Source organism: Leptinotarsa decemlineata, unplaced genomic scaffold (assembly GCF_025532065.1).
Source record: "Leptinotarsa decemlineata unplaced genomic scaffold, Ldec_3_MD MMD2_P_RNA_scaffold_2, whole genome shotgun sequence".
Lineage (NCBI taxonomy): Eukaryota > Metazoa > Arthropoda > Insecta > Coleoptera > Chrysomelidae > Leptinotarsa > Leptinotarsa decemlineata.
The window spans coordinates 8,168,030-8,276,783 of NW_027412529.1; the positions used below are offsets into that span (position 1 = coordinate 8,168,030).

The 108,754-nt window shown below is 36.0% G+C and overlaps 3 protein-coding genes and 1 pseudogene across 5 annotated transcripts; 1 reads left to right on the forward strand and 3 right to left on the reverse strand.

The window, feature by feature from the left end:
• Positions 1 to 820: 820 nt before the first annotated feature.
• LOC111505929 (cathepsin B) lies at positions 821 to 18,696 on the reverse strand. 2 transcript variants are annotated; one of them, XM_023160837.2, is made up of 5 exons: positions 18,542 to 18,695; positions 5,850 to 6,193; positions 4,150 to 4,350; positions 2,659 to 2,923; positions 821 to 1,150 (listed from the first exon to the last, which is right to left on the reverse strand). In XM_023160837.2, exons 2-5 carry the CDS (start codon positions 6,180 to 6,182, stop codon positions 945 to 947), a joined length of 1,005 nt encoding a protein of 334 aa, XP_023016605.2. In that variant the 5' UTR covers positions 6,183 to 6,193; positions 18,542 to 18,695; the 3' UTR covers positions 821 to 944. The 2 variants fall into 2 exon arrangements, with proteins under 2 accessions (XP_023016605.2, XP_023016606.2); XM_023160838.2 differs by lacking the exon at positions 4,150 to 4,350 and having other exon boundaries at positions 18,542 to 18,696.
• An 18,591-nt stretch (positions 18,697 to 37,287) lies between these two features.
• On the reverse strand, positions 37,288 to 48,759 carry LOC111505927 (cathepsin B-like; annotated as a pseudogene).
• A 5,016-nt stretch (positions 48,760 to 53,775) lies between these two features.
• LOC111505931 (cathepsin B) lies at positions 53,776 to 75,285 on the reverse strand. Its single transcript, XM_074182704.1, has 7 exons — positions 74,599 to 75,285; positions 74,170 to 74,370; positions 72,318 to 72,661; positions 69,467 to 69,667; positions 65,699 to 65,963; positions 54,242 to 54,440; positions 53,776 to 54,181 (listed from the first exon to the last, which is right to left on the reverse strand). The coding sequence occupies exons 3-7, from the start codon at positions 72,648 to 72,650 to the stop codon at positions 54,145 to 54,147; spliced, it is 1,035 nt and encodes a 344-aa protein (XP_074038805.1). The 5' UTR covers positions 72,651 to 72,661; positions 74,170 to 74,370; positions 74,599 to 75,285; the 3' UTR covers positions 53,776 to 54,144.
• A 450-nt stretch (positions 75,286 to 75,735) lies between these two features.
• On the forward strand, positions 75,736 to 103,728 carry LOC111505932 (cathepsin B). 2 transcript variants are annotated; one of them, XM_074182766.1, is made up of 5 exons: positions 75,736 to 75,843; positions 78,415 to 78,757; positions 87,245 to 87,445; positions 95,643 to 95,913; positions 98,249 to 98,435. In XM_074182766.1, exons 2-5 carry the CDS (start codon positions 78,428 to 78,430, stop codon positions 98,308 to 98,310), a joined length of 864 nt encoding a protein of 287 aa, XP_074038867.1. In that variant the 5' UTR covers positions 75,736 to 75,843; positions 78,415 to 78,427; the 3' UTR covers positions 98,311 to 98,435. The 2 variants fall into 2 exon arrangements, with proteins under 2 accessions (XP_074038867.1, XP_074038863.1); XM_074182762.1 differs by lacking the exon at positions 98,249 to 98,435 and adding an exon at positions 103,384 to 103,728 and having other exon boundaries at positions 75,821 to 75,843.
• The last annotated feature ends 5,026 nt before the right edge of the window (positions 103,729 to 108,754 follow it).

A 108,754-nucleotide genomic window follows, 5' to 3' on the forward strand; every position in this document is an offset into this window, starting at 1 on the left:
CTATTTGCAAAGAAGTTATATATTGTTCAGTTCCTAGTGCTGGTTGTTTAGCTAGAGTTCATATTACAATTACAAAAAAAGGCGTTGATTTAAAATTATACACCACTCTCCCTGAAGTTAAAGTGAAACTGAAAGAATTTTATACGGAGTTGGTGCATTTGTAGTAGTTTAAGAGGGCGAATTAATACTAAATAGCATAGTCCAATTGGAGGCATATTATTTGTTCTATTTTCTTTCATTTTATAGAACTCACCTTTTTTATACAAGATTTCACACGTTGATTTTTTTATTTTGACCATGGAGTCATTGTTTTACTCATCATACTTGGTATTCGAAACCTTGGACATTCATTTTCTCTTGGACCGAGAAAAATACCATCAGCGTAGAGTAAGATGTAGTTAAGGAAACAAAATCAATTTAAAGACTTCTTAGTCAATTAGCATTTTAACTAAGATTAAAATTCAATTAGAGCATATTCGGCATAGTTCTGGAACCATATAATGAAAGAGAATATAAGTAGGTATACTGAATGATCGGATTTCAAAAAGATCGGCCTTCGTGCGATCGGCACGAATCTTACAGCCTTTTTGGAATTGTCCAACATCCAAATTTTGATGTGGAGAAATCTGCATCTGGTGACAGCACTTGCTAAATTTTATTCAAATTGAACAGACACGGGAATATCGAGAGGGTCACCAAGGATTGATAGACAGTTAAATATTATTTCACTGGTGACCCAGATATATAAGAGAGCCCGTAGATGTTACACTGGTGACAGCTAAGTTGGATTTCACGAGGATTCCTCGGTTAAGAAATCTAATTCCACAATTCAGACGATTTTTATTTTTGTTATAATCTTTGTGTACGTTATTACAGAAACGTTATTAGGAAACATTTTAATTGAATATTTTATGGAAACATCAATTGAAGCATTCATCTGAAATTTACAACTTTGGCAATCCAGCTACTATATCATCTTCGATCTCACATTCGTTCCTCCCTCTGATTATCTTGAATAAACCCTTGTCACCCCAATCTTCATTCCAGGAGTTTGCAACCAACCAGTACGGTGTACCTTTTTCAACTCCCCATCCCAAGATTCTCACAGCATGTCCACCTTCATATTGGCCAAAATAATTTTGGTACACACCTAAAAATAAAAAGAAGCTTAGGCGATGATATTACCAATTTTAATCAAAACCTCGCATTTACGACACTGATGTTCAGAATATAGGTACTCATAATCTCATTATAAATATCACGTCTCATTTTTTGCATAGTACAGACAAGAAAACAGTGTTAGTCAATTTGCTTTATTTCGAATTCATTTTATTTGAATGAAATATTGAATAATTAGAATGGTTCAAAACAAACGTGTTTCAGTTATTGAGAAAAACAAAGAAATTTAATGATACTGAGATGATTTCTAGTAGGCTGTGTTGTTACTTTCAGTTCGAAAAACACTCTGAATTTACCGAGGTGAGCTTTTTAGTTTTTAATAACAGCTATGCATTTACTCAGGCGATAACCATGGGGAGATTACTATCTTCTCCGGCCAGAAAAGTGAGAATCTCTGGAAGGGAGATTGACTGGCAAGCGCGGGTAAAGTACCTCGGCCTTTTAATAGACCGTAGGCTCACTTGGAACCCGCACATTATGTACGTTAAATCCAAGATCGTGGGTCGGATAGCCAGTCTGTACCCTCTGATCAACAGGAAATCCAAAATGAGTTTAAAGAACAAAATCATGATCTACAACACGATGTTCAAGCCTGTCATCATGTACGCTTCAGGCGTCTGGGGACAAGCGGCTCCGTCCAACATTTCCATTTTGGAAAGGTTGCAAAATAAGTTAATTAGGATGATTGTGAATGCTCCTTGGTTCGTGCGAAATGAAGCCATCCGCAGAGATTTGCAGCTGCCTTCCATTCGGCAGTCCATTCAGTCGAGGAATGAGAGAGTTTTCGAAAAAACGGAAACTCACGAAAACCCGTTAGTTAGGGAAGCCACAGATTATGCTGTAGACGACCCCTCCCGATATAGAAGGCCCCGACACTCTGTCGAATGAGGCCCTCATGTCCCCCGTTAAAGGATGAATAACTTTTTCATCCATCCCACCCCAGCCAGGTAGGGGTATCCCGTGAAGGGCGGCACTGATGTCTAAGGACTTCATGCCGTCATCTATCAGTTGTGTACCCATTGGTCCCTCTCAAGGCCAATGATCAGCCAAAAGGGTAGGGGAGCTGGTCTCCAAACCTGGATGAAATTAGGATGACTCGTCAGCTATGCATTTTTTTCCATTCATATCGAACATTATGTTCTATTTGTTGTAGGTTTTGCAGATCTGGAAAATGTTGTCTCGCTGCATTTTCAACAGTGTTCCTCAGATTATCAATGAGATTTCAAACTAAGATTCGAGCTGCTCAGTTCACGAGTCCAATGTTTAATTCATCAGGTACTGAATGCAAAGTCGATCGCTTATTAACTTGCATGAATATGCATAAATCAATGGATCATAATACATTACATGGATTCTATTCTCAAATATTTCTGTGGTATCAATTGCTTCGAACTGTTCATTTATTTTACACCTGAATAATGGATTATTGCAAACAAAAATCCCATTACGTTGTATGTCTGATATCAAACAAATACGTACCACGCTTATAAGCGTAAAAATCTGTGTATACATGAAATGCAGCTTCAACAGGACCATTTTTCAAGATTTCCAATTGTATTTGCTTTTCTTGATTACTAACATAATAAGGCTTTTGTCCATAGGATTTATCAGATTGATAGGAGAGGGAAGATTTTTTGTCACATTGTTTATTGCATCTAGGAGTAAGAGAAACATCTTTAGGACATGCCGGTATGGAACCAGTTGTATGATGTTCGCATGGTGCCAAGGAATAAGCTCTGCATCCCTAAAACAATAAATTGAATGATACTGAAATTGAAGATAGGGTAAATGAACATGACGGAATTGAATTTTGGTGTTTCGAGGAAAAAAAAACTAATTTCTGAAATGGAATGTTGATTGAATTTCATTTACGAAGGGACTGACCCGTTACTTGATGAAAATTGATAACTCTATTCATGGAAATAATGAAGATAAGAGAAATGAAATTTTCTATGTTTTTTACCACTTTTATTTGTAACTAACGTTACTGCAGTTTCGTCCTATACGGCCATTTTCAAACGTATACTTATTGTATAAGTTCGTATAAGTTTGTATAACTTATTGTTGATCGTCTTCAAGAGGAAGATTAAACTGAAAAACTTGCGAGCTAACCTTACAGCTACAATTTACGAATTGTGAAATTAATTCAAGGCACCAAAGGTGTGGTATACCTATATGGTGGTATACATATATGGTATACCTGTATAACATAAATAGGGTTAGCTCGCAAGTTTTTCAGTTCAATCTTCACCTTGAAGATGGCCACTTGGTGATCGAAACACGTGTCGAGTTGTTAAAAATAACGATTTGGTGTTGGGAAAAAACTCCAGTAATATTCATTACCACAACAATAGTTCCAAACAGTGCATCATAAGTTGATATTGAACTGATCAATTGTGAGCTGGTTTAGGAGAAAATTCAAGGAAGCCATATACATGTTGTCCAACAACGTATTCAGCCAAGCCAGCGTAGAAATACGCAACATATGGAAACCCATCATCAAGCGAAAAATGCCCAAATCCCGCCAAAACGGTCATCTCCCACGGAACCAGTGAAGCGGAAAATGGAAAGCGGGGATAAGTGAAAGTACTCGAACGACCTATAAATAGTCATCTCTCGGAGGAATCAGTCCAGTCATCACCCGAAGACGATTGTAGATACTAACAATCGAAACGTCGTGAACTAACGTGACTTGGAATCTCTCCACTTTTTATTTTTATTTTCTTTCTTTTTTCTTTTCTTATTTTTATTTATTCAATTGTTCTATTTTTACTTGTATTTTATTTCACTATTATTTCATTTCAGGTTTATTTTGGTTAATATAATTGTTGTTTTCAGCTATTCATTTTTATTTCTTCTTTTTTAGTTGTTTCAGGGATTTCAAATCATTTTATATAGTAGACAATGGAAGTCCGAACTAATGAAATCCAATCGTAGTATATTTGGTTTGTATGAAAATGTCATTATTACCGTAGTCGAATTATAAGGTCCCCCTGAAACGAGACCTGTTTTCTGCCAATAATTCCACGCTTCAATATGATATCCTCCGTGACACCCATCTCCGCATTCTGAACAACACGATAACAAGTCTTCGTCTGAAACGGATATTTGTTTTTTCCCGTCAGAATGAATGCAAATCCTGTCACTCATTGCGGAAGTTGCTGCAACAGCCTGAAAAATAAATTATTTTTCTGAACCATTTTATGAGTGGACGAGTTGAACTTCTCATTGAAAATCAATCATTCTTTCCATTAATCCAGGAATGAAAATATTTTTTTTATTTGCATCTCAGTTTTGAAGCACGTTTATATTTCATAAGGTCATAGTTTCATGAAAAACGATTTCTACTTGTTGGTATTCGAATCAGTCATGTTATAGTTAACAGGAAAACCTATTTGGGTTATTGTGAAAAATATAATAATGAAATGCTGCGATATACTAGTATTCAGTGTCATCCCCAAAGTATGCACCATATGGGAAACTTATTTATTAAGGGTTTTTCGACAAAAAGTTATTCTTCATAAAAATTTGTGCATCCCCTAAAACTAAACATAACCCAACAAAATACAGAAAAACACAAGTAGTATACGAGGAGCCTTCAAATATTTGATTTTGAGGCTGGAGTAAAGTACTCTCATTTTGAATCTGGGGAAATATCATTTAGAAAAGTTATTCAGCTTCAAAAAATACATGTAGATTTGAAGTCATGGCCATTTAAGTGAAGATTCATTTTTTCACCCATTTTTTTTTAAGGGGACTAAGGAAAAAATTTTTCACTCAAACGATAAATGGACAGCATCCTGTATACGACGGTTTATTTCAAAAGGCTGTGTTATAAAATGCACAACTATGATATTAACCACGGTCAATTTTTGAAGATCAAAATAATTTTTTCAAAAATGTTTGGTGCAAAGTTATTATTATTTTTTGTCAACACCGAAAATTACCCCAAATCATACAGTATTATAACAAGAACCTAATATTCAATAATATCAAATCACGAAACATCAAAATTAAACAGGTATTTTGGAACAAACTCATTGAGTTTCTGGAGATAATTTTGGAGAATTATTTTAGAGAAGAAAATCTCCAGAAAATCAATGAGTTTGTTCCGACATAACTATTTCATTTTGACGTTTTGTGATTTGATATAATTGAATATTAGGTAAGTATAATTTTGAGTAATTTTCGGTGTTAACAAAAAATAAAAGTAACTGTGCATCAAAAACTTTGAAAATTATTTTACTCTTTAAAAAAATGACTGTGGTTAACACCATAGTTGTGTAATTCGTAATATTACAGGCTTTTGAAATGAACAATCTTATACAGGATGCTGTCTATTTATCGTTTTAGCAAAAAAAACATTTCTCGAGATTATTCAACAGAAGAGTACTTTACTCTTGTCTCGAAATCAAATATTTGAAGGCTCCTCGTATATTACGTGTGTTTTACTGCTTTTTGTTGGTGTATGTTCAGTTTTAGGGGATGCACGAACTTTTATCAAGAATAACATTTTGCCGAAAAACCCTTCATAAGTAAGTTTCCCATATGGTGCATACTTTGGGGATGACACTGTATAATGTGAAAAATAAAATAGCACGATTTTCAAAATCCCAAGGAATTTTTTCTTTTCTCAATGAAACCCGTTTTCCAAAAATCTAAAATCTTACCCAGCATGAACCACAGGAGGACTGATCCTTGATTACTCTGATAATATTGCAGTCGGGCCAGTTTTCACGAGAGTCGAAGGATTCAGGAATTGGAGTATCTTCGCTGTGTAAAACAACATTCGTGACAGATCTAGGTACCGGTGATTTGACAGCTCCAAGTAATTTACGAACGTGAGACACTGGAGTGTTTTTGTCGAAATTTCTGCCCGCAGTCCAAGTGGTTTGTTGACTGTTGATGTAATCTATGAACTCATCGCTGAAAGGATTTGAGTCTATTCCGTATGAAAAGGCCCCAGAAATGGCTACAACGATAAAACAGAAGGCTATCCTCATCTTGAATACTCCTGTGGATGAAAAAGAAATCAAAACGTTGTTGCAGTGGAATGCATTTTTTTTGCTTCTTCCAAACTGGGGTAAAATACACGTATGTCGCCTGTTTTGTGCTTTTTCTACCCCACTTGAAGAAATATTCAAATAGTTTAATAACAGTATTTAATGCATATAGCAGCAGTGATAGAGAATAAAAAATGTAAACGTAAACAGAAACTACAAAGAATAATATAAATTTAGGAAATATAAATTATAATGGAAAACTGGTAATCATAATGATGCTGATAATGCAGAAAAAGGGGTAGCGATCGGCGATGCAGTATTTTGAGGTGAGTCTTCAAATATTTTGTTTTTTTTTTAATATTTTGAATGTCATCGGGTTCTCTTGAATGTGTTGCTTGAGGTTCGTTCAAATTTACTTAATCAGTAACATCATCCATACAAGAAGATAATTCAAATAATCGTTACAGAATGAAATCTATAGAACGCCGTTTTACTTTTTATTGTCACAAATATTCATTCCTCAATTTATTCAACTAACAATTTATTTGTTTCAATTTCATTGATTCATGCATTTGTTCGACACATTTAAAACGATTGTTCGCAAAATTTGTTCTATGTTAAATGACACTTGATTTAAAATGTTACATGAATACATTTGTTTGATGAAAAGTTGCGAACAGTTATAATATAGATTCATTGTTTGAAATTTTTGGAAGTAAATGTTTGTCATATATACTTTTTTTGTAACTATCAAATAATTGACTACAATTTCTGTGAAACATGAATAAAATTGTTTGTTGATAATTATAGTTACATGAATTAAAACGATTGTTGATAATTTTAATTCGGCGCTAGCGTCAAGCGGATTCTTGCAGAAGCTAAATTTTCAAATCTGGCAACATGATAGTCTAGTGATAGTAACACAATATTCCGTCCGACAGCAGCGCCGACTAAAAATTATCAACAATCAATTCAATTTATGTATCATCTAGAAGCAATAATCAAAACAATTCATTTTTACAAAATACCAATAGATAGTAAAACGGCGTGGCACGCCATTTTACTTTTTATTATTATTCCTTTGAAATGAGCTGGATTATTTTGTTTGTTGAATTTCAGTGATACATGAATTAAATTGATTGTTGATAATTTTTATTCGGCACTGACGTCGGACGTATTTATGTGAAACTACATAACTGCATATATGTATGGCGTTGGTTAGACATAGTACGGTAATACTCCGTTCGACCGCAGCGACGAATAAAAATCATCAACAATCAATTTAATTCATGTATCACCTAAATGCAACAATGAAAACAATTCATTTTCACAAAATACTAATAGAAAGTAAAACGGCGTACCACGCCGTTTTACTTTTCATTAATATTCCTTCGAAATTAGCTGGATTCTTTTGTTTGTTGGATTTCATTGATACATGAATTAAATTGATTGTTGATAATTTTTATTCGGCGCCACGGTTGAACGGAGTTTTGTCTTGTCACTTGAAGTTCTTGATAAATCCACTCGATACCAGCACCGAATTAAAATTATCAACAATCGTTTGAAATATTTCGTTCAAATACAACAGTCGGTTCAAATCATCAAAAAATTCAATTCTTTGTCAGAAATTAGCTTTTTAAAAAGATTGATAAAATAAAATGATACTTGCTTGTGAATGTTTTGCACAAAAGTTGTAACCAAATTTTAAATTGATTGCATTAAAGTGAACGTTGAAAACATTCAACACTCTTTATTATTCATAGAAAAATATTTAGTATGGAAAGTTAATTTGCTATATTTTCAGACAAACGAAAGTCTATTTTTATTACCAACAATGTTTCATGAGGAAACTTTGACATTCATTGAAATATATTCATTGAAATTTTATTCCCAAACTCACTTTTAGAAAGTGAATTTAAAGTTTCATTATAAGTCAACAGTCATATAAATAACAAACATTTTATTCAAAGATCAAAAATATATGCGGAATTGAAAAGTTTGTTGAATTTACTCGAATAATACATTCCATTGACTGTTGAATAAAAATGTTTGTTCATTGCTGAGTTGAACTATATGTTTATAAATTATTTTTCACCATAATATATAGTAAATTGGCGTTCCATTTTCCAATACTCTGAAACAATATTTTTCTCCGGAATCAATAAAAGCTTCAAGTTATTTCATTAGTATTTTTATTCAAATAACAATTTTATTCATGTAACATTTTAAATCAAGTAGGTATCATTTAAAATAAAACAAATTTTGCGAACAATCGTTTTCAATGTGTCCAACAAATGCATGAATTAATTAAATTCAAACAAATAAATTGTTAGGTGAATAAATTGAGGAATGAATATTTGCGACAATAAAAAGTAAAACGGCGTTTCATAGAAATCCCTTTTTTGATTTAAGTTATGTTACTCTTTCACCTATGTATTGGATAATAATTCAGAAAATTTCCATGCAATGATATCAAAACCTTTCAGCCTAAACATTGTCTGAAACATTCAATTGAAATTTTTTGTGACACACACTACATATGGTGTCTTGTATATTAATACCAGAATGAATTCATTCAGAGTTATTCATAACCAGTATAAATCCAACATCCGTACTAATCAAACAAATTTGATGCAATGTTTGAGTACAGTAGCTTTAGACACCGAATTGGCTATTGCTCAAAAGTGGAAGCCCAAGAGTGTGAGGCATATTATTGAGTATTTACCACATTATTTAAATCTTTGTCGAGTACCTACCTACAGGTTTCATCATTGAGGTTCAAAATATCAATTTTATATTTATTGAAAACACGTTTTCCACACCTGAACAAAAATACTGACTCCTGACGCGCGTTTTGCTAATCAAGTCAGCATCATCAAAAGATGACAGTTTCAGTCATCTCCTGATGATGCTAACTTGTTTAGAGAGATAAGCTTTCGATAAAGTTGATCATGACATATTGCTTTCAAAACACAACAAAATTGGTATCAACCATGGTTTAATCAATAACTATCTCCAGAATCATAACTTTGTAGTTAGATATAATGGTATTAACTCTGACCCCTATGAATTCAACTCGGGTGTCCCACAGGGATCAAAATTGGGGCCTTTGCTGTTTATTTCATTCATCAATGATCTAACATCATATTTACATTATTCTAAAAGGCTCCTTTTTTCAGATGATTTCAAATGCTTTAAAAAAATTCAAACCGTCAGAGATTGTGTTTCACTACAAAGAGACATTGATAGAATACATAATTGGACCACTGAAAATGAATTGTAATTCAATATTGATAAATGTAATATCGTTACCTTCTCTCTGCGAAAAAACCCCATTGAATTCAGTTGCAAAATTGGAGATACTTTCCTTAACAGAAAAAACGTAGTGAGAAATCTTGGGATCATTTATGATAACACTTTGTCATTCTCGAAACATTTTGATGAAATTTGTAAAAGGGCTAACAAAATGTTGGGATTCATATTCATATCTTTATATCACACTTGTAAGTCCAATATTAGAATTTGGCTCGCTCATTTGGGAATCCCAACCACAGATGCATTTAAAATATATATATATATATATATATATATATATATATATATATATATATATATATATATATATATATATATATATATATATATGTATGTTAATCGGTTTTAATATAGGTTTTCACGGACAGGAATATGTTGAAATTATTCTTCAGGTTTGTTCCGTGTGGTGTATTGTCATCCCCGATGGGAATGAATTTCGCAACGTTTCGACAAAATCGCATTTGTCATCATCTGGCGATTATTTGTAAAGTGTTCCGAAGTCGTCTGACCTTACTCGGATGACTTCTTACTGTGCTGGTACAATGATGTTATTACATATATATCGATCTTGATTACCTGAATTTGGTACCTGAATATTTTGGTACCTCAGTTCTTCTTCTTCTCGATATGACCTCATCTCCCCGTAAAGGTTTGAAATGTTAATCGAAGGTTTTCACGGACAGGAATATGTTGAAAATATTCTTCTGGTTTGTTCCGTGTGGTGTATTGTCATCCCCGATGGGAATGAATTTCGCAACGTTTCGATAAAATCATATTGGTCATCATCTGGCGATTATTTGTAAAGTGTTCGGAAGTCGTCTGACCCTACTCGCATGACTTCTTACTGTGCTGGTACGTTACGAAACGTTGCGAAATTCATTCCCATCGGCGATGACAATACACCACACGGAACAAACCCGAAGAATAATTTCAACATATATGTTATTAATTATTTATTAGAAATATAACTGTGATCGTAGAGAATAAGTTTGAAAATAAATCTTTCAGTGTACATATAGTGAGCTCACACAATTAATTTGTAAAAAGAATTTCCATGTAATTAGGCTGTTAAGTCTGTATGAAAAATAAAATAAAATAAGATAATTTGATATAAGGCACTTTTTTAGTCTCGACAAGAGGCAACACTAATTATTTTGCATATACAAAGTGTTCAAGTGGCTGTCACTTCCGTAAATGATATGTGGAAGATTTTACGATATAATAAATTCCTACCTCACGAAATGGCATACCTAATACAATTGTGCAAACCGTTATTTTAACACTTCGACACGTGTTTCGATTACCAAGTGATAATCATCAAGAGGAAGATGATCACTTGGTGATAGAAACACGTGTCGAGGTGTTGAAATAACGGTTTGGTGTTGAGAAAAGACTCCAGTAATATACCTGATATGATTAGTGATCCAAATTATATTATTGTATATTTTATCGAGTCTATTCCCCAAACGAAGCCATCTGATAAAATGATAATTTTTTATAAATCCAACATGCTTACCGACTCTCTGTTTAGTTTCCATGAAATCAATGATTTATTTGCTTACGAAGCAATTTGTAGTATGAAGACTAGGGCTAAGGGTTTTGACGGATTGGGTATTGATATGCTCAAATTGTGGTGTCCACATATTATTCCCTACATAACGCATATAATAAATTTTTGTATGACCGAAAATGTATTTCCAAATGCATGATGAAAAGCGATTATAAGGGTTTCACCAAAAAAAAAAGCACCCACTGAATTCAGTTGCGTGTAATTAGCATTTTGTCGGTGCTTTCGAAAATTTTGGAAAGGGCTCTAGAAACCCAAATCAAAGATTACTTATACAATCATTACGATTCCGGCTGTATAGATAATGCAGAAAACTATGTTACCTACCTATATCATCAATCGGTTTGACAATTGCGCTATATTCAAGAACTCACAAGCCGGTGAAACATAACGCATTCCGACAATTATTGCGTTTCATCATAATATTCAAGCAAAAAATTCATTCAAAGGGTAAGTGTTTCAATTGTTCCTCAATGGTCTACTACAATCATACATGTTTCGATTGTGCAATTCAATATATTTGAATATTCAACTCATTCTGAGATAAATATGTCTCAATAGTAGTGTCCTCAAAAGAGGACACTGGGCAAATCTTACATGATTGGATGAATGCATATTTTTTTCAGATCATTCAGAAAATGAATCAAAGCCGAATTCCATTCAAGAATTTAGAAGATGCCATCGCATATTTGGAATCGGAGGAAATCGAAGCTGATATTCTCGCTTTACCTCCCGACGTAGATGAGCTTACGGATGAAGAATTCTTTGACGATGAAGATCTCGGAGACCCTGTTTTATCCGATGTAGCAGGCACCATAGAAATACACATTTCAACAGATGACGATGACGCCGGAAGAATTATTTCTCCAGCTTCTATGAAAGACGATGAAGACGATAATATACCTCTTTCAATACTGCGCAAACGCTTCTCTAAAGAGAACAATAAAATACCTCAATCCGCTCCTGCTGCTTGCTGGAAAAAAAACCGAGCCTGTTTATGAAACTTGGCAGAAGGGAAATTTGGCGAATCGAAAATTGGACAAAATGAAGGTGGTGTTGGTGAATAGAACACCAGTCAAAATTTTTGAAACAATATTTTCATGAGGTTCTGGAGCTCATCGTGAATGAGACAAATCGGTATGCTATGTCTGTGAAAAATAAACAAGGATTCAGAGTTTCTGTGGATGAAATAAAAATATTTTTGGTTACCATACATTTCCATCCGAACGTGATTATTGGTCTGAAGCTGATGACCTGGGAATGAAACTAGTGAAAGATGCGATGAGTAGAAATGCTCATCTACAACTCAAGTCTCTGATTCACTTCCAAGACAACTCCAAAGCAGAACACAATAAAGGTGATAGAGGATTCAAAATAAGACCCCTTCTAGATATCGTAAACTGCAAATTCCATTAGTATTGTGTGTTCGAGGAACATTTGTCAATTGATGAAATGATGGTGAAATACTACGAGCGTCACTTCTTGAAAAATTTCGATCTTTATTGTGGAAAAGTAGCAACACAGAACGATAAAAATAAAACACTGGGAAGCACTGTTGTTGAAAATATGTTGTCAGTTGTGGATGATCCGACAAGCCATATTGTATACTTTGATAACTTTTTCAATAGCTGTGATCTACTTCTTTCATTGAGGGAAATAAAATTCAGAGCTACAGGAACGGTGAGAGATAACCGCATGAAGAAGTGTCCCCTGGAAGAAGTGAAAAAGCTACAAAAAGAATAACTTATGATTATCAGTTCGATACAGCTAATCAAGTGACTTTGGTTTGATGGAACGATAACAAATTTGTCCCTGTTGGAACTAATTTTGATACAATACTTCCTATCGTGAATGTCTCAAGATGGAATCGGCTAAGAAAAGAAAGAATACCTACTCCTCAACCAGCAATGATGAGCAACCATAATAAATATATGGGTGGCGTAGATCACCATGATTGGATGTTTGAAAAGCATTCAATAGCAATTCGATGTAGAAAATGGTATCGGTGCTTGTTCACTCGAATCGTTGACGTGGCAGTTGTGAATTCATATACCTTATATATACTCACTCATGGTGTGGGTTCCATCTCTATCAAAAATTTCAAGAGGAACATTGCAACAACTTATTTGAAATTGGGTCATGGAAACCGTATTCAACGAGGTAGACCAACCAACCTATTGTGGACATCGAGGCCCAAAGTATTTGATGATATACGTTTCGATACGGTGGGGCACGTTATTGAAAAGCGCAAAAAACAGCAGAGATGTCAATTGATTTCCTGCCAGAGTAAACCACGCACTTTCTGCAAAAAATGTAATATCACATTGTGCATATCTTGTTTTAGCCGATACCATGACAAAAATTGTTATTTATATACAATAACTGAGATCTTCATTTTATTTGTCTTAAATCTCCATTTTGTTTTTTAATTTTTTTATTTCTTCACTTTGGACGTTTGACTCATTTTGTGCTTTCCTATATTATCATGAATAAATAATATCTCGTTGCACTGCAAATTCTTATCGTTAATGTCGCCTATGCCCAGTGTCCTCTTTTGATGACAGATATTTTTTCGATAACTATCAGATGTCAATAAAATCCACAGCTATATTGTGCAACTAGGGACTAATGAACTCCCATGAGTGAATTGGTTCCGATTCAATCAGAAAAAAATTATAATTTGGGCGTTAATGGGTTAAGAACAAAACAGGTCCTAAATTCGAGCCTTCGAGCACTTCGGAACTAGGAGTACATGTATAAAGCAGATTTGAAGTCTTCATACTCTATATATTGTTTTCTATCCAGTAGGTGATTTGACATCAGTTTCCCCATCAAAACTTTTTGCATGTCTGTATGATTTACATCAACTTGCATCAACTATCAGAAACTTCAGATACACATTGTGAAAGACATGCAAGATTGGTTATACACGACTTGTTTTTTACAAACCCATGTTGATCATCTGATATGATATTTTGAATTGAACTGTAGATGTTGGAGGGTAATAATATTTCTAATAATTTGGAGAAATTGCTTAGTATTAAAATGGCTCTACAGTTTTTTTTATACAGGGCTTTTCATGATAAGCGTTGATTAGCTGTTTCTGACAAACTATTTACCGGATCAACCTGAAAATTTCACAGTATGCATACATCAATATGACCTACACGCCTAAAATATTTCAGACAAAGCGGCGTTGTCGCTTCTACTATAAAGTAGCGGCTTCTTTGATTTTTCAAATAGAACATCCCGTATATAATATCATATTATGATTCATTATCACTTTGTCAACAAATTCATATACTATTTCCCTATACCTATCTATTACTGTTTAGAAGATATAAATTAATTTCGATATTTTTTTACCAAACATGAACTTTTATAAATGCTGATAATCTTGAACTCTCTTGCACTAAAACTATCAAATTTGAAATGGAGTGGAGTGATACTATGAGGATCTTCACTCCAAGTCATATTTTTATTTGCCTCATACAGGGTCTTCATAAAATGCCGATACTTTGATCTCATGAAAAAATGAGTGGAACTCAATTTTTTCAAATTGAACTCCCTGTATATTTCAACATTTTTGAGCTCTACATCCAATTTCAGATTAACTTTGTTCAGATAATACTATTTCTATTTTGAACCGTTTTCGAGATAAACTGTTTCAAACGGAAATTGACATGGTTTCCTTGTTCATCACTCATTTTTATAAAACAGATTTCGTTTGATGTTTCTCAATTAGTCACAGATAATACAATGAAAAGATAATTATTGAAATACTCCTCAACCATCAAATGAAACTTCTCTTCAAACAATAGTTTTATTAACGCTGAAACACGAACTGAAAATAATAAACCCATAAATTAATGAGTTGATTTAATCGTCAGTGTATTTCAGAATATGTTCAAACACATTTCCACCTCTACTTAAACAAACATGTAATCTCTTCAAAAGATTGTCATGTGTAGCGCTTCTGATCAAGTCTGGAGTCAAACTATTGAAAGCAGTTGTAACTCTCGATTTCATATCTTTCTTTGTTGTTATTGGAGTAGAGTAAACCATATTTTCAATGAAACCCCAGACGAAATAATCTAATGGATTGCCATCTAGTGTTCTAGGAGGCCACCGAAAAGGTCTATTATTACCAATCCATCTGTCTTCGAAGATTTCGGTTAGCTTCGCTGACTAAATGAGAATTATGGGGTGGAGCACCATCCATTTGGTACAATACACGTTCTCTTCCTGGTCTATTATTCAAAATCATTTGAATTCCATTCCTCAGTAAATCTTCAAATTTTGATGCATTCTAATTATCATCATAAAACTCGATATAAAAAATTGACTCATTCTTTATGACACAAAATACATTGAATTACCATCTTTCTTGAAAACCCCTTTGGCGGACAACATGGAGATTTTCTGGCGCCCAATAATGACTGTTGTGTCTATTGAAAACTCCATTTTTTGTGAACTTGGCCTCATCTGTCCATATGATATTGTCAAGGAAATGTTCATCCTTTTGAGTCTTGACAAGTAACCATTCAAAGAATTCTACTCTACGAGGTAAATCAGTCTCTTTCAAATGTTGGGCACAGTAGAACTTATAGGGATGCCATTTATGCTTATTAAGAATTCGACAAATTGTCACGTAGGGTATACCTATCTCCCTTTCAGCCTCGTGCAGAGAAGCATTTGGAAATGCATGAAAGTATCCCAAAACTGTTATACCATTGTCATCATCATCCACTTCAGTCTTCTTACGAATGAGTTTTGGACGGAAGGTTCCATTCAACCTACAGTTTTTTAGTAGTCGATTTATCACATTATTATTCGGCTTCGGAAGTTGTGGATATCTTTCATGAAATACTCGGCATGTTCTACTTGCAATTCTATTGCACTTACCATAAATTATTAATAAATTCAAGAAATCTTCATTACTGTAACCTAATCTTGATATTATTCTATTATAATTGGTAGCTATCACAATCAGTCAAAACCACCAATGAAAGTCTGACGTTAAATAATTGGTTTATTTATTTTTCCAAAGCACACTATTAAAAAATATTAATGTGTACTGTTGTACGTTAGAGACCAATACCTCAATGTATACAAATTGTAACTTTTTCTAAGGTAGGTACATACCAATTTCGAATTGACTTATCTGAGACAGTTAAAAAACTGGATCAAAAAGAAATATTACTAAGTATAAAAAAAATGTTGAATATCCAAAATAAGTGATGAATTCAAAAAAACGAGCAAGAAAACCACGTCAGTTTCCGTTTGAAACAGTTTGTCTCGAAAACGGTTCGAAAAGAAATAGTATTATCTGAACAAAGTTATTCTAAAATTGGATGTAGACCTCAAAAATGTTAAAATATACCGTGTGTTCCATTTGAAAAAGTTGAGTTCCACTCATTTTTTCATGAGATCAAAGTATCTGCATTTTTTGAAGACCCTGTATGAGGCAAATGAAAATATGACTCGGAGTGAAGATCCTCATAGTATCACTCCACTCCATTTCAAATTTGATCATTTTAGTGCAAGAGAGTTCAAGATTATCAGCATTTGTAAAAGTTCATGTTTGGTAAAAAAAATATCGAAATTAATTTATATCTTCTAAACGGTAATAGATAGGTATAGAGAAAGAGTATATGAATTTGTTGACAAAGTGATAATGAATCATAATATGATATTATATACGGGGTGTTCTATTTGAAAAATCAAAGAAGCCGCTACTGTATAGTAGAAGCGACAACGCCACTTCGTCTGAAATATTTTAGGCGTGTAGGTCATATTGATTTACACATACTGTGAAATTTTCAGGTTGATCCGGTAAATAGTTTGTCAGAAACAGCTAATCAACGCTCATCATGAAAAGCCCTGTATATACTCATTCATGGTGTGGGTTCCATCTCTATCAAAGATTTCAGGAGGAACATTGCAACAAATTATTCGAAATTGGGTCATGGAAACCGAATTCAACGAGGTAAATCGAGCAGCCTATTGTTGACATCGAGGCCCAAAGTATTTGATAATATACGTTTCGACAGGTTGGGGCACGTTATTGAAAAGCGCGAAAAAAAGCAGAGATGTCAAATAATGTCCTGCCAGAGTGAACCACGCACTTTCTGCAAAAAATGTAATATCACATTGTGCATATCTTGTTTCAGCCGATACCAAGACAAAAAATATTGTTTATAAACAATAACTGAGATCTTCATTTTATTTGTCCAAAATCTCCATTTTGTTTTTTAATTTTTATTGCTTCATTTTGGACGTTTGACTCATTTTGTGCTTTCGTATATTATCATGAATGAATAACATTTTGTTGCACTGCAAATTCTTATCGTTAATATCGCCTATGCCCAGTGTCCTCTTTTGATGACAGATATTTTTTTGGTAACTATCAGATGTCAATGAAATCCACAACTATATTGTGCAACTAGGGACTATAAACTCCCATAATTGAATTGGTTCCGGTTTAATCAGAATAAAATAATAATTTGGGCGTTAATGGGTTAGGAACAAAACAGGTCCTGAATTCGAGCCTTCGGGCACTTCGGAACTATGAGTATATGTATAAAGCAGATTTGAAGTCTTCATACTCTATATATTTTTTCTATCCAGAATCCCCATCAACTTGCATCAACTATCCAAAACTTCAGATACACATTGTGAAAGACATGCAAGATTGGTTATACACTACTTGTTTAGTACAAAACCGTATGTAAGTCATCTGATATGATAATTAGTTTTGGACTGTAGATGTTGGAGGTTTATTATTTCTAATAATTTGGAGAAATTGCTTGGTATTGAAATGGCTCTTTTTTTATATAATATCAACTTTTTTGTAAATTGGGCACACTCGAACTTTTTTTGGAAGATCAGGAAGCTAACAAGTTTTCAAAGAAAGATCAAATATATGAAGTAAGGGAGTCAGTAGAACGTAAATACCATCTTCAACTATGAAAATAGGTATATGGTCAGGACCGATAAATAATTTATTTCCCAGTCTCCTCGCAGCTTCGTTAAATCTACTTCATTCACCTGATCGATATTTATTGTTGGTAAATTATTTGTGGAGTTATCATGGGTATTACATGAAGAGACACTCGCCAATCTATGGAAAGTGAAAAGAGACAAAATGAATCACCAAAATTTAAAACCAAAATATATTTTATCAATCGATCTTTGGGAACTTTATCTCTTACAATCAGAAAAAAATGAAAATTCCAATGGAGATTTCCATACAGGTGTGATTTTCACCACAAAAATTGACTTCTGTTCAATAAATATTTTCTTCTCATGAATATCGTCAATAGGATTCGGCGGAGTTGTCGTCATTTAACAACAGAAAAATGAGAAAAGAGAAATTCATTTCCTTTCATTACGAATTGATACATATGAAACTGAAAAAATTGATGATATATTTTGGTGAAGTGGTTCAGCATGATAGTTTTGAAAATTTACTCACCTTCCTTTCAAGTCAAATCACTAGAGAGTAAGTAAACCAACGAAAATTAATTTGTGTCTATTCATTTATATACTGATTCAATCACTTGAAAATTATCTATTAATCATATAGTTCAGGTATTTCTGTTTCGATTGGTATCAACAAACATTTATTGAATATGTGAATGACGTTTTTCTTGGTATAAAGAATGTATTTTTGATGAAGATTTCAGTACTTGAGATAGTTTTGTTTCCGAAACATTTAAAGTAAAAGCAATCACATCCAAACTGAATTGAAGATACTTTATTTGTCATAATAATTCAAATTTCATCGGATGGAAAAAGTTCAGATACGTTTAGAGAAATAGAAGAAAGGAAAGAAGAGGTATAGAAAGATGTTGGACTGCCCTCCTGAGATAGTGTTTGAAATCGTTGGATTCATTGTATTTATTGAGATACTTCGCTCAACTTGATTTTTTGAAATGGTACCATCTCGAAATTTCCAATTTGTTTGAGTCTTCATGTCACTCTGAATACTTTCACATATCAGGATCTGAGAGTATTTTGTTAAAACACGATATACCAATCAGTTAAGTACAAATGGGAACAGGATGAATTAAAGGATGAATTCAGAAATTATTCCCTACTTTAGATTTCGAAATGACACCTCAAAAAAATTCACACTCTATTTGAGCCTTCCTGTCACTATTGATATTGTTACAAACCGCTTTCGAAATTTCGATAATGAATGGCGACTCAAGTAGAAAATAGTTTATTAGAATAGAATAGAATAGTTTATTAACTACGTTACATTTTTCCATGTTTGTGCCGTCAGTTGTACAGGCATTCTTAGATAAACATATAAAACAAAGAGGTAAATTGTAAAAATGTTAAAATAATAAGCAGCGCAGGGGTTGCTTACGTACATATATAAACAAATAAATATTCACCTATTCTAAAATGGGTATTTACAAACTACCACAATACAATCTATACCGGTGAGTACGTTTCATGTCGAGTAGACATAACTGACGTGAACTTGTCAAAAATCATTGTAGTATTTCAGTTTCGTTTCTGACATGGTGGTGAACGGACGTGCCGATAGCGACCGTTCACAAAGAAGGTACGCGGACGCCATTGTTGGAGGTGGAACTCAGTTCGTGTTGTGTATGTCCGCCGTTATATAACGTGCAAGCAAAAGTTACAAAAGTACATTGTTACATTGTTACATTGTTTTAGTGGTTTTAATTAAATAGTGCTCCCATTCACGCCGGTTGGAGGCCGGGGTGGACCGGATGTCCACGTGGGAGTGCTAAAGTGGAAGTGAAGTTTAAGGACCCCTTTATTCACGCCGGTATCCAGGCCGGGGTGGTTCGGATAACCACGTAAAGGGGTCATATATATGTGAATTCAAAAATCAGAAGGTCTCCCGAGAAGGAGGCGACCCAATAAATATATACGTAGTAAATCAAAATGTCTCCTGATTAGAAGGCGACATTTAAAAAACACATTGTTTTTTTTATTGTAAAAAGTGTGACAAAAAAGGGGTGGCAGCATTGCTTCGAGCAAGACAGCTGCGCCCCTCCCGACGAAGCTTCTGTCAAATTAATGTCAATTTGATAGGAGGAGCCTGGACAAATGCGCCCGAGTGGGAAGCAACGTCCATATAATTAGAGAGAGAGATTGTAGTATTTCGAGACTCAGTAAAAACATTGGTTGAGTAGCATGTCTTTGATAGCTCTTTTGAATTTGGTGATACTGAACTCTTTAAAGCTATTTGGCAGAGATTTGAAAAGATTGTAATCATGTTTTTACCTTGTCCGCATTTCTCGTGAAGTGTTGATGTATGTCAGACTGTTTCTCTAGCAAATGAGCATTTTTTCTGATTTCCAGTAGCGTCTGATGAATATACAGTGAGCACGTATGTAACGGATAAATTTATTTTCTACGTTATCAGCCATTTTCAAGAAAACCCTGAAACACGTCGAATTATGTATTCGAAAAGACACTCTGTGACATAAAAAAATCCCCCCTCCTTCACCCCCTCAACGTGACAGTCGCCACCCAAATTTTTTTAAATGCATAGGGGGTCAAGTGATACCTCATTTTGAAGGGTATTCTATTTTCTGTACAGTCTTATCTTTATTTTTTAATTTCGTGCATGCGTAAAAAAACAATCGAATAAATTGTGTCATCTAAATAATCTATTAAAGCGGTAGCAATCAATGTGCAACCAATGGAAGTCTTCAGATCAAATGTTCAACCTGACAGCCATTTGTTTCTTGATAATAATAAAGGCGTTGCTGAAAGTCATCAACAAAATCTTGAATGGTTTCGGAAATGATACGTTTTATTTCTTCTCTAATTCTGATTTACAAACTTTCAATATTGTTTGGTCTGTTGACGTATACTTTGGATTTTGAGTAACCCCACAAAAAGTAGTCAAGCGGTGTCATTTCGGAAGAACGGGCTGGCCACTCTGTGGCACCTCGTCTACCAATCCATCTGTTGGGAAAAACTCCATTCAGATATGCACAAACGTCAGCTGCAAAATGTGGTGGAGCACCATCTTGCTGATACTAGATACTCCTATCTATTTGATTCGGATTATCATTATCTGAAAAGAGTATTTTCAGCGTTGGAACTGTAGTCAAAAACTACCAGTAATGTTCACCGGTTAATGTTTCCTTGAAAAAATATGGTCCAATTATGCGATTATTCATAATCCCTGCCCAAACATTTAGTTTTCTGGGATATTGAGTTTGGGCCTCCATCATCCAATGGGGATTTTCTCGGCTCCTATATCGATTGTTCCGTCTGTTGACGGTTCTATTTAAAAAAAAAATTGACTCGTCAGAAAACAATATATTTTTCTTAAACGAAGGATCCTGCAGACACCTAGCTCCTGGATCGTCTTCGTTGAGGTCATGTACCAATTGTACGATAATTTACTTACGTACGATACGATACTTATAAGAGTGATACTTTTCACTTTTAAAAACACTCAATATCGAACTTTGACTCATGTCGTAATCGGCGGCAAGTTGTCGGATACGTTAATGTGGATTCTCCTCTATGTCTACCAAAATATCTAATTTCTACACATCTTCAATAAATACACTCCTGAATGGTTTTGAAATATCTTTGACAGTCCCAAATTCACGAAATTTCGTTTTTATTCTACTAAAGGTAGATTGAAAAATGTGATGATCAGGATATTTCTTGCTTGTGATATACTGTTTGGAACCTTTGGTGTAGTGATGAATATTACTGGAGTTTTTTCCCAACACCAAATCGTTATTTTTACACCTCGACACGTGTTTCGATCACCAAGTGATCATCTTCAAGAGAAAGATAAAACTAATAACTACTCAAAACTAAAGCTACTTATGCTAATCAGGTACATCATACAGGTAGGTAATCAGTAATACCACCCATACAAGTGTACCACCCTAAATTAATTTTACAATTGGCCTTTCTATTATTTACAATATGTCCTTATGTATGTTTGAATGTTACAGCTATATATAAAACAATTTTCAGCTATATAAAATTATTTTCACAATATTGCCTATCTAAATATATTTACAATGTGTCTTTTTGTAGTAATCAGTGAACCCAACATAGCTTGTTGAAATAATATTGTATGATGTAGTATAAGTAGCTTTAGTTTTGAATAATTATTAGTTTTATCTTCCTCTTGAAGATGATCACTTGGTGATCGAAACACGTGTCGAGGTGTAAAAATAACGATTTGGTGTTGGGAAAAAACTCCAGTAATATTCAGGATATTTCTTATTGAACATTCCACTTACATTCTACTGGGTTTTAGTTTTGTCCCCACATCTTAGTAGTATTAACACTTTTTCTCTTTGACGTTCAGTCAAATGAGACTTTGCTAGAACTTTTAGCCTATTGTCTGAAAGTAATACTCAACAGGAAACACAAACAACTGCAAAACTGTTTCTCTTCAGGAAGTTCACAGAAAACATACAATTTTTCACTCAACTGTCACAGCTGATAAACAAAGGTTGGTGAAAACAAACAAAAAAATTTAAGGTGTATGGCATATTGTACAGCGAACAGATTCAATGGAATAACTACGTGATACCTTTCAACACTTTGAATTTTTTGTATTATTATGACGCATGCATGCAATTGAAAAATAAAGATATGGCTGTACAGAAAATTGAAAACCCTTGAAAATGAGGTATCACTTGACCCCCTTTTGCATTTACAAAAATTGGGGGTGGCTGTCACGTTGAGGGGGTGAAGATGGGGGTATTTTTTATGTCACAGTGTCTTTTCGAATGCATAATTCTACGTGTTTCAGGGTTTTTCTTGAAAATGGCTAATAACGTAGTTTCTGTCTGTAGTTTGAAAATTATCATCTAATCAGCAGAGTTTCCCCCAAAGAACAACACTGCAGCTGATGTGTGTGTGTGGAATAATGCAAAATACATCATTTCCAGAATCTCACCGCTTGTGATGTTTTGCAGTTGACGAAGGATATATTTCGCACTAGATGTTTTATTTGCGAGAAGATCTGTATGTTGATGCCAAGATAAAGTACTGTCGAGAGTAATGCCAAGTAATTTTACACTTTTGTTAACTGAACCTACAGTGGTGAACTCAAGATTTTAAGTTTTGGCACTGTTTATCTTCAATTTATTTGCTAGAAACCAAGTGTTGGCTTCATTTTCAACTTCTTTCATTACTTGTGGAATGTTGAATGATGATTGATCGCTATATATCAAAGTTGTATCATCTGCATACAGAATATACTTATAAGGAGACGTGAAATTACATATGTCATTAACATAAATAACAAAGAGCAGGGGCCCAAGTATCGAACCTTGTGGAACAACAGGTTCAAAGTTTGATGTAACATCATCACATGAAACCGCCTGATACCTATTTGAAAAGTATGTTTCTATGAGTGATAGAGATACCCCTCTAACTTCATAAAAATACAATATTTCAAAAAGTATATTGTGTGATACACAATGGAAAACCTTAGACAAATCAAAAAGCATTATGACAGTGTACACACTTTTCTCGAATCCTACAACAATAGATCCAACAACATCAAAGACAGCTAGAGAAGTAGAACGATTTCTGCGAAACCCATATTGACCCTGAGTAATTGACTCTCTAAGTAATTATACAGACGCTTTTTCACTATTATTTCAACTACTTTGGAAAAAATAGAGATGATAGATATGGGCATGTAATTGTCCAGAGAATATGGGTCCCTCTTCTTGAAAACTGGAATTTCTTTCGCATATTTGAAAGCGTTAGGAAAAACACCTGTCTCAAATAACCTCATCAGCAACACAACAGTCAGATACCGAATTGGGCCAAATTTTTACACTGGTACAACCATGATTTTGTAATTTTCCGCTAAAAACTTTATCCGACCGTCCAAAAACCATATGGTAACTAAATTATGCTACTTTGTATATTTCGCTGATTGTAACCCAGCATCTCAATGATCCTTATGCTCAGAGAAAGATAGGAAACAGGAGCCCGAAGCCAGCCCGAACCCTGATATGAATTTATTTTTTTTTCTATGTTATCTGAGAGATATTCCATATTTGTTGAATCAGGTGGTGCACAGGTCAAACATATTTTGTGTAGTTTGTATTTTTTGTATTTCATATACGTTTATGAAATTTTTGTGATATTTCTTGCAAATAATACCTCGTGGATTGCAATCACCAAACAAAACACTGTCACTCATAGGTACCTGGGCAGATTCAAACAGCTTATAAGAAAAAATAACGAACTGAATATAGACCATCTCTTTAGTTGTATCAAATTACTCATTCATGAAATTGAGGTGGATTTCAACTTCCTAGCAAAAACAATTCTGCAAAGAAGTATTATTTAAGTTCAATCATAAATAAAGGGGCTGGCTTCACTTCCAGCCAGTTGGACGACACTAGATTGCTCAGTTGTGAAAGAAGTCATAGACAATGCTACAGTCCAAACAGCACCTATTGTTGAATGATTTTCCATGTTAGGAATCACACGTTGAACGGTAGATGTCGTTAGTCCTTAGCTCGCACAAGTTTCGACTTCTGAGGGTTATCGTTCGTAGGGGTGCGATAGATGGTTAACGGAAAAAACATATTTTAAAACTTTTTCTCTCAGCCGAGCTTTGAATCCTTGTGTTGGAACATCCATCTTTTTCACCAGATCTGACTCCATATGACATTTTTGGGTTTCGAAAATAAAGGCAACATTTCAGAAACCAGATCTAGTACAGTAAACCGTGTTGAAGAAAAAGCGGCAGAAACTATGAACATGTTTTCAGAAGTCAATAAAAATCATTGACATATTCTATATTCCAGAACTCCTTTGACATCTGTAGGAGAATTTTGAAAATAACTGCAAGACGGAGTTGAATCTAGCCTCCGGAACGTTGAGACAAGTCTGTATAGTTCCTCAGTCCTTTTTTGATAAACAAAATCATCAAATACAATAAGTTACTGAAGGAAAGTGAAATTTTTACTATCATACCTACGGAATTAAATGAAAATTTTTCCTAAAATTGTAACTTTCGTGAATAACATTCTATTGTAGTTGGGGATTTTTTTATGAACATCTGGAATAGATTGTAGATATCGATTTCATTCATACGACATCAATCAATCACTTTTATCTTAAACAATATATTTTGTCTAAATGATTTCCATGATAAGCCTACTGAAAAGAATGAAAGTCACTACAAAATGATATCGCCGGTCCTTCAATAATAAATAATTCATTATATGGCATAAAAATGAGTTTATATCTTTCATTTTCCGAAGTCACAGTCAGTTTTGGAAGTTACAGTAAAATTGTATGCAAATGTTCGCGGTACAGAGGCAGTTTTGTGTAAGGGTTGAATGGTATGAAAGGGTTGGGAAACCTGAAATTTCTATCAGGGACCAATGTTTATATGATATTTGGAATTTTTCAGAAAGCCTATCTATTTATACAGTGCATTCCATTTAAAACGAGCCACCCTGAATAACTTTTGGAACAATGATTTTCAGGAAAAAAAAACAGGTCAACAATTGTACAGGAGGCCACATTTGGAAATATTCGCTCTAGAGACAAATATGGAAGCAATGAATCAGAGAAATAGATTTTTCAATAATTCTTGAATCAAAATCTTATTATTGGACAATGAGAAGAAAAAAATGTCTATAGTTAATATTCACATGGTTGAGAATATCGGGAATTATTTTTCTGCAATGCCTCATAATATTCTTTCTCAAATCTTCTAATGTTGATGATTCTATCTCCTACACTTTGGACTTCAAACGACCCCATAGAAATAAATCTACGGGAGTGAGATCCGGAGACCTTGGTGGCCATTCTGCCAATCCAGCGACCAGGAAAATGATCATCCAGAAATTGTCGCACTGGCGCTGCATATTGAGGAGGTGCACCATCCTGCTGAAAAACTATTTCGCTTTCGAATGAATTTATATCCTCCTCAATTGCCCTATTGGTGCACGGTATTATTCGATTCTCCAATATGTCCAAATATTCATTATTAGTAAAATTATCATCGATAAAAGAAGGTCCTATGATGTGGTCACGTACAATTCCTGCCGGAACATTCAGTTTTTGAGGCCGTTGGGTATGAACTTGACGGTATATATGAGGATTCGTATCACTCCAATATCGACAATTTTGCCAATTCACCTCTCCATTCAAACTAAACGTGCATTCATCAGGAAAACAAATTGTATACGAGAAATTCTGATGCAAGTTGATCCAGTCAGTGAGACTCCCACAAAACTAGATACGTCTATCAAAATCATCTTCGTTCAATTCATGAACTAGTCCAATCTTATATGGATGAAATTTGTACTTATGAAGAATCCTGAAAACATTTGTACGACTGATTCCTGATTCTCGAGATAACTAAGTAAGAGATTGCGAAATTTACATTAGTTTAACGTGCCTTGAAACTGTACAAATAGCTTCATCGTTGACAACTCCTGAACGGTTATGTCTTTTATTGTTAACAAATCCAGTTTCCATGAAATATTCCGAAACGTATTTATACGGTGAGAGTTCATTTAGTTCACATTTTCTTCACTCTTTTCTTTTCTTATGTCTCGTACCACCCTTGCAACCAGGCAAGTGGTTGCATTCCAGAACACTTGAACCTCTCACGGTTCATCCCTCTCGAGAGAGCGTTGATCGGTTCAATTTATAATAGTAAGTTTCAGTTCTGTCATAAACAGCAATTGTTAAACATTTGTTTGTTCTCTCTCATATTCACGCACTGTTAAAATATTCCAATACCTGCTGTCGAAGTAAATACTTAGTTAAATGTTGAAGTAGTGTTTTATTAACAAGGTTAACGCTACAAAATTCAGTTTGATCATACAAAAAAAACAATATTTGTGTCGTACATTTCTTCCTGGATGATTATCATTGAACATACGGACAGCAGCTCTAGCACTATTTCCATAATGGTAGTACAAACTCACCATTTTAATCCGTTCTCGATGCGTAAAAACCATTGCTTCTCAAGAATTCACAAAAACAGAAACACCAATTGTAACATCACCTGGTAGGTTATCGAATTCAAACTCAACTAGGCAAAATATATTTAAAGAAAATTGGAAAATTGCTAAAGCAAACTGGGATTTTTACAGTCAAACACTAAATGCAAATATAGAAAACATCGAATTTTCGAATGATCTAGATGAAGCTGTTGGCCAACTGACCAACGCCATAATTTCTGCAGCTAATATATCTATAGGAAAGTACTCCACTAACTCATCAAAACGAACCGTTCCTTGGTGGAATGAAACCTGTCACATGGCAGTAAAGGAGAGCAAAAGGGCGCTTAACAAATACCGAAGAACCAGAAATGAGGCAGACTTAATAAATCTTAAGAAAACGAGAGCAAGATCAAAAAGGGTTCTGAAACTCAGTAAACGAGAGTCGTGGAATAAATTCACGAGCACAATAACCACTGACACCTCTCCTTCTTTAATCTGGACCAAAATACGACAGATGAGAGAAAGAAACACCAATTATAAAATTCTTGGCCTAACCTACAAGGGAAAAGTCACCACCAATGACCAACAAATTGCCAACATCCTTGCCCAACACTTTCAAAACAAAACAAAATTAAATCCAGAACCTCCAAACTCAACAAACAATCCACATCCTGAACAAACTTCCCACATTTGTCACTCTCTCAATCTTCCTTTCACTCTTTCCGAATTAAACTCAGCCCTATTCACGATAAAGAACACAGCTTCAGGACCAGATGACATACCAATGATCTTCCTAAAATATTTACAGTCAGAAACTAAAATTAAACTGCTCGAACTTTACAATCAACAATTTCCGGCTATATGGAGAGAAGCAACCATAATACCAATAAAAAAGAAAAACTCAAATACCAATCTTCCCAATTCCTTCAGACCAACGTCTCTAACATGTGCTCCATATAAAATTCTCGAGAAAATGGTTAATAGACGCTTACACTGGTACTTAGAATCTCACAACCTCCTAACTTCAGAACAGGCAGGTTTTCGATCAAACAGATGCACATTAGATAATTTGGTTACTTTACATACAGATATCTCAGAAGCTTTTGAAAGTAAGAAAGACCTAATTGCCGTTAGTCTAAATATTGACAGCGCCTTCGACACGATTCGCAAAACTACCATTTTTGAACTTTGGACCATGGACTTTGGAGTGACTGGAAACATTTTCTCCTCTCTACAAAACTTCTTAGCCAACAGATCTTTCAAAGTTGTTACAAATGGACTGTCATCTACACTGCATTTTCCAGAAAACGGAGTCCCACAAGGCTCGGTTCTTAGCACCACAATATTCCTGATGAGTATCAACGATATCTGTACTTCGATAAATTCACCCTGTCAAATATGTATTATATGCCGACGACCTCATCCTCTACTGCCAAGACAAAGTCACGGTCAGTACTTGCACCTTACTTCAGAAGGCCCTAGACAGCATCCACAATTGGTCTCTCAAATCCGGATTTCACTTTTCAATAACCAAATCTAAAGTAATCCAGTTTAGCAAAAGACTTAATCCTCTACCTCCACAATTAGATCTCAATGGGGATCATTTACAAGTGGTTGATCAACATAGATTCTTGGGAGTTATCTTTGAGAAAAGACTCACATGGAAACAACATATTCAGGAGACAAAAGCTAACAGTCTAAATCGTATCAACATTCTGAAATCATTAGCTCATCACCAATGGGGAGCAGAAGAGGAAATACTAATACGGACTTACAGATCATTAGTCCGCTCCAAACTGGATTACGGAAGTATCCTTTATATGAATGCCTACAAAACATACCTCAAATACCTTGACACAATCCAAACCACAGCACTACGAATATGCTTGGGTGTCTTCAGATCCAGTCCGATAGAAAGCATTCATATTGAATCCTCTGAACCACCTCTCTTTATACGACGAAAATACCAACTATTAGCATATTTCTCCAGGGTACCTGCTAACCCACAAAACCCGGTATTTGAATTAATTGATTCTATACAACCAGCTCCCCAAAACAGACCCAGAACGTCGCTTTCACCTTCACAATTATTATACCCTTTTTCAAGAAACATCAACCTCAAAGCTACAACTCTTATAAAACTGAATACATGCCTAAGGAACTACAATAAGCACGATACGCCTAATATAGTCTTCGTACAAAGATTCAGAGAACTGATAAATAACCAGCAATTCGACAAAATCCTTCATACTGACGCATCCAAAGAAGTTAATGGTACCGGATGTGCTGTTACTACACTCGATGCAATAATAGCAACATACAAACTTCCCAATGTCTGAAGTATACACACAGCTGAACTATATGGAATATTACAAGCGTTGAGGTCTCCAGTACAAGATAACAGGAAACTTGCCATATGCACAGACTCCCTTTCATCAATATTCTCTATCAAAAATATTTACTCACATCATCCTTTGGTTCAAGATATCCTCGATACCTGCCACCACCATCGTACCAGAGGTGTCCTTGTGAATATCATCTGGATCCCTTCTCATCTTCTCATGTAGGAATTACAGGCAACGAATGTGCAGACCAAGCAGCAAAACAAGCTTGTTCCTCCAAATTGCCTGAGGAGCAAATCCAACTTCACCAAGACTTGAAATCAGCAGCTCGACAAATGATGATACAAACATGGCAAACACATTGGAACACATGTACCACCAAACTACATACAATCCAACCCACATTTTTGGCGCTGGACCTGCCCCCAATGACGAGAAAGGACAAAAGTGTTATAAGAAGACTCAGAATAGGCCACTCCCGACTCACCCATGGATACCTGATGTCTTCACAAAATCCCCCTACTTGTGAATTTTGTGGTAATGCAAGACTCACAATTGAGCACATACTTTTGAATTGTATACACTACAGACCAACTCGCCGCAAACACAAACTCAGTGGAACTCTCAAAGACATTCTCGGCCTACCTAACCAGCTCAGTGTCGTGATACAATTTCTCAAGGACTGTCGACTGTTTCATTTATTCTGATTTTTTTTTTTTATTATTACGTAAATGTATCACAGATCCCGTGTCAGTGGCCATTAGATGCCGAGACACGCTAATATTAATAAAAAAAACACTTTTTTGAAGTATATTTCACAAAAACACCTATGAAACCTAGATAACAGATTGTACAGAAGTTCATTCGGGGTGGCTCATTTTGAACTCAAATAATTTTTAGCTTCCAAACTATGAGCTTCAGACCATAATGTATTCTACTTTGTTGAAATCTGTTTATCATGGAACATCTGAAGATGCAAAACAATTGATCCATTTGAAAAAATGGTGACATACTCTGGCGGTGAGATAGGGAAAGTTAGATCAAATGAGAATATGTCAAAATGTGTCCCCCTGTCCCCTGGTCTGAAACTGAGGGGAAAAAATTGTCACTCCTTCTGTTTCATTCATCCAAGTGATAATTCTAAGAGGTTGCAGTTTCTGATTGTTTCGACAAGGCTAATCATTTATTTCCCTGAATTGATGGATGTAGCCGTTACTACGTGGTAAGAAATCATTATGAAAATTGAGAATTTAAAACAACCTATGTTTTGATACCACTTGTCAAATATAGAAAATAATCAGGAAATAATTCAGATTCATTTCAGTAAATACATGAATTGAAAGATGTTCCAACCTCAACTTCAATATTTTAGCGCAAAAACACCCAGTATTCAGAATTATATCTTTCAATATTCCAAGTTCATAGACATCGAAATTGATCCGATCACAGGATATAGAATATAAAACAATCTCCAAATACGCAAACTTTGCACAGATTGCATGCTGAGCATTTTACCTTAGTACAGTGACCTGATCAAAGTTGCAATGTCAGCGTATAATTCTTCATAAATTTCTAGGGAGGTCAAGATCATGAAGGGACAGTATTCAGATTTTCTTTTGAGTATCTACTGATCATCAACAATGCAGCTCATCTCCTTCTCTTCGATCCTGCTGGGTGGCAGTATAATGTAAGTTTTTCGTGTTTTAATGTATTTCTTTTTATTAACATTTGAGTGTGAGTTTATTTTTTTCGTTTCTTCACAATAAATATTGAATTGAGTTTTGAATGAGTTCTTCCATTTATTTGGATGAATGAATGGGTGAAACAGCGAATAAAAATCCTCTCGTTAATAGCCAAGCGAGTACTGAGATGCGACAGTATTTGTAACTAACATTACTGCAGTTTCGTCCTATAAAAACATTTTCCCAATTTTCATAATTCATTTCTTCTAATTGAAAGCTCATTTAGTGATGTTTCTCATTCCAGATTCCAAAAATGACTGTTCCAAAGAGTTTCGAAAAATCTGTGAAAATGAACTCAGGTTTTTGGCTATTGCTACTAACTCTCATTCTAGTGGAGATTTCCAAGAACATTGGTGAAGCATCAAATCATCAAAGATACAAATTCATTGACAGCAAGACGTCAACATCGATTCGATATTCTCAAATACCTATTCATTTTTTTTCGTTAGTATTTCCGTTATTCAGTGGAGAAAACAAAAACCAAATATTCATGTCTTTTTTTCGGATTGATTTGACCGTTACTTGATGAAGATCCATAGTAATTTCAAAAACTACACCTCAACGATTTGATCTTCACAAAAGTTTGTGGAGATCAAATCGTTGAGGTGTAGTTTTTGAAAAAAAATATCCATGATCCAAACCCAAACGCTATTTCGACCTGCTTCAGGTCTTATTAGTTGTGTTAGAGTACAAATGCATTAATAAATTTAATGGTCCTCAATTAAAGTAAGATTTTTGTGCTCCGATTTCATCTACTTGCTTCACGGTAAAAGCTATGGAGAAAAACTGGGAGATTTTTTTCATTCGACGGGATGTGTCGAAGTTGGTTTTGCAGCACACTGTTAAACTTCGTGTCCACTTGCAAGTAAGTTGCGATAGTTGTAGCAGCAAGTACTTGTTGGCCTATCTATATTAAATTTCAAGTGTGTGAAAATTTAATCTAGTAAATCACTCTAGCAAGTAAGTTTGCTCTTACTATTTACGATCCCTTATACACATAATTGTTGAATACCTAGTGACAAAATGTTGTCGCAGCAGAAAATAGCTGCTGCGATAGTTGTGAAAATTTTAGTTCAACGAAAAAAAAGGAAGGAAAACGGTAAAAGGAGAAAAAGTTGAGTTAGGAAGTGGTTTCAACGTAGGACCAGTCTAGGTATATACAAACAGTTATCAAATTGAGAACTGTAGATCCAAAGCAGCTCAAAAATTTTTTGCGAATGTCTGTAGAAGACTTCGATTTTCTACTGAGTTTAGCGAAGGACAAGATTACCAAGAAGGATACCAAAATGTGGCTAGCTATTAGTCCAGAGGAGCGCTTATCATTAACACTGCAGTTCAAAGCTACAGGTAATTACAAAACAAATCTATAAATTATGAAAAATAAAAGAAAATGAACATATCAAGAACTAATAAATTTATTCTGTTTTAGGTGACTCCTATCATTCGCTCATGTATTTGTATCGAATCCCTGTATGTACGATCGCAAGAATTGTTCCTCAGTGCTGTTCTGCAATTCAGGAGGCCCTGCAAAATAGATATTTGAGGGTAAATCTATGAAAGATATTATTACTCGGTTTGTTTACCTAGGTACATTCATTGCTTGTATGGTGGCATTATGTGCAATGAATGTGAAGAGCTTGTTCTCTCATAGGAAGCAGAAGATAAAAGAGGGAGAGAAACTGGTGTTGAAGGACCAGAGTCGTTCTGATTACCTAACTCTGCAAAACATCTCTTTCTTTCATAATTTTCATTTTTTTTAAGATGCTCTGAAGGCAGGAAACGGAGCTCTGAAGCTACATAGTCTCCAAAGATTTGAAAGTTATCTGAAGGTATATCCAACACTGTCATAGCTTTAGCTAAATCAGCATCCTCTTTAGACTCCTTCCTTTTTCTTTTTAGGCTTATTTTTGAACAATCCGGTTCCTTTTTTGATAATTCTTTACCGAAATTTTCTCCAGTTTCTGATGATTGTTGCTGCTCTGTCTCTGAAGTCTCTGTATTTTGAGTCTGAAATAAATAATTAAGTTGTACTTCGTATTTTATAGGTGCCAAATTCTCAAGCAGAGTGGATTCAAATTGCCATAGAATTTGAAGATATTTGGAACTATCCAAACTGCTTAGGAGCTATAGATGGAAACATTTTGTTATGCAATCTCCACCCTGTAGTGGAAGTCACTACTTCAACTATAAAGGTACACATAGTATAGTTTCAATGGCAGTGGCTGATGTAACATACAAATTAACCTATGTGAATGTCGGTTGCAATGGCAGAGTGTCGGATGGAGGAGTTTTCAACAATTGTTCTCTATCCACAGCATTAGAAAGTAACAGCATCAATTTGCCTTCACCAAGGCAATTGCCTGGTAGAAAAAATTATCACCGTTTGTTCTTGTAGCTGATGATGCATTTGCAGTGAAAACGTATTTGCTCAAACCATATCCGTTTAGAAATCAACCTGTACCAACTACCGACTCTCTAGTGCACGAAGGGTTATTGAAAATGTGTTTGGTATTATGGCACACCGTTTCCGAGTACTAAGAAAACCTATTCAGCTCAATGTGTTCTGGTTATATGAATCCTTCATAATTTTCTGATGTCGCACAAACTGTCGAAAGCAAAATATGTACCTGCAAGAATGTTTGATGTGGAAGCTGACGATGGAATATTACAAATGGCGAGTGGCGCGAAGAGGGTCTTTCAGTAAACAATATGTTGCCACTTCATAATAACAACTATCACAATTTTACAGCTAATGCAAAATGTGTACGTGAAGAATTCAAAGATTATTTCATATCATCCGAAGGTGAAGTACAATGACAATATAAATTCATATTAACAAAATAATTCCACATGTATGACTTCTGCTGAGTACAATAAAACTCTAAATAAACTTTACTTTTGAACTTACCAGTTTATCCTCTGTATCACTTCGTGAATTTCCATCGATTATAAATTTCAATGAGTCAAAAAACTCCCAAGTGCTCTTATATACTTCACTCTTCTCCTACACTCTTCAATTGTGTTCTCAAGTCGTGTAACTGACGGTGATTTAGATGCAGCTGAAATATACCTTTTGGATAATGCATTTTCGTTGTTATGGCTTTTTTGCTCTTTCAAATAATACTCATCAAAATAGAATTTCGAATTGTAATTTTCAATTCATTCAATTCATGCCATTGGCCTTAAAAGAAGTAAGTCAATTAACCAATCCTCAGAAATGCCTTAGGTCCCAGATCCTCCAAACTAATTAGTTAGAAAAGAAAATGTAATATGTACTTGAAAATGTATGCATACTTAGTAGCTTGAAAGTGGAGCCTTTTTACAGATATTAGGCGGTATATTTTTGATATACCCTTTCCCCCTCTCTTAAGTTTTGAGAAGGCCTAGACATCGTAGTCGGACAAAATTTGTATGAAAAAGAATCATTTTTGGTACTTTACTGTGAAGAAGTAGGTGTGATATCACTCTCCGCAGAGAGGGAGCTATCAATTCTATTTTTCAAGTAGAAAGGAAAAGTCTTCGCTCGAAATATAATATATATATATATATATATATATATATATATATATATATATATATATATATATATCAATTATTCTGTACGATAGGATTTTTCGGGGGTAATTCGTTAGGTCGTTTCAAGAAAAAAGTTATTATGTTCATATTTCTGAAGTTGCTTCATTTCTGACATACAAGGGCGTTGACTTTAAAAAAACGAAATTAATAAAATATCATAGATATCCTTACACCGATTCAGTTATAATGAACAATTTCGACTTCAAAATAAATGAGCAAACTGTCCACCTTCTGATAAAACTGCAATTGATAACAAATTGATTGCAGTTTTGTTCAAAAATACCTGGGGCATTCCTTATGACACTGCAATTGTCAATTATTCACATCTAGTAGAGGAGTTTTATCAATAAGAGCCTTTAGATGACCACATAAATCTAGAGAATTCATATCAGAACTGCGACCCGGCCAATTTTTTGGCTTTCTACTACTCCATCTTGATACAAAAGAAAAAGTGGGAATCTTCCAACGTTTGAAAATGTCCTTATAGGACGAAACTGCAGTAATGCGAGTTACAAATGAAAGTTGAAAAAACATAAGTTTCAGTTTGAATTTTTCATGATCTCCTACCACATAGACGGGTTCCTCCATCAATTTGATATATGTTTACATAATGTATTTCCTTCAAAATGAAGATATTAGTAGGTATGGATTTCTGAGGATTTTGCATTCAGTACTGTAATAAAAAAGACTCTGAAGTCCAGCGACTCACTCTTTTCAAATACTTTTCAAATATAATGTTTACCCAAATATATAACAAAATTATAGATAGCATAGCAACACTCAACACTAGAATTCTGAACAAATCGAAATAGAGTATTCTGTGTGCAATATTCATGTTAAATCAAATCATGCGAACAGAATTAGGGTCTTTTTGAAAAATACTAAATGTTTGCTATCACCTTTTTTGTGCTTGACACTTCCATACAACCTATAGGAACTTTTTGGGAAAGAAAGTTTTTGGCTTTCTACTACTCCATCTGATTGGAAAAAATCATTGATTATTCAAAACATCTTGGACTTGAACTAAATTTTGAAAAATGCGAGTTGATTACTCTTTCAACTCCGAATAATATTTCCGAATCCATTTTGAAATTGGCTCCTGGCATAAGAATTTTGGAAAAGTCTAAATGGAGTCTTCTGGGTGCTCCTCTCTCTAAAGATTCACTTTCAGAACATCTTCGAGAAAAACGGGAATCACTCAAATTGCTGAACACCAGATTGAATGAACTTCCAAAACACGTTGCATTTTTTCTTTTGAAAAATTGTTTGGCGATTCCAAAACTTATGTACGCCCTCAGATGTTCCCCCACTTGGTCAAGTCAGTTAGAACTTGACGAATTTGATAATTTACTCCGCCACACGACGGAATATGTTACAAACAATCATTTCAATAATGATTCATGGCTCCAAGCAACTCTTCCTGTAAACCTTGGCGGATTAGGGCTACGTTCGGCTTCTTCCTTAGCTTTACCAGCGTTTCTGTCATCAGTCAATAGTGTTTCCGATCTTATCGATTCCATCCTTCCTTCCATATTTATCAATATCAAAGACGTTTTTTATTCTGAAGGTGAATCACTTTGGCATGCTGCAACTAATATTGCTCCTCCTACAGATAAAAAGAAAATACAAAGTGTATGGGACCGACCTCTCCTGAACATTATAACTGATAAACTTCTGAAATCTACAAGTGTATACGATAAGGCTCGTCTGAAAGCAGCAATGATCAAGGAATCGGGTGCTTGGCTGAATGCTTTACCTGTTGCATCTCTTGGAACACTATTAGACGATGAATCTTTCAGAATATCAGTAGGACTTAGGATGGGTTCATCTATTTGTGTTTCTCATACTTGTGTTTGCGGTAGTATAGTTGATGAGAAAGGTACACATGGTTTGAGTTGCAGGAGAAGTGCAGGGCGTATATCTCGACATCACCAAGTGAACGACATATTGAAAAGAGCTATGTTGTCAGCGGATGTTCCTGCAATTCTGGAACCCTTAGGTACCAGTCGAGATGATGGTAAACGACCAGATGGCATGTCTCTCATACCATGGAAATACGGTAAACCTGTGGTATGGGACTTTACTTGCGTTGACACGGTCGCGGCTTCCCATCTAGCCTATCATCACTATGGTGATGAGTGATAATATTACCTATATTCATCAAAACCGAGCATTACGACACTGATGTTCAAAATGTTCATACCACCCATTATGAATATCGCGTCTCATTTTTTCATAGCCAAAAACTTTCTTTCCCAAAAAATTAATCACTCCTAAAAATATAACCCTTTCAAATCTATAGGAACTATTTTACATTATTGTCTCAACCAATGTTATCACTCCAACTCAATTCTGCTCTTTCCTTTTTCCGCTAACGACAGTACTGTTGCACTCCCTTGCACAAATGGACCACTCTGTACATTCCGATGTTTCAAATAATTTCTCATCATCATCGGCTTTCGATGAATTATATATCTGGTATGGTAGTGATGGATATCAACAAACAAATTACATTATTTCCTTTTCAACTATTGAATGCTAAAAAATAAAGTTAAGAAGAATATTAATTATATATAAACACCATATAACATATACATTTTCAGAAAATTTATTGGAGCATCCATCAGTCATTTGAAATTCACAACTTTGGCAATCCAGCTACTATTTCATCTTCGATCTCACATTCATTTCTCCCTCTGATTATTTTGAATAAACCCTTGTCACCCCAGTCTTCATTCCAGGAGTTTGCAACCAGCCAGTACGGTGTACCGTTTTCAACTCCCCATCCTAAGACTCTCACAGCATGTCCGCCAGCAACTTCACCAGCAACATGTTGGTAGACACCTACAAATAAAAATAAGCATTGGTGATGAGTGATAATATTACCTATATTCATCAAAACCGAGCATTACGACACTGATGTTCAAAATGTTCATACCACCCATTATGAATATCGCATCTCATTTTTTCATAGCAACCACAAAAAAATAGTGTTACTCAATTTGCTTCATTGCGGGTTTATTTCATTTGAATGAAATATGAAATGATCAGTATGAAACAAACGTGTTTCAGCTACTGAAAAAATCAAAAAAGAAATTGTGTTATTGAGATAACATCTGGTAGACTATGTTTTCATCTTCAGCTCGAAATAACACCCCTAATGAAAAATAAGTATTTACACCCAAACCAGGTAGGATGGACTACACCCTACCAAAAGCTTTCCGACCAATCAGTCTCACATCGTTTTTCTTAAAAACCATGGAGAGGCTATGTGAGCGGTGCATAAGAGATGAAGTACTAGGTCACAACCCACTTCATTCAAATCAGCATGCATATACTCCGGGAAGGTCTACTGATTCGGCCCTTCACCATATGGTTGGCAGAATCGACAGATCATTGGACAACAAAGAATCCACCCTGGGTATATTCATAGATATCGGGGGAGCGTTTAATGAAACAACCTTTCCAACAATTACCCAACAACTACACTCCAGGAATGTACCCCTGGTAGTAGGAGAATGTATACTCAAGATGCTCTCTAGTAGAGCAATAAGTATTAATGTAGAAGACATCACAGTGAAAGGACTGGTCATGAAGGCATGTCCACAGGGAAGGGTCTCATCACCCCTTCTCTGGAACAGAGTTCTGGATACCCTGATTAATCACCTTAACAAAAATGGATTCTACACAATTGCATACGCAGATGACATAGTTATATTGCAGACCGGCCAATTTGTAAACAGGATGGGCTCAAATTATTACAAACATAGTGTGAGGAACACTCACTGTCGATCAATCCCAATAAGACTGAGATGGACCTTTCCACCAGGAAAAGAAGTTTAACGGGCTTGAAACCTCTCGAGATCTTCAAAAGCAAACTGAACTTCTCCGAAGAGGTGAAATATCTTGGTACTATCCTCGACAGGAATCTAACATGGAACCCTCATCTACAGAGTAGAGCAAAAAGAGCATACGTGGCTTATGAGCAATGTCGGAGGACAGTGGGACGCGCATGGGGTCTTCCACCCTTTGTGGTCACCTGGATCTACACTACAATAATAAGACCTGTTAACGTATGAAGGCATTGCATGAGGACCGAAAGTTCTACAAGCAATGGCCATCCAAAAATTATATAAATTACAGCGACTGGCTTGTTTAAACATCACAAGGACCATGAGAACAACACCAATCGCGGCAATGGAATTAATTACGGGTCTGACCCTAAAGGACCTGTACGTTAAGGAGGTTGCGTTAATGGCCATGGTACGATTGCGCACGGCTGGTGTAGACCTCGAAGTAGGAATGGTTCAATTGAGGCTGGGCCTATGGCGGGAAGCGCTTACTGCGCAACATCTGCTGCAGGAAACAAGTGCTACAAATGCAATACACATATACACAGACGGCTCAAAAACCAAAGAAGTCTCAGTGTTCTCCAGATCACTAAGCCTAAGGATTAAGTGGGGAATGGGAAGAAATACCAGCGTGGTCCAAACAGAACTGGCTGGTGTCTCAATCGCCACAAAAAAATAACCAAGAAATGAATTTCTGACAAAAACATAACAATCTGCACTAACAGCAGACAAGCCCTATTAACCTTGAACAGACAACGTATAACCTCAGGGCTAGTACTAGAGTGTCACCAAGATTTAGCCAAAGCATCGGTAGATAATAACTTTATCCTGAGGTGGGTTAAAGGGCACGACAGGAGTAAAGGTAATCGCATTGCCGACTCTTTAGCCAAGGAAGCGGTTGGACTAAGAATTTTAGGACCCAGTCCTGATGACTTGGGGAACTAGTCAAATGTTACACCCATGCTCAGCCCATAGAGAGATGAGATGAAATCAAAGGATGCAATCTTGTCAGGATCACCTTGGGCGACCCTGGGAAGTTGGCGCCGAAGAAATATCTGGCAATGACCAGGAAAAGTATACGCTTAACAGTAGGATTTCTGACTGGCCACTGTCAACTAAGAAACACATCCATAATATGGGGCTAGTGGACATACCTCTATGCAAGATGTGTGAACAGGAAGATGAGACTGTTAGGCATGTCCTGTGCGAGTGCCCGGAGTTATCGTCAATGAGAGAGTGTGTGTTCGGCGAGTCTTGGCCTACACCTGCCGATATAAAGGAGATGTTTCCCAGTGACCTGTTCACCTTCCTGGAAAGGACAACTCCCTACTCTACAGATACAGAGAACACCCCGAATTCAGCAAGTTAAGCTTTTGAGTTCTTGATAACAGATATATGAATATTTTTCTACTCATATCGTTGTACATTATATCTGTTGCAGGTGTTGTGGATCTGAAAAATGTCTTCCTGCATTTTCGATAGTGTCTCATCAATGGAATTCAAAACTAAGATTCAAGCTGGCCAGTTCATAACTTCAATGTGGACTTATCGCGTATCAACTTGCATGAATATGCATAAATCAATAATACATTACAAAAATAATATACTCAAATATGTCTGTGCTGTCAATTGCTTTGAACTGTTCATTATTTCACGCCTGAAAAGTTGACTATCAAACAATTCGTGTCGCATATTGCCTCAAAAAGATCTAGATAGGTAATATCAGATGATGTAGTAGAATCACGTTCCCCTGTCTACCGGTAGCAAAAATTGTCAAATCCGAATGAGTTTTCAACTAATATTAGGTTTCAGCATCATGACAATCTGATTTTAAAGTGGCTAGATGACAATGATTCTAACCAGTGGATAGGTAAACGTGGTCCCTTAGAATGGCTTGTCGTTTGTAGGGCGACAGCTGGATAACAGATGTATGATCTGGTCTGATCAAATGAATACGTACCACTCTTATAAGTTATAAAATCTGTGTATACAATAAATGCAGCTTCAACGGGACCATTTTTCATTATTTCCAATTGTATCTGCTCATCTAACATACCAACATAATAAGAATTTTGTCCATATGATTTGTCAGATTGATAGGAGAAGGAAGATTGTTTGTCACACTGTTGATTGCATCTAGGAGTGGGAGAAATATCTTTAGGACATGCCGGTTTGGAACCGGTTGTATGATGTTCGCATGGTGCTAAAGAATAAGCTCTGCATCCCTAGAACATTGAATGAAATGATATTGAAATAAAAATAGAATGAATGAACATGACAAGAATGAATTTTGTATCTTGAGAGAAAATACTAGTTTCTGTTACTTGATGAACATTAATAACACTATCCATGATAACAATAACACAATTTTCGAATTGATGACTAACTTTCGGAACCATGCCCAGCAGTAAGTGGTATTTACCAGAGGTCAGTAATTTGCCCATTGTTCCTCAATATATTTCTTAGCGATCCCGAATTTCTAACCAACGTCTTTCTCTTTGCCGATAATACAAAGTTGAATGCAAACCCGAACCTGGATAGAAATATAATGACCTTCAGCAACTGAAAGAGTGGTGTCAAAAGTGGTTCCTGTATCTAAGTGGATAAAAGTGCAGTTTTCTCCACATTGATCCTAATAACCCAGAAGATCAATATTTTATTAAGGGCGTTTCAGTGAAACCCGTAAAGCACCAAAATGATCTCGATGTTATTATGAGCCATAATTTATAAAGTATGCATTAGACCAATCCTCGAGTATGCTGTGCCAGTTTGGAATCCTCACTTTGCCAAAGACATATATGCTCTTGAGCAAACCCAATTACCTAAATTAACTTCTCATTGATCTCATTGATACATTCCAAATCCTCCTTGGACACTACTAAGTGAATGTGGACTTTTTGTGCGTAGTAATAATGGAAGATTGAGGGGACATTCATATGAAATAGTGAGACCAAGATTCCTAAAACTGTATCACCAATATTATCTGTGCAATTGTCTTTTCGTTCAACAGATCGGCCAGCCTGGGTATATGGTGTGTGCTCCATCAGTTAATGTTTTCAAAAATGCTCCCTACATTAACTGGAATCGTAAAAAGTATTTTTTGATTTTTTTTTTTGATTGTTACTTTTTTTCCTCTGTTCTGAATTCGAAATGTTCGAACGGCTATTATGCCCAACATTAATTGAATAACAATGAAGTCAATGATAGTGAATAAGTCTGTGCTCTTTCCGAAAAGTTCGTGATTTGAATGAATACCTATGTGAAAATAAGTTTCAAAATACGACACAGCTTCCTCATATAATTCTGATAATGTACCACACCGACAAGACAACCAAACGATATTCAAACCAAAACAGTATTCAAATGTCTATCGCCTTCTATATTAGGAATCACTCGTTGAAATGTAAGACCACGTTAGTTTTCAGCTCACACAAGTTTCGACTTCTGATGGTTGTCGTTCGTAAGGGTGCGACAGCTGGTTAATGGAAAAATATATGTTTTAAACATATTTTAACACGTCGCACCGCACTGTCTACTAGACTTTTCAAGGTGCGAATGGGTAGTGTTGTGAATCATTGCCTAAAAAAATAATAACGCCGGCCGCCGCTGGTCGTTGTAAATCAATAATTGTGACGTGGCTAAAATCACGCTCAAGTTTACGGGCGCTTGGTGATTGATGCAGATGTCTCGTCGCTTCAAGAATGATTCCTCCGGCTTCCTAAGACTTCTATTGGCATATACAGTGTGTAAGAGCCAAATGGAATAAATTCATTATTTCAGTTACAATACATATTTTTAAAAATCCCGAAACACGTTGAATGTGAATTATAATTTGCTGACATTCCTCAACGTAAAAATTCCACCCCTACCTTCAACCCCCTTTGAATGACAGATACAACCTCCAATTTTTTAAATGGAAAGTATAGATTTGTGATATATTGTTTGAAAGGTCTCTTCATTCTCTATTCAAAAATGTTATCGCTTTCAAGTTTATTGCAACAATTGAGATGTTCAAAATGTGCATCGCGAACGTCTTGGCAATATCTAACCTCAAATAAAACAGTCTTCTAACATTATTTAACATATCAGGCGTGACCGACCTCATCACAAGCGTTATTCGTTTTTTCAGGTCATTCAAATTTGAAGGTTCAATTTTGGACACGTTGCTCTTTACATATCCCCATAAAAAGAAATCTACTGATGAAAGATCAGGTGATCGCGCTGGCCATTCAATCGATCCTCTCTTCGCTATCCACCGATTGGGAAATGTTCTGTCGAGGTATTGCCGGACATTAACTTGGTAATGTGGTGGTGCTCCATCCTGCTGAAACCAAATCGTATTCACTGGAACTTTAAGGTTTCCTGGATCAGGATATAAATTTGCTAAACTTGGAATGACATAATTTTGAATTAGTGCCCAATTTATCGCTTTTCAAGTTGCCCTCAATGAAAAAGGGAACAATGATATGGTTTCCTACAATCCCTGCCCAAACGTTAACCTTTTGAAGATATTGCGTGTGTTCTTCTATCATCCAGTGAGGATTTTCCGTTGACCAGTAGCCGCAATTTTGCCGATTACCATGACCGTTAAGAGACAAAGTACACTCATCAGAAAACATAACGTCTTCTAATTGGATGATATTGTTATCCAACATGTCCATCATTTGCTCATAAAAATAAGTTCTTCTATCAAAATCATCTTCCATGAGCTCCTGAGTAGGTATCATTTTCTCTTAATATGTTTACTATCGATTTATGGCTAACATTGAATGTAGTGGATGCCTGTCTACTCAATGTATGTGGGTTTTCCTCAAACTCAAGTATCACATCTAATTTGAGTTCATCACTCATTGCATTGGAAGCTACATTTTTTATCTGCCCAACATAACCAAGCTCGCAAAACTGCTTCTCTATTTTGCTTATTGTTCCATGAGACATGGGCGGTAAATTAGGAAATTTCTCATGAAATAGACGAGCTATTTCCTGTTGTGTTCAGGTTTTATCTCCGTAATCATTCATTTATGAAACTGTTATTTTATGCATTACCGGTAATTGAACCATTTGTCAGACTTGAAGTTAACGAACTTTACAGTTGAATTTTTTGAAAGATGCCATCTAAAAAGAACATTGCTAATGTTTTTGCTTACTTTCTTATTATCAATACCTCATCATGAAATAAGTTTTGAGTATATTGCAATAAGTTTTTAGTGTATTTTATCGAATTTCGGTAACCACATGATTTTAATTAATTCAATCTTAATTGTTGCAATAAACTCAAAAGCGATAACATTTTTGAATGGAGTATGAAGAGTCCTTTCAAACGATATATCACAAGCCTATACTTCCCTTTCAAAAAATTTGGGGTTATACCTGTCATTCGACGGGGGTTGAAGGCACGTCAAATTTAAATTATAATTTACATTTGATGTGTTTCGGGATTTTTTTTAATATCTACAGTAACCAAAATAATGAATTTATTTCATTTGGCATTTACACACTGTATAAACACTACCTATTCTCATATCAGTCTAGTGGACAGTGTTTGGTTGTATTGTTAGTATAGCAGCGTAATAAAGTTGAGTTTAATTGAACAGTGTAGTCAATTTTCGGCAAACCCACAGAGGAAATGTAACAATATAGTATTTGATTACTCGTAGTGTTTCAGTGTGAGCTATAAATTTCAATTTCATGGAAGAGCTCAATTGTTGTAGATTTGATCTATATAAAAATGGACGATAAATAAAATGTTACTATCATTATTACCGTCGTCGAATTATAAGGTCCCCCTGAAACAAGACCTCTTTCCCGCCAATAATTCCACGCTTCCATATGGGTGTATGGGTGTCCCTCCTTGACACCCATACCCGCAGTCTGAACAACATGATATCAAGTCTTCGTCTGAAACAGATATTTGTTTTTTCCCATTAGAATGAATGCAAATCCTGTCACTCATTGCGGAAGTTGCTGCAACAGCTTGCAAAATAAATTATTTTTCTGAACCATTTCGTGAGTGGACAAGCTAGACTTAAATTGAAAGGGTTGAATTTTCAGGAATGATTAACTTTTGGGGAAGAAAGTTTTTTCTACTACTCAATCTTCAGAATCTTCCAATAAGAAAACTTCTTATTGGAAATCAATCATTCCTTCCAATATTCCAGGAATGAAAATGTTTTTTTTTCCATTTGCAAATTAGCTTTGAAGCATCCGTGTATTTCAGAAAGTCGTATTTTCATGAAAAATTAATTCTACTTGTTGGTATTCGAATCGGATTGATGAATTCCACTTTTATTAAACAAATTTATTGGGTAGAATTTATTTCCAGGGTCGCCCTGATTCAATATAAAAAGAACCTATGATTATGATGTAAAATTGCATCATGCGAATTCGGTCTTCGGATGCATGTGATTCGACGATGATATCAAAGCGTGCTAGATTCAAAAAATAGTTTTTGTTTCCATAAACCTGAAAAACTACAAAACGTACCATTTTTCTCATAAACTTTTACGATGAACATAACATTTTTATTGTCTTCAATATAAAAAGGACTATCATTATTTATTTCTTTAAATTTACTTCTTTTGTGTACATAAATTGAGTTATCTTGTGATAATTTAGAAAAGTATTTCAATTCTCTATACAATGACCCTAACTTTCTCTAATTTCGATAACCGGTTGCAGAGTTATTGATGTTTGAATTTGGAACTAGTAACTTTGCCACTCTATGTCAGATTTTTTTATTCAAGATCCATGGGAAAAAAATAAATTAGTAACATTTTTGCTCATGAAGCATAAGGGGCATGAAGCGATAGCATTTCATTTAGTTCTAGTTATTATTCATCTTATACGAGTACATAAGATCACTGTAGTAATGTGGTAATTGAACATCCAATTTATTAATTAATTGAATTAATTAATTATTAAGTAATCTCCTCATATCCGAAAAACAACAACTAGTGTCTTCGAAATATCTTATTTCAATAACTCTCCGTATTTTAGAATTAGCACTTATTGTACTGAAAATAATTTAAAATCTATGAATGAGAAGGCAAAGGATTCCTATACAGGGTGGGCCATCGAAAATTTGACATGGAGGTTTTGGGTACTAATCTTGCATATCCTGAAAAACGCTCAGACAGGTCGATTTTCATTGGGAGGGGGACAGTTTTTCCCTATTTACAGCGTCGTCACTTCAACTCCGAAGCAGAGGGGTGAAGAACCCTTGGAATTTTAATAGGGAACTGGAGGCGAGTCGCACATCGTTCGAAAGATCTTGGAATTCTCTAAACAACGGTGTACATTGTTTCAAATTTGGACGAACCACATCAAGTTTAGAGTTGAAGTTACTCACTTTATTCTCATGTAAGCATATGCTCAAAATGGGCACCTCCAGCTTCCATGCAATAATAGAGATTCTGCTGGAAATGTTCTCGAACATTGTGGGGCATTCATTTGTGATTCGTTGCCGTAAATCTTCGAGTGATGCAGGAGAAGTACAGTAAATTCTGCTTTTCAAAGAACCCCACAAAAAGAAATCTAACTGCGAAACGTCTGGTGATCGTGGTGGCCATTCGATAGTGCTCCGCCTCCCAATCCAGTGATCCGAAAAAGTCTAATCTAAATACTGCAGATCATAGTGCGAAGGAGCCCCATCTTGTTGAAATATTAACAGATCCTCCCGATAATTGTGGTCACTTCAATAATATCAGTGAGAAGGGGATTAAGAGGAGCTTTCAGAAGCTCCAGATACATTTGTCCGGTTGAATTGCCTTCTAAAAACAATGGTCCAACAATACGGTCACCAAAAATTCCAGCCCATACATTTAATTTTTGTGGACGTTGAGTATGCACTTCATGAAAAATGTGAGGATTTGAATCAACCCAATAGCGATAATTATGACGATTAACTGTGCCATTTGAAAAAAAGAACTTTCATCACTGAAGCAAATGTTGAAAACAAAATGTGGATTATCCACCGCTCGTTCACTAACCAACTCGCAAAATTGCAAGCGTCGATCGAAATCATCTTCATTCAGTTCTTGCGTTAATTTGATCTTGTGTAGTCTTGTAATAGTCCTCTCATCAAAAAAGAACTAAAAAATTAACGAAAAAGTAGCATTAGAAACAAATGAAAGAGTTCCAAATACATTCCAACTGAGCAGTGGCGTACAATTATTTGTTTTTATTAACAATATTGAAAAAGCTATTTATCGAAAAGAACTCTTTTAAATACGTCCAAATTTGAAAAATATACACGATTGTTTAGAGAATTCCAAGATCTTTCAAACGGTGTATGACTCGCCCCCTGTTACCTATTGAAATTCCAAGGGTTGTTCACCCCTCTGCTCCGGGGTTGAAGTGGCAACGCTATAAAAAATCTGTTTGGAAATCTGTTTAAAATCTTTTTTTCCGTTAATCAACTGTCGCCCCCCATACGACCGACAACTCTCAGAAGTTGAGAAACTTGTGCGAGCTAAGGACTTACGAGGTCTTACCTTTCAACGTGTGATTCCTAAAACTGTTCTTTTCGGATTTACAAGATTAGTACCCAAAACTTCCATGTCAAGTATTCGATGGCCCTCTCTGTAGTAGGTATACAGAAAAACCTATTCGTGTAAATGAGAAATATATAATTACAAAATGATGCAATATACTAGTATATGGTGTGAAAAATGGAATAGTACGATTTTTAAAATCCCAAAGAAATGTTTTTTCCTATTGAATCCCGTTTCCAAAAATATAAGATCTTACCCAGCATGAACCACATGAGGACTGATCCTTGATTACTCTGATAATATTACAGTCGGGCCAGTTTTCACGAGAGTCGAAGGATTCAGGAATTGGAGTATCTTCGCTGTGAAAAACAACATTCCTGGCAGATCTGGGTACCGGTGATTTGATAGCTCCAAGTAAATTACGAATGTGAGACTTCGGAGTATTTTTATCGAAATTTCTACCCGCAGTCCAAGTAGTTTGTTGGCTGTTGATGTAATCTATGAACTCATCGCTGAAGGGATTTGAGTCTATTCCATATGAGAGAGCCCCAGAAATAGCGAAGACAATAAAACAGAAGGCTATCCTCATCTTGAATACCCCTATAGATAAAAAAAATCAAAACTTTGTTGACAAACATTCCACCGCATTGAATCAGTAACATCTTTCATATCAAAGATGATTCAAATAATGGTTACGAAATGAAAATATTTTTTTTAAATTCAACGTTTCCTTCTGATCAATTGAATTCAATTCAAATCATCTAAAGGAACAATTCATTCAGACCACTCTCAAATTACCTACACTGTAGGTTAATGGACTGCCACCAATCAGAAAACAACTACTTCCCTGGCTAATACCACGAAGGGCGTTGGATTATATCCGGCAGGTGTCAGCGCAGGATTCTTCACTGAAATTATTCTCGCATATTCTGTTGGCGATTCAACTGCCGCAATAGATTTTCAATTATTAGAACACACTTGCTAACCAGTTTCGGGATGTTTGGCCCCTCGTCAGTGCAAGGTAGTGTCTACCATCAACATAAAGTTGATGATTTCCGATAATTGAAAATCGAATTTCTCCAGAGTAGGCTGAAGCGGACAATAGGTTGGTCATCGCTCCATCTACCTGTGAACGAGGTAATCAACCACATATCCAAAGTTTGCCCAATTCCTCATATAAGGAAAGAAAACATTTCACATGTTGGTTGGTTGTTTGGTTGGTTAGTTGGTTGGTTGGTTGATTGGTTGGTTGGTTGGTTGGTTGGTTGGTTGGTTGGTTGATTGGTTGGTTGTACATATATCATTCAATATAAATCATTCAATAATAACTTATACAATAACTTATTGTATTAGTTTGAAAATGTCCGTACAGGACGAAACTGCAATAACGTTAGTTACAAATATAAGTGATAAAAACAGAAAGTTTCATTTCTCTTTTCTTCATAATGATTTCCTACCACGTAATAACGGCTACATCCATCAATTTTTTGAAATTCATTCTCTTTCATTGTACATTGGCAGATATGAAATAAAAAAATGTATAATATATGTTAGTGGAGTGGGCAGCACAATAAATTTGAAACTCACCTTTCTTTCAAGTTAAATCACTAGAGTGTAAACCAATAAAAATGTATTTGTGTCAATTCATTTATATACTGATTCAAGCACTTGAAAAGTATCTATAAATTATAATATAGTTCAGATGTACCTGATTCAATTGATATTAACAAACATTCATTGAGTACGTGAATGATGTTTTTCTTTGTATTTGAAATACAAAGATTTCGATACTTGACTTAGTTTTGTTTCTGAGACATTCAAAGTAGAAGCGACCACATCAAAACTAAATTGATGATATTTTTTGTCACAGGATGTCTATAAGTGATATCGTAAATTTCAGCAGGTGACAAAAATTCATTGCATTTTTTGGGATATCTCACTCAATGAATGCTACTGGAGTTTTATCCGACACGTGTTTCGTAAATTAATGTACGAAATTAAAACTGAGGACTGCGAGGCAAAAAATATTATGGGCAGACAAAAAGATCTATTAAAACGAATTACCTATAAGGAATACTTAGCACACCTGAAATATGGAAAACCAGAAAAATCAGCAGTGGCTCCTCATAGTTTGCAATAAAACCATTCCATAGACTTTAGTGCATTAAGATCAGTTAGATAAGTTAACAACAACAGGCGTCTAGATGCCTATGAGAGTGTAAAAATAAATAAACATAATAATATCATGAATAACGATGGTAGGTAGGTAGGTCTAAAGTAAGTGGGTCTATTAGACCTTACACCGCAACCCATGAGGGTTTATTGTGGCCCACACCTATACACACTTGGCCAAATAAACCCAGCTTCTCAACAAAGCCGATTAGTTTGTATGGTGAGTGGTCTTTCAGTTCAGATGGTGAGAGTACGGATCTGCCGAACTCAAAGAACCTGATTCGGTCTCCAGCGGGGTAGGCACAAAGTATATGCTCTGCAGTTTCATCATTTTCCAGACAGAGGCGACACACACTGTCTTCCGACAGTCCAAGTCTCTGCATATGATGATTCAAATGACAGTGACCTGTAAGAAGGCCTGTTACACATCGTAGTTCATCTCTACTGTAGTCCAACAACTAGTTGGTATCAAGCTTCGAAGGGTGAATAAACGTCTCGGAGTGGAGCCAATCCTGGAAGATTCTGCCAGAAGTCCATAACTCTTTTTGTCATCCAAGTGTTCAGTGTTTGTTTGGCAAAGCCCAAAGCGATGCCAATGACAGGTTCTGGTCTAATGAATCCGCTTGCAGCACTCTCCTTTGCAAGAGAGTCAGCAGCTTCATTGCCTTCCAGGCCAGTATGGCCAGGAATCCAGAGCAGAGACAATCTGTTTAGTCTTTCTATCGAGGAGAGTCTTTTTTGGCAGTTTGCTACCAATTTAGACGTTGCTCGGTAGGAGCCAAGAGCTTCCAACGCCGCTTGACTATCCGAGAATATTTTAATTGACTTGTGAGTGAGGTTGGATTTATCCAATCTCTCCGCACACAATTCAATGGCGTAAATTTTCGCTTGAAATACAGTCGCATAAGTTCCTAGGCAGGTAGATAACTCTGTCCTGGGTCTGTGACTGTAAACACCTGCACCAGAACCAGAAGGTGCTTTTGATCCATATGTGAACCAACAACTATCTGCTCTTAATATTTCCTTCTCCCGCAGGATCCAGTCCTCTCTACTCGGGAATAGTACTTCATAAGGCAGTTCGCAGTTGACAGTTGGAGGCATAAAGTCAGAAGTCATTTCCAGAATTCAGTGACTTCCAATGTCAACCAACAGTCTGTTGCACTCCGCATTGAATTGATTTGTGCAATTGGCAATGTGCACAAGTCTGTATGCAGTCCATCTAGCCTCTCTTTCCAGAAAAATGTGGAGAGGAGGTAGATCTAGAAGGATCTCCATGGTCGCTGACGGTGTGGTACTGATGGCACCACTGAAACCCAGACAAGCCTGTCTTTGTAAGCCAGAGAGCTTCGCTTGGGCCGTTTTCTGTAAAGCCTTCGGCCACCAGGCAATTGCACCATAAGTGATCATTGGTCTGACAATCATCACATGAATTCAATGGATTTGTTTGGAACCTAAACCCCAAGTTTTACCACAAATCCTTCGACATGTCCATAGAAACAGTCTGGCTTTGTGTAAAACTTTTTCCAAGTGAGCGTTCCAGGTGAGTCTTTTATCAAGGGCAATGCCAAGAATAACGATGGTGGACCAATACCTGATATACCTACCTATATAGCTTGTTAAAATAATATTTTGATTTACCTGACTATTACATAAGGACACATTGTAAAATCAATTATGACTAGTAGATAAGGCAATATTGTTAAGTTAATTTAGGACACTTAAAACGCAGGTACCTAAAAAAGGTATCCAAGTATCCATCTTATAAAAAAGCATAACATTGTAAGTATATTTAATGTAAAGAGATGAATACTTCGAATTCATTTTTGTGTTCAGGGAATTGGAGAGAATCTTCTGAAGATTTTCATCTTCCACCATAAAAAAAATGTAAAGAAGGATTTTTACGGGTATAGAACGAGCATGCTCTTTATTTATCTCGATAAGTCATTGCGTGAATTCAAGGTATAATGGCGAAACAACTCAGCAGCTTTTGATTGTTTATGAAGTTGAGATCAGACCTTCTTTGGAGTATTGTTCTCATGTATGAAGCTTCGCCCCTAAGTATGCACTGAAGCTGCTGGATTCTATCCAGAAAAGAGTCATCCGCGTGATTGGAGACGCGAACATCACTTGCAACAGAAATACGCGACGGACTGAGACTGCTCACCGATTTGAGGTTCAACTCAGTACACTTCGAACTTCACTGTGTTTATGTTGAATAAACTTCCTGAGAAAGTTTTCCTAAATGGATATAATCTCCATTGTTTCAAATCCAATGTGAATCGCTACTTTCGCACAGGCACCGCTTCTACATTGTTCACCTGTAGCGCTTGTGTTTTGTCCTCAAAAAAAATCAGACTCATGTCAGAGAACACTGTACTACATCGAATATGGCGAGTCAATCAGAGAATCAGAAATCATTCGACATCTATCAAAAAAGTTTGAAAATAACTGCAAGTGAAATTAGACCTTTACAATTCTAAAGACGGTTACTGATGAAAATTGCATTTTTCCAAATATTCTAACTTTCGTGAATAATATTTTATATTGTTTTCCTCGAAATGAGCAATCCCAAATGCATTCAAAATGGTTATCCAACATTTAAATTGCGACAGTGTGGTTCATCTGTTGACTTGGCTGAACGAGTCAACTAGATTTCACTCTGTACAATCGTACAGAGTCGGGATTTTTTAAAGTCTTTTCATTTCGAACAATATATTTTGTTTAATTGATCACGCAATCTCAATGATAAACCTACTGAATAAAATTAATGAAAAATGGAGAAATGTAACTATCCTTACTGCAGTTTCGTCCTATAAGGACACTTTCAAATCAATACAATGAACACTTTATAAAAAAATCTGTTTGAAATCTGTTTTTCCCAACTCTCAGAAGTTGAGAGAAACTTGTGCGAGCTAAGGACTAACGAGGTCTTACCTTTCAACGTGTGATTCCTAACACGGTTGCAGAATCATCCCAGCTCCAACCAGATAAATTATCTCGTGAAAAATATCTGGTCGAGGCGGGAATCGAACCCACGGCCTTCCGATCGTGAGTCGGGCGCACTACCACCGCGGCCAATTCCACAACATAGATACTATACACCGGATTACAACAGAACCCACCTGCCTCGCAGGTGGGTTTTAACACATATATGATACAATAGTATATTATGCAACGATCATGTAATGATGGTTATTAAGACACGAGCATTAACCGGGATACGAAACGAGCCGAAGGCGAGTTTCGTATGGTATATGCGAGTGTATTAATAACCATTACATGAGAGTTGTATACGCTATTTTTTCTAAACCCGATAAATAATGAAAAACTATAAAAATAATTAAAAAATAAAGAAAGAAATGAAAAAAAATGACAATAAAAAGATTCTAACCGGCGTCTTGCAAAGCCGTCAAGATCAAAGTCAACTCCTTAGCTCGCTACGCCACGAGGTACCTTAAAAAGTTTTGCGAAATTAATAGAATATATCATGCATATGTCGAATAGAAAAAGTAATTATGACAAAATGAGTATTTAAAAATATAATGTTAGGTAGATATGTACTTACTTTTATAAATAAGTATATTTCATCGGGTGCTTCGTCGATAAACGTTTTTAATTGTTCAGGTGATTTTTTTCCAACATATCCTTCGGACTTTCGCTTTAATAAAGCTTGTAGCTTCTTATATTTTGAAATGTCTATATTATGGTTGATGTTCATCAACGATTTTATTATTGAGTAATGTGTCCATATACTAGATGATTTCATAGTTTCCATCAATTCTTGAAAACAGGCAATTAAAACATTTTCCGAGAATGTCGAAATATTATTTGTATTTCTCCAGTCCATAAACCGTTGATATAGTTTCTCGTACACTCTCTTAGATTTTTGAGGTGAAAGGTTTTTTGTTACATTTTCTGCTTTCTCCGATATGTGTGGAGGAGTGGATGGTATTCCTTCTATATCGCTGTTTTCAGACATTTTGATAATATAGGTAGGTAATATGAAAACTGATTTTGACAAATAAAGCAATTAGTTACTTAGGTTAGAATCTAGGACAAACAAAGGAACAGGATTCTTGATTGAAAAATTATGGGTTTCTATTGGTTGATAATCTGTATCGTTATGAAAAATCTGTATCATAATGGATTTATGAAACGGATTATGGTCATATAAAAGTGTATTGTTAGAGTACGGGTGTAGAAAAAGTTTTTTATACAACTGTCCTGTTTTCATAATAAAATAGATCAATTCATTACTTTCTATACAAACACATTTTGATATCTCTTGTCAGTTAACTATTTTCATGTTAGCGCATTTGGTGTTAAATGGCCGCGTCAGGTGACGCCGAAACACCTAGTTACCAACAAACAGTTTACAGCTCACGCGTTTTACTCAAAGTCACGTTCAAAGTCTTTACTAGTGTTTAATGTCTTGCATAATGAAGAACAATAATAGTGAGGAATTGTGAGTTCCTGACAATATTGAAGAGGATGCAAAAGGAGCTTCAATTTCAGCGAAACCGTCTTCTTGGCCTATCTAGAAGATAAATCAAAAATAGGGGAACTCTAATCAATACAGTTTATTGTATGATTTTCACACGCGACACGTGTTTCGCTATGCAATAGCTTTCTCAAGCATAAACTTGCTTGTTTGAAAAAAAATATGTTTTTCTGTTAACCATAGTTTAGTAACACCAGAATTCTGAACAAAACAAAATACAGCATTCTCTATGCAGCATTCTATGTTGAATCAAATCATGATAAAAAATTAACGTCGGCTTGAAAACTACTGAATTCTTGCTAGTATACTTTTTTGTAATATATACTTCTGTACACCTTGTATAAACAATTTTATAATGTTGTCTTGACCAATGTTATCACTCTCACGACGGCGCTATTGGACTTTCTTGCACCAGTGGACCACTCTGTATATTCTAATAGTTCAAATGATTTCTCAACAAAATCGCCTTTCTGAAAATGATATATTTGGTATGGTTTATCTGAACAAATCAGTCATCTGCAATTCTTAACTTTGGCAATCCAGCTACCATTTCACCTTCGAAATCACATTCATCTCTCCCCCTGATTATCTTGAATAAACCCTTGTCACCCCAGTCTTCATTCCAAGAGTTTGCAGCCAACCAGTACGCTGTTCCGTTTTCAACTCCCCATCCTAAGACTCTCACAGCGTGTCCGCCAACTATTTCACCAGCAACTTGATGGTAGACACCTAAAAATGAAAAAAAGCATTGGTAATAACATAACCTAGATTTATCAAAATCTCGCATCTACGACACTGATGTTCAGAATTTTCATACCACCCATAAATCTAGACATCTCATTATTAATATTACTGGAGTTTTTTCCCAACACCAAATCATTATTTCAACAGCTCGACACGTTTCTCGATCATCAAGTGATCATCTTCAACAGGAAGATCACACTAACCATACTTACAAAGCTATCGGAATGAGTTCTCAACTAATACTAGGTTTCAGCAATTATTCAAACCCGTGGACAGGTAAACGTGGTCCCTCAGAATGGCCCGCTGCATTACCTGACATAACACCCTTAGATTTTTCAGAATATTGGTGGAAACTAAAATCAACGTTATACCACCGCAGTATTTTCCACAGAAATTGAATGGTGACCATTTGAACCCACTGGAATTAACTGGAGAGAGTTTAAAATACATTTTCCTGAAATTATGATATTTTTCATTTGTTTGTGAATAGCTAACCATAAAACTAATATAGAACCCCTCATTTGATTTTCAAAAATTGAAAAATTGGTGTATAGAAAACTGTAATGTCTATCAAACGAGTAATCATAAGATCCCCTCTTCATTTGAAACAAAAAAGTTAGTAGCACCGTCTGGTCGATTAGATGCTCAATCAACTACAATCGATAACGGGATTTGACCTTCATTTTTGTGAAATTAAGGAATCAACGAGATAACCATTTCAGTACATCCAAATGATACTAAGGATCAGAGCGGATCCATGAGTCTGGACATGTACATGTGCTAGAAATCGCACGTTGAAAGTTAAGACCTCTTAAACCCTAGCTCACACAAGGTTTCTATTTCTGAGGGTTTGTAAGGCAACAGCTGGGAAACAGATATAATAATAAGAAGAAGAAAAGAGGGGGAGAAACGGATAAAATATCGAGATTTTCTCTTCGAACTCGGCAGACTCTATCCAGACCACTCTGTCAAGATGGTTGTTCTGATTATTGGAGTCCTTGGTGGAATGATGCCCTCTCTACTCTCGAATCTCAAAGTCATACCGGCTTGCCGCACTAAGGCAGAAATCTTAGCCGAACAGATGCAGATGTCATTCTTGGCTCACTGCGCTTGCTCAGAGCACATGATTCTCGGACCCAATGATCACTTACACCACGGTGTGGAGAGTTGTCATTGGTTGATAATGCTGGCGCGTCCTCCCGAATGTATCGGGGCTTCGGGGGATAGGGCCTGACCAGCGCAAACTACGGATGATAATAATAATAATGACAATGTTTGTAGCAAGTCATGTTTGACTTAATTGCACATTTAAAATTTACTAGTTAAAATTCACAAGCAAATATCAACAATTACATATTTGAAAACTTTAAAAATCAAAAAGAAGTAGTGACTTGTGTGTTATCACAAAAATGTGTTCTGAAGTCATCGACAAAATAGAAGCAATGCCTCAACAAATAATTTTTCAATTTTCTCTTGTGAGTATTCAAACTGAGTTCTTTGAAATCTTGGGGCAAAATATTGTGCAGAGAGTAATATATGGAATTTTTTTGCGATAAGTGAAGACAAAATCGATTTATTCTAATGTGGTGAGCGTTTCGTGTGTTATGTTCGTGGATATGACATTGTTTCACCAGGATGGTTTCTTCTTATGGATTTCAATCAAAACGTATCAAAGGAATAAAGTTGGCAATAGCATAATTCTGAATTTTTTGAAATATTTTTGACAGTGATCCCTGTATCCAATATTAGCCAGCACTCTCAATGTCTTCTTTCTCATTCTAAATATTTGAATTGAATTACATGAATTTCCCTTAAGTTGTACACCATAACTAATATGATAGTTCAATGTATAATGTATAAGTTTGAAAATGTCCTTATAGGACGAAACTGCAGTTAGTTAGTTAGTTAGTTACTGTTAGTTACAAATTAAAGTGTTAAAAAACATAGAGAGTTCCAATTCTCTTTTCTTCAATATGAGAGTGAAACAGTGAAAAATGTAAGGTTTTCAATATATTTGCACTAGTGATGTACTACAATTGGCGAAAAAAAAAAATTGAGAACCCAAGAGTTTTCTTTTCGGAAGAGGAATATGTGCAGACCAGTTGAGTCTATTATCTAATGTGATGCCCAGTAATTCAATTTTATTAGTTTCACAATTAGAGATAATTTGATTATTAGCAGAAATCTGGATGTATCGTGTCTTCTGACCATTTACTTCCAGCTTATTACTTATGATGCACTGTTTGGAACCTTTGGTGTAGTCATGAATATTACTGGAGTTTTTTCCACAACACCAAATCGTTATTTTCAACACCTCGACACGTGTTTCGATCAACAAGTGATCATCTTCAAAGAGGAAGATTAAAACTAAGGACTAGTGCGAGCTAATCCTATTTATGCTATAAAGGTGACCCATACAGGTACACAATCCAGGCATACCAACCAAAATTAATTTTACAATTTTGCCTTATCTATTATTTTACAATATATGTTTATATAAAACAATTTTCAGCTATATAAAAATTAATTTCACAATATTTCCTATCCAAATTTATTTTTTCAATGTGTCCTTATGTAGTAATCAGTAAACCCAACAACATTATTTTATTTTATTTTAACAAGCTATATAGTATGCCCTTTGGTATAGGTCCGTCATCGTTATTCATAATATTACTGTCTTTGCTTATTTCTACACTCTAACTAATCTTAATGAACTGAAGTCTATGGAATGGTTTTGTTGCAAAATATGATGGGCAACTGCTGATTTTTCAAGTCTTCCATATTTTAAGTGTGCTATGTGTTTCTTATATCTTACTTTAATAGATCTTTTTGTCTGTCCATAATATTTTGCATCGCAGTCCTTACATTCAATTTCGTAAATTCCAGACTTTTCCGAATTCTCGACATTGTTTTTTGGACTTCCCAAAAGGCTCTGTAGTGTATGATTTGTTTTAAAAACCACCTTCATACCTAATTCCTTGAAAATCTTTCCAAAGTTCCTCGTATATTGGTGGTATGGAACTGAGATGTATTTATATTGGTTTTTGTCCTTTCTGAAAGTCGAGATTTCGTTCATTCTTAACCTAAACTTCTTTTTCCTTATTATGTCATCTTCAATACCCCTCAAGGAACCGTTAGTGGCTGCTATTTCCTGTATTATACGTCTTTCTTTTTTGAACCTATCATGTGTTAGAGGGAAAGTCAAAAGACGATGCACTAAAAAATTCAACCCAGCACGTTTATGCTGTCCACAGTGATGTGAACTGTCAGGAATATACCTGTACGTGCTTGTTTCTTTTCTGAATATATCGTATTCTAATCCTCCATATTGGCTCCTCATTACCAAAACGTCAAGAAATGGTAGTTGTCCCTTATTTTCTAACTCATATGTGAATTTTATTGATGTCAATATTCGTCAATATTCGATTTTTTGGTATCGAATATCGCGAAAATATCAACCACATACCTCAGTCAAATCCTAGGAAAATACTTCGACTTTTCTTTGGTTTCCTTTTCGAATCTGCTCATGAACAGGTCTGCCAGGTAGGGGGACAAGGGGTTTCCCATGACCGTTCCTTTCTTTTGTTCATAAAAGCAACCTCCTACCTGGAACCGATTTTGTTTCATACACAAATTAGTAAGAGAAACGAATTGATCGATTTCGTTATTATTGAAATCATTATTCTCTAGTAATTCCTTGAGGTATTGCAAGGTCTGTGAAATTGGGACGCTAGGACATAAGGAACTAACATCAAAAGAAACCAAAATCTCACCTTCTTGCAGAACCACGTTTTATGTATGTTGTATGAACTCTAAAGAGTTTTTTATACTAAAACCTGGTTCCGCAATAGACAAGGTTTCAAACTCTTTAGTGAGCCACTTTGCCATTTGGTAGGTAGGAGCTCCAATAGCTGACACGATGGGGCGCATTGATTTTTCCGGTTTGTGGATTTTTAGCAGGCAATATAGTTTTGACACCGTTGGGTTGGAAACTTGTAACTTCCGTTTCAGTTGAGGGGTAAGTATGTTGTCGCATTTCTTGAGGACGTCTTTTACTTCGGCAATCATCTTTGGTAACGGGTTCCTGGACAATTTCGCATACGGTCCGTTAGTAATGAGAGTATTGACCCTTTTATAGTAGTCCGATTTATCCAGAATTACTACTTTGTTACCTTTGTCGGCTTTCAAATAAAAAACGTCTTTTTCTCTCATCGTCTGATAAGTTTCTTTTGGTTTTTATTGTTGTTTATTGAATGCTTCCGTTTATCTATTATCTTGTTCTTGGAGATTTGATTCCTGACCTTTTCTCGAACTAGTCCCTTCGAGGAATCGGGCATATATTGTGTTGCGGAATTGATTGAGTTTGATATGTATCCCCAAATGTCGGATTGAATCGTCAGAGGTTTTCACCTTACCTGCTCTTACTCTGCAGCTTCCGGGTAAAGGGGATGCATCCGCCCAATCAGTAGCTAATAGTGGACTGTAAGGGGTTGATTGCTTTGTGGGTATGAGTGAGTACACGTAAATCGGCACCTTAATCTCTCGATACACTGTAGCACACCGTTTTCTCATTCGTACTATCACTGTCCTTTTTTTGTCCGTCCATCGCGGAGAGCAATATTTGGCTAGTCCCTTTGACGATCGGCGCGAGCAACTATATATATACAGGGTGATGCAAACAAGAGAACTACAATTTGATATATGCTTAATTAATAACTATATACATAGGGGAAATCCGAGAACTTAACATTTCCCCCCACCAAAATATGGCGTAGTAAATATTTTTTTTTGTTAAGAGGGAAGTTGTGAAGGTATGAGACATAACTTCACAAGTGGTCTTTGTAAAAGACCTTGCGCGGTACGGACACTAGCCACTCTGGCTATTCCATCAAGCCCTGGAAATATTTTAACTACCTTACCCATTCTCCAGTTCAATGGAGGGACGTTTTCATTCTTTATTATGACGAGATCTCCCGGGCTAAGAATATTCGTTTTATTTAACCACTTCTGGCGTTGCTGCAGGGTATGCAAGTATTCGTTGTGCCATCGTTTCCATATGTCTTGATGCAATTTTTGTAGCAATTGCCAGCGATCCAATTGGTTGAGCCGTAAGTGTGAAAGGTCAGGGTCAGGTAAGACAGTTAAAGGTTCCTGAGTTAAAAAATGACCGGGGGTCAAAACTGACAAATCGTGTGGATCTGAGCTCATCGAATACAAAGGACGCGAATTTAGTATAGCTTCCACCTGAGTCAAGAGGGTATAAAATTCTTCGAAGGTGAGAATTTGGGAACCAATGATGCGAATAAGGTGTGACTTTACTGACTTAATACCTGCTTCACTTAACCCATTAAAATGAGGTGCAGCTGGAGCTTGAAAGGACCAAGTAATTTGTTGTATATCACAAGCCTCTTTGAAAAGTTCGGTGAGAATTCGAGAAGCTCCTACAAAATTAGTTCCGTGATCAGAAAATATTCGAGAACATCTACCTCGTCGAGCGATAAATCTGCGGAGCGCAGCGAGAAATGCTTGTGTCGTCAGATCCGACACTAACTCGAGATGGATAGCTTTAGTAGTGGCACATATAAAAAGACAAATATAAGCCTTCTGGGATTTGATACCTCTTCCCTTGGACGGCGTGACGAAAAATGGACCTCCGAAGTCGACTCCAACACATGAAAAGGGTTTTAACTGGTTTATACGGAAACTCGGTAGATTTCCCATGAAAGGTTCGAGTGGAGTAGGATTAACTCGAAAGCAGCGGAAGCATTTCGAAAGTACGTGGCGGATGGCCCTTTTTGGGGATAAAATCCAAAAGTTTTGAGACAACAAAAAATGTAAGGATTGGAGCCCAGGATGAAAATATTCCCTATGGGTATCTTCAATTATTAATTCGGTCAATCTATGAGATCGGGGAAGAATAGCAGGGTATTTGTGCTCGTATGCCAATCCAGAATGTTGCAATCGCCCTCCGACCCTAAGTAGCCCATCTGTACCAAGAAATGGATTCAATTTACGGAATATCTTAGGTAGAGGGAGTTTATTTTCTAACTGATTTATTTCATGACTGAAAGACGTGTGTTGAACTCTTTTCACCATGACAAGCAACGAGTTATGTAATTCGGACTGATTGAATGGTGCAGTCAACTTATTATGCGGGTGTTTGGAGTTATAGATAAAACGCAACACATACCCAACAATGCGTTTTATTTTACCAAGAGACGAGTATTTTTTCAAGAGAGTGTCTAAGGATTCAAGAGAGATGAAGGTCGTAAGAACAATCTCTTTTCTTTCTAAATCTGTGGGAGGCAAAGTGAGAGAAAGTTCGACAGGCCATTCATCAACTGAAGTTTTCAACCAAGGGGGACCAGAGAACCACAGAGGGTGTCTCAGTAATTCCGAGGGTAAGAGACCTCGAGATGCACAATCAGCAGGGTTATATTTGGTGTTAATATAATACCAACTTTTCGGGGAAACATTTTCTTGTATATGACTCACCCGATTACATACAAAAGTTTTCCATCTATATGAGGAAGACTTAATCCATGATAGGGCCACCATGGAGTCAGTCCAAGCAAACACTCTATCGATAACGAGGTTATTCACATAGGTCTCAGATACACATTTAATTAGGTCAGCTAACAATACTGCCCCACAGAGTTCTAAACGAGCTATACTTAGAGATTTCATAGGAGCTACTTTAGACTTGGCACAAATAAGAAATACCTTATGGGTTTCATCAGAGAATGATAGCCGTAGATAGACAACACCTGAGTAGCCTTTCTCTGAGCTGTCTGAGAATCCATGGAGTTGACAGTATGTGAAAGTCTTTGGAATATGCCTAGGAATTTTTATTTCGGACAATAAAGAGAGTTCTTGCTTGTATTGTGACCACCTTTCTACAACTTCGGGAGGAGGGAGTTGATCCCATTCAAGACCTAGAATCCATAAATATTTTATGAGATGTTTTGCGAAAAAGGACAATGGGGCTAGAAATCCGAGGGGGTCGAAAATTTTAGAAATTTCCGATAAGATTATTCGTTTCGAACAACCTCTATCGAGAGAAATTACATCATACAAAAATACATCCAATGTGGGATTCCATTTTAAACCGAGAATTTTTACAGCAAAGTCATGAGTTGCAAATGAGAGAGTAGATTGTTGGCAATCTTTGGGAGGAAGATGGTTCAAGAGAGAAGGGTGGTTGCTCGTCCACTTACGTAATTCGAACCCACCTTTCTTTAACAACGAAATCAATTCAGCTTGTAGAGACTTGGCATTGTTCAGAGAATCTGCACCCGTGATTATATCGTCGACATACATGTCTCGCATAAGTACTGCGCAGGCGTTAGGAAACTCCTTACCTTCATCCTCACAAAGCTGGGATAATGTTCTTATAGCAAGAAACGGAGATGAGCAAACACCGAAAGTTACAGTTTTCAATTTAAAATCTTGAATTTGATCTCGAGGAGAAAACCTCCAGAGAATACGCTGATAATCCTGTTGATCTTCTTGTACTAATATTCTTAGAAACATTTGCTTCAAATCGCTAGTGAATGCGTAGGGGTGCAAACGAAAATTCAACAGAATTACCATTATATCTTTTTGGAGTTTCCTGCCGATGTAAAGTGTATCATTGAGAGAGGGTCCGGCAGGAGATTTCACCGAGGCATCGAATACCACCCTTAACTTAGTGGTAGAACTATTAGGGTTGAAAACACAATGATGTGGAATATAGAAGATTTTTTCAAATGAGTTGGGAAGGTCCACTGCCTCCATGTAGTTATTTGTTATGTAGTCTTTCATGAATTCGCTATATTGGGAGTAAAGTAAAGGATTTTTCAATAATTTTTTTTCCAAGGAGTTGAAACGTGATAATGCTTGAGAGCGCGTGTCTCCAAAAAAGAGTTCTTGCATTCGAAAAGGTAAGGGCACAACATATCTACCACCGGGAAGTCTAGAGTAACCTTGCTTGAATAAAACTTCACAGTTTTCATCATCTGGAGAAATTGGATATTTATCTGGGATATTTTCTATCTCCCAAAATTTTTTCAACGTTTCTTCTATAGGGGAATTACTAACGGACAAAAAGGAATTGACGGATGACGGAGTGGCTGACTCATATTTTCCCATTATTATCCATCCAAACTCGGTATCAACTGCTATGGGCTCGTTAATTTTACCAGAGACTTTACCCTGTTTCAAAATCATAGAAAATACATCTGCACCCAGCAGCATATCTATTTGACTGGAAATATTGAACTTATTGTCAGCTAACTTAAGGTTAGCAAGGTATGAGAGAGATCTTGCAGAAAAGGTGCGCATAGGAGTGTTGGCACAAATTTTTGTCAAAATCACAGCATTAATATCAAAAGTGGGGCTTGCTTTTTGATGAGGTCTTATTGAAACTGATATAGAGCTAGAAGCTGATGAACGCATATATGATAAACCATTGATATCGAGAGAAATTTCAGATTGAGGTAGTGCTAACCTTTTAGCACATTCTTCGGTTATGAATGACGCTTGACTTCCGGAATCTAAGAGTATGCGTACACAGATAGCTTTTCCATGCACATCGAGAACATCAACTAGAGCAGTTGACAAAATAACGGTAGAAGTCAGCGGCACTAAATTTGTGAGAACTTGGGAAGTAGAGGGTTGAACAGAAGTTACGTCGCCATGAGGCAAGGAGGGGATGGTATCAGTTTCCATAGATTCTTGTGGTTTTGGGTTATTGTCAGTGAAATGGAGTAAGGTGTGATGCCTTTTATCTTTACATACCCTACAGCACGCCGACGAAGTACAGGTTTTGGCAAAATGTTTACTTCCTAAACAATTGGTACACCACTTGTTTTTCTTACAAATTTCATACCTTTCTTTTGGAGTTTTTTCTGAGAATACTGGACCTTTGTAAATTGAATGACTGTCTTTACAAAGAGAACATGCATTAGTTTCATTTGCATTTGTGAAAAATGAAGAAGTATTGAATTTATTTCCGTTAGATTTTTTGCAACTAGAGGTTTTAGAAGATTGCTCAAGAGCAGTATGTTTTTTGCTAGATTGCACAAGAGAAACGGAATCGTTTGCAATACACTGCTTGTTCAGAAATGTGAACAAATCTTTATACTTTGGTATTTCCGTAGAGGCATGTACCAACTCGAAATTTTTAAGAGTATTCGCATCAATTTTTTTGCTGAGAATATGAAATAGTACAAAATCCCATTGATCTATTGGGAGTCCAAGATTTTGAAGAGCGGCCAGATTATCAGAAAAAATATCCAAAATATGTCTTAAAGGCTTCGAAGATTCTATGGTTATTTTTGGGGCATTATTGATTTGTTCCCAATAGACTATTGCAAGTAAGCGTTTGTTCTGATAACGTTCTTCTAAGTTTATGAAGACTTTATCATAATTATCATCAGTTAACGGAAGATTTTTTGCTATCAAGAGTGGTTCTCCCGACAAGCTCAAGAGTAGATACTGAAACTTTTCAATTTTAGAGAGAGAGTTGTTATTATGTATCATACTTGTATACAGGTCCCAGAACGTAGGCCAAGCTTTCAAGTCTCCATTGAACTGGGGAAGGTTTAATCGTGGCAGCTTTACATTACTCTGAGTCATATTTACATTAGATGAGGTAGGAACTTGTGAAAAGAGATCATGAAAAATTGTTTTGATTGAATAATATTTTTTATCAGTTTCAATTCCTATATTATTCTCCTCTTCTTTAACCGTGGCAGTAGTATCGTCTTGAAGAGCGAGATATTGCATAACTGCAGAGTGAGTTTCATTAAATTCATTGTAAATATCTTCCAATTTTTCATGCCTAATTTTAAAAGCTGTATGATACGTAATATCACTCCTTGCATTATGAGCGCAAGTATATATATCTAAAATCCTATCTATGGAAATTTGCCTGAGAGCCTTCTGTTGTTTCATTTTATTTGCCATCGCAATTTGTAACAATAAAGATAAATGTTCAACTTCTATTAAGAGAAAGTGTTTTTATTTCAATAAATGACCTTGACAGAGTCTGAATAAACGAGATTTTGAAATTGTTTCAGTCAAAACTATTTCACCTATTTTTTTTAAGAGAAAATATCAAAATATGCTTTGATAACCGTAGTTCAAAGTGATAATAAATGAAATTTGCGAATATTTACCAAAGAACGCAAATATTCTGCGAGATTCCTTTTTTATTCCCAGAGCGGGACAAAAAAGAGGTAAAAATAAAAAACGTAGCGAGAGTGGCCGGTGATAATTAAATTTACATGTCAATATGAACGAATTTCAATGTCACGAACAAGAGTGAATGAGATGATAAAGCATATATCAAAATTGCATCCGCATCGAAGAGACCAAAATGTTGCGGAATTGATTGAGTTTGATATGTATCCCCAAATGTCGGATTGAATCGTCAGAGGTTTTCACCTTACCTGCTCTTACTCTGCAGCTTCCGGGTAAAGGGGATGCATCCGCCCAATCAGTAGCTAATAGTGGACTGTAAGGGGTTGATTGCTTTGTGGGTATGAGTGAGTACACGTAAATCGGCACCTTAATCTCTCGATACACTGTAGCACACCGTTTTCTCATTCGTACTATCACTGTCCTTTTTTTGTCCGTCCATCGCGGAGAGCAATATTTGGCTAGTCCCTTTGACGATCGGCGCGAGCAACTATATATATACAGGGTGATGCAAACAAGAGAACTACAATTTGATATATGCTTAATTAATAACTATATACATAGGGGAAATCCGAGAACTTAACATATTGAATCGAACTTTCAACACTAGCAACGATATCCTCAAGAACTTTCTCGGAAGGCGGGATGCCAAATTTCAAACCGTTGTTCAAAAGGTTGATCTCTTCCTTATCAAACGATTGTGATGAATGATTTTCAACAATATTTATGACTTTCGGAGTGGTTTCTTTTGGTTTATGCTTAGATATGAGGGTTCTGAATTTCTTATTGAGCGTACACATTCTTCTGATATATTTTGATTCAATCATCCGAAACATTCCTCTCTGAAAGTCATTCCATTGCACGTAATCATTTTCGTCTAATCTATATGTTAGTTTTTCATATAGACTATAACTATCTAATTCTGAGACTACGGCTCTACAGATGATCGATTTCTAAATCAAGCCATTTTTCTTTGGTGAATTTTTGGACTTAATCAGCAACTGAAGACTTAATAGGAATATTTACGGTATGAACTGGTCCGATATCAAATAAATACGTACCACTTTTATAAACAACAAAATCTGTGTATACATCAAATACAGCTTCAACAGGACCATTTTTCAAAATTTCCAATTGTATTTGCTTTTCTTCAGTACTAACATAATAAGGCTTTTGTCCATACGATTTATCAAATTGATAGGAGAGGGAAGATTTTTCGTCACACTGTTCATTGCATCTAGGAGTGGGATACATATTTTTAGGACATGCCGGTTTGGAGCCAGTTGTTTGATGTTCGCATGGTGGCATGGAATACGCTCTGCATCCCTAGAACATTTATTTAATGAAATGATATTGAAATAAAAGGTAGCATTAATGAACATGACAAGGATGAATTTTAGTGTCGTGAGAGAAAAATTTGTTTTCTGTAATGGAATGATTTCTTTAAGTATGGTGTGACCCCATACTTGATCAAAATAAATAACTGGAGCCGATCTTGCTACACTCAGTCGATATTTATTATCCAAAAAAGAGCCATTAGAGCTCTGGCCGGTATAACTCAAACTGAAAGCTGTAAACCATGGTTAATTAAGTTTAAAATACTGACACTTCCGTCAGCTATTATTTACAACGTACTAATCTATGTAAAAACGCACATGCATTTGTACACACTAAATGGAGATTCACATAATTATCTGACTAGAATGAGATCCCATATCGCTATTCCAAATAACAGAATAATCTCTACGAATAAAAAATTTATTGATTATTCAACTCTCTACCAGACTTCATCAGAGAAGCTCCAATAGCCATTTTTGAAGCAGAACTGAAAACTCACTTACAATGCTCTGCCTATTATGACATCTCCAAATTTAGATTTCCTCAATATTAGTCGATAAACTGTGTGTAACATTATTGAACTCATTTTAACAAACATGGAAATAAACTTTATACATTTTGAAATTTGGAATCCAAAAAAACAGTGACATGAAAATGTATAATTATTATTGTGAAATTCAATAGGTATATTTTATTCTTGAACAAATTTCATTTGGTTTTAGGATTAGGTGTAGTCAATGACTTGTCAAAACACTATGTCGTGTAATACTGACCAATAAAGCACAATAAAATACAATGAACTACTACTATACAATACAATAACATCATCCATGATGAAAATTACACAATTTTCACAAATTTTTTTATTCCTGGACGCGTTTCGCATCTGGAAGCTTCCTCGTAGCTTTCTCGATAGAAATGAATTAATGCTACCAAGGAAGCTACGATGTTAGTAGCAAATAATATAAAAACATAGGAAGTTTCAATTCTCATTGATGAAGTTCAGTGTGCGGCTGACATATACTGTTGACAGTGAGCATATAACCTTTCTCGATTTCATATCATTTCTAGAAACATTTGGATTCGTTTTCCTATGGCATTCCAGCATAGCTTCCCAAATGACTACTACCGCAATTGTCGGTTGGTTAATTAAATCACCAAGACTGACTCGATAATTTGGCAACTTGGGTGTCACACCAATAGGTGGTTCCACTCATGCCTCGGTTGCGTTCACGTAGTCATTTTCATTAAGTACTTTTCTTAGTTTCACATGTTCCCTCCATATGCAACGGCCATACCACGTTGAAAAATGCCAGTTCTCGTCCGATCACATGTTCCCTCCGTTAGTTAGGGAAGCTATTGAATAACTTTTTTCGAGATCAATTGCCCTAACACCAAACTGATATTTTTGCAACCGACGCGCGTTTCGCCAACAAAGTTAGCATCCTCAGGAGAAGAAAATTGACACCTAGTCTAGTCTGGTTACTCCTTTTATACTAGAATTTGTTACCTGAGGTTGTATACCTGAAGTCCAATATGGAATTTCTCGGTAATTAACTACCTGCAAGTTCTTGGTAATTATTCTCTTCCTAACAGAAGATTAAAAAGCGGGGTAAACTGGATGGGTCCCTTATCGCCATTCATGCTGTTCTTACATTTTGTTATTTCTAGACTCTCACATGCATCGAGTAGCCTGATGTCATGCACATGCTTAATCAGTTTCAGATTGTTTTCACCAATTCTGTGGTCCTTGTCTAGAACATGTTGGGCGACACTGGATTTTTCTATCCTTCCATATTTCATGTGTGCACAATGCTCCTTGAAGCGGGTTTTAATCGCTCGTCGGCTCTGGCCGATGTTGGCTCTGGCCGATGATTGCTGATGCGATCTTGACAACTGATTTCGTAAATCCCCGACCTTTCTGTGTTTTCTAGTCTATCTTTTGGATCACCAAGAAGCTGTTGCAATTTATAAGAAGTTTTATATGCAACTTTCATATTTACTTTATCGAATATCTGTTGAAGCCCTCTCGTGTATTGGGGTTCATATGGGATTACTATAAACTTGTTATTACTCTCCTCTTTTTGAAAAGTCGAAGAGTTACGAATGCTTTCCTAAACTTGCATTTTTTAATTATCTTGTCGACTATATCTGGGTTAAAACCTTTTGCTTCAGCTACATACCGAATCACTCTCTTTTCATTGTCGTACTTATCTTTTTTCAAAGGAAAAGTTATTAACTTATGTACCAGAAATTGCAGTGCCGCCATTTTGTGTTGTGAAAAATGATTCGAGTCATTGGGAATATATCTGAAAGTGCCCGTGTCTTTCCTGTAAATGTCTAATTCTATTTCGTTCTGTTCGTTCCTTATGACCAATACATCTACTACTTCATATGTAAATTTCATACTCTTACACCTGTTGTTTAGTGCTGAAAGGACATTCTCAATTCTGGTTATCCTTGTATCCACTACAGCGAATATGTCATCAACATACCTGATCCAGACCCTAGGGAAATAACTGAGTTCTTTCCCAGCTTCCGTCTCAAACCTACCCATGAATAGGTTCGCTATAAATGGAGACAATGGGTTACCCATAGCCGTTCCTTCACGCTGTTCATAATATGAGCCATTATATTGAAAAAAATTTTGATCCATGCAAAGCTTGGTGAGTTGAATGTATTCTTCAATAGCTTCATTTGCTAAGTTGTTCGATTTCAGAAGATCCCTCAAACACTCTAGAGCTTGTGATATTGGGATGCTTGGAAATAAGGAACTCACATCGAACTATCACATCGAAGCAATTGATTACACTGTAGACGACCCGACCCCTCCCGAAATAGAAGGCCCCGACACTCTGTTGAATGAGGCTCTCATGCCCCCCTTTGATTGACGAACAATTTTTTTTCCAATCCACCCCAGCCAGGTAGGGGTACACCGTGAAGGGCGGTACTGATGTCTCAGGACTTTGATATCGTCACCACCTCTCAGTCATGAACTCATTTGTCCTTCTGACAAAAATTAATTAAAAGGTTCTATAATTTTTATGCTTCTATGGAAATATAACATTTCAAATACAAAATTCGGCAAAAATTTTACAATTGTACACATTGAAATAATGAATAACTTTATATTAGTTCGTGAAGGTTCAATGGAATAAGGTATTTTTCAGTATACTGTATTTAATTGCTTGTAGTGTTTCAGTATGAGCTATAATTTCTATTTCATGTGAAAGCCCAACCCTAATACATTCATTGGAGCCTCTAGAGACACCCTACATTTTGTTTTATGAAAGACAGGACATTATGTGGTGCTGCAGGTTTTTTCGGGTTTTCCTGCAGCTAAAAAAGTAAATGCACCACTGAAATCAATGAAGTCGCCCCGGAGCGCCAATTAATTTTTGTTGTTTCATAATTTCATGATTTGTAATAGTTTCTTTGTATTTGATTCATGTAAAAACGATTGAAGAATGATATGTTATTATCGCTATTACCGTCGTCGAATTATAAAGTCCTCCTGAAACAAGACCTTTTTTGTACCAATGACCCCACGCTTCAAAATGATATCCTCCTTGACATCCTTTCCCGCAGTCTGAACAACATGATAATAAATCTTCGTCTGAAACGTATATTTGTGTTTCCCCATTGGAATGAATGCAAATCCTGTCACTCATTACGGAAGTTGCTGCAACAGCCTGCAAAATAAATTATTTTTCTATATAAGTGGTCGAGTTACACTTCTTATTGAAAATCAATTATTCCTAACATCAATCCTGGAATAAAAATGTTTTCTATTCGCATCTCAGTTTGGAAGCACGGTTATAATTCAAAAGATTGTAGTTTCATGAAAAACGATTTGTTGGCATCAGAAATTTATTTTTAGGGCCGCCCTGTTTATACAAAAATGATTCACCTAAAAAAACTATAAAATTTACCATTTTCTACATAAACTTTTACGGCAAACAAAACATTTTTCAATAGGAAACATCTATAGCCGCACGTAAAACCAATTGCTATCGTGGCGACGCATGTCGTGGTGACGGGTCGCAATGCGCAAGCGACTGTGCGATTCTTGACCCACTGGTTAGGCGTTTCGCAACCACTCTCGCCACACTAAGCTCGGATACCTATAGTGTATACAGTTGTGTTCACTACAGTATACATAACCTGTATTTTACCAAATAAATAATTTTTAGGAATAATTCATAATAAAATATATCTGACAGTGATAATTAAGAGACACAACCAAGTCATCAGTAAGTTAATTATATTTTTATAATTGAAGTGTGCATTTATCTGTGCATTAAGCCCACGTGTATTTGGTCTACCTCAAGGGTCACTAAATGTTAAATCTACTCTCTCGGTAGATTGAAATTTACACAATTTGCATTGCATATAATATTTTCAAAATAATTGTTGTGTGATTCCAATTTTATTTTTATGAAAAATAAAATACTCGCATGAAAAATAAATTTCATAAAGACTGAATGAATTGTATTTCAAAATCAACTGAAAGCTAGCTAAAAAAAGCAATCATACCGCAATCATGCGGTATGATTGGGTTACATGTCAAGGAGTGACTAATTTTTTGGGAAAGAAAGTTTTTGGCTTTCTACCACTCCATTTTGATACAGAAAATTTAGAGAATCTTCTAAAGAAAGGAAGGAGACAATTCATTTTAAAAGAAGTAACTTTATACATAGATGTGTAGATCATGCAAAGAAGTATAATTCAGTGTTCATATAAAAGTATCCAAAAGAATTTTTCTTTCGTGTAATTCAATATTTATATGAAAATAACTGAGAGGGCTTTCTCTCCCAGTTTGTGCCTGAGAGTTACTTCTTTGCATGATCAACACATCTATGTATAAAAATACTTCTTTTGAAATTGTTTACTTGCTTGCTATACGTGAGAATATAATTTGACAAATGTTCAAAATATTCTCACTGAACCTCCTGGTAGAAAAACGGTCCGAACTCGTTTCTAACAGTTGGGAATGTTTCTGGGGTTGTGCTAGCACAACAAGGCTATTCCAACGGACCGTGACTACCAATCCACTTGCTATGATAAATCTGATCCAACCAAGCGTACATAGGCAAGACAACGTAGAGGTACACCATCTTATTGGAAAACAACCAACTGTTGGCCACGATTTCTTCAATCTGTTGGTGAATGAGGTTTTGAAGAATTTCCAAAAGTGAATCGTCCCTCAAATTTTCGTCTACATACTTATATCGGACCAATAATCTCATTTCCCAATATTCTACTCAGGAATTTTTTGAGCGTGACTTTTTCGAAAAATTTCAGGTGAGAAATAGGGTCATGCAAGAGCTGCTGACAATGCAACAAAGGTCATGCATTATCAAATTTGAGAGACTGAATCACTGGAAGCAAGTAATTTATGAACAGTCAGTGGGGGATTTGTATAAACTGGTACAGGAAATAAGATTGTTAGAATTACTGCATGACAAAGATGGTGAAAAACGCAAAAACTTATGAGAATGCAGTATTTCTCAGAGATGCGGAAGAAATGGACGAGACAGGCAGCTCCCAAATAGCCGAAAAAAGTATGTCATGTCATGATCAACAGGAGATTCATTGAATTTTGGATGTTTCAAGTCCTCGAGCCCTGGATGTCCTCGAAATGGAATAATTTGTCTTCTTGAACTAATTGTAGCTGCCACAAAAGGTTTGAACTATGTTATCTTTTAGAACTAATTTTTTAGCATACATGCTAGCATTCGTCCGTTGAAAGTTAACTCCTCGGTAATCCTCAATTCTCACAAGTTTTGACTTCTGAGAGTGGTCGTTTGTAATGGAGTGACATATTATTACTAGAAAAACAGATCTTAAACAGATTCATGAGATGGATCGATAGACTTTCTTGAAAACGAAATTGTTTTTTGAAAATAAATCGTAATCACAGCAGCAATAATGGTTCTCATAGAAAAGCTGGGGAAAACTGCAATCAACCAATTTTTTGGAGATTTGAAAGAAATAGACAAGTCAGACGGTTCCCAGAAGAAAACGAATAATGATGAGAAACATACTTAGAAGAAAAACTGCTATATACGAAAATACAATATGAACAAATATGATTGGGGTCCATTGAAAGGATGATAGGATGAAGAAGCTATATGCATTTTCTTAGTATCGAGAAAAATGAGTTGAAAATTTCAATGTTTCATCTTCACGATTATTATTCATATAAAGTGACTCCACTTAGGTAATATTCAAACTACATAGCTCCTCCACATTACTACAACAATGCTAAAATCTTATAGCCTTCTTATTGACCAACCACTTTCGAAAATGTTCTTCAAGAAATGGTTTCTTTATTCTTACCCAGCAGGAACTACAAGCGGACTGATCCTTAATTACTCCGATAATCTGACAGTTCGGCCAGTTTTCACGAGAGTCGAAGGATTCAGGGATTGGCCGATCTTCTTTAAGAAAAGCAACATGCCTCTCTGATCTGAGTTCTGGAGGTTTGATGGCTCCAAGTAAATTACGTATGTGAGACAACGGAGTATTTTTGTCAAAATTTCTTCCAGCTGTCCAAGTGATTTGTTGGCTATTGATGTAATCTATGAATTCATCGGAAAAGGGATTTTGGTCGATCCCATATGAAAATGTCCTAGAAATGGCGGCGACAATGAAGCAGAAGACTGTCCTCATCTCGAATACTTCTGTAAATAATGGAAAAATCAGAGTACTAATGAATATTGCACTATAAAATTAGTTTTGGATCCCTCACATATTGAAAATATGTAAAATATTAATCGCAAAATAACAATCAATTCAATTATGTGTGCAAAAAAAATTGTTTCAGATTCCCATCGGGTCTAGATCCTTCTGGTCGGTAGCTAAAGCTGTTAATCAAAACTTACAACATCCACAATTCCACCACTAACACAAGCGGATGGTTCGATGCATAGAATCCATAATGCCGGGAATTACTTTTCGGCAACACCCAGTCAGGCGAATTCTGAAGCAGCTCAGATTAACCAGAAGCATGTATTTTCAACTAGGTTGAGATTTTCAGAAATAATAAAGAGCATTAGATCCGAGTTGGTACAAAAATGAAAACAGTAAACAATATAACTTTTTTCGAAGTAAAAAAAAAATAAATATAGTTTGAAAAACTAAAAAACTAAACATCTAACTAAAAAGTTAAAAATATATTTTCTTAAAATAAGCTTGAAACAATAACGAACAAGCGACGGGTGCTTGATATACAAAAAATACGGCACAAAGCGCCCACTCTTTTTTTACGATAATACTAGTATTTTCCGTTCGTTATTGTTTAAAGCTCACTTCAAAAAAATTTTCAACTTTTTAGTTCGATGTTTTTTAAAAGCGTGTTTTTAGTTTTTAAACTATATTAATTTTTAATTTTTTTTATTTCGTATGCTATAAAAGTGTGTTTTTTATCTAAACTTTGAGATCAATCAGCCGTATATTATTTAGAAAAATTACTATTGATATTTTCCGATTTCTGTTCAAAATCTGTTTTTCCGTTAATCAGCTGTCGCCCCCATAAGAACGTCAACTCTCAGAAGTTGAGAAACTTGTGCGAGCTAAGGATTAACAAGGTCTTACCTTTCAACGTGAGATTCCTAACACGGTTGCAGAATCATCCCAGCTCCAACCAGATGAATTCTCCCGAGAAAAATATCTGGTCGAGGCGGGGATCGAACCCACGGCCTTCCGATCGTGAATCGGGCGCACTAACACCGCGGCCAATTCCACAAACATTCCGGAGAGGGAGCCTAAAAATCGGCTACCAAGCAGAAAGCAGCAGGCGCGCAAAGGAGGGTTACAAATGAGGCAGCAGGCGCCCGTGTTAATAAAGACAAAATACTTTTTTCAAATGAAGAAATACATGTTAAGTGAGTTCGAATTATATCAAGGACATTACGTAATGTGCCATCTGCCTGCGAATTGATCAAGCAATAATATAGATAATTCTGGAGTTACAAACAAACAAGCAAATATACATACATCATACATACAGGTGAAGCTAATAAAAGCCTGTTAAATTAAATGAAATTACCATTCAAGATATTATAACAATGAGATTGGGGGTACTCAGGAAGATATTCGAATTGTAACTAGCATTTGTTGTGAAATAAGGATGGATATAACGCGAATAATCTCTTTCAATAACTTGACTTGTTGAAAATATTCTACTCACCTCTTTCTGAAGTTGAATCACTAAAGAGTAAGCCAATGTTTTTTTTTAGTTTAGGTATCCTTATTTAACTTCGGATTCAACCACTTGAAGTTATCTGAGAATCATCGAGGTTTGTTTGAAAGTGGTTGACAATGTTTCATGGTGCATTTCATTACTTTGGATTTCCATTGTGTAATATGGCGTTGATATGATTGGAAATCTCTGAAATAAAAAATTGAATTGAAATGAATAGCTAAAAATATCGATTATATTTAGCAATAAAATTCAAAATGAAATTACAATAAAATAAAAATACATGGAATATCGAAAATTGAACAATTGAAAATGATCTATTCATTGAAATGAATGAAACATGTAATAAAGATAAGATAATGAATTTGTTGGAAGCCATGAAAATCAATAAATCAATCAAAAACCCGAAATATATACCCCTAAACGAGAAACTCGATTCATGTAGATAACCACTCTTCAACTTATAAATTTCACTGGTTCGGACTTCCATTGTCTACTATATAACATGATTTGAAATCCCTGAAACAACTAAAAAAGAATAATTAAAAATGAATAGCTGAAAATAACAATTATATTAAGCAAAATAAACCTGAAACGAAATAATGGTCAAATAAACTACAAGTAAAAATATAACAATTGAATAAATAAAAATAAAGGAATGAAAAAAGAAATTAATAAAAAGTGTAGAGATTCCAAGTCACGTTAGTTCACGACGTTTCGATTGTTAGTATCTACAATCGTCTTCGGGTGATGACTGGACTGATTCCTCCGAGAGATGATGATTTATAGGTCGGTGAAATACTGTCACTTATCCCTGCTTTCCATTTTCCGCTTCACTGGTTTCGTGGGAGATGACCGTTGTGGCGGGAGTTGGCCATTTTTCGCTTGATGATGGGTTTTACATATGTTGCGTATTTCTACGCTGGCCTGGCTGAATACGTTGTTGGACAACATGTATGCGGCTTCCTTGAATTTTCTCCTAAACCAATGTTCCTCTTTGTGCAAGATCTCAGCTTGGGACCACTCGATGTTGTGTTGATGGGTCCAAACATGGTCTGCTATTCCTGATTTGCTGGTTTCCCCTCGATGTGTGTGCTTCTTGTACTCGGCAATTCGAACATTCAATGGCCTCTTAGTTTCACCAATATAGGATTTTCCGCACTCACAGGGTATCCGGTAAATGCAATTCTTGGTATCGCATATATATATATATATATATATATATATATATATATATATATATATATATATATATATATATATATATATATATATATATATATATATATATATATATATATATATAAGCTGTAAAAAATTTTTACAGCTTTCCTGAAGCATTATAAAGATTTTATTTCTGTTAGTATAGACACGCCTGAAGAAGCTATTATATAACGAAACACGTGTTGCGTTTTTGCGAAACTGTTTAGTGAAAAACCCTCACTAAAATGTTTCTTGAATACGTTAGTTATGGATTTTTATGAAGTATCGGTCGATTCCATCAAATTTTATATAAAGAAAAAAGCATCCATTTACGTAGTATACACTCGATATCAGTTTATCAAAATCCACTTGATCGTTATGATTCAGAGATAAAGTTCAATTGGTTGGATCAGTATAGATTAAATAAAACAAATTTTCAGTATTCAACTCCAAACACAGGTGAGTACAGCTTTTTCAACTCTGTCATGATATACTATTTTATTAAAAATAGAACTGGAAGCTCTGGCATAGAATAAATCCAAAACAAGCACTGTTCTGAAAATTCAGAACTGCAACACTCTTTTAGACACGCGTTTCACCAACCAAGTTGGCGACTTCAGGAGATTAAACCCAAAATTTACCCTCTACCGAATGTTGCTTTTACCCTGGAGACCACCAATATTTTCGTCATAAGTTAGTTTTGATTTTATACAAAAAATCATTATTTAGCACTTGAAAGAAGGTTCCGTGAATTGATTTATTCCTTCACGTTGAAATATTCAATAAATTAGATTTAGATATAGTGAATCTGACAATAAGTGTATTCAAGGTAAAGGTAAAAAGTGTGATTTAAAAATTAAAGTGTATATTGAAGGTAATTTTTAAATTGTGTCCCGTGAAGTGGAAGATTTTTTTATTTTTCTTGTAGTGTCTCAATAATAACTATAACTATTTCTCATTCCTTTCTCAGACAAATGTCTTCTTTCAAACTCAAACTTTTCAAAAAGATGTTAGATAGAATGTTAACAATGTAGGGATTGTGTTTCATCAGTTCATGAAAGTAGTTCTGCAAACAATAGCTACGTGGTTTCATTTGTAGAATCAGTTCAACAACGTAATTTCGAAAAACAGAATTAAATGGGATGTCTGTATGAGAATCGTTATCGATTACTTTATATGTTCAGTATTTTTTTCAAAGAACAGTAAATCAAAATTCAGGATAAATGAAAGTGAAGAACTTCACTATCAGAGAATCAGGGATAAACTGCTTGCCAATCCTAACGAGTCTAGGTCCTTTTGGTCGGTAGCTGAAGCTGTTAATCAGAACTTTACAAAATTCACAATTCCACCACTAACACAAGCGAAGCGAATAGTTCAATTGCAATAACAGCCATAGAAAAAGCGTATCTACTAGCTGAACATTTCTGTCCCACTCCATAGTCGATTTTCTATGAAAAGCACCACTCACTGTTTCCACACTGGAGTCCACAATGCCAGAAATTACTTTTCGGCAGCGTCTAGTCAGGCGAATTTTTATACAGCTCAATATCAACAAGGCGTCTAGTCATGATGAAGTGCTCGTCATCGTATTTAAAAAGTGCGCAACTGAGCTCGCACCAGTATTTTACAGACTCTCCAACCTGTCTTACAATAAAGGAGTGTTTCCGTCTTGTTGGAAGATTGCTCGCGTTCAGCCAAGAAAACTCTCCCAAGTAACTATAGACAAGTCGCTTTGCTAGCAGTATTATCAAAACTCATGGAGAAAGCCATGAACCACCACCACCAATAGGCGACCTTCTATCGTACCTATGTCACCCATATTTGGAATGACGCAATCGAAAAACATGGAGAGTCAGAGCTTGATATTTATATGCTCTTTGATCGTGTGTGGCATGAGGGTTTGCTGGCCAAACTTCGATTCTATGACTTGTCGAATTTTCTTTTGTGTATGGCTCTTCACCTTCCCCAGATATCCATATTGTCTCCAACCCTCTTTTTATTGTATATCAACGACTTATTGGAAAGAACCAAGAATCCAATATAATCCTTTGCTGACTACAGCACCCTTGTCTCGTCACTCCATTTGGATTCCAGGACATCAGCTACGGAGGCACATCTTCTCCGACAGCAGGAGGTTACATATCTTAACGAGGATCTAGAAGTGATTTCGAATTGAGGTGAAAGTAACCAAATTCAATTCAATGCCACAAAAACCCAGGTATCGGTTTTCTCCAAGAAGATAAAAGTTTCCGAACCGGATATAATAATGTCCGGTCAGACAATTCCGTTTTCTGCTTCGATAAGTTTGCTGGAGGTTTAAATAGACACCAACCAATATGTCTAGGCACAATCATGTCGCTGGAATTGCAGAGGCTGCTTCTCAAAAGTTCGAAACACTGTTCCGAACCAAAAAACTGTATACACCTCAGCAACTTTTGATGCTTTATAAAGTTCTGATCAGACCTTCTTTTGAGTATTGTTCTCATGTATGGAGCTCCTCCCCCAAACATAATCTGGAGTCCATCCAGAAAAGAGCCATCCGCCTGATTGGAGACGCGAACATCACTTGCAGCCTTGATAGTCTGGAACATAGAAGAAAGTTTGGAGATTGGTCTCTCTTCTATAGATACTTTCAAGGGAAGTGTTCACGTGACCTGGCACACTTGATTCCACCAAGAGCGGTACAAATCAGAAATACGCGACGGAATATGGCTGCTCATCGTTTTGAGGTTCGACTCAGTACACCTCGACCTTCACTGTTTGAGTACTCTTCCATTTGTAGAACGGCGTTTATCTAGAATAAACTTCCTGTGAATATTTTTCAAAATGAATTTAATCTCCAGCGATTCAAATCCAATGTGAATCACTACTTTTGCATAGGCACCGCTCTAAGAGCGCCTTGGGGATTTTCCTGTAGTGCTTGTGTTTCGCCCTCAAAAAAATATGGATGCATCAAAGTTCTAGAGGAATATTAATGTGATAAATATTGATACATTATGAAAATGCAAATATATTCTTCTTACTTTTCAGATAATCATTGAGGATGAGGATTCAATTCTTCTTCTTGGTAATAGCTCTTTCAGGAGCTCTCCCAACTAATATCCCCACAAATATATTGTCCGATGAATTCATAAATCACATCAATAATCAACAAAGCACTTGGACAGCTGGTAGAAATTTCAAAGAGAACACACCTTTATCGCACCTTTATGGATTAGTAGGATCACGTTCATCCCCAAAAGCCATCCCAATGAACGTACATGTACACAGTGAAAACGTTGGAATTCCTGAATCGTTCGATGCTCGAGAAAATTGGCCTCGCTGTGAAAGCATTAAAGTCATCAAGGATCAATCTGCATGCGGTTCTTGTTGGGTAAGAAGCTATGACTAGTGTTTTCATGAAAAATATGTTTGCCTCCATTTTGCCTTTCATTTCTACTGGAAAAGGTAAGTTTCACTTCCGAATGTTCGATCGATGCGATTGAATACGAGAGTGATCCCAGAAGATCCCGGTCCGACAAAGGAAACTCAATTTTTTTTTATAATCATTTTATAATAAAAACTGTCTTGCCATTATGCCATTAACTGCAAACATCACTTCTCCATCGTTGGAGTATCTTTGACCACTGAGTCATTTTTTCAAGTTTGGGAACGGGAAATAATCCGAGGAGGGTAAATCTGGCGAATAGGGTACATGAGGTAGCAATTCGTTAAATTTTGGTCATTGCGATAATAGGTTTGTGAGCTGGTGCATTGTCTTGATGAAATAACACTTTTTTCTTAGCCAAATGCGGACATTTTTGCACGATTTCTTCACTCAAATTTCACCTTTTTCAAGATCGTCAATGAAAATTATCCCGCGCGCATCCCAAACAACGGATGTACATCGTTGTATCATTAGTTCATATCGTTTTCATGATACCACCACCATGGTGAGTCATACCTGAACTGTTGACCTTCAAGGTATAGTTACCAAGGCATACAAGGGTGAGAATAAAAACCCTATTGTGATCCCCAACCAATCGACTGGTCTTCAAATCCACGCTCAGTTTCAAGGCATGCAAGGGCGAATATAGAAGCCCTACTGTGATCCCCAACGAATCGATTGGTCTTCAAGGTCCACGTTCCGTTTCCAAGGAATACAAGGGTGAATATAGAAGCCCTACTCATTGAGCTCTGACAGATACCCAAGACAACCTACACCGAACCAGGGTGCAGTCAACCATTGTAAGAACTACCCTAACAGGTACCTTTGTATAAATTCAATTGTATTTATATAAAATACATTGTCATATAATTGCATATTATTTTTATTATATTCCATATACATTTGATTGGTGTTTTATTGTTTTGTACAAAATGGAAGGAAATTACCGTTATATATTTTAGGAATCTTGCTTGACACCTAATACAATCTGAAACTCGCAAGTTAGTCCAAAAATACCTCTTCAATCTCCACTGCACTAGCCTGGTAAATCTTCAGTAATTATAACGTTACAGCCCCAAAATTATTTTTCTTGTTGTGAAACTTCGCTGGATACTCAATTGAAACATATTCACGATACTGTTTTTGCTCGAGTGTGAGCAAACCCGGCACCCATCTTGCTCACAGTTTTCTCATGTCCAAACTTTCAGATAATATAGATGTACCGCACTTCTTGAAATGCCTACTAAGTCTGCTAGCTCACGCACTTCCAGTCGACGATCATTCAGTACCGCTTTGTGGATTTTCTTCACCGTTTTTGGAGTCGTCACTCCATTTGGTCGACCACTGCGATGCTCGTCTTGGTAGATCTTACGGCCTCGTTCAACTCTGTTACTCAATATTTCACTGTGGTAAAAAGAGGAGCAGACGTATCCAGAGTGGAATCCAATTCAGCTTTCATATTATTTGGGCTGAGGCATTTCGAATAAAAATATTGTACCATACAACGATGTCACAAATTCACAATTCGCTATTATGGCTGCCAAACAAATACTAAACAACACAGCGTCTTCAAATTCGAAACATATGCTTCTCAGATAGTGTTCTTCTAGGTACTGATAGGGTTAGGTAAGTTAGGTTAGGGTAAGTACAAAGTGAGTGATTCCATTCGACCTTCGACCACAACCCGCAAAGGTTTATTGTGTCTCACATCTATTTACACTCGATCAAATAGACCCAGCTTGTTAATGAAGCCGATTAGTTTGTATGGTGAGTGGTCTTTCAGGTCAGATGGTAAGAGTACGGCTCTGCCAAACTCTAAAAACCTGATTCGGTCCCCAGCGGAGGTGGGGCACAAAGTATACGCTCTGCTGTTTAATCATTTTCCAAACAGAGGCGACACATACTGCCTTCCGACAGTCCGAGTCTCTGCATATGATGATTCAAATGACAGTGACCTGTGAGAAGGTATGTTAGACATCGTAATTCATCGCTACTGTAGTCCAACAACTGTTCGGTATCAAGCTTCGAAGGGTGAATAAATGCCTTGGAGTGAGCCAATCCTGGAAGATTCTGCCAGAAGTTCATAAATCTTCTTGCTATCCAGGTGTTCAATCTTTGTTGCCAATGACACTGACAAGTTCTGGTCCAATGAAGCTGCTTTCATCACCTTCATTGCAAGGGAGTTCCGCTTGAAATACAGTCGCATAGGTTCCTGGGCAGGTTGATATCTCTGTCCTTGGTCTGCGACTAAAAACACCTGCACCAGAATCGGAAGGTGTTTTTGATTCTTCTGTGAAACAACAACTATCTGCTCTTAATATTTCCTTCTCCCGTACTAATGAATTACTTCTGGGTCCAGCATCGTACTATTCCTATCAATATAATCATTGAATGTCGCTGAAGTACCGTGAAAGCCCTAACCAATATAATCATTATAATTACTTTGTTTATATTTTTGAGCTCCATCGACGTGGTTCTGTGCTAGCCGCATTACTTTGGCTAGATATGACAGGTGCTAGGTCGCCAGGTGGCCTCGATACAATCAAGTCTTCAAAGACATGTTCTGGTACTCTTCGATCTGGCTGAATAAAAAACGAACTACTGGTGGCTCAAATCTGGATCTGAAGGCTCGTCATTAGTCCCAATCTAACCTATAAATTATTTCGCGACAGTCCTCAAATACCCTGCCGTAGGTTAGCTGAGTAGGCGTACCCTCCAATGTATTTGGTCCGCGGGTAGGACGAATACGATGAAGGAGACTTGTGGCTAGTTAGCCCTAAAGATAGGCGCAAATTGTGCGCGTGTGAGCTGACCTGCACGAGCCGAACAAGATGCGTGTGTCACACGCGTAGCGTGTATGATCCGCAAATTGAACGCAGTTTCAATCGTACCGCTATGGCCGACCAAGTTAAAAAGTTATTGCTTTCATTGTTGAAGACGAACTTTTGCTTTAGTGTTTGCTCGATAATAAGACAGGTCAACAGTGTTTTTGTCACATGAACTTTATGATCTGTTTTGTTTATTCTGGCCTACCCCCATTATAAATATATGATAATTTTGTTTCACATCACATCATCGCATCCAGTTTTTTTGTGACAGCTATATATTCATTTCTGACGTGATATACGTCATTTAGGCGGCTGTATAGCATCAGCTAACATACATTTCATTTTCGTTAGGTACATCGCAAATATGCAACGAAACTGTTCTACTAACACTGATAGTGTTAGTAGATTGTTATGTGTGTGAAGAATCAACTTTTACATTCCAGCGTCGAAATTTCAATTTGTCTAAATTAACAGGCTGAGCTTTTGCGGTCTAGATTAAAGGACTGGAATTAACTTTCTCCTGATACAAAAGTTTCTTATTTTCGACATTTTGAAGATGAAATAAAACCTCATTGGTCCATTGTAATAATATTTATATTGTGATGAATTTATTGAATTTTGAATATGATCCAAGTCACTGGCGACTGTTCATTGACTCCTCAAAAACTAGTTTGAATGGAGTGTTGCTGCATAACAGAAACGAACTTCCTTCAGTGCCGGTTGCTCATAGTTCTGATATGAAAGAGACTTACAAAAACATGAGATTTCTTCTTGAAAAAATTAAATACATTGAACACGCTTGGAAAATTTGTGGAGATTTAAAAGTTATTTATTATTTGCTTGGACTATATATTGATTACACAAAATTTGCTGTTTTATTTGCGAATGGGACAGCAGAGACAGAAAACGTCACTAATAAAATAAAATGTGGTTCAAGCGCCGTAAAAATGTTAAAAGTAAGCCTAGTGAACCCTGATGACATACTTTTACCACCGTTGCACTCGGTCTGATGAAAAAACTTGTAAAAGCTATGCGCAAAGATGTCAGTGGATTTTTATATTTGAAAGAGAAATTCCCCAAACTCAGCGATGCGAAAATTGAAGGAAAAATATTTGTAGGCTAACAAATATGACAACTTATGAAGGATAAGAGCTCTGAGGGAGAACTAAATGACCAGGAAAAAATCGCTTGGAAATGTTTTGTGAGTGTTGTGCAAAATTTCCTAGGAAATCATAAAGCGGAAAACACAAAGACTTAATAGAGGACCTAATAATGCCAGATAAAGCTTTGGGGTGTAATGTGTCCTAAAAAATACGTATGTTTGACTCGCATCTAGATTTGGGTGCTGTGAGTGACGAACAAGGGAAGAGATTCCATCAGGACATTTACTTAATAGAGAAGCATTATCAATGGAAATGGAGCCCAGGAATGCTAGGATATTATTGTTGGAAACTCAGGAGGAACCTACCAGACGACAAATATTCACGAAAATCATAAATATTTATTTTATAGTAAGTGATAATTTCTGTAGTTGATTTTTGTAATTTTCACCAAAATATATGCTTTGGTGACCCTAGTAGATTCAAAGTTTGATATAAGTTTTCATGTGACAAAAAACAGTTAAAATTTTGTTGACCAAAGTAATTACCATGTAAGTTCAATCCAAATCCTGTTTTTGAATTTTGTTTTCATGTAATTCAGATCGCTGAGGTAATTCAACTCTTTGTATGCCCTCAAAGCCTCAGTTAACTTTTCCTCAACCATAACTTTAAATTCAAAAAATTTACAACAAAAAAACAATGCGACACGTGAATTTATTGGCACGAAAAACTGTGTCTCAACCACTGTGCCATAGGCTAGGAAAATTAGACACTCAGTGTGAATTAAATCGCGGTAAGCAGGAAATAGTTTTAATATCTTATTTTGGTCCTAAATACATGATTTCTGAGTTTGCACCATCCCAGGAGGTGAGCTTAACTTTTGAGAGCCCGAAAACCTCGAAATTTTCGTACTTTTTTCAGTTTTCCACAAATAACTCGAAAACCATCTGTTGTACAGAAAATTTTATGCTATTCAAAATTGAAAAGCATTAAATTCTTCGTCGAAGAGTACCACAATCATTAAAATCGATTCAGCGGTTTGGCCGCAATCGATTGTTCAAAATTGGCGATTTTCCCCATTTCAGTGTAAGCTGCCATTTCTTGGCGGTTCAGCATCAACTATCTTCTAATCTGCTTCCCTAATCAATAATACTCATGGAATAAAAGTTGTAGAAAATCTAATTTCCATTTAAATAGACCCATCAAATTTTGAAAATGGTCAATTTCAAGTACTGAAATAAACGACAATGAAAAATATGTCACATCTGGAAGAGCCACTAAATTGGACATCCCTCACATTCAACATTCCTGATTCCTTCAGTTCAACATATTGTTGGTATCGAAGAGGTTGAAAATAAGTTTGTATTTATTTTAAAATTTTTTTTCAAATAATTACTTATTTCTTCGAAAATGAATGAAGGGAGAAGGAGATGGAAGAAATAAATACATCAAAATTATTATAATACTATATTTCAATATTACCAATAATTATATTACACTATTACCATCACTATACTTATATTACTATAATGCAATATCATCAATAATTATTACACCAGATTCACGAGGAGTTGCTGGGTCCCTCCTCAGGCATGGCTGGAGATAAACGGGGTTGTTTTGCTCTTGGTGGACCCTCTTCCAGGAAATCTTCTGGCCGATGTATGATCTCCATTTCGGTGTCATCAAACTCTTCAGTGGGTGGTGTATCGTCATCATCATTTGTAAAAGTATTGGTGGACACGCCTTCATCGTCAGCCAATGGAGAATTAGTACAAGAATTTCCCTGGCAGTTGATGCAGATGGTCGAACATTTAATACCGACTTTTCTGCAGGTGCATTTGCCGGCACATCCCTTAGTGCACTTACACGAAACGGCGTTCAGCACATCATGTGGAGCTGGATCCTTAGTGGTCGGTATTGGGAGCAGACCGAAGCATGAGCCTTTCCAGCCCCATCTGAGAGCATCTAATGATGTTCCGTTCCATGTCTGTAGTTGGTGGTACACACGGAGTAGGTGTTGATCTGCTGCTGCATTTGTCGGTGGCAAGGAGGCTAGGTTGAATCCTGGATTGGCAAGGGACCTAGCATATTGGGAATACCTTATTTCATCCAATGAGGTTTGACCGACTTTGATAGTGTATAATGCTACCAGGAGTAATATGCCTGCAACAAAGAGTTCTTTGGGATCAGCATCAGGTCGGTAAAATACTTGTACAGCCTCCTGTATCTCCTTGCTGTTGTCGAGAAGTTTTACAAACTTAATTTTTCCCTGGCGGTAGAAAGCCGACGTGGTGTCACAGCCGCTAATAGCATGTAAGAACAACAAGTTATTTTTCACTGTTGGTGAAAACTTAAAGTTGTCGGGTGAGTAGAACGTGTTTGGGGAGGTCCCCTTGCCAGGTTTCATGAGGTAGATTTTTGAACCAGAAGGAGCCTTGGCAGTCACCAACACTAACAAGTCGGTGTCCTCACCTATTATTACCACTGTAGAGAACATCTCGGTCATTTGAATGGCTGTGTTGACAATGAGGGTGTCAGCATCCTCAGTAGCTTGCATAACTCGATACCCAACTTGTTCCAGTTTGTCGACCAGAATGGAGATTAGCCGTTTCTTGTTGCTATCATTTGAGAGGAACTGTTCTTTCGGCATGGTAGCGGTCATGGTTTCAGAGAACAGAACCGTTGCTGAAGAGTGTTTCCCTGAACGGCGGAAACGCTCAGCTGACTTTGTATTTCTCATTGCAGCCTCTTCAGGGTACCCATCAAAAACAATGGTTGCTTTCTCGCAGCTATAATACTTCGTCACGTAGTCAATGTACTTGGAGAGAATTGTCGAAAAAATTTCTTTCGACTGCCAAACAACTCTATGAAAAAGCCACCCACCATCAATCACAATAGCACTCTCTGTCAAGTTGGGTTCTGGAATCACTGGTTCAAACAAATCGTACAAAACCGATTTCCTTGTTTTTCTCATCCCTGTTTCATCGAATAGAGAGAGTGGGTATGGGGCCAGCTCGTATTGGAAGTAGCTTTCAATTTCTTTGTCACTTTTCTTCAGGAAATGTATTCGTCTGAATATGGTGTCAGGAGATACCGGTACCACTTTGTCGTGAACAGTCATTTTGGAATTGACGACTTTGAGCGGAATAACTCTATTTTTCCTCTGGAACTTTACATTCTTGAAATTGATGCCTGGTCTATTAGTTATTGTAGTAATACTCGCAGTTCTTTTCTCGAATGCGTCATGACAGTTAATAGTTTTGTTCCCAATTACGCCAGTGCTTATTGACATAATGAACTGCCCGTTAGGGAAGGGATCGTGGGCCAAGAACCACTGAAGTAGGAGAGCAACGTCTGCCTCGTTCCTCCTCACCCTTGTCATTCGGGCATCAACGTGCTGTTCTGTTGTGTTATATTCCACACCACAAAATTCTTCCAACTGTAGTGTAAGCTCCACGACCGTAGGTATTGTGGCCACCCACATTATGTCTGGGTGCCAACTTGCGCTGTTCTATTGATTTTCATGGGTTACAAGTTACAAAACATCGCGCTGTGCTGCGTCACCCTACGCGCTTCCAATTTGCGCCTACCCTAATAGTAAGACCATGGCCAAACGAGATAGCGGATTTCAATAAAGCCCAATAGCCCTAAAAAAGGCTATTGATTTTGTGAGCCCCGGACTGATCGAAGCCGCGAGCTATAAAACGAGTCAGCATCATCAGGAGATGACTGAAACTTAATTCAGGAACTATTTTGAGCTCTTGATATACATCTCCCGTCTGTATACATCTATAGTTTTCGCAAGGTTCTTAATGGACCTGCTCTAAAGCGAGAACTAACAGTCCTTTGATAGTTATTTATATCTTTGGAAAGGTAGTAGGGCCGGTGGTGGAAGCGAGAGTATGGTCAGGACCGGGAGCGGTAAAGGAGTCGGGGCTGGATATATTAGTATGATTTGTAGTAGCGAGATATAAAATAATCGAAGATCTGAAGAGGAGCATTGATAATCTCCACGTGTACGGTAACCTCAAAGACGATTCCTTTTGGGAATTATCCCTTTCGAAAGTGTTTATGTGTGGCAATGGTTTTGGAGTTACACATTTCACCTGCTTCAAATCTTATATTGGTCAGACCAACAGACGAGTTTCCAACACAGCCTGTGAATACAAACTAGCTCCCACTGAATGATATTCATTCTCATCCCTCTTCAAATATCATCTTGAAACAGGACCCACAATAACCTTCGAATCTGCCGAAACCATTGCCACCGAGAAAACTCTTCAGGTCACGATAATCCATAAAGATATTGAAATTGAATAACACTCCGGTTATATCAATTTACATGACAATTAACAGAGGTTTCTGTCCCGCTAAACATTTCACACCCTTCTACTGAAAGTCACTCAACTATCAAATGTAATTCGGAACTTCGGCTGAAAACAGTAGTTTTCCCGTTAGTCTACTGGCCTAATTGTTGAATAAAATATGTGTTTCTGAATTCACAGGCTGTTGCAACAACTTCCATGATGAGTGATAGGATTTGCATCCATTCCAATGGAAATAAGCAAATATTCGTTTCAGATGAGGATTTAATCTCCTGTTGCGATCATTGTGGCGTTGGATGTGTGGGAGGTTTCCCTTGGGAAGCTCTCCATTGGTGGCATACAGAAGGTATCGTTTCAGGAGGACCATATAATTCCACCGTGGTAAGTCTACACAACACATTCATATTTGTGATGGAATTGGTCGATACTTGATGAATATTCATAGAATAGTAACACTTTTTTGTGAGATTTGCATCGGACAGTTTACAAAACACGTGTTTCGCTATACAATAGCTTCCTCAAGCGTTTTCATACTGACTGCATTCCTCCTAATCAGTGCTTCATATATTAATAATAATAATAATAATAATAATGTTTATTTCATAAGATTGAATACATTTACATATAAACAAAAAAAATGCAGAAATAAACATGGCAATCCACTGAAGCTCATAGAGCTTGTGTATGACAAAAAAATGAAGAAATTAAAATGAAACAATAAATTAAGTTGACACGTTTTGTGTGTGATGTCAATTGAAAGGGAAAAATAAATAAAGATATCATGAACATGAATCAGTGAACAAACATTACAAACTAAACTATCGGTCATAACATTCATCATTCATACACCATATACGTATAGCAAATGAAAGTCATATATCTTATATTTCATTTACTGTTCTGTTCTTAATATGGTCCTTGTTCACTGCACTTCTGTAGAGTCGCTGTCTATTCTATAAGGTAAGTCCTTGTTCAGAAAGATTGCGACAGTACAGAATATGGTGAACAATAATGACAGATGTGGATTAGAACATATGAATAAAAGTTCAAATATAAGTATGAAGCTGGTGTATATCATGAATTGTGAAATTATTTCCATTCATACTTTAAATATTTACATTATTTTTTGTGAGAACATGTGATTTTTCTTTCTGTATCACTTCTTCATTTTTTTTCGTTCCAATATTTCATTTATCTTACCTATTGTTATATTCGTTAGCCATAATTTCAGTTCTTTTTTAAATCTGTTATCACTTGTAATAGACTTAATTTCGAATGGAACTTCTGCATAGGCAATAGGGCACAAGTATGTGAGAAATCTTTGACTTCGAGATGTACTTACTTTAGGAATTCTTGAGGTTTTGTGCTTGAATCTGGTATCGTGCAAGTGATCCACAGACAATAATTTTGTTTCATATTTCCTATGATACATAGCGAGACTTTGAAAATATAGATGTCTACATGTAAAAAATTTAGATTCTGCGAAAAGTATTTCAGACGGATAGGTATAATCTCTATTGAAAATAATTTTAATGAGAAATTTTTGAGTGACATTTATAACCCTGAGATGATTATCAGTAATACCTCCCCACACAATTATTCCATAGTTGATATGGGACTGTACTAGACTGAAATATAATGTTCGTAGCTGTGCTATGTCAAAAATCTTTTTGAAAAACTTAAATTTGTTCAGTAGAAACCTTATTGTATTCGCAACATATTCTGCGTGCTTACTCCATCTTACATTTTTATCTATTATTATGCCAAGATATTTTATATGTTCTTTCATATTTATAGTCATTGTGTCATTGTCATTATCGATTTCCAACGAGGTATAATTTGGCAATTTGTTGTGGAAATAAGAGAAAGGTACAAAGTGAGTTTTTTTTGTGTTAATTGTCAGCAATCTGCTCTTAAACCAACTGACAATTTTTATAAAATCTCCCTCAACCTTGTCCTTCAATTCATTCCAAGTTTCAGCGCGATATAGTACGGCTGTGTCATCAGCGAAACTAATAATGGTACCTTCTGAATTGACCCTAAACAAATCATTCAAGTAGATATTAAATAGGAGAGGCCCCAATACCGTTCCTTGGGGGACTCCATATTCTATGGTACGGTAAGAACTAAGTGTTTCATTTATTTTGACGCACTGTTTCCTATCAGAGAGATAGCTTTCAAATAATTTCAGCGATGTCCCTCTGAAACCGATGTTTTCTATTACCTTTATTAATTTCTTATGTGAAACCGTATCAAAAGCTTTGGCCAGATCGACAAAAACACAAAGACATGGTTTACCATTATCCATCGAATCGTAAATTTTTCTCATTAGGTGAATCATTGCATCTTGTGTTGAACTGACCTCTCGGAATCCGTATTGATTGTCAGAGAGTATTTTATATTTTTTCAAATATTTATCTATTCTTACTTTCAATATTTTCTCAAATATTTTAGCTATATGACTGATTAATGATATGGGACGAAAATTAATTACCTCATTTTTATTTCCGGATTTAAATATTGGTTTGATTATCGAAGTTTCAAAGGCTTCTGGAAAACTACCGGTATTCATGGCTCTATTCATAATATGGGTAATTGGTTTAGCTAGGTGATCGACGAATTCTATAAGAGTTTCAGACCTAATGTTATCAAGACCTGGTGATTTACCTTTATTCAGATTATCAATTACATTTTTAACTTCATGTTCATTGGTGTCTTCTAAGAAGAATGAGTTGGATATTGTTTTCTCTACAATTTTGGTTTCTCGCTGACTGATGGATCCGGCCAACTTTCCTCCAATGCTTGAGTAGTGTGATAAAAAATATTCAGCAATTTCCTTATCATTGGTTAGATGTATTCCATCATTAGTTTTGATATTTTTTATTTTATTTATAATTTATAATTTATTTATATTTATATATATATATATATATATATATATATATATATATATATATATATATATTTAATATATTTATAATAACAATGTATCTCCCAAGAAACATACAATGTTTATACTAAGGAGAAAACCACTCCAATAAATCTATTGTTTACCAAATATTGATCTAACGTTCAAAATCCTCGGATTTTTTGAATACCTTGTTGAATAGTTATGTTGATTACTAGCGAGCCGCCCCGGCTTCGCACGGATATAATGCTGATACTGAATACAAATTCACCCACCAGAAATTCAAGGGCATGGAAATTGGAATATTCAAGAATCCTTTCTTATTGCACATCTACTATATAAAACGAACTTACATACAAAACTTCAGCCTCCGAAAATATAGAGTTACGTGGAAACAGTGATGAAAAGTTAACTTCATTTCAAGAACACACCTTTTTCCCCGCCTTTCAAATTTGAGTATTTCAATCAGCAAAATGAATAAAGATGCAAAGTTTGGATTTGTGTATGTATCATTTGGTTAGTACTAATCATTGTTTTAGTTGACATAAATCATTAGTTGAGCCCTTATGTTCTCGATGAAGAGAAGAAATGAAATTTTCTATGTTTTTTAACACTTTTATTTGTAAGTAACGTTACTGCTTTTACACTTTAATTTGTAACTAACGTTACTGCAGTTTCGTTAGTTACAAATAAAAGTGGTAAAAACATAGAAAGTTCCATTTCTCTTTTCTTCATTATGATTTCCTACCACGCTATATCCATCAATTTATCCTTATGGTCTCATTTGAAAAATATAGTTTATAACTTCTTTATGCAGTATTTTCAATAGTTTGACCAGAGCATTCGATGCTGCTCCCCAAACTGATATCAAAATATTAGGTATTCAAGTAACACTTTATCGTGAGTTATCAACTAAAGCTACCGGACTGAGTCATGGTCGGTGGGAGAAATCGTATCTGCATTTAGTTTGTGTCGGTGTATGACAAACAAAGTATTCGGAAAAAAGAAATAGAAACTTTTGTTTGCAATTTTAAGTAGTACCTACGGATTGAGGGCTGAACAGTAAATGGATATTAAAATGCCATTTGGGTTCTTGTAGATATATAAAAAGCAGTTTATGTAGAGGCAAATTCGGATAATTGTGGTATTTTAAGAATACTTTAACATCCTGAGAGAAACAGTAATTATTTTTTGTTGTGAATAATAAACAAATATTATTCCGTTTGGATTCTTGTAATTGTAATTAACTCGGATAATGACAGTTTTCAAAGAGCGAAATTCTGAGAAAAAACAACAAAACTTTCATTGTGAATAATAAATTAATTCAAAAATGCTTTTGAATGTTATGACAAATAAATTAGTAATAATAATTTTATATGATAAATAATTATAATATTTGGACTTGACAAAAAATAAATAATAATTGAACAAGGAATTAGTCAGAACCACAATCACTATTTTCTTCTTCAGTTTCGGAACTAGAATCTTCACCTAAATTTTTAATCAGATTTTTCCTAACTTTGTCATTGAAAGGTTCTGCTTCCAAGAATTTTTCTTCCCAATTTTTGCGTAATCACAGCTCTCTTCAGCAATTAATTCGTCAAAAAAAGTTGCACATAAATGTTGGACATCCCTAGCATGAAAAGACAATTTCTTTGCTTTAGTGATGCCATTACTTATTGGATGGAATTGAAATCTGGGTGGTAGGGAGGTAATCGTAAGATACCCTCGCCATGTTTAGTTGAAATTTCATCTATCTCGACAATAACCACGACTAAATTTGAAGGTAGGTTAGGTTTCCACCAACCATTTTTAATAAATTGGTGAAACTGATTTCGTGATGTTAGTCTCCGGTATTTGAATTTGATTTAAAAATCAGTTGAGCATTGAGAATGAAGCCATTGTCGTTGCCAGCATGAACAATAATTAATCGTTGTCCTCTTGAAATGGGCCTAGCTAGGCCTTCATTCGAATTTTCGTTCCAATAAGTAGCAACGGTATGCGAAGTATACTACTATATCAATAACAGTTAGGTAGTATAGACACCCCCAAAGAAGTTATTGTGTAGCGAAACACGTGTTGCGTTTTTGTGAAACTGTGTAGTGAAAATCTCACAATAACATGTTTTTTGAATATGTTATGAATTGATGGATGTAACCGTTACTACGTGGTAGGAAATCATAATGAAGAGAGGAGAATTGAAACTTCTTATGTTTTTTACCATTTTTATTTGTAACTAACGTTAGTGCAGTTTTGTCCTATAAGGACATTTTCAAACTTACACATTAATGTATTATGTATAATGTTGCCAACAAAATTCTACAGATTGATGAAATAACGGACTATGAACTTAAATGTGACCTATTGTTCATCTCAGAACACTGGCAAAACAATATGCAACTTGATGTTATAAAACTGAAAAATTTTAGTTTGTGTTCGTATTTTTGTAGTTTTTACTAAAAATGGTGGTGTAGCAATTTACAAGAATGATGAAAGCAGGTTAGAAATTTCAATAATTGATTTAACCAATTTCTGCATTGAAGGGGTCTTTGAATGTTGTGGCATTGCGTTATCTGAAAACAAAACGGTTTTTGCATGTATTTATAGACCTCCATCGGGTAGCTTTAAATGTTTTCTAAATTGTTTATACGGGTTACTGACATTATTAGGTGACAAATATGAAAACATAATACTAGGCGGGGATTATAACATAAATTTTGGAGTTGAAAGCAGAGAACTCAATCTCTTCAGTGATCAGCTGGCATGTTTCAACATGATATATACTATCAAAGAACCAACCAGAGTAACGGCTAAATCAAGTACGTGTTTAGATAATTTCATTATCAGAGATGATTCTGATTACCAAATAAAAGTTGAAGACTTCAGGCTGTCTGATCATTATGCTCAAATCATTGAAATTCAAGTAGAAGATATAAAAAAAGCAAATAATAATGTTCAAAACGTCCGGCGATTTTTTTCAGAAGAAAACATTCGAAACTTCAAGGCTGTCCTACAGAAGGAGTCGTGGGATGACGTCTATAAAGAAATATGCCCAAACAAAGCTTATGAAAGTTTCAACAATATTCTTCAATATTATATTAAATTGATTTTCCCGGTGAAACGCTTCCGAAAGCAGACAAAAAAGCATAATTTTGACATTTTCACTCCGGAACTTCACGAACTGAAACACCAAGTAAACCTCTATTCAGAATGTGCTAAAGTTGATAATAATTATACGGAGATATATAAGAGAGTGACCCAAACGTATAGGGAAAAACTAAAAGCCAGTTATAAGCAGTGCGTAAATAACAAAATGTCTATTTCCAGCAAAAAAGTCAAATCAATGTGGCATATGGTACATACTATTCAAAAAAAAGAATACGTGGTAAATGAAATAAAAATTCAACAAGATGGTATTGAAGTATCAAATATAGACATGGCCAACAACTTCAATAATGAGTTCTCAAATTTCATACAGCCGCGAAATGTAGACTTCGATTACATGAATAGCAATATCTCAATATGCGAAAAATCAATGTTTTTGCGTCCACTAACGGAACCCGAAATTATAGAATTGATAAAGAGCTTAAAGCATTCAAACGCAAGTGGTTACGATGAGATATCAAACAATTTATTGAAAAAATGTTCTTATGAACTTTGAAGCCCAATGACGTATATCATAAACTTGTCTACTGAAAATGGAATTTTTCCGGATAGTCTAGAACTAGCAAAAGTAACACCAATTTATAAAAAAGGGGATAGAAACCTCTATGAAAACTACAGGGGAATTAGCTTACTCTCAAGTATTTCCAAGATTTTTGAACTAAATTTAAAAAATCAATTAATGTCTTTCTTCACAACAAATAACCTTTTTTCAGAAAACCAACACGGTTTCACAAAGAACAAAAGTACAGAAACAGCACTTTATGAGTTCAATGAGCATGTGGTTAATGCACTTGATGGTAAATTCCATATTTGCGGATTGTTCATAGACTTCTCCAGAGCTTTCGATTGCGTTAATCATGACCTGCTATTAGGGAAATTGGAAAGATATGGTGTAAGAGGAGTTGCCCTAGATTTAATGAAATCCTACCTGGAAAATAGAGGGCAACGTGTCAGTGTTGGAAACACTTTCAGTCAGTTGGCAACCATTAGGCAGGGTGTCCCACAGGGATCAATCCTTGGACCTATGCTATTTTTGATATATGCAAATGACCTGATGAAATATTTTCAAGGATTGTCAACTATTCACACAGTAGCGTATGCAGATGACACAAATTTCATAGTGAAGGAAATTGATGTAACGACCCTACAGGAAAGAACCCAGGATGTACATAAACAAGTGAACATATGGGCAGAAAAAAATCACTTAACACTCAATACATCTAAAACTGTGATGATGAAGTTCACAATTAGTAAGTGGCCCGAACATTTTGTTATCCATGAAAATGGGGATCTGCCAATTGAATCTTGTACTTCTACAAAAATGTTAGGCGTCACCTTGGACTACAAACTCACATGGACTCCTCATATTGAGACCCTCTGTATTAAATTGAGAAAAAACTGCTATGCTCTGAGATTCATGGCTAATTTTTGTAGTAAAGAGATTTTACTGAGCTTATACTATGCGACCATAAACTGCCACTTGATATATGGAATTTTGAATTGGGGTACCGGATCTGCTGCTGAAAGAATATTTATTTTGCAAAAATATGCAGTAAGAATCATTGCCGGTATTGGTTGGAGAGAATCATGTAGAAATGCTTTTAAAAATTTCAAGATAGTAACTGTTGCTGGTCTCTATATTTATGAATTGTGTATATACGTTTATAGAAACAAGCATAATACACCTTTCCAGCAACATAATTATCCAACTCGTTCTAGAGACAAACTGATGCCCAATATTCATAGAACAACTCTTTATCAGAAAAGTTTTCTTTATCTTGGACCAAAAATGTTTAATAAATTAGAAGAATCAATTAAAATATCACCAAATCTTAACATTTTCAAATCAAGACTGAAAAAGGCAATTATTGAAAAAAATTGCTACACACTTGACGAATTTCAAACTGTTTTTTTATATTTTAATGACAAAATATCACAACTATGTGATAAAATTGATTTTCATTTATTTATAGTTATTTTTTTTACATAATCTAAGCCAAACAAATAATTATATGTATATACCTATATTTATCATATTTTTAGATTATTGATTACTACAAACATTATACTCTGTAACGTGTCCTACCCTCAGACGTTTTCCTTGTCACTGTACGTATAACAATGTACTTTTTAACAAGGAAATAATAAAAAATTATTATTATTAAGTATAATGTTCAATGTATAAGTTTGAAAATGTCCTTATAGGACGAATCTGCAGTAACTTTAGTTACAAATAAAAGTGGTAAAAAACATAGAAAATTTGAATACGTTATGTTTTTTATCAAGTATCGTCCGATTCCATCGTCATCAAACACTGTAAGTTCGATTGAGCTAAAGAGCAATAAATAGATTTTGAATATTTCAGGGACAAACAATTTCTAATTCTAAATAGCATTCTTATTATGGGAGATATTTCTTTACGTAAAATTAAAAATCGTTTCTAAGGATTTTACTATATATTTTCAACTTTATAACTCTGACCCACAATCAAGGGTTATATTTTAGGGCTGCAAGGCTTATTCTATGCCACCATGTGACCACCTGTCAATTGGTACGAAACCTGAATGTCCTGATGAGCCCTATGACACACCTGAATGCCAGAAACAATGTGACCCACAATCTTCTCTCTCATACAACTCAGACAAATCATTTGGACAAGAACCGTACGGGGTTAATGCTGATGGTAATCTAACACGAGCACAATTGGATATTTTGATAAATGGACCGATCGTGGCTTCATTTCAATTATATGAGGACTTTTTTTCTTATAAGAGTGGTAAGTAGTTCTCACATAACTTTTAATGATATCAATAGAAAAATAACTATATCAGATCAGACATGTCATAGACGTGGCAATGTCCATCATTTTCATTTCAACCTTTTTTTTCCTCTGTTTTTTTTATTTTCTTTCTTTCTATTCGGGATATTGTTCAGCTTTCGTTATTTTCTTGCCTTCAGTTTCCTCTTGAAAAGAAGATAATACTACCACTACTTCTGTTGTTTTCCAAACAATGGATTAAAAACAATTTGGTATTAATGGAAAAAATACCGTTCAAGCGAAGCAATGGCTTGAAAAGTGTTATAAGGACTTCGCTCCATTAGAAACAACAATTAAACGTTTGTTTGCTAACTTCAAACGTGGTCATAGAGACGAATAAGATCCACAGAAATCCAAATAAGATCCAAATAAAATCCAGAAAAAGATCCACAAAATCGTTTTGAATGATCGAAAAGTGAAGTTGCGTGAGTTAGCCGACATATTAGAAATATCAAAATAACGTGTTGGCTCTATGTTGCATGAGAATTTGACTATAGGAAAGCTTTTTTCAAAGTGGGTACCGCGCGAGCTCACTGTTGACCAGAAACAAGAGAGTCTTGATGATTCTGAGGAGTATCTGGCCATGTTTGAACATAACAAGTGGAAAGCAACTGTTGAATCTTGTTCTCGTCCTCTAGAGGAAAAATATCACCAACAGTGAATAATATATAGCGTCATTGGATCGTTTGAAGGCTGAAATTGCAAAGAAACGACCGCATATGGCACAAAAATATTTCATCACGTGTAATAACTACGGTAGATCCTTTTATGTCAATAAAGTACAAGGTAATAAGGTACAAAAAGCATAAGAATCACAAGGAATTATGATGTGGTATGAATAAAAATGAGTATTTAGTTTATTTTTCAAATTTTGGAGTAAATACTCTACGTGGTATGAATAAAAAACCGAAGCAGATACTCGGCTTGAGTAGGTACTCTTATGTACAGTTTGTTGTGAGCAAAGTTATGGCTGAGTGCATGTTTAATTTGCTTTAAAAAAAATATTATAAACCAAGAAGAAGTACATGTGATCGTGACTTTAATGCATTATACCGATTTAATAAAGAAAATGTTAAGTGTCTTCCAAATAACTTTTTGATGGGTCGGAAGAAACAAGAGGTGGAGTTATATGCAACTTTGATGAAATGAAAATATTTTTAAGATATGTAAGTGATCCGGGGTTTCAAACAGGAGTGGGAGAAGATGTTGGTGTTCATCAAAGTACTGTGTCTAAAGTTGTGATGCAAGTTGCTGACCAGATAATAATGGATAAGGAAATGTTATCCAATGCGCACATTGGATAACATTTCCTTACACTCCGGTGGATATAATAGCAGCTAAAGAAAGATGGCAAACAAAGCACACTTTTTCGTGTGCTATGGGTGTGATCGATTACACTCACATGAAAATAAGAAACCACCTCTTCATAGTGATGAATATATAAATCGCAAAGGATATCACAGTATCAACGTTCAAGAAACTTGCAATGCAGTGAGTGGTTTACAAGCGTAGACGCATCATGGCCAGTATCTGTCCATGATATACACTTATAGAGTAACTCAGAAATTTGTAACATTGCTAAAAATGAGTTCAAGAGGTCAAATGCATTAATTTTAGGAGATGAAGGTTATGACGTAGCACCGTTGTTAATGGTGCCTTTTAGAAATCCAAATACTCCGGCACAGCTTGCTTGTTACAAATTATTTACAAAGGAGCGTGTAATAATTGAACGATGTTTTGGGCAACTAAAACAACAAGCATTTCCGATGCTTCAATATAAAGTTCGGGTGTCGATTGAAAATGTTCCAAAACTTGTTATATGTTGTTTCATGTCACACAATGTAGCTAAATATTCAAATGATGAACTCGATCCAATGAAGCCCCCAATACAAGATATTTGGGATCCGCTTCCCGTACAAGATATAGTTGGCATTAGACAAAGTTGGTAACGAAGGCGATCTGAATTAGCAGAAATCATTCTTGCTTTTACTTAAGGTAAGTAAAAGTCGAGCAAAACAGCGCATATATAATTTTTATCGTTAATTTTTTTTTCTTATAACTTTTACTTTGCAACAATTTACAAAAATAATTGAATATTACATATCAATGTAAGTTTTTCCGTTTGCTACGTCAACGATATAATTATTATTTGACGTAAATTGTGCACTTGGATTTAGCTACCTTTTTAGTTTTTGCTCCTTCATTTCCAAAACTCCTAGTTGTTTTAGCAATACTAGCCTTTGCAGTTAGGTATTTGAAGGTTGTTTAGTATCGTTTGTCTCGTATTTTTCAGAAGGGCTAATTTTATTGGTACACGTTCTAGAAACAGAAGGCCTGCGGATTTCAGCTTCATGATTGCTGCCTGCTATTGTGTCTGTTTGTTCTGTAACGACAGGCAATGCTCCTAAAATGAAATTGTAAAATAACTTCAACAGAAATATATTTTTTGGTTCTAGTTTAAATATAGCTTGGCTGCCTTATTTGTATTTTTATTTATAAGTATTACAACACCTGGAATCTTTGTACGTACTGGATTTGTATCGCCCTCCATGATTTCCAACAAAATCTTTTCCCAATCCTGCAGAACAATTTTCTTATTTCCAGTTGTATTAATATCAGTCTTTTTCTTGAGTCTGGATTTCATATTATTAATTTTTTTGTAGATTTTGACTTGTTGTTATTTGTGATCCGAAATCAAGCTCCCATTGTTTTCTCATCGCTTCAAGTGCTTTTCACTTTGATAGTCGGACAGCTGGTGTTTGTGACTTGGACAAAAGTACAGGAAAATCAAGTAACATATGCACAAATCCCATTTGGGATTCGCATCCCTTATTACTTTCGTCTTCACTGCTTTCACTCATTGTAACAACGCACTAATTAATTGATCAAATAAAAGGCAATGCAAGAATATGCCATAACCCTGCTACCTCCTAAACAGGCTCTGACAAGTTTATAGAAATAATTAAATAGCGGGTATTCACTCTTATGTACTGTGAGCAGATACTCATCACATTGAAATATTTTAATCCATATGAAATGGAGTACAAACTCATACTTTATGCTCATACTCATGAGAACATATTCGGAGGTTATACTCCGGTATTATTCATACCACCTATTGAATTAGATTTTCTTAACCAAGAAATCCTCGTTAAATCTCACTTAGTTGTTACCAGTGTAAAAAATGCTCCTTTTTGAATTATTAATCAATTTTTAATCAATTTTGGCAGCTGCTGTCACTAGATGCAAATTTTTCCACATCAAATTTTGGATGTCAGGCAAATCTGAAAGAGGCTTGAATTTGGCCTCCTGCACGAGGAGGTCTTTTTAAAACCTGATCATTTGGTACATATATACTTATAATACTCTCTCATTATATGGTTCCAGAACGAATCTGAATATGCTTCAACTGAATTTTAATCTTAGTTAAAATAATTTGCACTTACTCTACTTTTGTCGACAGATAGGCTAAGAAGTCTCTATTTTTTTTTTGATTTCATATACTCAACTACATCTTACTCTACGAGGATGGTATTTTTCTCAGTCCAAGAGAAAATGAATGTCCGAGATTTCAAATAATGAGTACAACAACGACTTACAAACGAAAAAACAATGTGTAAAATTATAATAAAAAAGATAAAGTATAAAAAAAAAGAAAATATAACAATCAAAATGCCGCAAATTTGACTGTGCTATTCACTAATAATTTAACCTCTTCAACAATTACAAACGCGCCAACTCAGTACAAAATACTTTTAGTTTTACTTTCACTTCAGGGAGAGGGCTGTATAACCTTAAATTTCCTTTTTTTTATTTGTAATCTGAACTCTAGCTAAACAACTCACACAAGGACCACATATATAACCTTTTTGCAAATAGGAAGTGAACTCAGACAAAATAATATGTGAACTCTCTCTCTCTCAATATTAATCCAGTCATTTAAGCTTAAATTAGGTAAGAATCTCGGAATTCGAGATACCCAGCTGTAAGTCTGTAAATACTTGTATATTGACACCCTAAAAGTTGTCTCAAAACCTACATATGGTAGGGTGTAAGCAACTATTAAATTTCATGGTCAAAGGTCACAAAAATCGGTTTTTTGCGCTTTTTTTGGAAATATCTCATTTCCTATGGGTTTTTTGCTATTTGTATTTATTATCAATATTATAGAATACAAAATTCTCTACAAATTTTGTAAAAAAAAATTTTTTATACGGTGAATCGTTTTCGAGATAGAGGGCGGAGAGCGCGCGGTCACAGCATCACTTCAGGTCAACCGGTGCCTCCGGTCGAAAACGCGCCATATATAGTTGATGAACTATCGATAAATCAATGATTATAGATATTTATGATGGAATCGGCCGATACTTGATGAAAATCCATAACTAACGTATTCCAAAACCACTTTATTGTGAGATTTTCACTAAATTGTTTTACAAAAACGCAACACGTGTTTCGCCATACAACACGTGTTTCAACTGAGTTGAAAGACACGCCAGATGAAGCCATTGTATGGCGAAACACGTGTTGTGTTTTTGTAAAACAATTTAGTGAAAATCTCACAATAAAGTGTTTTTGGAATACGTTATAGATATTTGTCAATTTTTATTAACTATTATATTATATTTCATCATTTTCTTCATGCATTAAATCTATATCTATTCAATAATACTGATAACCGTTTACTAAAATTAAAAAATAATTAAGAGAAAAACATTAAGTGGCTGTGACACAACTTCTGCGCTTTTTAAAAAGGGAAAAAATCATTTTTTAAAGTTTTTGAGAAACTGACAAATTTGGATGAACTAGCTGCAGCATTTGAGGAAGAAAATTGTTCGGCCCAGAGATTATTAGAGAGTGGAACTCAAACCTTGTTGGCAGTCTATAATGCTCCGAAATCTGTGAAAAGTCTCGATCATCTTCGTTATATGCATTACGTCAAGTCTACAAAACTTAATAAACCTGTGCAGCTTTCAAATATTCCACCAACAAGTGCAGCTGCTCATCAACATTTCAACCGTGTATATTATCAAGTTCAAACTTGGTTAGGACATGATTTGGAACCCCAGGTATGGGGTTAGGCAATGCGAAACGATTTTCTGGAGCCTATCATGACAATTTTACCAGCTGCTCCAGAAGATTTGCTAAATACAATTTTCAGCAACTGCAAGAGTGGTTGTGGTTCGCGATGCGGATGCAGGAAAGCGGGCTTGCAATGCTCTTTAGCTTGTGGCCAATGTAATGGGCAAGCTTGTCTCAATGCCCTACCATATCAGAGCGACATTAACGAAGATGGAACCTTTGACCCCGAAATCATGGAAGAACTTGAGACAAATGTCGTTGAAGACGATAATGAAGACCAGTTTGAAATTTACCAGCAGCCAGAAGACGACGATGAAGAGGAAGAAGATGATTAAAATTATAAATTGTAGTTTTTGTACCCTTTATTCCATTTCTTTACTTTCAATAAAAATATATGTATTCAATGATATTTTTTTAATAAAAATATTAATTCATAATTTATTTGTTTTTTTTTTCATCATGTAAGAAGTTATAGATATTAATTAGGTTAAAATTCAAATATAATTCCTATATTTTCATTAACAATTCTGCAATTACATGGGCAGGTAATTGTTGTTAAATAAAATAATACTGATAAGTTAAGAAAAAAATGATAAAATATAATATAATAGTTAATAAAAATTGACAAATATTTATAAACATCGATTTATCGATAGTTCATCAACTATATATGGCGCGTTTTCGACCGGAGGCACCGGTTGACCTGAAGTGATGCTGTGACCGCGTGCTCTCCGCCCTCTATCTCGAAAACGGTTCACCGTATAAAAAAATTTTCAAACAAAATTTGTAGAGAATTTTGTATTCTACCATATTGATAATAAATACAAATAGCAAAAAACCCATAGGAAATGAGATATTTCCAAAAAAGCGCAAAAAACCGATTTTTGTGACCTTTGACCTTGAAATTTAATAGTTGCTCACACTCTACCATATGTAGGTTTTGAGACAACTTTTAGGGTGTCAATATACAAGTATTTACAGACTTACAGCTGGGTATCTCGAATTCCGAGGTGAACTTACTATAATGACTGGACTATATCAACTGGTTAGTATATGAAAAAACCCTTACATAACGCCTCTTTGGTGGTTCATGATCAACCATAGGTTCCGTTGTCCCGGTGTGTCTTCAACACTAACACTTTCATTTTCTACTTTTCTGTGCCCAATACCGGCTTACAATTTCGCTACTGACTTTTTTTAAATTTCGCATCCCGCGCTTAGAAACAGAAGAAATTTCCCTATTCAGGCCACTATCCTCAGCCTCAAAGGCTGAAGGATGACACCCCAGAACCCGCCTTCACGGGCTCTTGTGTCCGATCACCTTCGCGCCTCTCGCAAGACTCTCCCGAACCTTCTGTCTTCTCTGCCTTTCAAAAGGCCAGAAAGAAATCACGGATTCATCGTCCCCGCCGTTTCTCAAACCGTTCTTTGTAACAGTCGCCCAGAAAAATCTATCACGCTGAATTGACGAAACTCACGTTTTCAATGCTGGGAAATTGACATGCCCATATTTAAATCTTGAGCTACGTTACAAATATATCTGACTGTACATCTTTTCAAAACACTCCGATGAATAGTGTTTATATAAACACTCTCGGTCTCTCGACCATTATTTTACATTGTATGAGAGACAAATCCGGCATTTAAAAAATTCTGAATTGAAGAAGTATGATAATCTTCAAAAGGAAGATTATTCAGTTCAATTTTCCTCTTGAAGATGATCACTTGATGATTAAAACACGTATCGAGATGTTTAAGATAACGGTTTGGTGTTGGGTTGAAATTCCAGTAATATGAATCAAAACAATGGCAAAACTACATGAATTGAACTTTGATTTGTTTCCACATCCACCATATTCGCCAGATTTGTCTCCCAGCGACTACTGGCCGTTCGCAGACCTCAAACTCACCGGTAAGAAATTTTGCTCGAATGAAGGGGTTATTGATGAAACTGAAGCCTATTTTGATGCAAATCTTTATTGATGGAGATTACGTTGATGAATACAGCCAATATTAAAAAACAAACGCCTTTATTTTCTTGGGCCCGGGACATTTCAGTCCGGGAGTTATTTATTGAGAAAAAATCTTAAAATAATAAACCACATATTGATCAACTGGTTTTGTGAGTTAGTCTATTTTTCAATGATTCAGTCTAATCATAAATTTGACATGGAGGAAAATTCAACATTGTTTAACTACTCATTTTGTTGTGATTTTGTATTATCTTGTCGGGCTGACGGCCTCGTTGAGTCATTTTTCTTGGAGGAGCTTTCGGTAATGGATCCAACATCTCTGTGTTTTTCAAATTCTACCCACACGTGGTATGAAATTGTTATTATTTTCCAGGTGTTTACCAGCATGTGGCGGGGGAAGATGTGGGTGAGCACGCTGTAAAAATCTTAGGATGGGGTGTTGAAAAAGGGACACCGTACTGGTTGGTTGCGAACTCCTGGAATGAAGACTGGGGTGACAAGGGTTTTTTCAAGATACTTAGAGGGAAAAATGAATGTAATGTTGAATTCCGTATGATTGCCTCATTACCCAAATTGTAAAGAAAAATTGTTGAAATTTGACGAAGAATGTATTTCACGATATTACCATTCTGTATCCAGGTAATTTGAGAAATATTATGATATTCAACGTTTCACAGAAATTAGTCTGAGACAAAGTAAATAAAAAAAGTATAACAAGTCTTATCATTCGAGGCTCAAAAAAGCGGTTTCCTCATCACAAATTAATTTCAAACCGAAACACTGGTATCAACTAAGTGAAAAGATAATACTACCTAATACTACTGGCGGGTTCGTTGTCCTTGTTCATCTTTCACTGCCTGAACCACTGTGCATGCTGTTTTCGGCGAGTGCATTGGCTTGGGATGTGGGGGTCGAGCAAACCGGCCATCGGATGCCTGCTTCCACGTAGCCCCGCTGGCTAAGAGAATGACAGAATCACTTGTGGTTCTGTTCTTCCCTAACTGAAAAGCATCCCAACGATGGCTTAATCCTAAGGTGTCTGTATTCGTGCCGAGATGATGAATGACACTAAACCTATCAGCTGTCTCTACGGAATCTTCGAGATACCGGGCGCCCTCTCGTCGTAGCATCGCCTTGTCACGATAATGCGGGGCTCTGCCGAGATTAACCTTCTTTCCCTAGCTACTCGTGGGACTTTTATGGACAGAGTAAACTCAAAAACTCTTTCTGATACTGAGTCTATAGAGGAGATGGATGTCGAGCTTACGACTCCAATTGACCTCCTTATAAATTTATTTCAGGAGCGAGTCTACAGAGGAGATGGATGTCGAGTTTGCGACTCCAACTGACCTCCCTGTGAATTTAGTTCAGGATCGAGTGTACAGAGGAGATGGATGTCGAATTTACGACTCCAACTGATCTCCCTGTAAATTTAATTCAGGAGCGAGTCTACAGAGGAGATGGATGTCGAGTTTGCGACTCCAACGGACCTCCCTGTGAATTTAGTTCAGGAGCGAGTCTATAGAGTAGATGGATGTTGAGTTTACGACTCCAACTGACATCCCTGTAAATTCAATTGAGGAGAGAGAGTTTCTCAACTCCCCAACTCCTAATCCAGGAGTCGTCTCCTCAAGAGCGAGGTACCTAATAAAACCGCCTTGCACCAAATTCTTGAGCGGCATACGCAGAATCTGTCTCAGGTGGGGGAACAAACCCCCCCATGAGCAGGTTACCAAACGTTCGTGCTCAAATGATGATTCACCAAAACCAGAGTCGAAAAAGCCCCTCACGACTGAATCTAAGGCATCGTCAGATGAAGTTGACGTTCAAAAACCATCATATGGGAAGGTTGTCGTGGGTATCAAGGTGGGATTCTTGCAACTTGACTATCCGACTACCTCATTAACAGAGCATATACTTTGTGCCTGCCCCGCTGGGGACCGAATCAGATCTTTAGAGATCGGCAGAGTCATACTCTTACCATCTGACCTGAAAGACCACTCACCATACAAACTGATCGGCTTCGTTGAGAAGCTGGGTTTATTTAGCCGAGTGTGAATAAGTGTGAGCCACAATAAACCCTTGAGGGTTGCGGTGGAGGGTCGAATAGGCCCACTCACTTTGGACCTAACCTAACTTAACCTAACCTAATGCTTCCACTACTTTTGTTGTTTTTGAAACAATGGATCAAAAACAATTTCTTAATAATGGGAAAAATAACGTTCAAGCGAAGCAATGGCTTGAAAAGTATTATGAGGACTCCGCTTCATCAGAAACAACAATTAAACGTTTTTTGCTGACTTCAAACGTGGTCGTAGACACCGATGATGCAGAACGCAGTGGACGTCCAAATGAGGCAGTAACACCAGAAAACAGATCCACAAAACTGTTTTAAATGATCGAAAAGTGAAGTTGCGTGAGTCAGCTGACATTGTAAAAATATCAAAAGAACGTAATGGCTTCATATTGCATGAGCATTCAACAATGAGAACACTCTGTTCAAACCTGAGACTAAGGAGTTTCGTTTCTGACATGGTGGTGAACGGACGTGCCGATAGCGACCGTTCACAAAGAAGGTACGCGGACGCCATTGTTGGAGGTGGAACTCAGTTCGTGTTGTGTATGTTCGCCGTTATATAACGTGCAAGCAAAAGTTACAAAAGTTATGGAAACATTATTTTAGTGGTTTTAATTAAATAGTGCTCCCATTCACGCCGGTTGGAGGCCGGGGTGGACCGGATGTCCACGTGGGAGTGCTAAAGTGGAAGTGAAGTTTAAGGACCCCTTTATTCACGACGGTATCCAGGCCGGGGTGGTTCGGATAACCACGTAAAGGGGTCATATATGTGAATTCAAAAATCAGAAGGTCTCCCGAGAAGGAGGCGACCCAATAAATATATACGTAGTACATTTAAAAAACACATTGTTTTTTTTTATTGTAAAAAGTGTGACAAAAAAGGGGTGGCAGCATTGCTTCGAGCAAGACAGCTGCGCCCCTCCCGACGAAGCTTCTGTCAAATTGATGTCAATTTGATAGGAGGAGCCTGGACAAATGCGCCCGAGTGGGAAGCAACGTCCATATAATTAGAGAGAGAGAGAGAAACCTGAGACTGAATAAATAAAAAAAAAGCATAACAAGTCTTGTCATTCGAAGCGAACACTTGCAACACCATGCGGCCCATCTCGTATTCCGACCATTTTTCAACTCAAGACACGGAGTTGAATGAAATCTCGAGAACAAAGAATTTGTGACTCAACGCAGAGCGCTGTTTTTACCTGCCATAGGTCTTAAGCTTGTCGCCCAGTTATCCGGCACAGCACAGCGTCCGTCGCCTAATGCCGACGGTAAAGTTTGTCGCTCACTTGTCCGGCACAGCACGGCACGGCACTGTCCGTCGCCTTTTGGCGACGGGTAGTAGCATCGCCCACTTGTCCAGCTTCAACCAGCATGTTGAAGGTGCTGTTTGTTCGATTTCAAGAGAATTTCACTTAACATCGAGGGGTGACAGAAACATGTCTATCACTTGCAGTTCTGATGAAGAAGTCGTCATAATAGTGGCCGCATTATTGAATATATATGAAAATAGTCACAAAAAGAAGTATCAGGGTCCATCCCATTAATCAAAAGAGGGCAGATCTGAGAGAGTTCCATCATCTTCTCAACGATCTTCCAGTATTTCCAAATGATTCCTTGGCAAATTTTCAGAACTGGATATTCTAGAGCCTGTCTCAATAAGTAACTCAATTTTTCCTCGTACATTTTCGTAGGTACCGTCTAACACTGTCCTTTCAACTGATGGAATAGCAAAACAGAGAGACAGAAACTTCTCAGGCACGTTTGGAAAAGTTGATGCTGGCAAGCGCTGGCCGACGACGCGCCCACTTGGCCAGTCTGTCACAGCACGTACTGTTATTTGCCGGACAAGATCGGAGAGCTGGAGTCCTTTCCAGCGGCGGACGCTCTTGGCTGTGCCGTGCCGGGCTAACGGACGGTTGTCCATTCATTTTCATTGTTCCAATCAAATAGGTATTTTGACAGACAGGCCGTGCTGTGATGCATCGGACAAGTGGGCGACAAGCTTTATCAGTACTAAGCGCTATGTTACGGATGCATTGCTATCCTCAACTGTCCTTATAAGGAACAAGTCTGAGTATAGGTGAACATTGACAAGTTTTCCTCAGGAAGACGCCATCTCTAGGGTCGACAAAATACCACCTTAAGTTTATAGTCTACTTGTCCGGCACAGCACAGCACGGCACTGTCCGTCGCCTGATGGCGAGGGGTACTAGCATCACCTACTTGTCCAGCTACAACCAGCATACTGAAGGTTTTGTTTGTTCGATTTCGGAAGAATTTCAGTTGACATTGAACGGTGACAGGAACATGTCTATCACTAGCAGTTCTGACAAAGAAATCGTCATTATAGTGGCCGCATTATTGAATGTAGAAGAAAATAGTCACAAAAAAGAAAGATTTTGGTACATCCTATTACTCAAAATTGGGCAAATCTAGTAGTTTCATCATCTTTTCAACGGCATGAAAGAAGACGAGGAGAAATTTTTCCAGTATTTCCGAATGACTTCAGGCAAATTTTCAGAACTCCTAAAAGCAACTCAATTTTTCCTCATCCATTTTCATAGATACCGTGTGACACCGTGCTGTCAACTAATGGAATAGCAAAAAAACAGAGACAAAAATTTCTCAAGTACGTTTGGACAAGTTGATGCTGGCAAACGCTGGCCGGCGACACGCTCACTTGGCCAGTCCATCACAGCACGTACTGTTATTTGCCGGACAGAGAGCTGGAATCCTTTCCGGCGGAGGACGCTCTTGGCTGTGCCTTGTCAGGCTAGTGTCCATTTATTTTCATTTTTCCAATCCTATACGTATTTTGACGGAACTGGCAGTGCTGTGCTGTGGCGGACAAGTGAGCGACAAGCTTTAATGAAATTATTAAAAGTGGTCAAGAATTACCACAAAATAAAAAAGTCATTAATCACACATTATAGTTGACAAAAAAATCAAACCACGAATATAAAGCCCTCAATACCAAAATGCCCATTGCCTCTTGTAACGCATAAATTAGACCGGCAGAGAAGATATTCCCTTTTGTACACGTGTTTTCATCAGTGCTCTGTGTTTTCATCCTCACTGGAATTAATTTCACGACGTTTCTGCAAATTAATCCCACTGAGGATAAAAACATAGAACACGGATGAAAACCCAAAAAACAGTTCATCATATTCTATCCGTGAGAATTTTCGAATTAACATTTCAAACCTCCACAGGAAGAAAAGGTAAAGCAAAAAGCAGAAAACTCATATATATATATATATATATATATATATATATATATATATATATATATAAGACCTAAATAGTAGAATATATTGGGTGAAACAATATGAGTAGCAGATGATGAAGAGATTAATAGAGAGAAGAATGATAAACAATTCAATTGGAATAGTGACAGCGGTAGACAGCTGTTTCAGCCTATTGGGCATCGTCAGTACCGGGCAGGCGTTTTCCGATGGCATTTCAGGTTAGCTTCCCAAATTTCTGCTACCGCAGTTGTCGGTTGATTGGTCAAACCACCAACACTGACAAAAACTTGGCAAGTTGACTTGGGTGTCACACCAATAGGTGGTTCCACTTATGTTTCTCTTGCGTTTACGCAGCAATTTTTAACAAGTACTTTCTTGGTTTTTCTCATTTTGTCTTCAATCGAGGACCCGGTACTGAC

Excerpts from the sequence above, each read along its gene's own strand:
- LOC111505929 (XM_023160837.2), bottom strand. The coding sequence starts at position 6,182 with ATGAGGATAGCCTTCTGTTTTATCGTTGTAGCCATTTCTGGGGCCTTT. Across the intron at positions 2,924-4,149 it reads GACCTTATAATTCGACTACG|GGATGCAGAGCTTATTCCTT; the intron begins GTAATAATGACA and ends TTATTGTTTTAG. Across the intron at positions 1,151-2,658 it reads TTTTTACGCTTATAAGCGTG|GTGTGTACCAAAATTATTTT; the intron begins GTACGTATTTGT and ends TTTTATTTTTAG.
- LOC111505931 (XM_074182704.1), bottom strand. The coding sequence starts at position 72,650 with ATGAGGACAGTCTTCTGCTTCATTGTCGCCGCCATTTCTAGGACATTT. Across the intron at positions 69,668-72,317 it reads CCGCTTGTAGTTCCTGCTGG|GCTGTTGCAGCAACTTCCGT; the intron begins GTAAGAATAAAG and ends TTTATTTTGCAG. Across the intron at positions 65,964-69,466 it reads GACTTTATAATTCGACGACG|GGATGCAGAGCGTATTCCAT; the intron begins GTAATAGCGATA and ends TAAATGTTCTAG.
- LOC111505932 (XM_074182762.1), top strand. The coding sequence starts at position 78,428 with ATGAGGATTCAATTCTTCTTCTTGGTAATAGCTCTTTCAGGAGCTCTC. Across the intron at positions 78,758-87,244 it reads CTGCATGCGGTTCTTGTTGG|GCTGTTGCAACAACTTCCAT; the intron begins GTAAGAAGCTAT and ends CTGAATTCACAG. Across the intron at positions 95,914-103,383 it reads CTTTTTTTCTTATAAGAGTG|GTGTTTACCAGCATGTGGCG; the intron begins GTAAGTAGTTCT and ends ATTATTTTCCAG.